This window comes from Macaca thibetana, chromosome X, assembly GCF_024542745.1.
Source record: "Macaca thibetana thibetana isolate TM-01 chromosome X, ASM2454274v1, whole genome shotgun sequence".
Classification (NCBI taxonomy): Eukaryota; Metazoa; Chordata; class Mammalia; order Primates; family Cercopithecidae; genus Macaca; species Macaca thibetana.
Genome location: NC_065598.1, coordinates 51,355,772 through 51,477,667, shown reverse-complemented (window position 1 = coordinate 51,477,667; position 121,896 = coordinate 51,355,772). Strand labels below are relative to the sequence as shown.

The 121,896-nt window shown below is 39.2% G+C and overlaps 1 protein-coding gene and 1 non-coding gene across 3 annotated transcripts; one reads left to right on the top strand and one right to left on the bottom strand.

Annotated features, from left to right (window-relative positions):
* Window positions 1–295: 295 nt before the first annotated feature.
* Window positions 296–106,516, bottom strand: MAGED1 (MAGE family member D1). Of its 2 annotated transcripts, none has more exons than XM_050776888.1 (13): window positions 106,455–106,516; window positions 8,334–8,414; window positions 6,926–7,633; window positions 5,614–6,282; window positions 5,420–5,483; window positions 5,116–5,195; window positions 4,858–4,949; window positions 4,551–4,630; window positions 4,417–4,459; window positions 4,101–4,163; window positions 2,355–2,469; window positions 711–1,096; window positions 296–504 (listed from the first exon to the last, which is right to left on the bottom strand). In XM_050776888.1, the coding sequence occupies exons 2-12, from the start codon at window positions 8,376–8,378 to the stop codon at window positions 719–721; spliced, it is 2,337 nt and encodes a 778-aa protein (XP_050632845.1). In that variant the 5' UTR covers window positions 8,379–8,414; window positions 106,455–106,516; the 3' UTR covers window positions 296–504; window positions 711–718. The 2 variants fall into 2 exon arrangements, with proteins under 2 accessions (XP_050632845.1, XP_050632844.1); XM_050776887.1 differs by lacking the exon at window positions 106,455–106,516 and adding an exon at window positions 8,930–9,091.
* Window positions 30,728–30,833, top strand: LOC126946997 (U6 spliceosomal RNA). The gene has a single exon (XR_007722854.1). It is a non-coding gene; the product is annotated as a U6 spliceosomal RNA (small nuclear RNA).
* Window positions 106,517–121,896: the final 15,380 nt, after the last annotated feature.

Sequence of the window (121,896 nt, the reverse complement as noted above, 5' to 3'; positions counted from 1 at the left end):
ATACCCTCTCTCACTATGCAATTCTCGCAATGTCACTCCAGGACACCTAGCAGCATATCTGTCACATGAGAATCACTTAAGTGATATTTATTGAATAAACTATACAAGTTCTTGGGTCTCGTGTTCATTGATACTGCCTTTGTATCCCAATCCAGTAGCTGGATCTTCCCATATTTCCACCTGCTGAAAGCTGATCTACCCCCTTCAAACTAGAGCCGAGGTCCTGTCTCTCCCACATAAACATGTTGCTCGCTCCCCAAATATAGGGAAAAAAAGAAGCAGAGAGCACATCTAATTCACTTTGCAATTTCAATGTTTATTTCTGATACCAAAACTTGACAGCACACAAGGGGAAAAAAAGCAGTAGACAAGGAACAGCAAATAAATTTATCTTGCATGCCACTTTCAGTCAACACGATGTGGCTCTCTAGATAGCTGTGTTTAGAAGGAATCTGAGGCTTCAGCCTCACACAGGGGAAAGACTATTGCGATTGATAGCAATATCTGTGAACATAAGAAAAAAAAGTAAAAAAATCAATGATATATATCAAATAATAAGGAATATACACACCAAAGAGTGCTGCCCCATACTTTCCTCACCTCCCTACAATGAGTTTCCTAAGACTCCTAGCTCATGCACATAAATACAATCCCATGGACCCTATATCCCCCAGAGACCCTAACTGCCCAATCCAAAGTGATGTACCTACCCAACATCTCACTCAACCCAGAAGAAACCAATGGCACCAAAGTTGGCAGCAAAGTTGGCACCGGCTGTACCACCAGGACCAATAATGGGACCAGCAAAGGTCTGAGGAAATCTGGAGCGGGCGTTCTGGTGGTATCTGGCCCAGAAGGTAAATGGAATTCTGGACCAGGGATCTCCAAAATCTCCTTCCTCATCCCAGGTCAGCAGCTCAAACTCAATATCATCCCAGCTCCAGGGCCCAGACACAGCCTCATCTCCAATTCCCATGCGGGTTCTTGCTTCAGCCCGGGCTTCGGCCTCAGCTGCAGCAGCATCCAGAGCATCCAAGGCCTCATCTGCAGCCTCCATGAACTGTGCAGTCCAGTCACGAGGGTCTCTTTTCTGAACCTGAGATGAGGAATAGAAAACAAAACAAAATCTATTTACAATAGCCAAGATACGAATCAACCTACGTGTCCATCAATGGATGAATGGATAAGGAAAATGTGATACACACACACACAGTGGAATACTATTCAGCCTTTAAAAAGAAGGAAATTCTGCCATTTGCAACAACATGGATGATGCTGGATGACATTATGCTAAGTGAAGTAAGTCAGACACAGAAAGACAAATACTGCATGACTTCACTTATACATGGAATCTAAAAAGGTCTAACTCATAGAAACAGAGAGTAGAATGATAGTTTCCAGGGCCTGGGGTCAGGAGGGATGGGGAAATATTGGTTAAAAGGTACAAAATTTCAGTTAGATAGGAAGAGTATGTTCTGGAGATTGACCATATAGCATGATGACTATAGTTAATAATAATATGTTGTTTATTTAAAATTGCTAAAAGAGTACATTTTAAATGTTCTCATCACAAAAAAAAAATGTCAAGTATATGAAGCTACGGAGAGTTAACTAGCTTGATATAATCATTCCGCAATGTACATGACATGTATTATCAAAACATCATACTGTGCCCCATAAATATATATACTTTTTATTAGTCAATTAAAAATAAATGAATGTGCTGGGTACAGTGGTTCACGCCTGTAATCCCAACACTTCGGGAGGCTGAGGCAGGCAGATCACTTGAGGTCAGGAGATCGAGACCAGCCTGGCTAACATGGCGAAACCCTGTCTCTAATAGAAAAATAAAAATTTAGCCAGGCATGGTGGTGGCACGTGCCTGTAATCCCAGATACTTGGGAGGCTGAGGCACAAGAATCGCTTGAACCCGGGAGGCAGAGGTTTCAGTGAGCCAAAATCGCGCCACTGCACTCTAGCCTGGGCAACACAGCAAAACTCCATCTCAGGAGAAAATAAATAAATAAAACAAAACAAAATACTTAAAAATTACATTGTACACCATAAATATATACAATTTTTGTCAATTATACTTTAGTAAAGTTGGGAAAAAATAAAAATACTTTAAAAACCTAAAAAAAAAAAAAAACAAAACAAACTCATAATTGTATTAGCTAATATATTAACATATGTTAGCACCTAATGCATGTTAAGTTTACCTAACAACAACAACAAATACCACCAGCAATGCAGCACCTATCACGTGCCATACCTAGGATCTCATTCCTACCCTGGACCTTTCCCAGCCAGCGATACTTCATCCCTTGACCTATCAATGCTGGTTGGCACATTACCTCTGCAATGAATCTCAGCACTTTCATCTTGCTAGTCTCATGGTAGGAACGGAGGCCCCAGAGGAACTCATACTCTGGGGGGTTGCTGTTGGGCACTCGTCTGTAGTCCAGGTATCTGAAAGAGCAAAACAGTCTTTGTGTCTACCTACCTGGGCAGAATGGTAGTCCAGTAATGAAAAATAATCCTACATTTTTTAACATCAGATTTCAAATAGCAACTCCCCCTCGGGCTCATTCCTGAACACCATCAGGGTATTTACCCCTTAATCATCAAGCCTTGAATTCCTGCACCAGAACACTAAGCACTCACTTAGAGCTGCAGGCGACGCTTGTATAGGGTCACAGAAAGGATAACATTTCATTTCACTCCTTCTGCCTCAGCTCTAGCTCCAGATTTTTGTAATCTTGTCAGTGAGCCACAGAGGTCCATTGAAATGATTACAATGTAGTGCAAAAGTGTCAGCCTGGCCCAGCCTTGGGAATGTCTACTGTGGGGATGGTGGATGGGCTTCACTTGCAAGACAACTACTTAGAAAAGTAGAAAAATTAGAAGAATTCTGGCTGGACATGGTGGCTCACACCTGTAATCCCAGCACTTTGGGAGGCAGAGGTGGGTGAATTGCTTGAGGTCAGGAGTTTGAGACCAGCCTGGCCAACATGGTGAAGTCCCATCTCTACTAAAAATACAAAAACAGCCGGGCACATGGTGGCAGGCACCTGAAGTCCCAGTTACTCAGGAGGCTGAGGCACAAGAATTGCTTGAACCTAGGAGGTGGAAGTTCAAGCGAGCCAAGATTGCGCCACTGCACTCCAGCATGGGCAATAGAGTGAGACTCAGTCTCGAAAAAAGCAAACAAAAGAATTCGCCGGGTACGGTGGCCCACGCCTTAATCCCAGCACTTTTGGAGGCCGAGGCAGGAGCATCACCTGAGGTCTGGAGTTCGAGACCGGTCTAACATGCAGAAACTCCATCTCTACTAAGAAGACAAAATTAGCTGGGCGTGGTGGTGCATGCCTGTAATCCCAGCTACTCGGGAGGCTGAAGCAGGAGAATCGCTTGAACCCAGGAGGCAGAGGCTGCAGTGAGCCAAGATCATGCCATTGAACTCCAGCCTGGGCAACAAGAGTGAAACTCCATCTCGAAGAAAAGAAGAAAAGAAAAGAAGAGAAGAGAAAAGAGAAGAGAAGAGAAGAGAAGAGAAGAGAAGAGAAAAGAAAAGAAAAGAAAAGAAAAGAAAAGAAAAGAAAAGAAAGAATCTAACCACGAGGAGTATATGCAATAAATACTCCTGAGGACACACGTTTCTGTACGCACAGAAACACATATGCACAGGTACAGTGTAAGAAATGAGCTTGAGAAGGGCTTTCTTTTATTTTTTTTTTGGAGACAGGGTCTCGCTCTGTTGCCCAGGTTGGAGTGCAGTTGGCATGATCACAACTCACTGCAGCCTCAACTTCCTGGGCTCAGATGATTCTCCCCTACCTCAGCCTCCCAAGTAGCTGGGACTACAGGTGCATGTCACCACGCCTGGCTAATTTTTGTATTTTTTGTAGAGATGGGGTTTCGTCATGTTTCCCAGGCTGGTCTTGAATTCCTGGGCTCAAGGGATCTGCCCACCTGAGCCTCCCAAAGTGCTGGGATTACAGGCGTGAGCCATTGTACCTGTCCAGGAAGGGCTTTCTAAAGCTGACCAGCACACAGGCAGAATCATAGGGAGCAGGAAAAGCCCCTTAGGCATCACTTACTTTTGCTTTACAAACTCGTAGGTGAGAAGTTTCCTTAGATCTCCAAGGAGGGGATGTCTCACCCTGAAGGTAAAAAAAGGAAATCCACAATCAGAGGCTATTACTATGCCCAAAGAGCTTTCCAGAACAGAGGTCAGAGATGAGAAAAGAGGCAGAGAGTTCAGAACTGTTCCCCCATCCACCCAGGTTACATCTTTGGGCTCTGAACATCCCCAAACCAAACCCTCCAGACCCCCAGGTTAATGCAATCCTGGGACCATCCACTGTTGCCAAAGGATGGTACAAACGGGTAAGAGATGAGAGAGCCCAATCATACCCAGGACGCAGTCCCATCTTGCGTAGTGCCTCCCAGAGGACAGCTGCAATGGGAGGCAAGGGGAGACAAGGGACGGAAAATAAGCATGGAAATCAGGCTGTGGCCAACCCCCAGCTGCAGGTCCAGTCACTCACCCTCACTGGCACGGTTGCCATTCATGAAGATGACACCCAGAATCACCAAGAGGAGACCGAGCTTGGGTGTGTCTTTGGTCCTAAGGGAATATAGAAAGAATGTATTTTCAGCAGCCATTTGCATGAGAGACCCCAACCAGCTTACCCATCTAGCCTCCCCAGTATTCCTCAGCTAGGGGAGAATTATACCCCAGCTCTGCCCATGACCTGCTATGTGACCCTGAACCCTGGACCCTGATCTATGTGAAACTCCTGGAAAAAAAGCACCACTGAGAAAGGCCATGCTCCACCTTCTTTCCCATCTTACGTTCCCAGTATGCCAGCCAGGGACTCGGGGGTACTGATGAGAATATACAGGTGTTCTTCTTTGTCAATTTCTTTCAGCTGAATCCCAAATTTCTACAGGGACAAGAAAACAGACCATGAAATTACAACATCTAGCATAAGCTACCCATAGGCAGACACTCACCTCCCTGAGACTTGCCCTAAACTCCCAATAGGAACCCCATGAATCTTTGAAATCAACTTTCCCCATTATTCCTGTCCCCCAGGGCTGCCTTCTCACCTTCTCTAGGACAAAGCATGCACGTTCAATGATTTCTGGATAAACATCAGTGTATTCACGGATGATATCTCTCAGCATTTCTGTAGGAGAGAGGAGGGAGCCATCTGAGCCGAGTGGAGGCTACAGAGCAGCAGTCCCTTTGCCAGCCCTGCTGTGGGTAGCACAGTCAAGGTCCTCAAGGGTGAAAAGAGCCAACCATGGAAAGGAGGGGACAGAAGGGGAAGGGTCATACAAGCAGAAGAACACCAACAGAGCATGGAGTGAAGGGAAGGGTAGAGCTTGGGGAGGGGACACGGATGCCTACCTGAGCGCTTGATGGGCACCTTTGTGTAGTCCTTAAGCATCAAATACTTGACCAACTTATTTGCCTGGGAGGGAAAAAGGAAATCATTAAACTTATAAGATATTTACAAAAAATCTTGGTTGAATTATAGATGAGAGGGTGACAAAGAAAAGAGCAAGAGAGGGGAAAAGTGACTGGGGAGTTACAGCTCTTACTCTTTCCTGAAGAAGGGCCACATCTCGGGGCTGTGCAGCACCCGGGTTCTGTGAGGCACGCGAATTGGGGGAAGGGCGCAGGTTAGGCGAGGGGCGCAGGTTCTGCCAATCAGGTGGAATTGGCCAATCAGCGGGGATCCAGTCAGGTGGTAGTGGCCAGTCAGTGGGAAGTGGCCAATCGGGTGGCAGTGGCCAGTCGGGTGGTAGCGGCCAGTCAGGAGGACCTTGCCAGTCTGGAGGACCCTGCCAGCCTGGTGGGGTCTGCCATCCAGGTGGGGTCTGCCATCCAGGTGGATTCTGCCAGGCCAGTGGATTCGGCCAGACAACAGGGCCAGGCCAGACAATGGGGTTTGGCCAGATCACTGGGTTCTGCCAGATTACTGGGTTTGGCCAGATCACTGGGTTCTGCCAAGCAACTGGGTTCTGCCAGGCTGGTGGGGTCTGCCTAGCTGGAGGGCTCTGACGTGCTGGTGGGGTCTGCCTGGCTGTCTGGTTTTGCCAGCCTGAGGGGTTCTGCCAAGCCAACGGCGTCTGCCAGAGCACGTTGGGGGGTGCGCCAGGTGGGTTCTGAGTGGTCACTGGAACTGGTGCAGACCTCCAGGTCCCTGCAGCCAGTGGGGCCCGCCTCTGATCCCCACTGCTGTTCTCTTCAACATTCAAGTTATTAATCTGTATCATCAGAGAGAAGAAAAGTTCAGAATCACCAGTGGGTTCTGTGTCCTTACCTTATCTATTCCAGGAATGCCCTCTAAACCCTCACCTGTAGTGACAGCCTGACCCACTAGCCATTGGTCACCCTGAGTCCTGGGTTTGTCTTTCACTGTCTTCCAGGCAGGAGTTTCATCTCCGAACCAGGTCAGGAACAAACCAAAGATGGGGACTGAGGCTTCTCCTCTTCCTATGTCCACCACTGGCTCTGTCTGTACCACCCTGAACAAATCACTCAAGTCACTTCACTTCTCTGCCACTTAATTTCCTTCTCTGTAAAATTGGGACTATGATCCCTACCTGGTAGGAGGTGCCTTTAAGATTTTATGAGACAACCCGTGTGAATGTGCCTAGCTCAAGGCTTAACACACGGTAGTTACTAACACAATGTAAACTGAATTACATACAGGTTGTATATATTATTTGTGCCCATGTATTATCTCCCCATCAGTTTGTGAACACCCGGAGGACAGGAATAAACATTCTCTTCAAATGGCCTATAGCCTAGCTGAATACAGTTACATACATTGTTTTGAACAAACGAACACCCTCAGAGAAGAAAGGAGAGAGCCCCAAAGCAAAGTGAAGCTAGCAGGGATCTCACCTTGCGGGTCCTCTTGCCCCGAATTATTGTCCGGGACTCCAGATTCTGAGCCTGGGAACCATCTGCTGATGTCTGTGCAGTTGCACCGTCAGATTCAGAGATACCTGGGTCGGTCTCTATGTCAGCCTGGGAAGTGGCCATTTTGGCCTGATTTACATTCTGGGTCTGGGTATCAGCTGTTGGGGACTTAGTGGTATCATTCCAAGCCTTGAAGGGGGTCTTAGGCCTGCTGTTGGCCAGGTCATTGGCATTGAGAGACTGAGAGAAATTGTAGGTGGCATTTGGGCCCACTTTAGTAGTGGCATTCTGGGCCTTAAAGGCCATCTCAGACTTGTTAGCAGCTAACTCACCAGTGGTTGCTGCCTGGGAAAAATCATAGGCAGCATTTGGACCCTTTGGGGTGGTATTTTGGGACTTAAGGGCTGCCTTGGGCTGCGTGTTGGGCACGTCCTTGGCATTATGAGCCTGAGAGAAATCATAGACACCATTTGGGCCTTTTGTGGTGGCATTCTGGACTTTAAAGGCTGACTTAGGCCTAGCGGCAGCTGCTGAAACCTGAATGTCAGCCATCTCATTGGCAGTTGGGGGCTGTGAACTCTGGGGACTAGCAGCTGCAGTGGCCTGGTTAGTAGGTGGAGCCTCTGAGATCTGGATGGCCTCCATCAAGGTCTGCATAAGCAAGGCGCTGTCTTCTACAGAGGCCTCAGCCTGCAAACACAGGAGGGGAAAAATTAAATCTCTGGGCCTCTGAGGCAGGAGGTGGGGTGGGAATAGGGAGCCCGGGTGGCAGCGCAACAGGGGAGCTGCAGGCGGGTGGTGGGTGCAAAAACAGGGGGGCTGAGGCAGAGATCTATGGGACCCGCAAGGGGCGATAGGGGGCGGGGCGGGTACTAAACATGTGGCAGGGATGGAGTAGGGCAGGGGCAAAATGAGGGGTGGGGAGGTGTGCAGAGAGTGGGCAGGAACAGGAGCCAGGGACGCTCTGAGAGGCGTGCAGTAGCAGCTCAGGACGGGAGGCGGATCGCGGAGTTGAGAATAAGGGGGGTCGCACAGAGTGGGGAATGCAGAGAGAGGGAGGGTGGAGGCAGGAGGCTGGGGGAGGGGGTGACAGACTGCTCTACAAGCGTCAGGACTCTGGAAAAAAAAAATGGTTCCTTACCCACCCCGCATTCTCTGGGCAGATTGCCCTGACTACTAACAGGGTCTCCCCTCTCTCTGAGCAGGGACTGATGGCTGAAAAGAGACGCCCCTCCCCCCCTTCGATAAACGATGAGAATTCGTAAGGCCCACGGAGTCTAGTCACTAAAGAGGGCCAAACCGGATCCCAGCGTTTGGGAAACCAAAGAGGCCCGCGGGGAGGGGTGACTGTCGGCTGGGGAAATGCTGGGGTGGGGAGTGGAGATCTCACCTGGAAGCCGAGGAGGCCCGCACCACAGTCCATTTTCTGAGCCATGGCTCCTGTCCCTCTGGCAAGAGCGGAGCCTGGGGGCTGTGGGAGAGGGGCAGGGCGTTATACTACAGAGGGCAAATACGAAGGACCGAATTGGGAGGGGGATGACTGTGGTCTGATTGTGCGGGCGGATAAGGTGAATGTGAGGAACGGATCGGAGCAGGAAAAGTGAATGGGCGTCCAGATGCAGGTTCTGAACCCCGAGAAGCTACTGACAGGGAGATGCTTCAAATCGGGGTTTGGGAAGCAGATGAGTTCTGAATTCGCGGGGGAGGGGTGCGGTTGGGTTGGGATTCGCATTTGGGAAGTTGCATGGAGGTTTTGAGTCAGGAGGAATCATCTAACAGTACAGATCGAGGTCAAGGAATCTGAGGATTTCGAACGATGGGAGGGATCGGACAGGGGTTTTGAATCAGGAAGGATCGGGAGGGGCATGTGAATTGGGGCTTGGGGGGTGGAAAGGGATTCAGAATCCAGGGTGAAGGGATCGGGATAAAACAAAAATGGGGGCCCGCACCAGGGGGCAGATGCCCTGTCTGGGGGCTAATTCTCACCTTGCCTCAGGCCCCAACCCCAACCCCCTCGCTGCCTCCCTTCTTCACGACTCAGAGGATCGGGATTGCTGGGCTCGGCTCTCAGCAGCCGCACTCTCTCCTTGTCCAGGAGAAAATGCCAGCGCGGCAGCTTGGGCGACCCCGCCTCTTCGCCTAATATACCACCCACCGCCTCAGGACGTTACGCGCATGCGCAAACACTGAAAAGCCAAAGTCAGTCCCGCCTGCTTTCCCAACAAAAGCTTCGTCCTGGAGACCATGATGCGCATGTGCGCTTGAAGGCGGTCCCGCCCCCTTTGCCAACACACCACCCCACCACCAACCAGGTCGACACTATACAACAGCACCTCCCCTTCCTCTACGCCCCCTCCCCCAACAGATGCGCTGTGCCTCTTGGTCACACCCCTTGCCCCACACACCGGCCCCCTACCTTTTCCGCAATGCGTCTCTATTCCGTCCCTCCCCTACTCAAGGCCCCTCCTGTCAGGTCGGCTTGCATCTCCACCCCCTTGCCCAGCACGCTTAGGTCTCTGTGTGGGGTCTCTAATTGCAACAAGTGTTAGACCTCCGCTGAGGAAACGGAATGGCCTGAGAGGATACACTATTGGAGCTAACAAAGTAGTAGTAGTAAGTCTGTGGCTGCCACGTGACTCCATGATTTCTCCCCCACTCCCTGCCCGCCCCCACAAGCTCCCAGACGCAGAAAGAACGTTAGTTTCTTCCCTGTTCTTTATGCAGCTCCGGTGATGGACTCATTTGTGTGTGTTGGGGGAGGAAAGGAGGGAAGGGCACAGCTTGTACATCACAGCAGGATTTGTGCTGGGGCTTGTCTTCCCGTCACAGCAGCCCTGGGAGGTGAATGTCAGCACCCTCATTTTACAGATCAGGAAGATGAGGCACATATACATTGCATAAACTAGACAAGGCCACAGAGCCAGAAAACAAAATGCAAAATTTGGGTCTGGGTCTTCCTGACTCCAAAACCCACGTTCTGCTCATGCTGCCCTGGGGACTAAGGGTACCCCTCCCTCCTCCATTTGAGCAACAGACCACGGCACCCCATTTGTCCTAAACAAGCAAAGTTTGTGTTCTAGGAGGCCCAAGTTCATGCTCTGCATTCAGGAGGACACAAGCAGAGGCCCCCACCCTCCCCCCTGCCCTATGTGGGTCTATCCAGGTGTGGAAATTGCTCCTTGGGGTCCACTCTGTGCTCAGAACGTCAGGCCTCTTCCTTATCAGGGATACAATCACACTGTCCCTGAGGCCTTCTGGTGCCCACTGGAGCAGCCAGGACAATCAGACCTGTGTGTCTGAGCCATGGCAAGCCCTGGTTCCTTTCAGGGCTGGGGTCTGGGGCAGCTGTGGTCTTACGGAGAGAAACTGGTCTGGGCTTCAGAATTCCAGGGATGGAGTGCCCAGCCTGTCTGTCTCCAGCTGTGTGAGCCCGCTCAGGTCACTCAATTCTCTGAGCCCGGTTTCTCAATGTGCAAAGTGGAATGCACAGCAAGTGGGTCCTACCCAAGAACACACACGCTGCTATGCTTCCAGGATAACTGGAGAAACTCAAAAAGGCAGAAAATTAAATACAGATGTGAGGTGACTCAAATTAAACTGGTACATTTCCAAAATTCAAGACAGATCTTTGTGCAGTTCACATTTGTTCTGGCATCAACTCATGCCAGAAGCCTGCACATGAAAGGAAGCTAATGCTAGGAAGGACTGCAGCATTTGGTCCCCAAGGGCCAACATCAGTTCTGCCTGGCTGGATGACTTTCCTAATCTGTTGCATAGCAACCTCCTCTGTCAGCTGCCTGTTTTTCCTCAGCACTTCCTCTGTAAAGTGTCTGCAGTGAGACGTGATCAGACTCAGGAAAGGAGGTCGGAAACACAATTTTCTATGCTGTTTCCATATCTGTATCTTCAGTTATGACTTGCCCTGTGAATTCTAGATCCATAGTAACTACCTACCTCACTTCTCCAAATGGATATCTCTCAGTATTCTCTAAATTAACAGGTCCCAAATCAATTCCTTCATACACCTCCTCCTTCCCACCAACACAGTGTTTCTCCTCTAGTTATGCTTTTCTCTCCCATTTAGAGTGTAAACCTCTTAGGGAGATAGATTTTTGTTTTATTCATTGTTGTTTCCCCAGCACCTAGAACCATGCCTGGCACATTTTTATATCCTCAATAAATATTTGTTAAATGAATGAATCACTCTCCATCCCATTGCTAAAGCAAGAAACCTGAGAGGCAATTTTTCCTGTGATCAATTCACTTATTTTTCCTCATTATACAAATAATGCATATTAATCACTATACATTCAAACACTGCCTAAATATTTTAGAAATTAAATAAACATCACTCGAAATCTCATCACCTTGGACAACTGCTTAGATTTGGTGCTACCTTTTCATACTTTACACACATATATATTGTTACATAAATGATGTGTTATATATGCCAGACCTTAAACTTCATTCTTTTCCTTACTGCTTCCCACTTTCTTTCAATTCTACCTTCTCCTGTCAAACACTTGTTTTTAACACCATTTGATATCCCTCCATACTCAAAAATGTTTTATTTTTACAAATTTAAGATTACATGAACTTTTATGTGTCTGAATTATCTTATTTGACAACAGTCTATCTCTGATTTGTTCTTTTAAATGACTGCATAATATTTCATGGTAAGAATGTACCACAATGTATTCAACCATTCCCCCATGGATGGAATCCATTTTAGTTTCACGATTTTTGTGGGGAGCATGGCACATACAACAACATTGCAATAAAAATACTTGTACATATATTCTTATACTTTAATAATGAATGTTTGTCTTTATTTCCGTGACACCAGAAGCCCAGGAGTAAGACAGACATATGCTACAAAACTTTATCATTTTTTTTGCCAATCTTATGTGTATTTATTGGTATCTCCTTATGGTTTTAATTTATATTTCTGATAAGCAATGTGGTAGAACACATTTTTATACATAAATGAACATATTAGATTTATTTTATAATATGCTTATGTCTTTTACCTGTTTTTCATCTGGGTTTCATCTGGGTTGTCTGTCTTACTGACTTTAAGGAGTTCTTTATATAGCTTTATAGATCCTTACTGAAAACCCTTGGGGCCAGACGTATTTCGATTTTTAACGTTTTAGTAAGGTCATATATATTCTTGCGTAACAGTTCCAACTGTAAAAGCCACAAAGGCCAGATATTCACTTCTTCACATGCCGTTGGCAGCTAAGAGAATGTGATCTAGGATTTACCAGTGTAGCAAGCTCCTGAAGGCCATCCTCAGATTCAATGATTTGCTAGAAGGACTCGGATAACTCAGAAAAAGTGTTATGGCTATTGTTTATTACAGTGAAAGGATACAGATTCAAATCAGCAAAAGTAAAAAGCGCATAGGGAAAAATTCAGGAGAGACCAGGCACAACTTTCCAGTTGTACTCTCCCAATGGAGTTGTATGACCAGTGCTTAATTCCCCCAACAATGATGCGTTTAATACGTATGACATACTGTCAACCAAGGAAGTTTACCCAAGCCTTGGTGCCCAGAGTTGTTTTTGGGGTTCAGTCAGATAGGCCGGGAGCACCTGTGTGGCTGACCTTATTCAGTCTCTAGCCCATGCAGAGGTTAAACTAGTATCTCTCAGCCCAAGGCTCACACCACAAATCACACTGTTAGCATAAACTATCCAGTGTGGGCCAAGGTCACAGTAAACAAAGACACTCTGATCAGGCAAGATACTCCAAGGGCTTACAGATTATCTCCCAAGAGCTGGTCAAGAGCCAAAGCATTCTTTGCAAAAGACCTTTTTTTTGGAAAGCACAGGGTTTAAACATTGCAGACCTGCTGAGTCAACCCTTTCACTGCACAGTTATGACTTAGACCTAACACTTTGTCTCAAAGGAGTGATTCAAATATGCAGTGATGGAATTCATCGCCATAGCTGTGGTGGTGGGAGCAGCAGCCACAAGAAAATCCAGTTTCTAGGGGCAGCATTAGCAGCGGGGCTAACATCCAGGGTCCATGTTCAGTAGCAGCAGCAATGGTATCCAACCAGCTAATACATATGGCATGATTTTTTTTTTTTTTTTTTTTTTTTTAAAGACAGAGTCTCAATCTTTCACTCAGGCTGGAGTGCAATGGCGTGATCTTGGCTCACTGCAACCTCCGCCTCCCAGGTTCAAGTGATTCTCCTGCTAGAGCCTCCCGAGTAGCTGGGATTACAGGCACCTGGATAATTTTTCTATTTTTAGTAGAGATGGGGTTTCACCATGTTGGCCAGGCTGGTGTCGAACTCCTGACCTCAGGTGATCCACCCACCTCGGCCTCCCAAAGTGTTAGGATTATAGGTGTGAGCCACCACACCCGGCCCTATGGCATGATTTTTGAAATATAACTGGTGCCCTACTGCTTTTCGGTAATATTTTATTAATTCTGTTTTTAAAAAACTTTTAAAACTTTTTATTTTGAAATAATTACAGATACACGGGGAATTGCGAGGATAGTACAGTGAGGTTCTATGTACTCTTTATCTGCTTCCCCAATGGTTACATCTATGTAACTGCAGTACAAAATCAAAACCAAGACACTGACATTGGTACAATGTGTATATAGTTCTCTATCACCTTATCACATGTGGAAGTCTCTACAAACACCACAGCAATCAAGACACAGAACTATTTCATCACCACAAACATTTCCCTCATACTACCCCATTATAGTCACAACCAACCCTCCTCCACAACCCCCATCCCTAACCATCTCTATAATTTTATCATTTCAAGAAGTCATGAAAATGTAATCATACGATTGGTCACATTTTGAGATTGGCTTTTTTCACACTCAGCATAATGCCTGTGAGATCCATCCCAGTTGTCTTGTGTATCAGAGTTTCTCATTTTACTGTTGAGTACTATTACATGGTATAGAGGTGCTACAACAGTTGGTTTAACCATTCACCCACTGAAAGACATCTGGGTCATTTCCAGTTTGGGGCTACTGTGAATGAAGCTGCTATACACATTTGTGTACAAGTATCTGTGTAGTTCCCATTTCTCTGGGATAAGTACCCAAGAGTGCAATTGTTGGGTCATATAGTAAGTGCATGTTAGTTTTACAAGAAATTACCAAACTTTCCTAGAGTGATCATACCATTTGACATTCCCACCAGCAATGTGTGAAGGATACAGTTTCTCCAAATCCTTGCCAGCATCTGCTGGTGACAGTATATTTTGGCCACAGGTGTTTAGTAATATCTTACTGTGGTTTTAATTTGCATTTCCCTAATGGCTAATGATGTTGAACATCTTTACATGTGCTTATTTGCCATCCATATATCCTCTTTGATTAAATGCCTCTTCATGCCTTTTACCTATTTTTTAATTTAAAAAAGCCTGTGGGTACATAGTAGGTATATATATTCATGGGGTACATGAGATGTTTTGACACAGGAATGCAACGTAAAATAAGCACATCATTGAGAATCCATCCCCTCAAGCATTTATCCTTTGGGTTACAAACAACCCAATTACACTATAAGTTACTTTAAAATGTGCAATTAACTATAGTTATCCTATTGTGCTATCAAGTAGTAGGTCTTATCCATTCTAAGTACTTTTGTACCCACTAACCATCCCCACCTCCTTTCCAGCCCCCCATTACCCTTAATTGCATTGTTTTCTTTCTTTTCTCTTTTACTGTTGAATATTGAGAGTTCGTATATTTTATGTACGAGTCTTTTGTCATATATATGGTTTGCAAGTACTTTCTCCCAGTTTGCAGAGACTTTTGCAGGGGAAATTTTGAAGAAATTCAATTTATTGGGTTTTTTTTTTCCTTTTATGGATTGTGGGTTTTATGCCATTTCTAAAAACTCTTCAACAAGCCCTAGTATACCTCACGATTTTCTCCTACAATATCTTCTAAAAGTTTTATGGTTTTAATTTTTACGTTGATGTCTGTCATCCATTTGAGTTTAACTTTTAATTAGGTGTGAGGTTTAGGCTGAAGTTCATTTGGCAGCAGGGAGGGGGCGGGGGGAGCGGGTGTCAGAGCTATGGATATCCAGTCAGGCCAGTGCAGGGTAATTAAAGGGTGATCCTCCTTCCTTTGAATTGTTTTTGCACCTTTGTCGAAAATCAGCTGGCATATTTGTGAGGCAATTTCTGAGTTCTCTGTTCTAGTCTATTGTTCTGTGTCTGTTCATCTACCAAATCCCACAGTCTTGATTACAATAGTCAGTAGTCTTAAAATTGAATAGAATGATTTCTCCCACTTTATCTTTCTTTCTCAAAATTATTTTATGTATTATTCTGGTTCTTTTGTCTTTCCATATATTTTGGAATAATCTTATTTATATCTAGAAAACATCCTGCGGGGATTTTGATAGGAACTGCACTTAAACTGTGTATCAATTTGGGGAAAATTAATCTTTTCTTACATTGATTCTTACAATCCATGAATGTGACGATATGTGCTTCTCCATTTATTTTGCTCTTCTTTAATTTCTTCACTAACATGTTCTAGTTTTTAGTATAGAAATATTGTATATGTTTTGTTAATTTACACGTATTTCACCTTGTGGGTTTTTTTTTGTTTGTTTGTTTGTTTTTGAGTCATTGTATTCTTTTCTTTTTCTCTTCTTCTTTGTTTTTCTGGCAGGGCCTTGTTCTGTTGCCGAGGCTGAAGTGCAATGGTGCGATCATGGCTCACTGCAGCCTTCAACTTTTGGGCTCAAGCAATCCTCCCACTTCAGCCTCCCAAGTAGCTGGGACCATAGGTGCGTGACACCATGCCCAGTTAATTATTTGAATTTTTGTAGAGATGTGGTCTCCTTATGTTGCCTAGGCTGGTTTCGAACTCCTGAGCTGAAGTGATTGCTCCCGCCTCAGCCTCCCAAAGTGCTGGGATTACAAGTGTGAGCCACTGTGCCCAGCCCAGTATTCTATTTTTAATTTCCACATGCTCATTGCTAGGATATAGAAATAAAATTGATATTGGTAAGTTGATCTTGTACCCTGTGACCTGCTAAACTCACTTATTAGTTCTAGGACATTTTATTTTTTTGTAGATTTTTGGGAATTTCTACATACACTATCGTGACATCTGGAAATAGTGAGTTTTATTTCTTCCTTTCTGATCTGTATTGCTTTTCTTTCTTTACTGAGCTGGTTAGAATTTCCATTATTATTTTGCTTTTTGTTGTGTTTTGTTTTTTAAGAAGCATGCTTAGATTTACCTTTAATTTTTAATTTTTATGGATACATATTTGTTGTATATATTCATGGGTTACATGTGATATTTTGATACATGTATATGATATATAATGATCTCATCAGGGTATGATCTTGTATAATCTCATCAGGGTAACTGAGATATCCATCACCTCAAACGTTTATCATTTCTTTGTATTGGGAACATTCCAAATCTACTCCCCTAGTTATTTTGAAATGTACGATAAATGATTGTTAACTATAGTTGCTGTATTGTGCTACTGACTACTAGGTGTTATTCCTACTATCTAACTGTATTTTTGTACCCCTTAAAAAACCCCTCTTTAGGCTCCCCACCTCCCACACTTCTCAGTCTCTGGTAATCATCACTCTACTCTCTACTTCCATGAAATCAAATTTTCTTTAGCTCCCACATATAAGTGAGAATACGTATATTTGTCTTTCTGTGTCTAGCTTATTTCACCTAATGTCCTCCAGTTCCATCCATGTTGCTGCAAATGACAGAATCTCCTTATTTTTATGGCTGAATAATATTTCATTGTGCATACATACCATATTTTCTTTATCCATTCATCCACTGATGGACACTTAGGTTGATTCCACATCTTGGCATTGTGAATAGTGCTACAATAAACACGAGAATCCAGCTATCTCTTTGATATACTGATTTTTCTTTCTTTTGGACCTATCTCTCACCATATACAAAAATCAAATCAGAATGGGTTAAAGACTTAAATATAAGACCTGTAACTATTAAAGTACTGGAAGAAAACATTAGGGAAGTGCCCCAGGATTGGTTTAGGCAAATATTTTTTTAGTAAGACTTCAAAAGCACCCCAAACAAAGAAAAAATGATCAAATGGGATCACATCAAGCTAAAAAGCTTCTGCACAGCAGAGGAAACAATCAACAAAGTGAAAAGAAAACCTACAGGATGGGAGAAAATAATTTGCAAACTATTCAACTGACAAGGGATTTAATAACCAGAATATATAAGGAACTCCAATAACCCAATAGAAAAACACAAACAAACATACACACACACCTCCCAAAAATCCAATTTAAAAATGGGCAAATGACCTGAATAGATAATTCTCAAAAGGCATACAAATGAACAAGGGAATATATTTTCAAAATGCTCTCCATCACTAGTCATTAGAGAAATACAAATCAAAACCACAAAGAGATATAATCTCACTCCAGTTAATAATGGCTATTACCAAAAAGACAAAAATAATGGATGTTGGCAAGGATGTGGAGAAAGAGGTACACTCATACATTTTTTATGGGAATGTAAATTAATACAGCCACTTTAGAAACAGTATAGAAAGGTTCCTCAAAAAACTAAAAACAGAACTGTCATATGATCCAGCAACCCAATACTATTTTGATAGCACTGGTGAGTGCAGATATACTTACCTGGTTCCTGATGGCAAGGAGAAATCATTCAGTCTCTCACCATTAAGTCTGATGCTAGGTGAAAGTTTAGCGCATATCCTAAAAAATCAACCTTGAGGAAGTTACTCTCTATTAGTGAATTGCTAACAATTTTTAGGAAAAATGAATTGTTGGATTTTCTAAAATGCTTTTTTCTTTGTCAATCAGTATGATATGACTTTTATTCTTTAGCCTGTTGATACAGTGGATTACATTGCTGGATTTATGAACGCTGAACCTACATGGAATAAATTCCCCTTGGTCATGGTGTATAACATTTTCTACAACACTGGATTTGATTTACTAACGTTCTGTTGAAGACTTTTACGTCTATGTTCATGAGACATATTAATATGTAAGTTTCTTTCGTGTACTTTGGTTTCGGGATGAGGGTAAGACTGACTTCACAGAATTAATGGAAGTTGTTTCCTCTTATTTTCTGGATGAGATTGTGTAGAAATGTTCATCCTTCTTTGAACAATTGTTAGAATTCTTAATTTCTTTTATAAGAACTTCCTTTGGCCATTATTTTAGGATAGGTAGGCTAGAAACAAATTCTTAGTTTTCTTTCTTCTGGAAATGTCTTGATTTACTCTTCAAGACTAAAGGGTATTTTATTTTCATTGGGTATTTAATTCCAGGTTGATGAGTCTTTTCTTGCAGCACTTGAAATATATTGTGGCCTCTATGGTATCTAATGGGAGAGCTTCTGTCTGTCATTGCTTTGGTATTCTCTATAGGTAAGGTGTAATTTTGCTCTGGTGGGATTCAAGATTTTTTGTTCTGTCTTAAGCTTTCAGAAGTTTGAAAATGGTTGCTTTGACTATATCTTCTCGGGGGGTTGCTCAGCTTCTTGAATCACTGAATCTGTGGGATTGTCTCCCCCACCCCCAAATTTGGGACATTTTCAGCCATTGTATCTCTCAACACTTTTTCAGTCCCTCTTCTCTCTTCTGTGATTACAATGACACATATTTAAATCTTTTGTAATAGTCCAACAAGTGCCTAAGACTGTTTTTTGTTGTTGTTGTTTTGTTTTTCAGTATATTTTTCTCTGTCATTCAGACTGAATAATTTCTATTGTTCTATCTTCAAGTTCCCTGATTCATTCTTCTGTTATCTTTATTTTGCTGTTGAGTTCATCTACTGAGGTTTGTCTTTTTTAAAGTCCATGTACTAAAATTTTCAGTTTTAAAATTTCCTATTAATTTTTCTTTGTATCTCTGATTTCTTTTAGAGATTTCCAATTTCTTTGCTAAGGCATCCTTTTTTTCACTTGTTCTAAGCATGTTCACAATTGCTCACTGAAACATTTTTAGGATGGCTGTTTAAAAATCTTCGTCAGATGATTCTAATAGCTGTGCCATCTTGATGTGTGTTGATCGTCTTTTGTCACTCAGGTTGTGATTATTACAGTTCTCACTATGACAAGTGATTTTCAGTTGAATCCTGGATATTTTGCATATTATGTTATGAAGATCTGGGTCTTATTTAAATCTTCTGTTTTACCACATGTAGGTGGAAGTCCAGGTTCCACACTCAGATTCCACTAATACCTGGGGTTGAGGAGTTTGCTGCCACCATGGGCTAAGTGACAGTTCTAGCTCCACATTAAGCTTTTACCAGTACCACTCTGGGAGAGATTGGGTGCCCAATTACTTCTCTCCAAATGTCCTCCATTGAGACCACTGATAGATAGGTATCATTGTTACTGTTGGGTGGTGATAAAAACCTGACTCTTCATTAGGCTTCCTCTTGATACCACACCATTTGTTAGGGGAGAGGCACCTCATTATCACTCATTAGGGGTGGAAATCTAGGCTCCCCACATGGTCTCTACTGACTGAGGGTAGGTACTAGGACGTTCCCACTCCCCGTTCATCTTACCATTCTGTCAGGGAACTAGAGGTCTTATTACAGGCTGGCAAGGGTGGAAGTCTCTCTAGTTGGCCTTTGCTAGTAGGGGTAGAGCTGTAGTCTCATCTGGTATTTAGCTACAGTAGAGTGGTTATTGTTTAAAAAATTTTGTCAGCCAGGCGTGGTGGCTCACACCTGTAATCCTAGCACTTTGGGAGGCTGAGGCTGTCGGATCACCTGAGGTCACGAGTTCAAGACCAGCCTGGACAACATGGCAAAACCCTGTCTCTACTAAAAATACAAAAATTAGCCGGGCGTGGTGGCGCACACCTGTAATTCCAGCTACTCAGGAGGCTGAGGCAGGAGAATCGCTTGAACCTGGGAGGCGGAGGTTGCAGTGAGCCAAGATCGTGCCACTGCACTCCAGCCTGGATGACAAGAGTAAAAAAAAAAAAAAAAAAATCCTTACTAGGCTGTCTGTTCTTCAGGTGAAGAAAGAGTGGATTTATATTGAGGCTTTTTTTTTTTTTGGTCTGTGCCCTTTGATGTTTCCAGTTTGCCAGTTTCTCTAGCATCTGGTCTAGGATGTACGCAGCAAAAAGAAAACACAGGGAACTTACCTCCATGTTGATTCCTTGGTTCCATGTTCCCTAGAGAATATATCATCTTCGTTTCAACTTTGTGGGTCTTGTTATGTTTTGTTTATATATTTTTTCCGGAGTTGGATAGGAAAAATACATCTACCCTGTCTACTACTTCTTTCTGGAAGTTCTCAATTCTCGTATTTTTTTTTTAATCTATTGTGATTTCTTAATGTACAATCGCATTATAAGAAAAAGAAATAATTTGATCACCTCTTTTACAATATGAATAGCACTTATTTGGTGGTGGTCTCTTATATGAGTTGCTAAAACATCAAGAGCAATATTGAGTAATAATCTAAATAAGTAACATCCCTTTCTTTTTCCTGAAGTGACTTTACCATTTTGCCTATCAGAATAATTATGGCTTTTGATAAGTAGTTTTTTAAAAATCATATTTAATAGCTTCTTTCTCTCCCTATTTTACTTTGGATTATTCATAATGCCTCTCCCTGCCTTATTCCCCAGTCAAATCCATTACCTATTCTTGTTACCATTTTAAGTACATTTTTATTCCATTCTATTATCTTTTTCTCTGTTTTCCACCATCTTGTTAGATGGGAGCATGAAGAGTGGGAGAAATTAGAAAGAAGGTCAAGTAAGAAAGAAAGGGACTGAAGAGGAAGAGAGGGAGGAAGAAAAGAAGAAAGAATATAACAGGAATAAGAAAAGATTAATAAAAATAGCAGCTGGAAGTAAATGGAATTAGGAAGATAAGGAAAAATAAGATAATGGAGAAATAACAGATACTAAGTTGGAGCAGAAAAAGCAAGAGGAGGCCGGGTGCGGTGGTTCATGCCTATAATCCCAGCACTTTGGGAGGCTGAGGCAGGTAGATCACCTGAGGTCAGGAGTTCGAGACCAGCCTGGCCAACATGGTGAAACCCAGTCTCTACTGAAAATACAAAAAATTAGCTGGGCGTGGTGGCAAGTGCCTGTAATCCCAGCTACTCGGGAGGCTGAGGTAGGAAAATCGCGTCTACTCAGGAGGCGGAGGTTACAGTGAGCCAAGATCTCACCATTGCACTCCAGCCTGGGCAACGAGAACGAAACTCCGTCTCAAAAAAAAAAAAAAAAAAAGAAAAAGAAAAAGAAAAAAGCAAGAGGAAAGAGAAGAGGATATAAGGTAGAAGAGCATGAAAGGGAGTGGGGAGTATATAGAGGGGTGGTATGGACAGAATGTTTGTGGCCTCACCAAATTCAGATGTTGAAACCTAAATTCTCAGTGTGACTGTACTGGAGATGGGACCTTTGGGAGGTAATTAGGTCATATGGGTAGAGCCCTCATAATGAGATTAATGACCTTATAAGAAGGAAAAGGAGAAAGCTTGCTTCCTCAGTCTGCTCTCCACCTTGTGAGGACACAAGAAGAAGATGGCTATCTGCAAACCAGGAAAAAGAGGGCCCTCAACAGACAGCAGATCTGCCAGCCTCCAGAATGGTGGGAAGTAGATTTCTATTGTTTAAGCCACCCAGTCTATGGTAGTCAGTTATAGCAGCCCAAACTGACTAAGACAAGAGGTTAAGGAGTAGATAAGGAGGGATGAAAAATAAACAAGGAGAGGGGTAAAAAAGAGGAAGGAGGGAGTAGAGGAAATAACCAGGGAGAAAAGAGAAGTATTTGAAATAAGAGGGCCAGGGACAGGAAGAAGAAGAAATGAAGTAGAATCACACTTCACCAATGACAGTGATTTCGTTCTGCAGAGAAGTTGTCCTTTCTTCTTCTCAGATTCTCAGTTCCCTTTATGTTGGTACCCACCAACATGCCAGAGGTCATTTCTCACATCTCACTCTGGCCTTGAGGTAAGACCACTGTGGTTTTTTACTATAAGAGACATACACCCCAAGTTTTGAGTAGATAAATTTGTTTGAGATACTCAGTGTTTATCACACACGTTCTGTTGATGATTGTTCTGCAGGTATGGGTATTATCTGACAAACTCCGGTATGCAGGATATGTAAGTTATTTTCTCTGCAACTCAACATAAATTCTATGTCAAGTTTCCATTCCACTGAGTGGTGGAAACTTAATCTCCAGCAGTATGGAGTCCCCCTCTCACTCTCTGCTTTGGGGTTGTATTTAAGTTCTACGATGTTAAATAGTGTCAAAACATCAGGATGGGGAACATATGTTGGGTGTCATGTATCCATGTTGGCATACATGTCATATTTGTTCACCAATGTCTGTTCAAGCAGGTAGTTGTTGAGTGAGCTTCATTCTTTACTGTAAAGCTGCTTTGGGTCCAACTCTCTCTTTGGGTATCATATATCACTCATATATGTGGAAAACATTCTGCTGTTCCTATGATATGCTGAGGTCTGTTAATCTCTGTGAGGCTGTCTTTGTCTCACATATACTCCCATAATACCCTCAGCTGAGGGAAACCACATGAAGAGGCTACAAATAATTATAGACACCACACAGACAATTCTGTTTTGTAATCTTGTCCTCTCTGGCCTTAGCCAGAAGGTGAGACACAAGAACACATTGCTTAAGGATCTTACAAACCTATCTGGCATTTCTTCCCATCCGTAGAATATGGGGCTTACAGTTCCTCCTTTTTAAGGAACCCACAATATCTACTGACTCTATGCTTCCCCATGCCTTTCTTCCACCACAGAATCAATGTGAGGCTGGAGGCACCAACAACCAGAAAAAAAAAACTGGACAAACTAAAAATCAACCACTTTTTTGGACCTGTCATAGAAATGAAATTTCAGGGCAAATCATCTCCCTAAAATCTTGATGGATAGGCAAATCTGGAGTCACATATGCATAACTGGAACATCAGATGGAGAAGAGAAAGAGAATAGAGCAGAAGAAATATCAAATAATGGCTAAGAATTTTCCAAAATTAATGACAGACACCAAATTACAGATCCAGGAAGCTCAGAGAACACCAAATATCTTACTTATAATAGAACAAGAATAAAAATTACAGCAGCTTTCATCAGAAACCATGCAAGCAATAAGAGTAAAGTGAAATATTTAAAGTGTTAAAAGAAAAATGACTACCACCCTAGATTTCTACATATAGAAAAAGATCTTTCAAAAGTAAAGGAGAAGGAAAAAAAAAAGTAAAGGAGAAGTAAAGACATTCTCAGATGAACAAAAATGGAATGAATTGATCACCAATAGTCCTGCTCTGCAAGAAATATTAGAAGATTTTCTTCAGGCAGAAAGAAAATGATATAGGGCAGAACTTGGAAGTACATAAAGAAAGGGAGAGCACTGGAGAAGGAATAAATGAAGCTTTCCTTCAAAGAGGAAATCAAATCTCCAATTACAGAATATTTGAGGATGCTGTAATTAAAGGAAATTTATGTATATTTCCATTATAAAGACAGCTATATGCAATTAACAAGAGAAATATCTTAAACATAAAGATACAGCAAACATGAAAATAAAAGGATGGAATAAGCTATTACATGCAAATAATAAAAAGATGATGTATTAATATCATAGTACTTTAAAGCAAAATATAATAAAAACAAAATCATAGCATGAGATTATAACACCCCTAAGTAAAGGGTAGAATAACCATATGAAATAATGGGTCCTTCTTGAAGCCTCTACATTGATAATATACACTGAGGCCCAAACATAAAGCTATATGGTGCCTCAGAATAAACACTTCAGAATTCTTAAATCCCTCATCCATGTTTTCTAGACTTGAGTCAACTTGATTTTATCTTCTTTATTTATACATGTATAAGAATTTTAAAACATTTTAAAAGTATACCTAGTAAAGTACTACACATTGTGATAAGTTCTGGAGAAATAATGACAGCAAAAATACATGTATTACCTGCTTTCAAGGATTAATGGATCTGAGTCCAGTCAGATTTCCACAACTTTAAGAAAGTTGGCTGAATTTCTAATGCCAATTTGCATCATAAGAGCAGGCAAAGTGACATCTTAGGATTATATCAAATGCATTCCTATGGCTTCAGTATGTATTTAACAATAATGAATGACATTCGAACTCTGCTGGAACGACCATCCATGATTACTACATTCATAGAGTTCATCGCTGCTAACAAATTGTGATGTTAATAAGATCTGAAGCTTGGCTAAAGGCTCTTCAATGTTCTTCACATGGTTTCTCACCATCGGAGGCTTTCTTGGTGACTTGTAATCTCTTATAGACTTAAATAGGTTACACCTTCCTTCATATTGCACAATTCCCTTCCAGTTAATTCCTCACCCCCATCACCACAGCAACTCACATTCCATTAATAAGCAGAAGGTTATCAGAAGAGACAAGGGAAGGAAGCCTGCAAGTAGAACCCCAATGCACAGTTTGGGAATGTTTGTTTGGTACTGCATCAGATGACCTTACCATGTGAGCTTTTGGTATCTTGTGACATAGAGTCCCTCTTTCATTTGCACTGGAAAATTTCAAGACATATCTGAATGCTCTCAGACACCTGGGATATGATTTAGTGCCATATGTATCCTCAATGTTCAGCATCAATATAAACCTCATAAACCACTTAATTTGGAAATCATGGAACATTAACAACAATTAAAACAGATATGTAGCTGGACTCAGAAAAGTCATGAGTTCAGCTACACAGTATGACATTTCCTAATTTCATTTTATAAAAGAAAAATCACCTGAGAAACGTTGGGAAAATGGTCCAAACCAAGTCTAACATCACAAACACACATGCACAGTTGTAATTAATATACTACATCTGAGACTCTTTTTTGTATATAATGTTTTATCACAATTATCTTAGCATAACATTTTCTATGACATTGAAAAGTCTTTGCAAAATTCTTTATGATAACGTGTAATATCCCATCATATAAACTTACCTACTTGACCAAGTAACAAAAATCTTGTTTCCATTTATTTTTGTTCACTAGATTATCATTGTGGTGATTTTCCCCCAACAAACCTCTGTGCATACCTCCAATTATTTCCCTATGGTATATTATTAGAAATGGAATTACTAGTTCAAAGGGGTATGAACTATTTTAAGGCTGTTATTCAATAATACCCAAATGCTTTCCAGAAAGGTTTTTGTCAACACTAGTAATGCAGAAGAGTTCTCACATACCTTTAATAGTGCTGAACATTTGCTTTAAAAATCTTTGCCCTTTTGATAGACAAAATGATGTTTAATTGATTCAAACTGTATTTATTATTATTATTAATGATGGGAAGATACTCTCAGTGTTTCTTAATCATTTGTATTTTGCTGTGAGAGTTCTTTGTACATCAAGGTTATTAACCTTGTATCTGTCACACTTGTTGCAAATGCTTGGTGCCTTGCCTCTTAGTCTTATTTATGAATTCCTGATCTAGGAAAAAATGCAATCTATGACTTTCTTTTCCACTATCATTTTCTCCTTTTAAAAAAATGCTAGGGATGTCCTTTGCTATTGAAAAGCCAAATAAGTATTCCTTTTACTAGAAAACAATTCAGAAATGTATATTTAGAGCCTAAAATATATCTATACTTTCTTAGTAATTTACCTTTAAAGACTATGCTTTAAATTGGGAGTGATAAAAAATCTGATTTAGATGTTTTTAATGACAGAAGCATGCTTCTATTGTAATATTAAATGAGAAAAGATAATACAAATTTAGCAGGTTATTGAATTGAACTTTCACCCTTTCCTCACAATTTTGGTTAAAGCCATATAGCCTTAAAAAAAAAAAAAACAATAAAGTAAAGAAAAGAAAAAGTTACCCAGTACCTCCACATTCTAAAGAGAACATCCCAGGAGATCTGAGCACAATCCTACAGGCCTTACATGGGGAGAGCACACTAGTCATGCTACTGCTATTCATTCCATTCCTTTTCAGCCCATATGTACTCAGAAAGCTAGAAAGAATTAGATAAGAATTTACAGTGTTGTGAGTCCTTGGCTTGGGAAAGAGTGTTTTCCTCTCTCTTGAGGAAGGAGAGGGGCATGCAACTCCCTCACCAAAGTCGTGTGAGGAGGAATCCAAAGGAATCACTTACACAGATTGGGGGAGTCTGCATGGGATAAGAACAGAGTGGAGTATCACATTTTTTATATTCAACAGTTTCTCTCCAGGTTGAAATTTCTCATGATTACTCAGGTTTGATTTGTTCCTAAAGGCTTTTTTCCACTGACTGCATTCCTATGGCTTCAGTATATATTTAACAATAATGAATGACATTTGAACTCTAGTTGAAAGACCATCCACAAAGTCAAGTGAATGTGAAAAGAAAAAAAAAGAAAGACCATCCATGAAAACTACATTCATAGAGTTTATCTCTGCTAATGAATTATCTGATGTTAATAAGATCTGAAGCTTGGCCAAAGGCTCTTCAATGCTCTTCACACATTTTCTCACCATCATGGCCTTTTCTTGCTGATTTATAGTCTCTGAAATTAGTCTGAAGCTATGGTCATGTGACCCACACTATGGGTGTGAGTGTGGGCTTGTCCTATGTATGCTTTCATCCTCCCGTAGGATGTCTGAGATTAGAGCACAATTACTCTAACACTTAGTATGTCTTGGAAGCCCCCTGGCTGGGAACCAATCCTGTGAATATCTACCCCAAGCCTTAAACATCTATCCTTTAAAAGAAGGTTAATCTCCTTTTCTAACTTGTCTTTATGCTCAGAAGTTTCTTGTGATTAGAGTAATGAGGAGTTATCCTTGTAATACATGGCCACATTCCTCTGTGACCCAAATTGTTCCTCAGATCCCTCATTTTGAATACATTTCTTATTCTCAGGCTCTTCTCATTTGATAAAAAAAAAATTATAACTGTCACTCATTTGTGATACTTGGCAGTAATGAGAAGGTCAAACAACTGTAAAAGAAAAGAAAATAATTATCTAACAGGTCTCTGCCATATAACTTCCTAAGAGGCAAGCTGGGGACAGGATTTTGCCCTCCAACCTGACAAAAAACACTTAAGAATGGACAGAAAATATGAAATAATGGTCTTTCAAGACACTGAACATTAGGCAATGAAGAACAGTAATCCCTGAGAGATGAGGAAAAAAGAAGTGAGCACTTACTGCTTGAGAGGTTCCAGTTTGTGGAGCAGCAAGGGAGAATGTAGTCAGAATCCAGGGGATTCCCTGAATTCTGGGGTGACAGAGATGAGAGACCAGAAAGACCAAGGTAGCTAGAGTTCACAGAGCAGAGTACCCAAAAAGAGAGAGGTACACAGGGAGAACACTGGAGATCTTTGAAGGATTGCCATTAAGTATTAGGCAGAGTACTGATCAGTGAATTCATAAAAGGAAATTGTCTGAGGCTGGGGAAAGAGTCACCTGAAAGGATTAAAGGGAACAAGTGCCAGAAGCTCGAACAGGTTTGGGGACCATGCTGTTCTCACCAGCTAAAGTGGAAAACTTCCTAATTCATGTGGCATGGGATACTCAGATGGGTCTTGCCTCATCAGTCAGGGATAATTAGCTTTATGCAAAAAAAACTGCTCTGGTCCTGCCTAACAAATCATAAAAGCAAGACTAAAAAAGATCTAACTGTTTCCAAAGAACTGCATTTCAGAACAAAGCTCAGGTAGCTTTGTAGGAATATAAAAATATCTAGCACCAAAAGACAAAACTTCAACAAAATTTTACCAAAAGGTAAAATTCCCATTGCCTGGCATCAAATTAAACAAACAAACAAACAAAAAACACAGGCATACGAAGAAGCAGAAAAATAGGATCCATCTTGAGGAGAAAAATCAATCAATCCAAATTTACCCAGAACTTACATATTTAATAGATGTTATAATTAGCAGGTAAGCACATTAAAAGCCATCATAACTATATTCCATGTGTCCAAAAACTTAGAGGAAAGAATGGTCATGTTAAGTAAAAACATGAGATCTATTTATTAAGGCCCAAGTCATACATCTAGATATAAAAACTATATTTGAGAAGAAAAAAATACTAGAAGATATTTATTACTAAATATTAGTGAACTTGAAGACATAATAGAAAAGATTCTAAATGAAATAAAATACATTTTAAAAGATAACAGAGCATAAGTCCCTTTGTTCATGCTGTTTCCTCTTCTGTAAACACTTTTACCCCATCCCACCCACAGATCCTTCAACCAATGAATTCTGAATCTGTCTTCTGGTTTCATCTCCATCATTACTTCCTCCCTGCTTTTACTTCCCTGATTAGGTAAAGACCTCTTTTAACCTATCCACAGAACCATGTACTTCCCCTCCATAGCACTTACCAGAGTGACAACTTCACAAATATTTGTGTCTGCGATTACTGTCTATCTTCCTCACAAGACAGTAGCTTTATGAGGGCAGAGACAATATGTCTATTTTTGCTTACCATTATATCCTCCAGCATCTCAAACTCTGCCAGTCATATCCCATCTGTATCTAGCACCTTTGTGATTTTCATCTATTAATTATACTCTCTCTCCCAAATCTTCAACCTCTCCTTCTCTACTGGTTATATCCTACCAACATCCCCTTTTCCTTACTAGGAAATTGTTTTTTCTTACCATGTTCTCTCAGCTACAGATAGTGGTGGCTATGTGTCACAGTTCTTTCCCATGGGATGTATTTGGCAGTCATTGGATAGGATTTTTGGGAAAGCTCTGTAAAAGGAGACTAATTCCACTGACAAGGTATTTTTGCCCTCTCCTCTTCCTCATTCTTTCTACCTGAAACATAAAAATGATGGCCAGAGTTGCAGCAGGCATCCTTCAACCAGAAGACACCTGGAAGATGACAGCTATACACCAAGGACCATGGAACAAAAAAAATACATAAGGGGACTGAGACACTGATAAAATTCTGAAGGTCCTGGGCTTGTTTCAGGTGAAGAAAAGATATCCCTTAATTATTTTAAGCAACTCATTTTTAGGTCTTTGTTACTCACATCCAAAGGATATTCCAAATACCCATCCTAAAACATGAGATGCCCCTATCCCAACTTCTCTCTCTCTCTCTCTCTCTCTCTCTCTCTCTCTCTCTCTCACACACACACACACACACACACACACACACACAGTCTGACACACTAACTCATTCACACGACTCTCTCTGACTCATGATTATGACTATGACTTATGAAGTATGATCTCCACATATTGTCCCAGTTCTCCAAACTATCATATTCACACTTTACCCTTCAATCCTGCTGATATGGTTTGGCTCTGTGTCCCCACCCATATCCCATCTCAAATTGTAATGCTCATAATCCCCACATGTCAAGGGAGGGACCAGGTGGGAGGTGATTGGATCATGGAGTCGCTTTCCCTTATGCTGTTCTCCTGATAGTGAGTGAGTTCTCATGAGATCTGATGGTTTTATAAGGCAGTTTTCCCTACTCTTGCTCCCTCTCTCTCACCTGCTGCCATGCAAGACATGCCTCTTCCCCTTCCACCATGATTGTAAGTTTTCTGAGCCCTCCCAAGCCATGCAGAACTGAGTCAACTAAACCCTCTTTCTTTTTATGTATTTTTATTTTTTGACAATGAAAGAAAGCAAGTTTATTTGAGCAACAGTGTACAGCCAAGTGACTGTTCCATAGACAGAGCAGGGCCACCCCATAGGCAGATTGGTCCAGAGTAGCACTTGTGGATTGCTGGCTACCTATATTTATACCCATTCTTAATTATGTGCTAAATAAGGGGTGGGTTATTCACAAACGGGAGTATGGAAAAAGGGAAGAGAGTTCCCAGAATTATATAAGATAACTTCCAGGTCATTGCCATGGCATTTGTAAAATGTCATGGTACTGGTAGAAGTGTCTTATGCAAGTGCATTATAATTGCTGGTCCTACCCAGCTTTGGCCAGTTTCTTTGCTACATACCATTTAGATAGACAGGGTCCTGACCAGTGCTCAGAAAACAAGACCTGCTGATCACCTACCTCAAAACAAACCAAAACATTAATTGTGAGAATATTCTAGAAAGACAAGTTGTTAAGAAAGAAGATACTGTAAAGACTCAAACAGAAATGTAACATAACATGTAAAGAATGAAATAAGAAAATAGCAAGGAAATATAGCAAAGATGCTAAATCGGTGTAAGTTAAGAGTTAAATGAACCCAGAGAACAAACGATAAAGTCCTTTAGAAAGCACTATGATGGAAAGAATGGGGTGTTCCTGGTGGAAGGCCTGGCATAGGTAATGTTTTGTTAGCTTTCCAAAAAGATTAAAAGATTATGCCCAAAATATTCCCTTGAGAAGTGGCAGGTGTAAGAGGACTCTGGAAATCAGTATAGTAATCCAGCTTCCAAAAAATAATTTTTAAAAAGGAGTCTCTTCTTGAGGAGAAATGGAGATCCAAAACAGATGTTCGAGCACATCAGAGGCCCCTACTGTTCTGCATCTCCAGAGGCAGAATCTTATGCAGTCTGGGCTCCCGTTGTCACCGAGGCCATTAAGCCATCTCTGAGCACCTGCTGGGGGGCCACACACAGCCTGAACCCTCTCCAGGAGTGTGCTAAGCACTGGAGAGATTTAGTTTTGTTTTATTCTTATCATGATCATGTTTTATTAATTTATATCTTTCATTCCTCTATAACAAGAGGTCCATTTGTCATCTGTGAAATACCTTAAGCCAGACCTATACTGTTTTCACATACCATGTAATATTTGATATGATTAAGAAAAGTCGTGCTTGCTTTGACAGCACAAACGCTAAAATTGGAACGGTGCAGAGATTAGCACATGGCCCCTGTACAAAGACGACACACAAATTCATGAAGCATAAAAAAGAAAGAAAAGAAAAGCAGTAAACTGGTGAGTTAACAGTTAACTGGAAAGGTATCACTTTGAAGGCAATCCAATGTATTACCCTTCTACATATCAACCTTACCACCTGATTCTAAATTTAAATATTTGTGCTGTTTACCAACAGGAAATTACAACTCCATTTACATGTGCTTCTGGGGAAAGAGCATGCAAAGAATGGTCACATCTTTATATATGCAAGGCAAATATCCGGAACAAAACAAAACAATTCTGGAATCCCACATGACATTAATATTTTAGGAATAGAGCACAAGATCCCCAAAGAACACACACACACACACACCCCCCACATTATAGAAAAAGAAATCACATACACATCAATTTTGAGTAAGATACAGCAATATATCTCAAACTACTTGTGCAAAACCAGTTGTTTTTTTGTTCGTTTTAATTCATTTCAATCAATACTTTCGTGAAATAAGAGTTTGTTTCTAGAAAAACTGATATTACAGTAAATTATAATACGAAATACAAGCCTCGCTCTTTAAATTATTGATTCAGCATAAATAAAATCACTCTAAAATTGCAGTAAAAGTTCCCAAACACTTAGGCTAAGTTCTGTATTTAGTTCATGGTAGACTAGATCACCAACCCACACTTGTCCAAGGACGATATTTTTAATACACTGAGACAAAGCGTCTAAAAATGGATATCTTAGCCCAGCACGGTGGCTCACCCTCCTAGTCTCAGCTACTCAGGAGGCTGAGGCAGGAGGATCCCCCGACCCCAGGAGTTTAGGCTGCAGTGAACTATGATAGCGCCACTGCACCCCAGCCTGGGCACCAGAGAAAGACTCCATCTCTTTTTTTGTTTTGTTTTGTTTTGTTTTGAGACAGGGTGTTGCTCTGTCACCCAGGCTGGAGTTCAGTGGCGCAATCTTGGCTCATTGCAACCTCCGTCTCCTGGGTTCAAGCGATTCTCCCACCTCAGCCTCCCAAGCACTGGGACCACAGGTGCCCACCACCACACCGGTCTAATTTTTGGTTTTTGTGTGTGTGTGTGTGTGTAGAGACAGGGTTTCGCCATGTTGCCCAGGCCGATCTCGAACTCCTGAGCTCAAGCGATCCGCCCGCCTCGGCCTCCCAAACTGCTGGAATCACAGGCATGAGCCACCGCGCCTGGCACATACCCTGTCTCTTAAAAAAAAAATTAAAAATTAAAAAATCATAAAAATGGAGATCTTCCAGGCCAGGAGCAGTGGCTCACGCCTGCAATCCCAGCACCCTAAACCCTATTTCTTTTTAATAAATTATCCAGTCTCAGATAACTCTTTATAGCAGTGTGAAAATGGATTAATATGCCCACTAACATGTCTCTATCGCTACCATTTCCACACATACTCTGTCCTATCCTGTACTATCATAAATAAAATGTCTTTAGACCAGAACAGATACAGTACCCATGATACCCACTGTCAAATACAACTAACTTAAATCAATCCCCATTATCATACACACCATCCCCATCACTCACATAGTCACACCCCAATTAATCCCTACACTACACCCTTACGCAGTAACTAGCCACACCCACTATCATACACACAGTCCATGTCTCCATTATCAAACTTGTATCATCCTCCAAATCTCCTTCCACACATTCTCATACCACCTCCATTTCATACATACTCACAACCAATAACCACATCAGCTCTGCTCTCACACACATATATTCCCCATTCCTCACTGACACTCAGAAACTCTGTGCATTTTCCCATCATATACTTTATCAACAACCCTATTCAGACCCTCATGATTTCCCCACTCCAATCACATTTTCATCGACTGTGATTACCCGTGCTCACTGTATCCACCTGTCCTCACAGAGACACACTTCTCATTTTCCCCAGCACACACAGACACACAGACATACACTAACCTTCTCACCTCCATCATGTACCCATCTTCCATAATGACATTACACTTGCCCCATTCCATCCTCCCTCTACTTCAACATGTCCCATCCACATTTTCACACAATGATCCCAGTGTCCCATCATCCCGTCCTCTCCCTCCCCATTCTCTCGAACAACCATATGCACACACATGCACAATTCTTGTCTTTCACATACACTGTGACCGTAACTACCACTGTCACATACATTCTGATCTCTTTCTGTCACTGTCACTCACATTGCCTCTGTCTTCATGATCACAATGATTTCATACCATCCTCACACTGTCCCCATTGACACCATTATCACACATACTTTGGCCACGTACCTCCACTACCTCACTATCACACAATACTCTCCCTATCTCTCCATCAAACATATGACCCACATCACTTAGGATTTTATACCTGTGGTGCCCATTCCCTGCTATCTCATTTTCCTTCTCTCTTTTCTTTCCTCTCCTCTCCTTTCTTCTCCCCCACTCCTATCTTACTCTCTCATACACACACACACACACACACACACACACACACTTTCCTGATATGTGGATCTTACATCAATCCAGATATAATAGAGAAGTTTCTCACTTGAAGCCTCATTGCAGAGTTCTAGTAGGTGTTAAGTGGAGAAACATATCATGCTCTAAATGTACAATGTTTGGTGTTCCCATTGGTAGAGAGTGGTGAATGGATTCCTTTTGGTACATCTGCCTTTAAGAAGCATTTCTTCATGTTTTGTTATAGCATTTAGATGGGGTTTTAAAATATTCTATTGATATGTCATTAATATGATATTCTGTAGTTGAGCTATTTGTACTACAGTCTTCCTAAAATATCCTAATACCTTTCGTGTCACAGCAAAATTATGATATTTTTGGTCCCGAAGAGATAGACAAGTTCAAGCACATGGCGATACTGAATATATCACTGAGCTGTGTTAGAGGGAACACTTAATCTTTACTTCTCATGTTTCCAAGTGGAAGAACTTCAAACAGACTAACACTTCTGCTTTTCTGTCCACAGAAGGAGGAATGAGTTACATGACTAGTATGTTTGGAAGAAACATCTAAGTATGCTTGTGTGATGGTTAATACTGAGTATCAACTTGATTGAAGGATACAAAGTATTGATCCTGGGTGTGTCTGTGAGGGTGTTGCCAAAAGAGATTAACATTTGAGTCAGTGGGCTGGGGAAGGCAAATATACCCTTCATCTGGTGGGCACAATCTAATCAGCTGCCAGCAAATATAAAGCAGGCAGAAAAATGTCAGAAGGAGAGACAGGCCTAGCCTCCCAGCCTGTATCTTTCTCTCATGCTGGATGCTTCCTGCCCTTGAACATTGAACTACACATTCTTCAGTTTTGGGACTCGGATTGACTCTTCTTGCTCCTCAGCTTGCAGATAGCCTATTGTGAGACCTTATGATCATGTAAGTTAATACTTAATAAGCTCCCCTTTATTTTTATGTGTATATATAGTTCTGTCCCTCTAGAGAACCCTGACTAATACAGCTTGGCTGGGGCTCTTGCTCTCTGCCCTTCGTCTACATGCTTACAGATAACATATCATGCATCAAGTGGCCCACTTTTGGCCCAGAGCCTTGTGGTTTTTTAGCATTGCTTATGGTGGTCTAGGTAAATCTGCTTAATTCTGGGCCCAATATTAAGAAGTCCACATTAAAGCCATATTCTCTGAAGTGTTATCAGTAATAAAGATGATGTTTTGAGTTCCATTTACCTGATTTCTACATCTTTCAATTTCAATTGTTTCTGAACCTAGTCAGGGAAGATGAGTGCTATTTATTAATCCCTCACAACTCCCACACAATGGATCAATGAAATCATATAAATTCTCTTTACTCATGTTATCCATGTTTTAGCACAAACAGGTTTCTAGGTGGAGTTTGTTTTTGATTAGCATTACCAGCAAACACTGATACAAATTAACATCAAGTCTAAACAAGGATATTGCATTGCCAGTACCCCAGATTCCTCTTTTCCCTGAACTAGGAATTCAAATTCTGAATGGGTAGAGTTACCATGGTACAGTAGGTGAAAATTAATCAGGAGTAGAAAACACTCTTTGATTAAAAACTTTATAATTTAGTCTTATAGAATGCTCTTGTTAAAAACAGATTATGTAGAATTACATCTAACAGTCATTTTTGCTCTTTCTTTTTTCTTTTTGCCAGCTAGCTTTGTATTAGCTTTTGAGCCCTTGCATATAAACTTAAATACTGTGCTTGTCTGCTCTCAGTGAAAGAACAATATTTCAGAGTGCAATTTGTGTCCAAGGCGACTAGGCCTAAATATTGAAATTTTCACAGTTTTATCCGGGGACAATCAGTGTTGTAAAGAAATGGCAACTTTTCGCTGGAAATAAAGCAGTGTGAAGATCAGAATTCACATGTGACCTCTTTTGCATAGTAACACCATTCATATCTGCACATAGTTGATATTCTAGCAGTACTGACTCAAATACATTCCAATCTACATCAAGGCCCACAAAGTGATCACTAATTAATAAAAACAAACATTAAAAAGTTTCAGCAGTCAGAGAGAAAGAAAACAAAGCTATTAGACAAGATATGTAAAAACTGACTAAAAAGTAATAAGAACACCTGAGGAAAATGCAGCACATACACACAAAAACTTTCTAGAGCTCAAAGCTTTAAAAACAAACTCTATATTAGTCCATTCTCACACTGCTATAAAGAAATTCCTGAGACTGCATAATTTACAAAGAAAAGAGGTTTAATTAGTTCATGTCTCCACAGGCTGTACAGGAAGCTTGGCTGGGGAGGCCTCGGGAAACTCACAATCATGGCAGAAGGTGAAGGGGAAGCAGGCACATCTTACATGGCTAGAGCAGGAGGAAGAGAGAGAAGGGTGGAGGTGCTACACACTTTGAAATAACCAGATCTCGTGAGAACTCACTATCATGAGAATAGCAAAGGGGAAATCTGCCCTCTTGAACCAATTACCTCCCACCAGGCCTCTCTTCCAACATTAGGGACCACAATTCAACATGAGATTTGGGTGGGGACACAAATCCAAACTGTATCAAATTCCAATTAAACAATAAAATGAAAAATGATGTCAATGATGAGCCCTGAATTACTTGACTAGAAAATCAAGTGCAAGATTTATATCAAGGTACTCAGCAAAAAAATCCATAAAGCAATAGATTCAATGAGATACAAGACAAGATATTTAGAGGATAGTGCCAATGAATCTAAAATGTGAATATGGGAGATGGATGGGGAGTTAAAGGAGAAAAGAAATAGAAGGAAGAGAGGCAATACTTAACTAAATGATAGAAGAAAATTTCTCTAACCTAAAGAAAGGGCTACCTGAATTCCAGACTGAGTGCCTGTTCATCCATCCATTCACTAATTTATGTATTCATACATTAATTTAATCAACTCATCTAATGAGGACTTATTACACAGCCAGCACTATTCCAAGCACTTGGGGTATATCAGTGAACAAAACAGACAAAAATCCCTGTCTTTGTGGAGCTTACATTCTAAGATATACTCAGCACACCCTGATTAAATTCTTGAATTCAAGGAAACAGGAAAAAAATTACAATCTTAAAGAGAAAGAGAAACAAAATTCAGAAATTTTCAATGATAAAAACTCTCAACAAATTAGGTATAAGAGGAATGTACCCAAAAGCAGTAAAGGCTGTATATCACAAGCCCATGGCTAACAACATACTCAATGGTGAAAAGTTGTAAGCTTTTCCTCTAAGATTATGAACAACACAAGGATGCCTACTCTCACCATTCCTATTCATCACAGTATTGGAAGCCCTAACCAGAGCAATTAGTCAAGAAAAGGAAATAAAATGCATCAAATTGGAAAGGAAGAAATGAAATTATATCTGTTTGCAGATGACATGATTGTATATACAGAAAAACCTAAGGACTCCATAAAACAAACTGTTAGAACTAATAACTGAATTAAGTTACATAATATACTATCAGCATAGAAAAATCAATAGCATTTCTATGTAATAACAGTAAATAATCCAAAAGGGATATTAAGAAAATAATCCTATTTATAATAACATCAAAACCAATAAAACACTTAGGAATAAATTTAACCAAGGAGGTAAAAGATCTGTACACTGAAAACTACAAAACAATAATAGAAGAAATTGAAAAAGACACAAATAAATTCAAAAGTTTTCTGTGTTCATGGACTGGAAGAATTAATATTGTCAAAATGTCCATGCTAACTAAAGCAATCTGCAGATTCAATAAAACCCCTATTAATAACTAAAAGCAATCTTGAATAAGAACAAAGTCAGAGGCATCGTACTTCCTGATTTCAAATTATGTTACAAAGCTATAGTAATCAAAACAACATAGTACTGGCATAAAAACAGACACATAGACAAATAAATAAAATAGCCCAGAAACAAATCCATGTGTATACAGTCAATTAATCTTTGACAAAGGTATCAAGAATACATAACAGGGAAAGGATAGTTTCTTCAACAAATGGTGTTGGAAAACTGAATGTCCATTGCAGAAAAAAATGAAATTGGATCCTTATCTTACACACACACACACACACACACACACACATCCCTCAACTCAAATTGGAAATTGGATTAGAGATTTAAATGTAAGTTCTAAAACATACAACTTCTAGAAGAAAACATGGGAAAAGGTCCTTTACATTGAACTTGACAATGACTTTTTTTGTTATTACACCAAAAAGGCAGGCCACAAAAGCAAACATAAAAAGGTGGGACTACATCAAACTACAAAATTTCTGCACAGCAAGGGAAACAATCAACAAAATGAAAAGGCAACCCACAGATTAGGAGAAAATATACACAAACCATATATCTGATAAGGGGTTAATACACAAAATATATAAGGAACTCATATAGTTAACTCAGTAGTTCTAAAAAAAACCACACAAATAACCCAATTTAAAAATGGGCAAAGGACCTGAATAGGTATTTTTTTCCAAGGAAGACATACAAATGCCCAACAGGTATATGGAAAGTGGTAAACATTTCTAATCTTCAAGGAAATGCACATTAAAACCACAATGAGATGCCATCTCACACTTGTTATGATAGTTATTATCAAAAAGTCAAATGATAACAAGTGTTGGTAAAGTTGCCAAAAAGTGGCAAAAGTGAACCTTTATACATTGTTGGTGAGAGTGTAAAGTGGTACAGTCACTAGCAGAAACAGTATGGAGGTTCCCCCGCAAAATTAAGAATTGAACTACCATAAGATCCAGCAATTCCACTTCTGGGTGTATATCCAAAGGAGATAAAATCACTATCTTAAAGAAGCATCTGAACTCCCCTGTTCATTGCTGCATTTTTAGCAATAGTTACGATAAGAAAACAATCTAAGTGTCTGCAACAGATGCATGAAGAAATTGTGTGTATACACACACACACACACACACACAATGGAATATTGTTCACCCTTGATAAAGGAAATCCTGCCATTTGCAACAACACAGATGAACCTGGAGGACACTATGCTAAGTGATATAAGCCAAACACAGAAAGACAAATACTGCATGATCTCACTTATATGTTGAATCTTTAAAAAGTTGAACTCATAGAAACAGAGAGTGGATGGGTGGTTACCCAAGGTCAGCCAGTGTGTGGGGGAAATGGAGAGATGGTCAAAGGATACAAACTTGTGGTTGTAAGATGCATAAGTTCTGGAGATCTAATGTACAGCATGGTGAATATAGCTAGTAATAATGTATTACAACTTGAAATTCATTAAGAGAGTAGATCTTAAGTATTCCCACAAAAAAGGTAACTATAAGTTGATGGATATGTTAATTAGCTTGACTGTAGAAATCATTTCCCAATGTATATTTGTATCAAAATATCATGTTGTACACCTTGGATATGTATAATTTTTGTCAACTATAACCCTAATAGAGCTGAAAAGAGAGAAAGTGTCACCTGCAGTAGAAAAATTTAAGTGTCACCTGCAGTAGAAAAATTAAATTAGACAGACAGGACTTTCATCAGTAACACTAAATTTCATGACCTCATTCACTAATTATCCCAGAAATGGCTTTACAGTTCTCAGAGAAACTAAAGTCAGTTTTTTGACTCAGAATCTGTTTTCCTGGGAGACTATCTAACAGGAGCAACATACCCTTTTCTCATACAACTAGATTTGCGTTTGCTTTTCCATTTTTTCAAAACTAAACAATATGTTAAAAACATATAAACAAGTGACAAAAATATACGAAAACCAAAGAAACTGTTAATACAAAAATCAGGGTAGTATTATCTCTAAGTGGAGGTGGACAGGAAGGTGTGATTGGAAAGGGCACTAAAGTACTGCTAATGTTCTATTTCTTGTCCTGGTCGATGGGTCTGGAGGCATTATTTCATTTTTATTATTTTAAATGTAAATATTAATTAATTCAACAAATAAATGTCTATCATGTATCAGGCACTATTCTAGGCACTGGAAAAACAGAAATAAATAAAATAGATAAAAATGTGTCCTTATGGAGCTCACAAAGTAGCCAAGAAATAATAAAACTTTCCAGAGTCCAAGTACAAAAACATACAAGCTGAAAGAGTCTACCTACCAGGTATCTAGGACAACGGATATACAAATATCCACACATCATCATGAAATTTTAGAGTATCAGGGATAAAGTGGAAATCCCAAAAGCTTTCAGGATTGAAAACAGCCCAGACTGGATCAAGAGAGAAGGCTCTACAAAGGGGACTTCTAGAAATAAATATTCTGAATATTCTGACGTTTTTTAGCAGTTACACAAAAATAGACATGATAGGGCTAACAGAAAAAATAAGGATTGGATATTTTGGGAGGCCAAGGCAAGCGGATCACTTGAGGTCAGGAGTTCGAAACCAGCCTGGCCAACATGGTGAAACCCCGTCTCTAACAAAAATACAAAAAAATTAGCCGGGTACAGTAGGTGCCTGTAATCCCAGCTACCTGGGAGGCTGAGGCAGGAGAATTGCTTGAACCCGGAAGGCAGAGGTTGCAGTGAGCCAAGACTGCACTATTGCACTATAGCCTGGGCAACAGGGCAAGACTCTGCCTCAAATATAAATATATAAAAATACACAGATAAAAGGGAATTATAACTCTAGAAATGATACAAATGTGTTCAAAACAGAAACGTAGACACAATTCACTACCTGTCTCTTTAGTGAACAATGTTTGCACAATCACAATAGTATAAACATCATCATTAACCAAAAAGTATGTTATAACTATACTAAAAGAACAGAGAAGGGAATTGATGGAGAAAAAAGTGAGAGTTAAATCTTCATCTACCATAATGGGAAGTCAACAGCTAATATCTGAAATAAGTAACTCATGAAATAATGGTATTTAGATAAAAACCAAAAGAAGTAGATTTCAAAGTTGGCTAATTTGCATTCTAGCCTTCAAGTGTTCAAGTCTGGTGGTGAAAAAAAGTGAAGCTAATACTGGTATTTTTTGTTCTTTTTTAAGCCACACATAGGTCTGGCTATAATATATAGTATATTTACTATAATTTAAAAATTCAAACTAAAATGTCTTTTATTTATAAAGGGAGCTAAGGGATATGATGAGAGCTGAGACGTACTAAAATTAATGAGGCCAACAGAATAGATCAAAAGATGGTGGCGCATATAAATGTGGAAACTGAAGCCCCGACCCACTGTTTGCTTTTTATTCTTTTGCAACATGGGAGTGGGGTCCAAATTGCTCTTCAGTTGTAGAAATAATCAAAGAGGAGCTTTACATTTGAGAAATGACCATGAGAGGAGCTGGCAGCTCCATTCTCCCAGGTAGAGTGGGAAGGGAATTATGAGTCAGAGACCTGGAAGGAGAAATTTATTCTGGGACACGCTCAGCCTGCCACAAGAGGGCAGAACAAGAATGCAGTATCTCCTCTGGTCCCCCTCCTACCCTTCTTCTGCTGATTCTAAGCTTTGTCCTCCCTTAAAATGCCTAGGTTTCTGAAATGCCTTGGGTTTTGTTTTTTTGTTTGATTTTTTCTCACTCCACACCACCCTCTCCCGGGGCAATCTCACTGATACTTCAATTAAAACCACCACTTCTATACTTGATGACTACCAAATTTCTATCTGATTTCTATCTGTAACCCTACTTGCTTCACAGCAGCAGAATGAATTCTGGACTACCTACTGAATAATTCCTCTTGCACACTGCAAAGGTCATTCTTTCCCCACAAACCTGCTCCTTATTCTGAGTTCTCCATGAATGGTTTTTACATATTGTTAACCATCCAAGGCAGAAAGAAAACTGGGCATCATCCTTGATTCCTTCTTCTCCATCAGTCCCCCATATCTAGTCAGTGACCAAGTTCCAAATTTCTTGCATTCCCATTTCATTCTTGTATTCTCATTTTATTTCCACTGCCTTAACCCAGATTTCAGTATCTGTTTTATAAATAGCTTTCTAACTGGTCTCCCTGCACCCAGTTCTCTTTTCCAATCTATCCATCACACTCCTTTTTTTCTTTTCTTTTTGAGACGGAGTCTCACTCTGTTGCTCAGGATGGAGTGTAGTGGCATGATCTCAGCTCACTGCAACCTCCCCCTCCCAGGTTCAAGCGATTCTCCTGCCTCAGCCTCCCAAGTAGCTGGGACTACAGAAGCACACCACCATGCCTAGCTAATTTTTGTATTTGTAGTAGAGACAGGGTTTCACAGTGTTGGCCAGGATGGTCTCGAACTCCTGACCTCAAATGATCTGCCCACCTCGGCCTCAAAGTGCTGTGATTACAGACGTGAGCCAATGCACCCGGCTATCCATCACACTCCTACCCACAGGATCTTTCCTTCTTTCTTTCTTTTTTGAGACAGAATCTCACTCTGTTGCCCAGGTTGGAGTGCAGTGGCATGATCTCAGCTCACTGCAACCTCTGCCTCCCAGGCAGTTCTTTGTTCATGGCTCCTTTCTCCAAATTCAAACCCAGCAGCATAGCATCTTCTTTCCTCTCTGACCTCTCCTTTAGTCCTCACATTCTCCCTCTGTAAGTCTGGCCCTCTTGCCTGTCTCTTATAAGGATCCTTGTGATTACATTGGGCCCACCCTAACAATCCAGTATTATCCCTGCATCTCAAAATCCTTAATTTGATCACATCTGCAGAAGTCCCTTTTACCATTTCAGGTAACATATATTCACAGGTTCTGGAGATTAAAGTGCAGACAAGTTTTGGGGGGCCATTATTCAGCCTACCAACTGCAGGTTGTGCAAATTGTGGACCTTGTGATTCTGCAGAACAGCATTCACATTATGACCATCAAAGACATCTGTGTTTATTATGACAATTTTCTAGCAAATGGTAAGAAAGTCTTTTGAGGAAGAGGTATTATTTTACAATTCACACAAAGGTACCGTATGAGCCAGCAGAAGCCCCATAATCTAAAGTGATTAATACTATCACAACACAAGTGTAACACATTCATTCCCCAACTGGGATGGGAGAGATCTATTATAGAGTGTTAAGATCCTTGCAGAACCAACAATAATATATTTCAATAACGTATTTATTAGGTATGTACTACATGCCAGGTGCCATACGAGACACTTTATACTCTTTATCTAGAATCCCTACAACTTGGTACAGTATTACATCCTGACCTAAAAAAAAAATGAGCAAGGTGAGACTCAAAGAGATTTATTAATATAACTAAAGTCACACAGCTAGAAGGCGGTTAAGCTGGCAAATAAACCCAGTTATACCTGGAGGTAGATCCTGAATACTTTCTGCTATAGCACACTGCCTCCTTGAAGTGAGAAGGTAGAAAATCAATGTCTTAATATTTCTTATATCTTGAGTTTCTGAAAGTCACACTTATTTTTGACTCAGTTCTAGAGTACTGCATATTCCTGAAGCAATTTCAAATTCAAGTTCCTCTGAATACTGGATGATACACAAGCAACTTATAGCTAAACACATCTGGGGAGAAAATCATGCCACATACCCTAGCTTCTCCACTTCCTTATAGGCTGAATTCTACTTTATTTTGGTTTATTTGATTGTAATTCCTAGAATGACCTGGCTGTGTTCCTGAAGCTCTCACCACATCTGTCCTCTCCATTCCTACTCAATCATTTTAAGAACTGGATAACTCTACCTTGTTACCGATGGTGAAGCTATCCTGGCCAATCCCAGAGCCTGTGCTTTCCATCCCACTCCACGTTGTCTACACCACAAAAAGTGGTTAGGGCGAGCATATGAGAATAGAATTTTGTTATTAATGAAATCTTTCAAGATTGGAAGTAATTCCTATTCAAAGGGATAATATAAATATGATAAAGTCTTTATAGTCCTTACTGAATTTCAATGTAGAGTCTCTAATTCCAAAACTGACTGAAGGCTCCCAATACTCACTGAAGAGTGAATCCTGATTTCTGAAGGAATTTCTTAATGATGAATAAAGACTAACACATCCTTGAAGATTTACATATTGCCACTATAAACCCAGAACAATTAAACTCTCTAGGACTCAAATCCTGGTTCTTCCAGTGACAAGTATGTGATCTTGGGGAAATTTTTCCACCTTGTTTCTTTGGTTTCTTCATGTGTGTGTAAACAACAATGAAGGTTTCTACATTGTATGATTATTGTAAAAAAATAAATGATTAAACAAACTATGTAAAGTTCTTGTAGTGCTTGGCACACTGGTAGGCGTGTAATTATGTGGTAACTATTTTAATTAACTTTTACAAAGAATCTTTTTTCATTTTTACCAAGACCTGATTTTCTCATAAAGACTTTCCCACACACATTACATTAATAAGATTCCTGCCACTCTGTATTTTCTGATGCTGAGTAAGATTAAACTTCAGATTGAAGGCCTTTCCACATTCACTGAATTTAAGCGAACTCACTATGGACTTGCTGATATCAAATAAGGCTGATATCCTGCTGAAAGCATACCCATAATTTTTTACATACATAGAAGGTGATGCCTTTATGAATCCTCTGATGATGAATAAGACTTAGCCTCCAATTGAAGGCTTATTCATTACAGGTACAGAGCGTCTCTCCACTATGAATCTGCAGATGATGAACAAGGATTGATTTCTGTTTGGAGATTTTTGTACATTCATTGTAAAAGATTCTCTTTGATGACAAATAAAATTTGAGCTCTAGATTAAAAACATTTCCATATTCGTTACACTGAAAGGATCTCTTTCCATCTCCGCTATAAATTTTCTAATGTTTTTGAAGGTCTGATATCTCCAGATGCCCTTTCCCACATTAATCATTGCATAAGGTTACTTTCCACTGTGAATTCTCTCATGTTTAGTAAAGTCTGAGCTGGATCTGAAAGTCTTTCCACATGCATTATGAGCATAGGGTTGTTCTCCACTATGAATTCTCTCACGTTAAAAAAAGTCTGAGTTTGTCCTGAAGCCTTTCCCACAGTCAGTACACTCAAAGGTTTCTGTCCAGTATAAACTTTTGCATGATTCAAAAAGCTTCATCACCCACTGCAATTTGTCCAGCATTGGGAAAGTTTTTCTACTCTATGAAATTTCTGGTGTTGAAAGAGAATCATGTACTGCCTAAAGACCTTTCCACATTCTTATGGACATAACAAATCAATGAATTCTCAGGTGTGAGCCCTCAGATGGCAAGTAAGACTGGCATCATGATTAAAAATTTCTTTATATTCACTACATTCACAGCATTCATAGGGTTTCTCTTTACCATGAGTACTCTGAGGTACCTCCCTTGAACACTGACAAAGGGCTTTTTGACATTAATCACATACATAAGACGTTTCCCCATCAGAACCTCCCCACTGTCTCACAAATTCTAAAACCTTTGCAAGAGTTATGGTCATGTGAATCATATCTCTGTGCTTTTTTTCCTAGAAGATTCCTATATGTAATACACATCTAGCTTGCTTTTCCTCAGTTAATTCACTCACAGCCTCTCTCTTCAGTAGGATTATTCTTATAAGTGGCAGTACTGTGCCTGTGACAAATTTCCCTGCATAAGGAATATGTTCAACTCTTCCCTGCCAAGCTTTCCTGCAGCCATTCCTTTACCTAGATGTCATCACATGCCAAGTCTTCTCCATAGAAGAGACTCAGACCAATAGTCCTTGGATTCTGGATCCATAACATTCTTTGGAATTTGACTTTTTCTGAAATTTCCCTCTCTGGAGTAGAACTCACTCTAAATCATAATCTTATCATCTAAAACGATAGACTCACACACATAAATGGGCAAAGAACATGAGTAACAGTTCACAAAAAAGGAAATGCAAACGGATAATAAATACATGAATATTCCATTTTGTTAACCATCAATTAATGTAAATTGAAACAACCATGAGAGTTTATTTTTCCTTTCTCATTCCCACCAGCAGCTTATATGAATGCCTGACTGACTATTCTCCTTCCTGGTAGGAATGTAAATTAGTACAACTTTCTGGAAAATAATTTTGCAGTATGTAATTAAAAACCAGAGAATGGTCATACCTTTTGACCCAATAATCACTCTTCAAGCAATCTATCCCAAGAAAATAGTCAGATATGCAAACATCCGGAAGCATTTATATTAGTGAAAAAAATGAAAACACCCAAAATGTCCAAGAATATGAAATTGATTAAATAAATTGTGGTATATTTTAATGATGGGATATTATGTAGTCATCAGAACTAATGTCAAAGAATTGTTATTGGCAAGTGGGAATTCTTAAAAGATAACTTTTAGAGAAGAAAGCAGGTGTTATGGGCTAAATTGTGTCCCCTCAAAATTCATACGGTGAAGTCCCAACCCCCAGTACCTCAGAACATGACTGCATTGGAGACGAGATCTTTAAAAAGGTAGTTAAATTAAAAATGACATCATTAGCATCTAGTTAGGTAGTTAAATTAAAATGGCATCATTAGAGCTCTAATCCAACATGCCTGGTGTCTTTATAAGAAGAGATAAGCCTGGTGCGGTGGCTCACGCCTGTAATCCCAACACTTTGGGAGGCTGAGGTGGGCAGATCATTTGAGGTCAGGAGTTCGAGACCAGACTGGCCAACATAGTGAAAACCCATCTCTACTAAAAATACAAAAATTAGCTGGGCATGGTGGTGGGCGCCTGTAATCCCAGCTACTCAGGAGACTGAGACAAGAGAATTGCAAAAATAAAAAGAAGAGGAGATAAAGACAGAGACACACAGAGAAGGAAAACCATGTGAGGACACAGGAAGGAGAAGATGGCCATCTACACACCAAGGAGCGAGGCCTGAGAAGAAACCAACCCTGCCAGCACCTTGATCTCAGACGTCTAGCCTCCAGAATTGTGAAAAAATAAATTTCTGTTGTTTAAGCCACCCAGACTGTGGTATACAGTCCTAGCAAATGATACAAAACTGTATATACTGAAAAGAAATATATCAATTACTGAATAATATTTATCTCTAGTTAATAAAACAGTGGGTCACTTTTATTTCCTTCGTGATAAAGTTTTGTTGTTCTCTAAAATCTTCAAATTGCGCATGTCTCTACTTTTATAATGTAAAATATGTAAAAAGAAGGAAGATATCCATAAGCAAACAGCTTAGAAAATAATCCACAGAAAAACATAACTTCTACTTGATGAAAAGAAGCTGACAAAATAAGACAGAGAATCAGTTGAGAAATTAAGGCCTGCTGAGACTCACTTTGTCTCACTTTGGGGTGGCCTCCCAAATCAGGGAGAGAGGGACATGGAGAAACAAAGTAATATGAAGATGACTGGTTTATCTGGAGGGCAATGCAGAGGCAATGAAAGAGATTAAATTTAGTAGGGAAATGGGAAGATTATCTGAACAAAGGAGGTATTGACTGTGTAGAACTAGGAGAGGAAAGCAAGGATTGGGAAGAATGTAGTTGGTAAGAGATCTTCAGGAGACTGAAAAAGGCGATGCAACAGAGGAGACAGGAGAAACTGGGCATACACACAAAGGAAAAACGAACTCTCTCCTGTTTGGTCTTAGGGCACCCACCAGATGAAAAGTTTGAGGGGCACAACAATAATAACTACCACAATCATTTAGTAAGCATGCACCAAACACAAACACTTCACTGAAATACATTATTGGTATTTCACATGGAAACCTTGAAAGTTTGCTATTATTATTCCAAGTTTGTAGATGAAGAAACTGATGGTCAAGGGAGGGAAACTGACTTGCCCAACATTTTAGAGTTAATATGTAGGTGAACTGATATTCAGCTGAAGTGGGTCTGACTCCAAAGCTCCTGTATTTGTCACCATGACAAGGTGCCTTGTGGGCATTCACCAATCTAAAATCTTCAACTATCCCACCGCTATACAACTAAACTGTAAGTTCTCTAACCCCTACTTGTATCATTCTCCCTCCTCCTTTCTCCTAAAAGGATTGCTTCCTGGGTCCCTTTGTCCTTAGCTCTTTCCAAATTCAGCAGGGAATTCACCTAGGTCTTTTGAGGAAAATACTGTAGTTAAAAAGGAAATGAAACTTTATGGTTACAGTTGGATACTGAATGTCCCTGAATTCAGTTCTGAAAGGTACAGGGTGGGTGGCAGAAAGGGATACTTATTTATCAAGATGTCTTAGAAACAGGATAAGGACCTTGTGAAAAAAGCATAGAACTATGTGTGCTTCCAAGAGACAGGGAGATGGTCTTGACCTTGAGAGATAAAACTCAACGAAGAAAATCACGAGTCATTTACTTGCTTCCTAAAAGAAAGAAGTCCCAGAACGAAGGAACAAAAACTGACACAGTGTAGGTTTCAGGGTTGGACAGAGCTAGGTTCAAAGCTCAACATTACCACTTACTTGCTATGTGACCTTGAGCAAGTATTTGCACTTTTCTGAGCATCACATGTGTCCTCTATAAAACAGAAGAAACAAAACCCAAAAGATAATGAAGTTCTGAGCCTAAATCTAATCTTAAAGAAAAATGTAGCAAGGAGTTACAACAAATGTTTCTAGTTCTGATGCTTGCCTGCCACATTATTTGGACCAATCCTCAGGTTGAAAACAAATTTTAAAAATCTTGATGAAAGAAAAGTAGTAACACCGACTTAAAAACAATAAAATGGCAGTATGGAAACACTAGGGCAACATTCCTGGGAAATGAGGAACCTCGAGACGTAAATAGAGCAGCGAAGCAATTTCTGCCCCAAGGGCATTTGTATATCCCAAAAATTTCAACTTTCATTTTGCCTGCTTTGAAAGGCAAAAGTGATAAGAAATTAAAACCCAGACCTACACTACATGGGAAAACTAAGAGGAGACACTCCCAACAATAAGCTGGGACCTCAAAGGGCTACCCCCTGGGTGAATGGGAAGCAGGCCAGTTTTGCAGCTCAGATTTGGATCACATGACTTGCCCTGGGAACCTTGAGCCTTGAATTAGATAAAGAAGCAAATCAGCAGGATCAGCTGACAACAGAAATGTTCACAAAAAGACTTTAAACAATAGGATTATCAAACACAAACTATAAGACAACTGTTTACTAAGCATAAAGAGATAAATAATAAACTTGAAGATCTTACCAAGCAACAGGAAACCATAACAAATGGCAGACCATAATTGAACCTAATCAAACATTTAGAAAAAAAAATACAGTGCTCAAAATTAAAAACTCAAAGGAAAGCTTTAATCAGCAGATTAAGTAGAGAATTTCAATTTAAAGACAGGTAAGACAAAATTATCTGAGCTCAGCAGGAAGATACAAAAGGGTGGAAAGTACAGAAAAGAAGGTAAGAGACTCAAACTGCTCTCATTCATCAAGCAGTAGTCGGGGCTTGTAAGTGGTCACATTAAATCTTCACAACTACTTTACAAGGCACAAAATAAAGAATTTCATTGGTAATAAAATCCTTTCAGCTTTTTCTCCATTTCTGCCAGCATAACTAGGCCCCAGACACGCTTTTTATTTAAAACTAGCTAAGAAATTCCAGAGCCTAGCTTTACAAATGCAGATCTTCAGAATTAAAAAAAGGAAACTCAGAAACATATGAAGGCTCTGCGCCCGTTCCCCTGCTGCCGTGGAGGAGTGGAAACCATTTTGCTGCACAATAATTTCAAATAATCTGAATTTTAAAAGGTGTTAAATTGAGAACTTTTTTTTTTTTTTGAGACGGAGTCTCGCTCTGTCGCCGGGGCTGGAGTGCAGCGGCCGGATCTCAGCTCACTGCAAGCTCCGCCTCCCGGGTTGACGCCATTCTCCTGCCTCAGCCTCCCGAGTAGCTGGGAATACAGGCGCCCGCCACCTCGCCCGGCTAGTTTTTTGTATTTTTTTTAGTAGAGACAGGGTTTCACCGTGTTAGCCAGGATAGTCTCGATCTCCTGACCTCGTGATCCGCCCGTCTCGGCCTCCCAAAGTGCTGGGATTACAGGCTTGAGACAAAATTGAGAACTTTAACAAGAATGTAAATCTTGTTCCCCTTTGCAATATGGTGATTTGAGAATATTTGTAACTGTTACCAACTAGTTCTATTCTCTGTTAATACAAATCTTTCCTTTGAAGTATTGTCTAAATAAAGCCATTTTATAAGACTCCTACAACTTTATAAATTAATGCCTGTTTCAGTGAAAATAACCTACAAAAGAAATGTGTAATTCTAATTAGGTATTTTACTTGGTAATTTATTAACCTGGTGTGGTAGGCAGAATAATGGTCCTCCCAAAATGTTCAAATCCCAATCCTTGTTAAGATGTTACCTTACATGGCAAATGGGCTTTGCAGATGTGACTGAGTTAAGATTCTGAGATGAAGAGATTATCCTGGATTATCCTGGTGAACCCAGTGTAATTACTGGGATCCTTATAAGGAGGCAGGAGGATCAGAGTCAGAGGAGAGATGGCAACAGGAGCAGGTCAGAGTCAGAGAGCTGAAGACGCTTTGCTGTTAGATGTGAAGATGGAGAAAGGGAGCAGGAGCCAGGGAAGGTAGGTGGCCTTTAGAAACTGGAAAAAGCAAGAAGACAGATTCTTTTCTAGGGGTCCCTAGGGGAAGGGTAGCCCTGCCAACACCTTGATTTTAGGACCACTAACCTCCAGAATTGTAACATTAAAAGTGTGTGGTTTAAACTACTATGTTTGTCATAATTTACTACAGCAGTAATAGGAAACTAATACATCTGGTGGTAAAGTTGTAGTTGCCATCTCTATACAGCAGTACCCCCTTACCTGTGGTTACACTTTCTGCAGTTTCAGTTACCTGCAGTAAACTACAGTCCAAAAATATTAAATGGAAAATTCCAGAAATAAACAATTCATACATTTTACATTGCACACTGTCCTGAATAGCATGATGAAATCTCTGACTGTACCACCTGGGTCATGAAACCTCCCTTTGTCTAGCGTATCTGTGCTATAGATGCTCCCCGTCTATGAGTCATCTAGTAGCTGGCTGGGTTATCATCTCTCATCATCACAAGAAGAAGATGAGTATGGTGCAATAAGATATTTTGAGAGAAAAGAGAGAAAGAGACCACATTCACTTAACTGTTATTACAGTCTATTGTTATTAACTTTCTATTTCATTATTAGTTATTGTTGTTAACTGTGCCTAATTTACAGGTACATTATGTATAGGAAAAAAACAGTGTGTGTATAGGGTTCAGTACTGTCAGCAGTTTCAGGCATCAACTGAAGGTCTCAGAATGTATCCCTGAAGGATAAGCGGGGACTACTTGTACTTGGAAACAGATTGGTACTATGATTTATTCCAGCAAATTAGAAATAATCATCTACTGGCACTTCCTTCTTTACTCACAGGCCTGGATAAGCAAATGCAAGCCTGTGATTCTGCTGGATTTACTCTATAATAATTACTTTGAGACGCTGTATTTCTTTTAAATTACCAATGTCATGACTTCTATTTCACCAGTGAGAAAACAGAAACTCTGAGAAGTTAAGTGCTAAGGTCCATCCACAAACAGCTAGGATTCAAATCCCTGTCATTCAGTTATCAAACCCAGTACTTTTCCACTGCATCTTGCTGCCTCTCAAACTGCTTGGGGTGTGACAAAGAGAAGGCAGAGTAACTGAACATATTCCTTAATACAAAGGATTCCATGTTTACAAGATTCCTTACTTTCCTTTGCTTTAGTGCTAGGTCACAGTAAACAGAATTTTGCTTTCTCTTTTTTTTGTTTGTTTTTGAGATGGAGTGTCACTCTTGTCGCCCAAGCTAGAGTGCAATGGCACCATCTCAGCTCACTGCAACCTCCACCTCCCCAGTTCAAGCAACTCTCCTACCTCAGCCTCCCGAGTAGCTGGGATTACAGGCACCTGCCACCATGCCTGGCTAATTTTTTGTATTTTTAGTAGGGACTGGGTTTCACCATGTTGGCCAGGCTGGTCTCAAACTCCTGACCTCAGGTGATGTGCGTGCCTCGGCCTCCCAAAAAGGTGGTATTAAAGGTGTGAACCACTGCGCCCAGCCAACATTTTGTTTTCTTAGTTTGACTTCCCATGTACCTCAGTACTGAAACTGACATGCCCTGGATACAAGGCCTGAGTGTACTGATCGGTGAAAATAATACATTAGTATAGATGTGTGTGTTTTTCTCTCTGTACCTGTATCTACATTAGTCTCAGTAAATTAATTTGTATTTGTTTACCACCAAGTCTTTTTTCAACATTTCACAAATGCTCAGAATCAAATCCTGGACTGTGGTCAACTAACTGAAATCACCACTCTGTAGGCCTTTTTGTTAAGTTCTGTTGGAATTTCCAAATAGTGGTAATTTCCTTTTTTTGATAAGTTCAAAAGCACTGACACATCCAGCACAGCTCACTAGAGCATGAGCCCCCTTAGGTGCTTAATTAAAATTGTTTCAGACCAGGCGCAGTGCCTCACTTCTGTAACCCCAGCACATTGGGAGATCAAGGTGGGCGGATCACTTGAGGCCAGGAGTTTGAGACCAGCCTGGCCAACATGGCAAAACCCCATCTCTACTAAAAATACAAAAAATTAACCAGACGTGGTGTTGCGCGCCTGCAGTCCCAGCTAGGCAGGGAAATTGCTTGAACCTGGGAGGCAGAGAGGTTGCAGTGAGCCAAGATTGCGCCACTGCACTACAGCCTGGGCAACAGAGCAAGACTCTGTCTCAAAAAAAAAAAAAAAGAAAAGAAAAGAAATTGTTTCAGAATAGAAAACCCATTTTATTTTACATAGAAAGACATCAAATTCTGGAGGTATAAGGAGTAAAAGGGAAAAAAAGTTATTCACAAATTACATAAATAAACCAAAAACACTTTGTGACATTTCATTTAGCTCTATAGTTATGGTTCATGTACTTTCAAGTATGTTTTATATAATATTTATATAAAACCCTAGCAAAAGATATAAACAAATAATTGGACATAGAGAGAGAGGTCAGCAAGGTGGATGGATTTAACAACAATACACCAGAATCAAGCATTTCTATACACCTGACACAACCAATAACAAAATGTAATTTAAAAATATTCATGAGAGCAATAGGCACACAAAAATATATCCAGCAAACTATGAATTAGATACTTATAAAAAAAACTTATAAAACTTTTCTCAAAATAATTAAAAATACCTATATAAAGGGAGAGATGAACCACCTTCATTTTTGTAAAGATGCCAGTTCTGTCTCTAATCTATAAATAAAATGCAGCTCTAATCAAATCTCAATGTTTCTTACAGACCTTAAGATTTAAAGTAAACCGACCTTAAACTCATATGAAAAGAACATATTTTTGAGGGAGAGGAATGAGAAAGAGGCCTTTCCCTACCAAATATTAAGATGCATTATAAAGCTACAGAAATAGACAAATGAACCAATGGAACAGAATAGAAGGCCTAGAAGCAGACACACATGTATATAGGAAACTGGTATATGACTGAGATAACATTATAAATCTGTGGAGAAAGAACAGAATAATTAACAGTCCTGGAACCACTCATTAATCATTCAGAAAGAAATTAAGTAAGATCCTTACATCCCTACATTCTTCTAATAGAATTTCTTTTCTACCAAAAGAAATTCCAAGTGGACCACAGAGCTAAATTGTGAAAAGGAAACTATAAAAGTTTTACATGAGAATTTATAGTGGAATGTCTTTATGACATCAAGGTAAGGAAGAATTCCTTAAACGAGATGAAAAAAAAAAAAAACAGAAAAGATCTTAATCCCACTGGAAGCAAGGAAAAAAAAAAGAGAAAAAAAAAAGAAATAAAAAACAGAAAAAGTACAACATGAAGGAAAAGGAAGATAAATGTGACTATTAAAATACATGCCTCCTGTGCAGGAAAGGGTTAACTCAAAAACCCCAAACCCTGCAAATTCTCAGGAAAGTTCTATCTCCAGGAGTGGCTGGCCCTTGCCCAATTCTTGGGAGATGAGTTCTCAGCCACTGGCATATTCTGCCTGACATTGTTTTCATATGCCTGAGGCCTTGGGCCATACCGTACCATTATGATCAGATAGTTTGTGCAAATGCTGTGATTCGTGGTAAGTGCCTGTTTTTGTGCTTGATGGGTGAGGGGGAGGCTGTAGTCTGAGTAACTAAGGTTAGTCATGCAAGTGCTGCATTCTTGCGTAACTGATTCCCAATTTTAAAAGCCCGGGACACCAAGGTTCAGGTATGCTTCCCTGGCTGACAACACTTTACATGCACCGTCACATAATAAATTGTAACTGTGAGTATAACAGCTTTTGTAAGTTCTGTGAATCCTTCTAGCAAATCATCAAGCCTGAGGGTGGTCTTGGTTAAAATACACAATAAGCAGATGGAAAAGACAGGCCGCACACTAGAGGATATTATAAACTGTAAAATCAACATAAATATCCATTGTATATAAATATGTAACAACAAGTCTTGCAGGTATATTAAAAAGACCCAACACAACAATAGGAAGAGGATGTAAAGTGGCAAATCATAGAATAGGAAAAAAGAATGGCCAGTCAATATATGAAAAGATGTCAAATCCCCCTAGTTTATCTGAGACATTAAAGTTAGATACCATTTCACACCCATAATACTGACAAAAATTTAAAAGTCCAACAATAAAAAGTGCTGAAAATATAGGGAGACAAATTGAAATAAAGGGTCACAGCCACAATTTTTCAACATCTAGCTAACTGAAGACGTACATAACTTACTATACAATAATTCCTCTTCTAGATACCTATTCTAGAGAAAATCTTGCACACGTACACAGGAAATTTGTACAAGAATGCTCATTTCAGCATTGTAATATTAAAAAAACTGGCAACAAGTAAATGTCCATATTTGGTATATGACATATTAAGAATGGAAAGATAAACACCACAAAATGTAATACTGATAAATGCAGGAGAAAGAGATAAGGGGGAGGGTCACTCAGAGAATCTCCGACTAGTTTAACCACTAGGAGAATGGGGTGGAGCCATGGGAAGTTCACGCTTTGCAGTGGGGAGGAGCCTGGCCTCTTCATCTTCAGTTCCTGTGCGGTGGCCTGGCATTCAATCTGTGAGATGGGAGCCTGCTGTTGGCAGGAGCCCCTTGCTGATTTTTTTTTCCTTTTCACCCAATACATTCCATTCCCCTCACCCTTCAATGTATCCATGTTCCTAATCCTGGTCTTGTGACAAGAACCCAGTTCTAGTGGAACTAAGGAGCAAAATTCTGCAACAATACTATATAGCAGTTAAAAATGAACTCAATAAATCTAAAGACATGTTGATGAATAAGGAGTTAAATAATAGGTACAGTATAATACAATATTTTAGAATGTAGAAAACAATACTGTATGTATTTTAGGGGCATATGTCCAAAAAAGTGACCCAAAAGGATACATATCAATCTCAGAATAATGGTTACTTTTACAGAGGAAACAAGGGAAATCGGATGAGAGTGAGCTGAAGTTGTATTTGTACACTTTATTTCTTTTTAACAAGATATTGAAATGAAGTGTGGTAAAATGTTAACTTTATTTTAATCTGGATAGTGAATCCCTGACTGTTATTTTCTGATTCTTTTCTACAGGTTTGATGTATTTGATAATTAACATTTTAAACAGATACATATTTGTTTAAGAAGTTGTAATCATTCTGTTGCCGCTATAACAAATTATGACAAACTTAGTTGCTTAAAACAATACAAATGTAATTTCTTATAGTTGTGAAGGTCACTGATACGGTTTGCATCTCTGTTCCCACCCAAATCTCATGTTCAATTATAATCCCCAATGTTGGAGGTGGAGCCTGATGGGAGGTGGTTGGGTCATAGAGTGGAGTTCTCATGAATGGTTTAGCACCATCTACTTGGTGCTGTTCTTGTGATAATGAGTGAATGAGTTATCACAAGATCTGATTGTTTTAAAAGTGTATAGTACCTTCCCCCTCTCTCCCTTCCACCTGCTCCAGCCATGTAAGGCATGCCTTCTGCCATGATTGTAAGTTTTCTGAGGCCTCCCCAGAAGCAGAAGCTGCTATGTTTCCTGTACAGCCTGCAGAACTGTGAGCCAATTAAACCTCTTTTCTTTGTAAATTACCCAGTCTCAGGCATTTCTCTATACCAGTGCGAGAACAAACTAATATAGTCAGAAATGCAAAATCTGTTTCACTAGGCTAAAATTAAGGTGTCAACATGGATCATTACTTCTGGAGGCTTTTGGGGAAAATCCAGTTCCCTGCAGTTTCTAGCTTCTACAGTCTACCTACATTCATTGGCTCATGGCTCCATCTTCCATCTTCAAAACAGGCACTGCAGCATCTTCTCTCTGATCTCTGCTTCCAACCTTGTACCTTCCCTTTCTGACTCCAAATCTCCTGCCTCCCTTATAAGGAACTTTGTGACTACATTGGGTAATACAGGATAATCTCCCCACCTTAATATCTATCCTTAATCATATCTGCAAAGTCTCTTTTCATCGTATAAGGTCATATATTCACAAGTTTCAGGGATTAGAATGTGGACATCTTTGGGGGCCATTATTCAGCATACGACAGTCCACTCTCTGGCTCCCAAAGATTCACATCAGGCCGGGCACGGTGGCTCGTGCCTGTAATCCCAGCACTTTGGGAGGCCGAGGTGTGTGGAACACTTGAGCTCAGGAATTCAAGACCAGCCTGGGCAACATGACAAAAACCCATCTCTACAAAAAGTACAAAAATTACCTGGGCGTGGTGGTATGCACCTGTAGTCCCAGCTACTTGGGAGGCTGAGATGGGAGGATCACCTGAACTTGGGAGATAGAGGCTGCAGTGAGCCATGATCATGCCACTGCACTCCAGCCTGGGTGACAGAGTGAGACCCTGTCTCCAAAACAAAACAAAACAAAACATTCACATCGGATCCACACAGAAAATACATTCATTTCATACCAAGATCTGAAAAGTCTCAACCCATTACAGGATCAAGTCCAAAATCTCATGTAAGTCTCATCAGCTCAAAAGTCTCAAATCTCATCATATAGGTCATCTCATTTACGTATATGGGTGAGGCTCTAGATATAAAGGATCCTGGGGCAAAATTCATCTCCATCTGTGGACCTGTTAAACTGCAAAACTAATTATCTGTTCCCAAAATACAAAGGTGAAACAGGCATAGTTTGATAGTCCAGGCATTCGCATCCAAAAAGGGAGAAAAACGAAAGGGAAAAAAAGAGCTACCAGTCCCAAGCAATTTTAAAATCTAACCAGTCATACTCCATTAGACTTGAAGGCCTGAGAATATCCTCTGTGGCTCAAGGGTCTACCCTCTGGACCCAGGCTCATTCCACCTTCAGAGTCATTCTTTTTCATAAAAGGTAGCATGTATTTACAGCTAAATTTTTTGTTCGTTTGCTTTGTTTTGTTGTTTGTTTGTTTTTGAGACAGAGTCTCACTTTGTCGTCAGGCTGGAGTGCAGTGGCGAGATCTTGGCTCACTGCAACCTCCGCCTCCTGGGTTCAAGCAATTCTCCTGCGTTCAAGCGATTCTCCTGCCTCAGCCTCCTGAGTAGCTGGGACTACAGGCATGCGCCACCATGCCCAGCTAATTTTTGTATTTTTAGTAGAACAGTGTTTCATCATGTTGGCCAGCATGGTCTCGATCTCTTGACCTCGTGATCCGCCCGCCTCAACCGCCCAAAGTGCTGGGATTACAGGCATGTGCCACCGTGACCAGCCTACTGCTAAATATTTTTATCAGCCTGTCTTCTGCCTGTAGAATTTTAGAAGTCCAACAGCCTTCTTTCATTCCATTCTCTCTCTGTCCCTTTCAGTTCAAGCTGGTAGTGTTTCTGCTGCTATAACCTTCTAAAATGCCTTGTGGGTCTCCTGTGTATGTCTCAGTATTCACTCCATGAGACAAGGACTTCCTCCAGAGATCTATCCTGGATAATCCCATCTCTATTCCTGGCTTAGAGGATTTATGAGATGCATGCCTAATCTCTTCACAAAGCCCTCTGTGTGATTGAGTACTCTGACCCTTTTGATCCTTCCAAGGCAGTAGCAAAAGGCTGTCCAGTCACACCTTTGTGTGTGACTGAGATCAGAGAGAAAGGAAGATGCTGCAGAGATCAGAGAGAAGAGAAGATACCACACTGCCTGCTTTGGTTTTCTCTCCATAGTGAATGAATTTCTCTCCATAGTGAGTGAATTTCTCTGCAAGCTTTCCTGACCGCGAATCTCCAAATTTTAACATCATTTGCAGTCTGGATAGGCTGAGAATTTCCCAAACTATCAAGTCCTAATTCATCTTTGCTTAATAGTTCTTCCTTCAATTTCTCTCATTCTTGTCACATTTTAACAAGCATCGAGAAGAAATTAGCCATACTTTTAACACTTTGCTTGGAAATCTCAGCTAAATATCCAAGCTTATTGCCTACAATGTCTGTTTACTACAAAACTGTAAGCCACATTCAGCTAAGCTTTCTGCCACTATATAGTAAGGATCTTCTTTTCTTCAGTTCTGGGGATTAGAATGTGAACATCTTTAGGGGGCCATTATTCAACTTACCACAGAAACAATTTGGGAACCTGGAAAGGGGCAGAGGGAGAAGTCACATGCTGGCTCACATCTAAGAGAGGAACAATAAAATGTTCCTCATTTCCTTCTGTGCTGTCACCAGCAAAACCTTTAAAGTCTACATATCTGCCTTCACATGAAGCTTTTTTAATATCCATATTTTTAACAAGCTGATACAGATTTTCTTTAGGATAATATAGGTTTTCTCTGATATGTGCCTCACTTCCTTCTGGGCCCTCACTATTAGAATGTTTAAGATCTATGTTTCTACTAACAATTCAAAGAATTCAAAGAAATCTAGGCTTTTTCTATCACACGTCTCAAAATTCTCCATCCTCAATCATTCTCAAAATTCTTCCATGTATTCTCAAAATTTTTCCATTCTCAACCATTACCCAATTCCAAAGCCACTTCCACATTTTTAGGTACTTGGTGCAGCAGCGCTCTACTTCCACGTACCAAAATCTGTATTGGTTTCTTACTGCTGCTATAAAAAAATTACCACAAACTTAGTAGCTAAAACAATATGAATTTATTATCTTATAATTCTGGAGGTAAAAAGTCTAAAAATTTACTTCCCTGGTTTAAAATTAAGGTGTTAGTGAGGTTCGTTTATTCTGGAGGCTCTAGGTGAGATGCTATTTACTGGTCCTTTCCATTTTCTAAAGACTGTTTACATGCCTGGGATCACAGTCGCTTCCTCCATCTTCAAAGTCAGCAGGATAGCGTCTTCTCTCCTCTCTGACCACTTGTCAGTCTCACATCTTCTTTTTATAACTCTAATTCCTGTCTCCATCTTATAAGGACCCTTGTATCACATTGGGCCCATCCTAATAATCCAGGATAATCCCCTCATTTCAAAGTCTTAATCACATCTGCAAGTCTCTTGTAACATGTAAATTAACATACCAACAAGTTCTGGGGTTCAAAATGTGAACATCTTTAGGGGACTATTATCGAGCTTACCACAGAAAAAATTTGGGAACCTGGAAAGGGGCAGAATGAGAAGTCATATCCTGGTTTGTGCCTAAGAGAGGAGAAGCAACAGTTAATGGGTTCAACTGACAACAAACATTGGCAACAAAGCCTTCTCCAAGAAAATAAAGCCCTCAAAAGGAGACTTATAAAAACTCTTCATAAGGCCAGAAGTTATTACTTCAAGCATGTTTAATAATGTGGCATCTAGCTGGGTGTAGTGGCTTACGCCTATAATCCCAGCACTCTGGGAGGCTGAGGCGGGTGGATCACTTGAGCTCAGGAGTTAGAGACCAGCCTGGGCAACATGGTGAAACCCCATTCCTACCAAACATACAAAAAAAAAAAAAAAAAAATTGGCCAACCATGGTGGTGTGCACTTGTGGTCCCAGCTACTCAGGGACTTGAGGTGGGAGGATCGCTTGAGCCTGGGAGGCGGAGGATGCAGTGAGCCAAGACCACTCCACTGCACTCCAGCCTGGGTGTCAGAGTGAGACTCCATCTTATAAATAATTAGTTAATAAAGTGGCATCTAATATTGTTGGCACGTTAAAAGAACCTCAAATCATACTCAAAATATAAATTCCACTAAGAATAAAGAGAAGTGATATATTTAAAGTGTCTACAACTGTGTGACCTTCTGATAGCCTGACCTCATCTCATAGGAACACCATTAACATTTTGGGGCCTCTGCTCATTGTCTTCTCTCCCTTGGCCCACCTAACTCAGCAGTACTCAAGATTATATCATTTTACATAAAGAAGATACACAATTGGAACTTAAAGCTATAGCAAGTATACTACACATAGAAGGTGAGAAAGAAGACATGAGAAAGTGGAGCAAACCAAAGCATTCAAACAACAAGGTCCCCAAATCACAATGTTGAAAATAAAGCTTTTCCTACTATTAAAAACTGACTATCTCACCAACAAACCGGAAACTCTTCTATTAATATAGCACACAGTACAGTATTAAACTAAATAAACAAAGACTCTTCAAATATATTACAAAACTAACAGGCTTGTAAGTTTTTATTTGCTCCTCCATGAATGAGGTAGAGAAGAAAACACCAGAAGTATCTGCACTGTTTGAGAATACATCTAAGTTCATTACAACATTATTACTAGGGTAACAAATCATCAATCAAGACAACCAATGAGAACTATAGGTTTTCTTCTGAAGCTTTTTTCAGAGGACATGGCAACAGTTTCTAAAGTCTTTGGAATCTTGAGCAGTGGTTCTTAAACTTTTTGTTTTCCAGAGCCTTTTATACTCAAAAAAAATTTTTGAGGGACCCAAAAGGCTTTGGTTTATGTGGGTTCTATCTATCCATATTTAGTGTATTAGAAATTTAAATATTTATTCACTTATTTTAAATAACAACAAAACCTATTACATGTTAATATAAATAACTTGTGAAGAATAATTGTGTTTTCCAAAATAAAACAAATATTGGGAAGAGTGGCACTGATTTACAATTCTGTAAATCTCTTTAATGTCTGACTTAATAGCTGACAACTGAATTCTCATATCTGATTCCTCACCCAATCTGTTATATCTCACATCATACAGTCTCTTTTTTAAATCCACTGTATCACTGCAAGATAATGAAATTTAGAAAGCAAATATATTAGCATGACTGAAAATAGTTTCAATCTTGAAAAGGCCTTGAAAGGGTCACATGGACACCCAGGGCTCCCTGGACCACATTTTGAGAACCACTGTCTTACAGGACTCCATTTGTTGACATGAAAAATTTGAAGGACAGATTTCTATTAACCAAGAAGGCTACAGGTTGGTAACAGTTCTGTATATTCACACAAATCTCCATGTAGCAAAAGAAAACCAGATAAAAATATTTGCAGACATATTGATTTTTATATCAAATAAGATTCTTTGAATTGGTTTTATAATACAAGATGACATGTATCCCTTTGCAGCTATAGGCATGAAGACTCATTTTGTCAATTATGAGCCTTGAATTTTTAAGGCTAAGTTCTAGAATTTTATTAAGATTATAGAAAAAAAAATGCAAGTTTAAAGAACATATTTTTTTCTGGCAGAAATGGAGGAAGCCTGAATTTTATGTAATAATAGAGAAAGCAGCATACACATTTTCTTATAAAACAGTTTTCTCTTAGAACAAAAGAGCAGGTATGGAACAGGAAGGGAAGGATTTGTCATGGATCTGAAGCTGCTCATGCAGTTGACTACTCAAAGGTTTCTGCCTGGATCCATTTCTGTACACATAGGACAGGAGAATATTGCTTTTTAGTACACAGAGGACACATCTTCCTGGATACAGGGAATTCTGCTAATGTGGACACACTAGTAACTTTAAATATGTGGGGAATAAAAAGAAAAGGAGAAGCAGTGAGACTTGATAGATTGAGATAAATTTAAGTATTGAGAGTATCAATATTTGGGATAAATGTTCGAATAGCAGTGAATCTGACTGGAATAAAATTAAGAAACACTCTACTCTCCAAGAGAGCTCTGGCAGAGGAATGGCCATATGAAATCTTCACATAAACAATCTCCAAAGTGGAAGAGATTTGATTTTTTTAAGTTTTAAAATATCCACATTAGGTTCTTAAGCCACCTATACTCCACAGAAATAGATCTCTCCCTGAGTGTTGCTCTGTGATACTATTTGTCTTTTAAAATGTATATCTAGTGTATTGTTGTGCAGACTTTTGCTGAAACATGCTAAACACTATTCCATAGTCAGAAAAAAAAAAATTTGAAAGTGGTTTTACTCTGAAGTGATTTCTCCAAGTGTCTGCAAGCCAATTTCCTCCACTTTGTCAGCTTTATCGTCTGTGTCAGTTTTGTATCCTGACCATGAGGTCAGTGTATGCCACTGAAAAACATCACCCAGATCTTAGGAAGAAATTCCTATTTTCATAGACGTGATTTTTAGTTTACATTCTTCTCATCAGTCCTAAGTCTGCTTCAGCTCTTTATTAGTAAAGCAGAAAGTTATGTTCATAAATTATTTTTAAAAAGCAGCTACTAATAAATTAAGAGATTCATTATTGTGCAGGATTTGGATTTTATGAAAAAAATTTTAAAAACAAAACAAGAGATGTATTAATTTGCCCAAATATTCCCTGGTACCTGAGTTAGTTAAATCAGAAATACTTTATTCCTATAATCTGCCAATAGGAAAGAAGAGAAATTTTTGTGATGGAATCACTGCATTCTTGGTATAGATGCCTAAAGATTCTAATGCAGCATCTACATTTCTTTAAATATCAGCTTCACAAATGGCTATTGAATGGCTTGGGCCTGTTTCTTAAACTTCTCCAGAAAAAAAGTTAATTACCGACACTAAGAGTAAATGGGGTTTCCTAGGCAACAGTTTGTATTTTATTGATTCTTAACTATACAGAACCTTTGCATCTTTCTGGAACAAATATATGGAGTTAATTAGAGTCATTAGGCCGGGGTATTACAGCACTGAGACAGCAGAAAGTAGTAAACAGCCAATCCCTGGCCTGCAGCCAACAAAACTCACGGGATAGCAGGAATCACGTAACTTTAGTAAATTAAATTCCTCAAAACCAACCTGCTAAGAGGGCTACAATTTTAATCCCATCTTTTCCTATAGTGAAATATCTACTGTTTGTAACTTTTGTTGATAATGGTTACTTAGCTAGCATAAATAATTGAAATGTGAACACTAAGTGCTAGAAATGTCTTTGTGGTCATTTAAATGAACCGACTGACAATTGCATTTAATACTCTCATATTAGTTACGAGCAGAGAAGTACAGTGCAGAAGAAGCCTGGGCTCTAAGTGCCAGGTTTCTTAGACTCGAATCTCAGCCTCACCATTTATTATGTGCAACCTTAGGAAATGTATTTAACCTCATTGTCTCTCATATGTAAAGTGGGGATAATAACAGTACCTACCTCTTATGTTTGTTTTGGGCCTCTCATGCATTAATACAGGTAAGTACTTTGAAAGATGGCATACGATAAATGTTGCTTGACAGTTTTTAAGCACTAAACTGTTACTCAATATCTTAAGGGCTTACAGGAAATTCTTGTCAAACAGCACTTGTAAACTGATGTGAAAGAAGAGCACAAAGTCTTCATTGTAAAAAACAAATAATGACATTAGAAATGTGTTCCCCCTTTAATAATGGGAGTCAGGAATCACTGCTATCATCCCTTTCATTCATTATACTGAAGGCCCTATCCAGAGGTGCGGGAGGAAGTAGGAGGAAGGAGGAAAAGGAGAAGGCAGAAGAGAGTAAGGATTAGAAATGAATAAAGGAAACTATTAATATTTAGAGTTGATAAGATTCCCTACATAAAAAACTTATGAGAATCTTAACACTTTCTAAACTCTCAGCTGAACTTGTACTTCTGGGCAAGATGGAATGACAGGGACCATTTACCCAACTAGTTGAAAAATTAAAAAGTAAATTGTTTTCAGAACAATAGATATCAGGTAGTGAGGGCCAATAATCCTTGAGAAATGGTAAAGAAACAAGGTGACCCTATAAATGCCCCAGCATACTTACCTGAGAGAATTTTCAGATTATGCCACAGGCAAGGGTAATAACTGAGACAGAACCTGGCAGATCCCCTGAGGTAAGAAGACAACACTCAGAGTCCAGTGAGAAGGCAGCTAAAATCTGCAGGTAATAGTTAGCAGAATGGGGAAACAGTGCAGAAAAAGAACTCCTGAGATTTGTAAAGGGTCCATTGAGTATTCAACAGAGTATACATTAGTGTATATAGAGGAAACTACCCAAGGCAGGGGAGAGAACCATTTGAAATCACTAGAAAGAACACTTTTCATCACTTACACTGGGACAGGAACAGCACCTGTTACCAACAGCCAGCAAGGAATAGTTTTCCATAGACTGAGCACCACCCTGGTTCCACCTAATCAATCTTAAAAGCAAGACATAAAAGGATCAAACTGTTTCCATGTAGTTTCATCATATTCCAGAATAAAGCTCAAGAAATTTTTAGTTATATAAAAATATCTAGCATCCAACAAGGTAAAATCCACAAGGCTTGAAGGTAAACAAACATCACCAGCAATGCAAAGAAGCTTGAAATTATTTTTTTAAAAAAATCAATAAATTGAAACCAACCAAGAATTGATGCAGATGTTAGAGTTACCAGACACGGACATTTAAAAAGTTATGACATAATCTATTCATCTACAAAGTTAAGTAGAGGCATGGAAAACTATAACAAAGACGCCCAAATTAAAATTTTAGAGATGTAAATAATAATATCTGAGCTTAAAAATACGCCAAATTGGATAAATGACATATTAAACTATGGAAAAGGAAAGATTAAAGAATTTGAAAACAATGGAAATAAGAATCATCCAAAATGAAACCGACAGAAAAGAATTTTTTTGAAGTATGAAGAATATCAGTGGACTGTTGAACAATGGCAAGCAACTTAATACACAGGTAATTAAAGTCCCCAAAGAAGATGAGAGGAGTATTAATACTTTTCACCCGGCAGATCCCCTGAGGTAAGGAGATGATTCTCGGGAGAGGAAGGCAGCTAAAATTCTTAGCCACTGTTCCTTCATATGTTACTATTAATTGTGGGTTTTGCCATTATTTTAGTGATAATTTTAACCCTCAAATCAAAAAATATCAACATATTTGGTGCAAAAGAAACATGAAGGAAACTACAAGGCTCATCACAATCAATCTGATTAAGAGATTTTTTAAAAAACTCTGGAAACAATGCAGGAAAAACAAAAAGACACATTAATAACAAAGAAACAAATAAACTAAATTAGTACAGACAATCCCCAACTTATGATGGTTCAACTTATGCTCTTTCAACTTTACAATGGCGCAAAAGCGATATACATTCCATAAAAAATAAACTTTGAGCACCAATACAGCCATTCTGCTTTTCACTTTCAGCACAGTATTCAATAAGTTATATGAGCTATTCAACATTTTATTATAAAAGAAGCTCCGTGTTAGATGATTTTGCCCAACTGTAGGCTGATATTAAGTGTTCTGAGCATGTTTAAGGTAGGCTAAGCTAAGCTACAATGTTTGCTAGGATAAGTGTATTAAATGCATTTTCAACTTACAGTATTTTCAACTTAAACAGGTTTATCGGGATTTAATCCCATTGTAAATCAAGGAGCATCTGTATAACCTTCCCACAAGGAAATTTTAAAGAGTCAGATGACTTCGCTAGCAAATTCTACCAACATTTTAAAAAGAAATAATACCAGTACTACACAAACTTTTCCAGAAAATTAAAGAATAGCAAATACTTCCTAACTCATTCTATGAGGCCAGTATGGTCCTGATACAAAAACCAGACAAAGACATTACAAGAAAAGAAGTAACTTATACAACAAAAAATAAATAGATCAAAGTCCTAAATGGGAAAAATCAACTTTAAAGGTTTTAGAACATTTAGAAGAGCATTTTTATAACCTCCAAATCAGAGAAATATTTCTTAAAGATACAAAGATCAATCATAAATAAAAAGACTGGTAGATTTGATCAAAATTTATATCAAAATTCATCACCTCTGTACTACAAAAGAAACCGTTAAGGTAAAAAGACTAACTACGGACTGAGAGCAGATATTTGCAACACTAACAAGGAATCCATATCCAGAATATAAATGTAACTTCTACAAATCAATAAGAAAAAACAAAAAGTATCCATAGAACCATTGTTTTCAACTATTAAAAAAAGGAAACAACCTAATATCCATTAACAAAAGAACACTGAAATAATTTTTTGAATACTCCACAAAGACAGGATGGACACCAGTTCAAAATTTGGTTTGAATGTCAACACCAATGATACCAAACAAACACACACCCACATTCATAAAAAAGCTGATTACTCACATAATGAGGTTTTCTGCAGAGAGCAGGGGTGGCTCTCAGACACATCCAAACATGGCTTTATAAAGCAAGGAGAGAACACTGGCTTGGGTTTTTATGGTGGTTGGGGGTGGGGCTGGGGTGAGGATTCTCACCTGTGGTTTGAACTTTACACTGGTGGTAAAGAACACTGCATCATGGCTTTCTTATCTTGCTCAGATGTGGGACAGAGGGAGAACAGGGAGAGATAAGACTTCAAAGCTGTCAGCAGTCAAACATTAAAAATGGAGTGAGACTTTTAATTATGATTTTATACGAGATTATAAATAGATGCATGAGTTTTATATTCATTAATGAGCCTGACAAATACCATGATGAACAATAAAAAAGCAGGTTTGTAGAAGAATGCATACATTTCTGCCATATAAATAATGTTCAAAAAAGCAAAATAATTTCATATATTTCAAGTGATATTTATATAAGTAGGAAAATCAAAAGAAATGCAAAGGAATGATAAATACTGAATTGAAGATAATGGCAACATGTAGAGAAAAAGGAGTAGGATGTGATTGGGGGTTCATAGAGGGGACTTCAATTGCATTGCGATTTTCTAAATGTATCGAGTTAGGCAACAAATGCAAAAGTGTTCATTGTTTTATTATTATTTACACTTTTCTGCATGTTTTAATATTTTGTAATTTTATAAAGTGGAAGTCAGCTTTTAATACATATAGTGCCCCTAGTTAAATATCTTTAAATATCCTGACTATGGTAAAGTCTCAAATCAAATAAATCTTAAATTACTTGGTGTTCTCCAGCTTCTGACAACCACAGAGAAAAAGTAGACACTTTACTAATATGAATAACACTAATAAATGAAATTTAATAAAACAAGTTTTCTCCTACATAGATTAAGAATCTTCAAACATAATTTAGTTACAAGTATTTAATTATTCAGATAAAAGTTACAAAATGGTTAGCATAAAAAGTAATGACAGATGAAACCCTGTAGTACTTAATGTAAAAAAACTGATTCAGCAACAGCACACTTACTGAGATTTTTTAAGAAATTAAAGGTACCTCACATTCGAGGAATATAGAAAAAAATTAAATGTATGTGTGTGGGGTGGGAGAGATTGGTTGACTGACTTATGGTATCAGAGAACAATTCCACTATTTTATTCCTGTAGAAAAAAAAAAAAAAAAAAACGACAAAAAACTAGCCGGGCGATGTGGCGGGTGCCTGTAGTCCCAGCTACTCGGGAGGCTGAGGCAGGAGAATGGTGTGAACCCGGGAGGCGGAGCTTGCAGTGAGCTGAGATCCGGCCACTGCACTCCAGCCTGGGCGACAGAGTGAGACTCCGTTTCAAAAAGAAAAAAAGAAAAAAAGAAAAACGAAATAAAGTAATTTCTACCACTTTTTACCTCCTGAAATCTAACCACAATATAACACCTTAGTTTAATAAACATCTCAAAGGATTCACATACGGGATTTGTCAACTCAAACTTTTATTCTTCTTCTACTTTCTTACTAACTTTCACGAATTAAATGTAGCCCCAAACTACCATTTATAAGAAAATTACATTCCAAAACAGTTTTCCATTTAAAAAAAGAAAATGTCGTAAATGGTAATTAGGTACTTACGTTGGACTACATAAGATTGTTTGACCTATGTTGGTGCTGAAATTTTCCAATACTGTTATAAAGACCACTAATAAAACAATGTGCTTTTATGAGAAATTAACAAAAGAGGGCTAACACTGAGACGCTAAGAACCTATCTTCCAGTGCTATATCCCTAGTAGTACTGCTGATTCTCCTACCCATCTCCCTGATATCCCATTTGGCTCCCAGTATGAGTAGAACTTCCTAGTAATTCCTGAAGAGTGAAGGCTTGCAGAAGTAGGGCTGCAGAGGTTTTAGCAGGTGAGGAAAAGAAAAGATAAGAAGACACATTAAGGCTCGTGAGTAGCAGGGTCAAGACCAAGTTACCAATCTTTCTTGTCTACCTTTTCCCTTTTCTTTCCCCTCCATGGAGCCTGGATGAGAAAAGAGAAGTAGAGTCAAAAAGACAAATATCACATGCTCCCACTCATATGTGGAAGCTAAAAAAAAAAAAAAAAAAAACTGAACTCACGGAGAGAGTAGAATGATGGTTACCAGAGGCTAAGAGTAGCAGAGAGGGAGAGATAAAGTGGGAGTGGTTAATGGGTACAAAAATACAGTGAGACAGAACGAATAAGATCTAGTATTCAATAGCACAATAGGGTGACTATAGTTAACAATAATTTATAGCATATTTAAAAATAACTAAAGGAGATTGAGCACAGTGGCTCACGCCTGTAATCCCAGGACTTTGGGAGGTCAAGGTGGGTGGATCCCTTGAGCGTAGGAGTTCAAGACCAGCTTGGGCAACATGGTGAAATCCCATCCCTACTAAAAATACAAAAATTAGCCAGGTGTGGTGGTGTGCGCCTATAGTCCCAGCTACTCAGGAGGCTGAGGTGGAAGAATCACCTGAGCCCGAAAGGTGGAGCTGCAGTGAACCGAGATGACACCACTGCACTCCAGCCTGGGTGACAGAGTGAGATCTTCTTTCAAAAAAATAATAATAATAAAATAAAAATAAAATAACCAACAGAGTGGAATTGGAATGTTCCTAACACAAATGATAAATGCTTAAGGTGATGGAAACACCAATTATCCTAACTTCATCATTACATATTATATGCTTGTATCAAAACATCCCATGTATGCCGTAAATATACACAACTATTATATAGCCATGATAATTAAAAATAAAAATAATTTCTTTAAAAAGGAAAGAAGTGCAGAGTGCCTGTTTACCTTGCAAAGTGGGAGAAGATGAAAAGGAAGTTACCCATAGAGCCCAGTGAGGATGTCCATTTATCTATTGGATACTCTGTATTTGGAAAATTTAAAGATTCACAGTACATTGCTTCCAATGCCCAAACAACATTGGGAACTTACTAAATTCTGAAATTTCCTTCATCATTAAAATTATTTTATTTATTTATTTTTAATTTAATTTAATTTAATTTTTGAGGCAGGAACTCACTCTGTTGCCCAGGCTGGAGTCCAGTGGTGAGATCACAGCTCACTGCAGCCTTGACTTCCTAGGATCAAGCGATCCTTCCATCTCAGCCTCCTGACTGGCTGGGACCACAGGTGCACACCACCATGCCTGGCTAATTCTTTTATTTTTTTTGTAGAGATGGGTTCTCCCTGTGTTGCCCAAGCTGGTGTTGAACTCCTGGGCTCAGGTAATCCACCCACCTTGGCCTCCCAAAGTGCTGGGATTATAGGCTTAAACCACTGCCCCCAGCCTAAAATTATTTTTAAATACATTTATTGCCAATATTTTTTTCAAGAGCTATGTCAGAAAACACTGTACTTGCATGTCAGTGTAACTTTGTTAGGAATATTTTGTTACTTTTCCAAGTCAAGATTGGGAATAACAGTTGTTTGATATGTAGTTATCAAATATAAAACACAAAGGAGGCCGGGCGCAGTGACTCACACCTGTAATCCCAGCACTTTGGGAGGCCGAGGTGGGCGGATCTTGAGGTCAAGAGATCGAAGACCATCCTGGCCAACATGGTGAAACCTCGTCTCTACTAAAAATACAAAAATTAGCTGGGCGCGGTGGCACGCGCCTCTAGTCCCAGCTACTCGGGAAGCTAAGGCAGGAGAATCGCTTGAACCAGGGAGGCGGAGGTTGTAGTGAGCCGAGATCCTGCCACTGCACTCTAGCCTGGTAACAGAGTGAGACTCTGTCTCAAAAAATAAATAAATAAATAAAACACAAAGGAGACAGCATACGAAATATTATTACAAATAGCTGTATCACAGCCAACAGACACATGAAAAAATGCTCACCATCACTCACCATCAGAGAAATGCAAATCAAAACCACAATGAGATACCATCTCACACCAGTTAGAATGGCAATCGTTAAAAAATCAGGAAACAACAGGTGCTGGAGAGGATGTGGAGAAATAGGAACACCTTTACACTGTTGGTGGGACTGTAAACTAGTTCAACCATTGTGGAAGACAAGACAGTGTGGCAATTCCTCAAGGATCTAGAACTAGAAATACCATATGACCCAGCCATCCCATTACTGGGGATATACCCAAAGGATTATAAATCATGCTGCTATAAAGACACATGCACACGTATGTTTATTGCGGCACTATTCACAATAGCAAAGACTTAGAATCAACCCAAATGTCCATCCGTGACAGACTGGATTAAGAAAATGTGGCACATATACACCATGGAATACTATGCAGCCTAAAAAAGGATGAGTTCGTGTCCTTTGTAGGGACATGGATGCAGCTGGAAACAATCACTCTCAGCAAACTATCGCAAGAACAGAAAACCAAACACCACATGTTCTCACTCATAGGTGAGAACTGAACAATGAGATCACTTGGACACAGGAAGGGGAACATCACACACCGGGGCCTATTGTGGGGAGGGGGAAGGCTGGAGGGATAGCATTAGGCGATATACCTAATGTAAACGACGAGTTAATGGGTACAGCACACCAACATGGCACATGTATACCTATGTAACAAACCTGCACGTTGTGCACATGTACCCTAGAACTTAAAGTATAATAATAAAAAAATTTTTAAAAAAACATATAGCTGTATCAGTTAAGAAATACATTTTTTGCCTTAGGTGACAGATACGTGATAGATCAGTTGGGAAAAATGGCTGTGCTTCACCCCTCACAAGCTGGGTACTGGTACTATAATCAGAGTATAAATAGGTCAAGATGATGTCACCACTTTGGGCCCTTACCTCTTTAGTCATCTCTCCTCACACCTGTACTTTGAACCACTCCGTCTCCCCAGGCTCCTTCCCACCAGTAGTTAAATCTATTTGAGTTTTTACCACCTTGAAAGTAATTTTTCCTCCAAATTTCTGCATCTTTCTCCAGGCACTACCTTTTTTTTTTTTTTCCTCCTCTTTCCTTATCTCCTATAAACTTTAATTGGTATTGGTGTTATTTTGGAAATATCTCAAAAATATAGAATATCCACCCAGAATTAACAATTGCTAACATTTTTTAAAATGTAGTCACATTTGCTTCATCTATTTTATGAAACAAACTAATCATTCTAGATAAGGATGAAGTACTCTGTAAAGCCACCCCTAGTCATTATCCTTTCCCCTCCCCAGAGGCAACCAAATTTGATATGGTGTGCATCATTTCAATTCCTTCTTTATACATACATTTTCAAACATATCTGTATCTATAAGCAATATATTGTATTTGTGTATGTTTTAAATTTAAATAAGTGGTATCATATTATGTGATTGTTCTGTAACTCACTTTTCTCCATCAGCCTTATGTTTTTAAGATCACACTGACACATACTGATGTGATTTCTTCATTTTCACTGCCATATTAAATTGCACTGTATGAATAGATGATGAGTTATTGATCATTCCCCTATTAATTTGAAACAGTTGGGGAATTTAGTTTATTTCCAGTTTTTCACAATATCAAGTAATACTGCAATGTTGTCTTACATGTCTCCTAGAATTGGAAATGTTGCGACAGAGGGAAGTGCCCATCTACAATTTTACTAGATCCTTCACAATTAATTTCATTCGAATGTGACTGTATTTCTTTCCACCCACATCAGCCATATATGAAGACTACTGTTTCCCTACAACCATGCCAATACCAGGTATTGTCAAACAATAAAATTTTTATCTGATATGTTAAAAGTGACATTTCATTATTTTGATTTTCAGTCCCTTGATTATTAGTGCAATTGACCACATTTTAATGTATTTATTGGACTTCTGTATTTCCTTTTTTATAAATTACCTCTTCATAACTTTGCCCATTTTTCGGATTGGATGGCTTATCATTTAATTGATTTATAGACTTTCTTTATACATTCTGTTTCAACAACCCTTCCCTTCCCTGAGATAATAAAAATAGTCCCCTAATTTTTTTTATTAAAAAAATTAAAGTTTTGCTTTTCACAATTGGGTGTATAATCTATAAAAAATTAATGTTTTGTTTTTGGTGTTGGTATTTTATTTTATTTTTTTCTATATGGATAACCAATTGTCCCATCACCATTTATTGAATGATACATTCTGCTCTATTAATTTATGTTGACACCTTTTTCACTTACTAATTTCACATATATATACATATACGCGTGCGCGCGCGCACACACACACACACACACACCCCGGTCTATTTCCGTATTCTCTATTCTTTTCCATTTGTCAATTCCCGTATCTAGTCCATATCTACCCTGAGCTCCTTGACACATTTGACACTATTTGAATACTTATTTTTCCTTGAAACATATTCTTCCCTTTGTTTCAGTTATTCTTTTGCTCTCTTCGATTTTTCTCTGACTTTTCTTTCTGTCTTTAGGTCTCTCTTCCTCTGCTTAACACCTAACTGTCTGTATCCCCAAAAGTTCATCCTCAACTCTCCTTCCTTCTCTTTCTACATATTCTCTTTGGACCTGTGCTGCCTAATGCAATAGCCACAAACCACATTGGGTTACTGATTACGTGAAATGCGTTAGTTCAAAGTGAGATGTGATACAAGTAGAAAAATCCATATGATATTTAGAAGAGTATTGTTTTAATGTAGAACAGCTCTTAAGTATTTTTATACAGATTACATGTTAAAATGTTATTTTTGATGTTTGGGTTAAATAAAATACTTTATTAAAATTAATTTCACCTGTTTCTTTTTACTGTTTTGGTAACACATCCACAAGAAAAATTTAAAAATACATACATAAGCACCTCTAATTGTAGCTCCAAATTGTAAAGAACTGGGAAGATGTCCCTCCTGCCCTTACAAAAGCTAGACAAAATGAAAATCAATAACTTTTAAAAAATCATCAGAGAACTCAGGCCACAAGGGAAATCACCACTTGAACATTTGGAGAGACAGGAAGATCTAGCACTTATGATTTGTTTACATGGTAGAGAAACTGCTGGATACCATAAGCTGACATGTCCTGCAAGAAATGTCAAAAGAAGTTCTCCAGGCACAAAATAAAAATAACATGTTAGAAACCTGAATCTTCATAAAGAAAGAAAGTCAGAGAAAAACAAATATAGGTAATATAAAACTTTTTATTTTTCTTATTCTTAATCAATCTAGGAGGTAACTGTGTATAAAGTAAAAACACTACAATGTATGAAATGACTGTAGCATGTAAGTAAGTGAAAGGGGTGACAGCAATGTCAAAAAGAAAGCAAGGCAGAAACGGGGAATAACTCTTATAAGGTACCCACACTATACAGGAAGCAATACAATAGTATTTGAAAGACTTAGATTAAAAATGTGTATTGTAAAAACTAGGGTAACTACTAAAAAGTTAAGAAAAAGAAATATAAATGATATGCAAAGAGAGGAGATAAAATGCTCAATTAAGGTCATATAAACACAATTCCAATCAAAATTTTAGCAAGCATTTTGTAGACATGAAAAGGCAAATGACCTAACAGCTATCACAACTCTGAAAAAGAAAAACCAAGTTAGAGGACTCATATTATCTGATTTCAAGACATGACATAAGTCTATAGTAATCAAGGTGCCATAGTATTAGCAAAAGAAATGACACATAGATCAACAGAACAGAACACAGAGCCCATAAATAGATCCGCACAAATACAATCACAGATTTTTTTTAATACTGCAAAACCATTTATTATTGCCAGAGGATTGGGGCAAGGTGTGGGAGAGAGAAGCATTTTTTTTTCAGTTGACTTTTTAAAAATTGACTTTATTTTTTAAATAAGCTTTAGGTTCACATAAAAACTGAGTACAAGGTAGAGATTCTTCACATACTCTCTGCTCCCGTATACACACAACCATCCCCACTATGAAAATCTCCCACCAGAAGGGTATGTATATTTGTTATAATTGATGAACCTATATTGACATATCATTCTCACCTAAAGTTCATAGTTTACATTGGGGTTTACTCTCAGTGTTGTACATTCTATAGGTTTTCACAAATGTATAAACACATGTATCCACCATTATAGTACCATACAGAGTAGTTTCACTGCCCTAAAAATCCCATGTGCTCCGTCTGTTCATCCCTTCTCAACCCCCAAACCCTGGAAGCTACTGATCTTTTTACCATCTCCATAGTTTTGCCTTTTCCAAAATGTCAAATACTTGGAATCATATAGTATGTAGCTTTTTCTTTCCCTCCCTCCCTTCCTTCCTTCCTTTCTTCCTTCCTTCCTTCCTTCCTTCTTTCCTTCCTTCCCTCCTTCCCTCCCTCCTTCCCTCCCTTCTTTCTTACTTGCTTGCTTGCTTTCTGGGACTCGCTCTGTTGTCCAGGCTGGGGTGCTGTGCAATCTCAGCTCACTGCAACCTCTGCCTCCCAGGCTAAAACCATCCTCCCACCTCAGCCTCCGAGTAGCTGAGACATGCAGCCTTTTCAGATTGGCTTATTTTAAAACTCAGTAATATGCACGTATGATTCCACCATATCTTTTCATGGCTCGAAAAGGTTTTTCATAGCCCTTTTTTGGCACTAAACTCCATTGTCTGGACGCACTACAATTTATCCATTCACCTACTAAAGGACATCTTGATTGTTTCTAAATTTTGGCAATTATGAATAAAGCTACTATAAACATTTATGTGCAGAGTTTTGTGTAGACGTAACTTTTCAACCCATTTGAGTAAATACCAAGGAACGCAATTGCTGGATCATATGGTAAGAGTACATTTAGCTTTGTAAGAAACTGTCAAACTGTTTTCCAAAGTGGCTATACCATTTTGTATTCCCACCAAGAAAGAATGAGAGAGAGCTCCTGTTGCTTCATCTTTCCACCAGTTTTTGATGTTGTTAGTGTTTTGGATTTGGAACATTCTAATAAATGTGTAGTGGTATCTTTTTTAACTTACAATTTGCTAATAACATATGTTGTTGAGCATCTTTGCACATGCTTATATATCATCTGTATATTTTCTTTGGTGAGGTGTCTTTGTTCAGGACTTTTGCCTATTTTTTAATCAGGTTATTTCATTTTAGTCAACTGATTTTTTTTACATAGGCATAAAGGTAATTCAATGGAAAAGGACAATCTTCGCCAAAAACAAAAAAAAATGGTGCTGAAACAACTGGAATCCATGTGCAAAATAAAATTATGACACAAACCTCACACTTCACATGAAAATTAATTCAAAATGGATCACAAATCTAAATGTAAAACAGAAAATTATAAAACTTCTAGAAGAAAACAGAAAACTTGCATGACCTTAGGCTTCAGCAATGAGGTTTTATATAAAACACCAAAAGTATGGGAATTCTGGAATGGCTATGTGAGGAGCTCAGTGAAATCTCCTCCCCAAAGAGACATCTAATAAAACTGGTCAAAACAAGCAAAGTCAATCACCTAAATTCTCTGGGAACTGATCAACAGCAACAAAATCTACAGAACTAAGTAAGAACAAGGAGAGTCGGCGGCATTTCAGTCAGGGGCTGCTCATTTCTCCCTACATTTCTATGCTGTCAAAGAACTACATTAGCTGGCTCAGCTGTTTAGCAGTGGCATCAACTCCCAAAGCTTCAGTTCTAAAGAACTGTCATTATTTGTCCTGTCCGTTGGTTCCCCGGAAGACACTACTTAAAAGGTTTATGTTTGATTCAGTGCAAAACCCATACTAAAAGCCCCTCCACAAATGCTAACACTTGCAGCAAACAATAGACTAAATAAAAAGAATGAAAGGAAAAGCTGAGGAATAAGCTATCAATAGGGGATTTGAAGAGTTCTGATATTTTCTAGGGAATATAGAAGGCCATCTGCATGTATAGGGCTTTGTGCATGCTCAGGAAACACCTAAGAAGGCCATAAACTCTCACTTCTAACTGACTTTTAGGCTCTCTGCAATCAGGAAGTGAAGGCTAATGTACGGTTGTAAACTGCCTGGCTAAGTGTTGCATGCCCCAAGATGTATACAGATCCCTTTATTAAAGACTATGCAATTTACTGGTCCCAGGCATTTAAGGAAATCTTTATCCAATGATGGCTAAGCTACTGAGTAGATACTTTAGTGGTTACACACACAATAAACTAATACACTTTGTTCTTTGCTTCTTCAGCCCTTCTCCTCTATGAAGTCAATCTCTTCTGCTCTCAGCTCATTTGAACAAGTATTCTATTTTGTGGAATAGTGTTGCCTGATTCTAGAATCACAAATACGGCCAAGTGAGATCTTTAAACTAAATTTGTTGTAATTTTGTCTTTTGACATATTGTTGCCCTTTAGAGCTCTCTCGGACCCAGAGACTCCCCACTGTGCTGCTGAGTAGCCATCACCTAAACATGTAAGTCAAGTCCCCTCTACAGTCTCCCTCTCTGGAAATTCCATGGCCTCTTCCCCTTCAGAGTAGCAACTCCAAAGCCAGGGCCTCTGGACAAGCTCCTACTGTGAAAGACTTCCCCAACATGCAAGCCTGTCAACACATCTCCCAATAAAACTTGTGTGTGATACTGCCACCTCACAGTCATATGTCTTTCTTCAACAAGCCCCTAAATCCCTCAAGCCCCCTAGAAATATAAAGTAACTGATATGAAAAATTCATTAGAGGGGCTCAAGAGCAGATTTACACTGATAGAAAAAAATAATCAGCAAGGTTGAAGATAGTCCAATTCCGATTATCCAGTCTGAGGAACAGAAATTTTACACACATACACACATAGGTTTCTGAGACTGTGTGTGTGTATATATACATATACATATATATATACATACACATGTATATATACACACACGTATATATACACACACAGACACAGGGAGACAGAATATAAACACACCCTCAGAAACTTGTAAGAAACCATCTAGCAACCAAAATACATATAATGGGAATCAGAGAAGAAAACAGAAAAGAGGAAGAAGGTATTTGAACAAACTACAGCTGAAAGTATCACAAATTTGATGAAAAAAATGTTTACATACACATTCTAAAAAGCAAACAAACACTAAGTAGGAAAAATGAGAAGTATATACACACAGGCACATCATAATAAATATATTGAAAGCCAAAACAAGGAGAAAATCCCAAAGAGCAACAAGAGAAAAACAACTCTCACAAACAAGAAAACAGAAGTTTAACAGTTGACGTCTCCTCAGAAGCCATGGCCAAAAAGCAGTGGGAAGACATACTCAAGTTACAGAAAGAAAAAAAACTGCGATAAACAATTCTGTATCTAATAAAGGAAGTAAAACTATCCTTCAAAAGTGAAGGAGCAAATGGGACATTATCAGATAAACAAAACTGAAAGAGATATCAAGTAGCTGGCAGCTGCCCTATGAGCAATACTAAAAGAAGTCCTTCAGTCTGAAAGGAAAGGACACTAGAAAGTAACATGAAATCATAAGATGAAATAAAGTTTAATGGTAAAAGTAACTACATAGGTAAATATTAAAAACAGTATAAATATAGTTGTTGCTTTTTAAAAATTTGCAATTCCTGTGTTTTCCAGTCTGACTTAAAACATGACTACCACAATAATTATAAATCTATGTTGATGGACACACAGTGCAAAAAGATATAATTTGTAACACTAACAACATAAAGGTTATAGTGCTATTAAGGAAGCAAAGCTTTTGTATTCTATCGACAGTAATAAGTTCATATAAATCTGAACTAGATTCTCATCAATTAAGATGTTAATGGTAATCTCCATAGAATGAACTAAAAAAAAAAAAACACCAAAATATATAGCAAAAGAAACGACAGGGAATTGAAATGGCACAGTGGAAAATATTGACTTAAAACAAATGAAAGCAGTAATGTAAAAACAGAAAAACAAAAGAACATAAGACATAGGGAAGACAGATAACAAAATACACATGTAAATTCTACCTGAAGAGTAACTGCACTAAATGTGAATGGATTGAACTCTCCAATAAAGACACAGACTAGTTAAATTGACAAAAAAAAAAGGTATGGCCCAACTACACATTATCTTCAAGAGAATGATTTTAGATTCAAAGGCACAAATAAGTTTAAAGTAAAAGAATGGAAAAAGAGATACCATATAAACAGTACCCAAAAAACAGTAGGAGTGGTTATACTAATAGCAGACAAAATATACTTTAAAACAAATATTGGTAAAACAGACAAAGAATAACATTTTGCAATCTTTAAGCTGCCAATCCATCACAAAAATATCACTATGATAAACTTACATTCATCTACCAACAGATTCCAAAAACTGACAGAACTGAACAGAGAAACGAACAATTCAATAACATATTCTGGCTGCCTCAATATCCCACTTTCAATAATAGATTAAAAACAATCAGATAGGAGATCAACAAGGAAAAAGAAGACTGCACCTAATAGACACTAGAGTAACACTTAACCCAGTAACAGATGAACACACATTCTTCTCAAGTGCATATGAAATATTCTCATGGAAGATAGACCATATGTTAGATCATAAAACAAGTCTCCATAAAACGGACTGAAACAATAAAAAGTATCTTCACCAACCACAGTAGAATTAAATTAGAAATCAGTAACAGGAAGATATTTTGTAAAGTAATTCAAAAGTAGAAATTAAACAGCGCATCTCTAAAAAAGTCAAAGGTCAAATAAGAAACTACACAGGAAATGAGAGAGTTCTTTGAGATTAATGAAAACTTAAACACAACCTACCAAAACATATGACATGCAGTGAAAGCAGTATTCTTTACTGATGAAAATTTATAGTTGTAATAACTATATTACAATATCTCTTATGAATATAAACACAATAATCCTCAACAAAATACTAGCAAACCAAATTCAGACACGTATAAAAAACTCCACACCATGACTGAGATCTATTCTAGAAATAAAAAGTTGGATAAATATATGAAAAACAAGAAAGATCTAAAACAATGACCTAGCTTTTCATCTTAATTAACTATAAAAAGAAAACTAAACCCAAAGCAAACAGAAGGAAGGAAGGAAATAATACAAAGACTAAGGAGTAAATAAATGACATAGAGAATCAAAAAATAATAGAGAGCCATCAATGAAAATAAAAATTGGTACTTCCAAAAGATCAACAAAATTGACAAACCCTTAACCAGAATGACCAAGAAAAAGGACAGAAGACTCAAATTACTAGAATAAGAAATGAAAGACGGAATATTACTTCCAATCTTATAAAAAAATGCTATAAATAAGTGTATGACAAAAAATCAGATTAACTTAAATAAAACAAACTCCTAGAAAAACAAAAACTACTGAATCTGACTTGGGAAGACATAGATAAGATAAAGAGACCTATAACAAGTGAAGAGATTGTATTAGTAATCAAAACACTACCCACAAATAAAAGCCAAGGCCAAGACAGCTTCGCTGCTAAATGCTACACAAACTCCTTGAAAGGAGGGAAGACAAGGGAACACTTCCTAACTTATTCTGTGAGGCCAGTATTATTCTGATAGCAAAACCAGACAGAGGCATTACAAGAAAAGAAACCTGCAGACCAATATCCCTTATGAATATAAACACAATAATCCTCAACAAAATACTAGCAAACCAAATTCAGACACATATAAAAAGAACTCCACACCATGACTGAGATCTATTCCAGAAATAAAAAGCTGGATAAATACATGAAAAGCAGTGTAATACACTATATTAACAGTATAAAAGGTGAAAACCACATGACCATCTCGATGGATATAGAAAGAGGCTTTGAATAAGCCCAACAACTTTTCATTTAAAAACTCTTAAACTAGGAACAGAAGGAAATTTCTTCAACCCAATAATGGCATCTATGAAAAATTCACAGAAACACCATACTTAATAATTAAAGATCAGGCCCTGGCACAGTGGCTCACGCCTGTAATCCCAGCACTTTGGGAGGCTGAGGTGGGCGGGTTGCTTGAGTCCAGGTGTTCGAGACCAGCCTAGGCAATATGGCGAAACCCAGTCTCTACAAAAAATACAAAAACTATCCAGCAAGGTGGCATGTGCCTGTAGTCTCAGTTACTTGGGGGGCTGAGGCAGGAGGATCACTTGAACCCAGGAGGTCCAGGCTGCAGTAAGCAGAGATTGTGCCACTGTACTCCAGCCTGGGTGACAGAGGGAGACCTTGTCTCTAATAATAATAATAATATCAATAAATAATTAATGATCAAAAGCTTTCCCCCTAAAATCAGGAGAAAGACAAGGATGTCTACTCTCTCCACTTCAACAATGTACTGAAGATTCTAACAAGGGCACTTTTAAAAGAAAACATGATGAAAGGCACTGAAGTTATAAAGGAAGCAGTACAACTATCTCTATTTGTGGATGGCATGACCTTGAATGTAAAAATTTTAAGGAATCCACTAAAAACTACTAGAACTTATAAATGAGTTCAGCACAGTTGCAGGTTATAAGATCATAAACAAAAATCAACTGTAGTTCTACCTTGCAATGAACAATACAAAAATAAAATTAAGAAAACAAGTTTAAGTGAAATAAGCCAGGCACAAAAAGACAAATAGCACATGATCTCATTCATTTGTGGAATCTTAAAAAAGCTGATCTCATACAAGTACAGATTAGAATAGTGGTTACCAGAGGCTGAGGAGGGTAGAGGGAAAAGAGTGGGGTGGAAGAGAGGCAGAAAGACTAGTTAAAGGGTACAAAATCACAGTTAAATAGGAGAAATAAGTTCTGTTGTTCTATTGAACAGTAGAATGACTATAATTAACAATATTGTGTTATACATTTCAAAATAACTAGATGAAGGATTTTGAGTGTTCTTACCACAAGGAAATGATAAATGTTTGAGGTGATTAATATGCTAAATACCCTGATTTGATCACTGCACAATGTATATGTCTATTGAAACATCACACTGTAGCCCATAAATAAATAGAATTATTGTGTGTCAATTAAACATAAAACTTAAAAAAGAAAACAAGTCCATTTACAGTAGCATAAAAAAAAATTCAACACTTAGGAATAAATTTAGCCAAGAAGGTGAAAGGTGAATAAATTTAGCCAAGGAGATGAAAGACTTGTCAACAATATTGTGTATGGGGACCTTAATGTGTGGGACCACAACCTGTACACTGAAAACTACAAAACATTGCTGAAAGAAATTTAAGACCTTTAAAAATGGGAAAACACTTGGTTTCATTGATTGTAAGATTTAATATTGTTAAGATGGCAATACTCTCCAAACTGATCTATAGATTCAGTGAAATTCCTATTAAAATTCTAAATACCTTCTGTGCAGAAACAGACAAGCTGACCCTAAAATTAATACTAAAACGGAAGTAACTCAAAATGGTCAAAACAATTTTGAAAATGTGGAACAAAGTTGGAGGAGTCGTATTTCCCAATATCAAAACTTACTACAAGGCTTCAGTTACTAAGATTCTATGGTACTAGAATAATTGTAGACATACAGACTGATGAACAGAATTGAGAGTGTAGATATAAACCCTTATATTTATGGTCAATTGATTTTTGACAAGAGTGCCAAGCATAGTCTCTTAAACAATGGTGCCAGGACTACTGGATATCTACATGCAAATGAAATTGGACCCCTATCTCACACTACATACAAAAATAAACTCAGGCGGGGCGCGGTGGCTCACACCTGTAATCCCAGCACTCTGGGAGGCCGAAGCGGGCGGATCACAAGGTCAGGAGATCGAGACCATCCTGGCTAACAGGGTGAAACCCCGTCTCTACTAAAAATACAAAAAAAAAAGCCGGGCGTGGTGGCGGGGGCCTGTAGTCCCAGCTACTCGGCAGGCTGAGGCAGGAGAATGGCGTGAACCCGGGAGGCGGAGCTTGCAGTGAGCCGAGATCGCGCCACCGCACTCCAGCCTGGGCGACACAGCGAGACTCCGTCTCAAAAAAAATAAAAATAAAAATAAAAAATAAACTCAAAAGAGATCAAAGACTTACATGTAGAAGCTAAAATTATAAAACTCACAGAAGAAAGCATAGGTGCAAATCATTGTGAACTTGATTAGGTAACAATTTTTAAATAAGACACAAAAGCACAAGCTATAAAAGAAAAACTAGATAGCTTGGACTTCATTAAAATGAAAAACTTTTGTACTCAAAAGACACCATCAATAAAGTGAAAAGACAACCCATAAAATGGAAGACAACAGGTCGGGCGCAGTGGCTCAAGCCTGTAATCCCAGCACTTTGGAAGGCCGAGATGGGCGGATCATGAGGTCAGGAGATCGACACCATCCTGGCTAACACGGTGAAACCCCGTCTCTACTAAAAAACACAAAAAACTAGCTGGGCAAGGTGGCGGGCGCCTGTAGTCCCAGCTACTCGGGAGGCTGAGGCAGGAGAATGGCGTAAACCTGGGAGGCGGAGCTTGCAGTGAGCTGAGATCGCGCCACTGCACCCCAGCCTGGGCGACAGAGCCAGACTCCGTCTCAAAAAAAAAAAAATGGAAGACAACAATTGAAAATCATATATCTGTTAGGGACCTAATACCCACAATACATTAAAAGACATATAACTAAACAATTAAAAATATAAATAATGTAATTTAAAAAGAAGAAGGGACTTGAATAGATATTTCTCTAAAGAAGATATACAAATGGCCAATAAGGACATGGAAATACGTTCGACATCATTAGTCATTAGGGAAATGCAAAGAAGAACTTCGATCAGGTACTACTTGACACTGTGAAGAGGAAGAAGGGACCCCCATCCCAAACTTAGGTTAGATGTTGAGACTGGTTACACACACCAAGAGGGTACAAGAAAGTTTAATACTTACCTAAATGAAGATTTTCTGGTAGAGAAGGTCAGGCTTCCCAAGCAGGTGAGAAACGGCTTGACAGAACAAGGAAAGGAGACAAGCTTGGGTTTTCATTGTGGTTAGGGCCCAGTGTAAGGCTTCCTACACACATGAAGGAGCTTCCATAGTTTGAATCTTTTCCTGATCCCCAAGGAGGGAGCAACCAGAGCTTCTTACCAGTTTGCCCCGATGTGGGGCAGAGGGGAAGAAGGTGAAGCTTAAAAAAATGTCAGCAAACTTCAAAAAATAGACTCAGAATCTTACAATTCACCCCTGATGCTTGTCTAATGACTGAACTGTGCCATGTTCATTTAATTAAATATACATCTGTTTAATGAAGTCAGTATGGTGCTAAGTCCTACAGAATGAAGTCTGTAAGCAAAGTAAATGTTTTGTTGAATTCCTTCCTTAAGCCCAGCACTGTATATTCTAAGAAACAAAATGGGTGCCTTCGTCACTATCAATGATGCCTCAAATTCTGAAGGAAAATAAGGAGTCTCTTGGTGAGACCTTATGTTTGACCTTTACTATGTGAAAATAAATGTGTTACCTTCATTTACATTTTGGGTATCTGTGAGGTTAGTGATTCTCAGAGTTCTTTCCCCAAATGGGGCAACTCTTAAGCAGTGGCTCAAGAGTCTGTAAAAATGTGCAGATGGGGCCAACTGTTGGCTAGGGCATACAGTGCTAAGGTGAATGCCTGAAGTTTGGCCAACTGTGCTGAATAAACCCTGTGTTCCTGTCCTTATCAGAAGCATCTTGGTTAAAGGATGAAAAGCATAAGCTCTCCAGCAAACTCCATTGTATACAATGCTTGTGGTGTCATCCATAAATTGTACAAACCATTGTTTTTCACACCATTTGATCTCAAGGGGCTCTGCAGGTAGCCCCAGGGTCTGGGAGGGGGTGATGGGTCCCCCAAAACCATGGTATTTAGCAAGGAACTAAAGACGGGAGGCTACCCCTTCCTCCAAGTGGTATATGACAGAAGACCCAGGTTTTTCTCCATCTTGTGGCAAAGAGGCCTCAGTAGCCATGCCCAGCTTGCAGTGCCACGGCTTCCATGACCCAAGGCACAATAGGCAGCTGGATATCGAGGGTCACAGGCTGAGGGATTGTGATAGTCTCTATTTCTAAGACAGCCCGCTATGCAGCTAGCAATTGTCACTCTAATGGTGTACAGAACAAGTCCAAGGATGAGTTTCTTGCATCAGAAACCCTTGGCAACTTATGGGAATGATGGATGATCCAGAGAATCTAGGAGAAATGAGGAAGTTGCTAAAACCTCTATGGTGAAGCGCATCTGGGGTCTCTAATGATATTGTCGTTAGTGACTTAATTGGCGTTAGTGTCATATTGCAATTTTGACAGGTTCTAGAGTCTTTTGTTGGAGGGGATCCCCATTCAAGATGAACTGATACGTAAGAAATAGCGTAAATGGGCTTCAATAAAATTTATAAAACAGGAATGTTTTGTCTCCAGAACACAAATGAGCCTAAAAGAAGTTGTGGGAGCTGACAGGGCCAATAGCTGCTTTTCTGACAGTGTCAGAGACAAAATCGTCTTCAGTTTAGCAAATAATGTGTAGGTATTGAAAAGTGGTAGGACCTTGCACTACGTGTGGCACAATGGCCATCCCATTTTATGAGCAATTTTGTGAGTATCTGCATTTCCGGAATGAGTGTGTCAAATGAATCTCCTCAGGGAAGGACGTCATCAATGTAATGTCACACCTGTACACCTAGAAAAAGCTCGGTACAGTTAAGATCTTGCCAGCAAAGATAGTGTACAATGGCAAAGCTGTGGAGGTATCCCATGAGTAGTCAGGTAAATGTTTATTGTGTCCCTTCAGAGATGAACGCAAACTGAGACTGAAAGGCTGTTGAAACAGGCAGTGAACAGAACATATTAGCCAAATCTATAATAGCAAAATATTTACCAGTCACAGACTGGATGGAATCAGTAATGTCAACAATATTGGCTATGGGGACCTTAATGTGCGGGACCACAACATTAGCATTATGGTAATCCATTGGGTTCTATTCATTTGAAGTTTAAGAACAGGCCAAATTGGGTTGTTAATGGAGAAGACACGGGGATAATCACCCTTTTACCAAATAGGCTTTGTATCATGGGTTTCCGTATTTATAGACTTATTCTAATTTATAGTGGGCTGTATTAACCTATTTGAACTGGGGTATAGTCCTAGGGATCTCACGTTGTCAAATGGATTCACATGTGCCAAATACTTAATGTTATCATTAAATTTTATCTCTAACTTAAATTTTATCATTGGATCAGAGTGCTCATACCCACTATGGGATATTTTAAGGCAATGAATGGTACAAATGTGAGGAATTCAGGCAAGGCAGTATTTCTGATAGTTAATGTGAGGTATACTTGCTTATCTCTTTCCTGTTCAGGAACTCCCCTTAGATTACAGGAGGCACCTTGATTAAATATACTGGGATCCTGACATACAACCAAGTTAAGCCCCAGTATTAATTAAGGTCATGAAGTTTTGCCACCCACTGCATTTCAACACCAATCGGCACCCTTTTATCTTTTTGCTCTTTTAGTAAAATTTTTCCATAAATTCTGGATTCTAATTGCGTCAAATTGTGGATCTCCGTTTCTGTTTCCTCATCCTCTCATAGCTGTTTTTTTTTCTTTCTTTCTTTTACAATCATGTGTCACTTAGCAATGGAGATACATTCTGAGAAATGCCATGTGTCATTAGCTGATTTCATCACCGTTGTGTGAACATCACAGAGTATACTTACACAAACCTAGATGGTATACGCTACTACACACCTGTGTTATATGGTATGGACTATTGCTCCTAGACTACACACCAGTACAGCATGTTACTGTACTGAATACTATAGACAATTTTAACACAATTTGTGTATCTGTGTATTTCTGTATCTGTGTATCTAAACCTACCTAAACATAGAAAAGGTACAGTAAAAATATGGTATAGAATACAAAAATACGGCCAGGCGTGGTGGCTCACGCTTGTAATCCCAGCACTTTGGGAGGCCCAGGCGGGCAGATCACTTGAGGGCAAGTGTTCGAGACCAGCCTGGCCAACATGGCGAAACCTCACTCTATTAAAAATACAAAAATTAGCCGGGCATGGTAGCAGGCATCTGTAATCCCAGCTACTCGGGAGGGTGAGGCAGGAGAAATCACTTGAACCCAGGAGGAGGAGGTTGCAGTGAGCAAAGATCGCACCATTGCATTCCAGCCTGGGCAACAAGAGTGAAACTCCATCTCAAAAAAAAAAAGATGAAATACAGTACACTTGTTATTAGGCACTTACCATGAATAAAGCTTGCAGGACTGGAAGTTGTTCTGGGTGGGTCAGTGAATGAGTGGTGAGTGAATGTGAAGGCTTAGGACATTACTGTACACTAATGTACACTTTAGTACACTTAGGCTACACTAAAATCATTTTTTAAACATTTCTTTCAATAATAAATTAAACTTAGCTTACTACAACTTTTTACTTTATAAACTTTTTAAAATTTTGTAAAGCTTTTTGACTCTTTTGTAGTAAAGCTTAGTTTTTAAAATACAAACACAGGGCCGGGCACAGTGGCTCACATATGTAATCCCAGCACTTTGGGAGGCCAAGATGCGTGGATCACCTGAGGTCAGGAATTCGAGACCAGCCTGACCAACATGGAGAAACCCCATCACTACTAAAAGTACAAAATTAGCCAAGCGTGGTGGCGCACGCCTGTAATCCCAGAACTCCGGAGGCTGAGGCAGGAGAATCGCTTGAACCCGGGAGGTGGAGGTTGCAGTGAGCCGAGATTGCACCATTTCACTCCAACTTGGGCAACAAAAGCGAAACTCCATCTAAAAAAATAAAATAAAATAAAAAACTGTACAGCTATACAGAAATATTTTCTTTCTTTATATTATTATTCTATAAGCTTGTTTTAAAACTTTTCTTTTTATTAAACTTTTTTCTTAAAAACTAAGATAAATACAAATTAGCCTAGCCCTATACAGAGTCAGGATCGCCAATATCACTGTCTTCCACCTCCACATCTTGTCCCACCAGAAGTTCTTCAGGGGCAATAACACACATGGACCCGTCATCTCCATAACAATGCCTTCTTCTGGAATACCTCCTGAAGGACCTGCCTGTGGCTCTTTTACAGTTAACTTTTTTTTTTAATAAGTAGAAAGACTACATTCTAAAATACCGATAAAAATTATGGTATAGTAAATACATAAACATGGTTGTTTTTCATCTTTTTTTTGAGACAGGGTCTCGCTCTGTCACCCAGGCTGGGGTGCGGTGGCACAATCTTGGCTCACTGCAAGCTCTGCCCCCCAGATGCAAGCGATTCTCATGCCTCAGCCTCCAGAGTACCTGGGACTATAGCCGTGTGTCACCACACCCAGCTAATTTTTTTTTTTTTTTTTTTTTTTAAGAGAGAGGTTTTAACTCTGTTGGCCAGACTGGTCTCAAACTCCTGACCTCAAGTGATCTGCTCACCTTGGCCTCTCAAAGTGCTGGGATTACAGGTGTGAGCCACCACGCCTAGCTGTTTTTTTATCATTATCAAGTGTTATGTACCATATATAATGGTACTTGTTCTAGTTTTACACAACTGGTACTACAGGCTTCTTTACAGCAACATCACCATAAATACGTGAGTAATGCGTTGCACTATAATGTTACAACAGCTATGATATCACTAGGTGATAGGAATTTTTCGGCTCCGTTATAGTCTTATGAGACCACCATCCTCATATGTGATCTGTTATTGACCAAAACATCATAATGCTGTAGATGACTGTACTTCCTTTTTTTGTTGCTGTTGTTACTGGATATATTTCTGGGGGGTCCCTACCCTGCTCATATTTATAAATATCTTCCTGCAGAAAGTCTCAAATCAGCACTGTCATTGTAAGGGGCCTCCCCAAAGGCAACGGTGGTCACGTAAGACTAAAGGACTAGGAGCTTTATGGGTTTGAATTACTCCTTTCTCCGTGCTACAGGGGTGCCACTGATGTTTTTCCCTATAATCCTGAAAATCAGGATCTTTGTTGCAGCAGAAGCACAGGTGGTGGTGGCGGCAGTGGCAGCGGCGGCGGCGGCGGCAGCTGCAGCAACAGCAATAACAACGGAGGTATTTAAGGGTCCTAGTGAGTCATTTGTGCTTAGGAGTCCAGACCCCAGCAAGCCACATAATAGCTGTTTCTTTTCTCTTTTCTCTCTCTTTTTTTCACTTCCTGATGACTGCTCTCAAGAGCGACCACCCAATGGGCAGTCAGCTGTCAGGGTCAGAGCCTAACTGAGACACAAAACCAACTAGTCATAGACAAGGTTGTCCTCCTGAGCCTAGCGTCAGTCACAGCTTTACGTTAAGACACACAAATAGGTCTAGGCTGAATCAGACACATGATCCAGGGCTACTTTAAGGATCCCATACTGTTCCTAAATGTCAATTAAATTATCTAAACTTCCAAGTTAGCTAAATCTATAAGGAGTCAACAATACAACACAGCACAGCACAACTAAAAAACCTAGCTAGCCTTGCAGGCTCAATGTTTATGCTTGCCATCAGAACCAGTTAGTGAGCCAAAGTAATCAAGGAAAGATATTCCCATGCCCCCATGATGGCTGTCATTATCTGAGCACCAAGCTCACTGTGCCACCAATTGTTCTTGCCATGCTGCAGAAGAAGGAGGGACCCCACCCTAATTTTGATTCCAATATTCAGATTGATAACACCTCACACACAAAGAGGGTATGAAAATGTTTACTACTTACTTACATAAATGATGCATTTCTGGGGACAGCAAGGCAAGTCTCCTAAGCAGGTTAGAAAAAGCAAGGAAAGGAAACTAACTTGAGTTTTTACTGTGGTTAAAGGATGAGGCAGGAGTGAGGGTTCTTTCATTCAGGAAGACACTTAATGATTTGAATCTCTTGCTAGCTCCAAAGGAGGAAGCACTCATACTTTCTAATCAACTTGCCCAGTTGTGGAGCAGAAAATGAAGAGGGAGAGGTAAGGCTTAAAAGATGTCAGCAGTTGGCAGAACGTGGTGGCTCACACCTGTAATCCCAGCACTTTGGGAGGCAGAGGCGGGTGGATCACCTGAGGTCGGGAGTTCAAGACCAGCCTGACCAACATGGAGAAACCCCGTCTCTACTAAAAATACAAAATTTGCCAGGCGTGGTGGCACATGCCTGTAATCCCAGCTACTCAGGAGGCTAAGGCAGGCGAATCGCTTGAACCCGGGAGGTGGAGGCTGTGGTGAGCCAAGATGGCACCATTGCACTCCAGCCTGGGCAACAAGAGCAAAAGTCCGTCTCAAAAAAAAAAAAAAAAAGATGTCAGCAGTTAAATATTTTAAAAATTAAGTGAGATTCTTTATTATATATACTCACTGAGAAGGTTGTAATTAAAAAGAGGAAAAGAGCAAGTGTTAGCAAGGATGTGGAGAAACTGGAACCCTTATACATTCCTGGTGGGAATTTAAGTGGTAGAGCCATTTTGGAAAACAGTTTGGCAGTTCTTCAAAGAGTTAAATATAGAGTTACTATCAATTTCACTCCTAGGCATATACCCCAGAGAAATGAGAACGTATGTTTCCACAAAAATGTATACCAAAATTCATAGCAGCATTATTCATAATAGCCAAAAAGTAGAAACAACTCATCTGTCCATCTACAATCTGATGAATGAATACATAAAAGGTGGTATAGTCATACAATGGAATATCTTTCAGCCATAAAAAGGAATGGAAATACTGAGACATGCTACAATACGGATAAACTTTGAAAACACCATGCTAAGTGGAAGAAGCAAGACACAAAAGGCCACGTATTGCAAGGCTCTAATTATATGAAATGTTCAGAATAGGGAAATTCAGAGAGACAGAGAGTATATTAGTGGTTGCCATGGGCTGGGAGAATGGGGACTGGGGGTGACTACTAATGGGTATGGGATTTCCTTTAGGGGTGATGAAAATGTTCAGGAATTAGATAGTGGTGATGGATGCACAACCTTGTAAATATACTTTTAAAATCACTCAATTTTATACCTTAAAATGTCCATTTTTATTTTTTGTGCATTATATATTAATTAAAAAGTAGAATTACTAACAGAAAAGAAGAAAGCATGGCAGAATAAAAAAGTATTACCAGATAGGCCAGGTGCAGTGGCTCACACCTGTAATCCCAGCACTTTGGGAGGCTGAGGTGGGCAGATCATTTGAGGTCAGGAGTTCGAGACCAGCCTGGCCAACATGGTGAAATCCCATCTCTACTAAAAATACAAAAATTAGTCGGGCATGGTGGTGGGTGTCTGTAATCCCAGCTACTCGGGAGGCTGAGGCATGAGAATTGGTTGAACCTGGGAAGCAGAGATTGCAGTGAGCTGAGACTGCGCCACTGCATTCCAGCCTGGGCAACAGAGCGAGACTCGGTCTCAAAAAAAACAAACAAACAAAAAAAAACATATTACCAGGTAAACAAAAATGGGAGGAATTTGTTGTTACCAGACCCGCCTTGCAAGAAATACTAAAAGAAGTTATTTAGACTGAAAAGAAATGAGTCCAGAATGTGCTATGAATCCACACAAAAAACAAGTAGCAATGGTAAGGGCAACTATGAAGATAAATATAATAACAGAATAACAAATATTTCTCCTCTTAACATGTTTAAAAGTCAATGGCATAAAACAATATCTATAAAATTATTCGTTGGGCATAAACATATAGAAATTTAATACAACACAAAAGAGTGTTAAAATGTAATGAGCTGTTAACCCATGTAGCAACACGAGTGAATCTTTTTTTTTTTTTCTTTTGAGACAGAGTCTTGCTCTGTCGCCCAGGCTGGAGTGCAGTAGCACCATCTCGGCTCACTGCAAGCTCCGCCTCCCAGGTTCACGCCATTCGCCTGCCTCAGCCTCCCAAATAGCTGGGACTACAGGTGCCCGGCACCATGCCCGGCTAATTTGTTTTTGTATTTTTTAGTAGAGACGGGATTTCACCGTGTTAGCCAAGATGGTCTCGATCTCCTGACCTCGTGATCCGCCCGCCTTGGCCTCCCAAAGTGCTGGGATCACAGGCATGAGCCACCACACCCGGCCACCAGTGAATCTTAAATGTATATTTTAAGTAAAAAAGATAGTCTGAAAAGAAGACATACTGCATGATTCCATTTATGTAACATTGCTCAAAAACAAAATCATAGAGCAAAAGGATCACTAGTTGCCAAAGATTTCATGAGGGAAGTAGGGTTGTCCAGATGAAGTACAGAGTATACTTTTTAGGTTGGTGAAATTATTCTGTATGACACTGTAGTGGTACGTGATGTTATCCGTTTGTCAAAACCCACAGAACCTTACAGCACAAGGAGTGAACCTTAATATATGTAAATTTTTCAAACATCAAATAGGAGGGCATGGGATAATGGGCTGGAATGCATATGGTGACAAAAATTTTAACTGAATTACAGATGTATGATAGAACCTCCCTAAAGATGGTAGAAAGGAAAGATGCCACACTAGGTAACTTTGGAAATGAGTAGAGACTGTAAGAATAAAGACAAAAGAAACTACACAAGTGCTACACTATAGTTGGTAATGTTGTTTTTCATGGAGTATTAATTAATAATTCTGAAACTGCTATACATGCATACTGGGATTGAACAAATAAGTAAATGGATGGTGAGTGGTGGGAGTAAGGTTTCTCACTGGAATGAGGGGTTACAGATAAGAAAGTGGGGAAGGCTAGAATAAACTATGTTCATGGTACTGGATTAGAATCAGAGTCTCAGCTTAAGATAAAGATGGAATATACATATACATTTATAAATATATGTGTATACATGATTAGTACACATATTTCCTAACTCTGTCTGCTGAGAGGCCTAGAAGCACTGGCACACTGATAGCAATGAGTACACCCAACACCTGAATCTTTGTGTGTAACACCATACTCTAATAAAAGAAATCAGGGCTCTTGGAGAAATGGCTAATTCTAGGGCTGGGCATGGAATATACAATAGGAGCGTGGTGTATCTTGTGTTCCAGAAAATAAGGAAGTACTCAAAAAACAAAACGATGGGGGTACGTCAAGAGACACAAGAGTGAATCTAAAATTGCCGCAATAACCAAAGCTGGAGCAATTTTTTTTTCTTTCTTTGAGACAGAGTCTTGCTCTGTAGCCCAGGCTGGAGTGCAGTGGTGTGATCTTGGCTCATTGACGCCTTCGCCTCCTGGGTTCAAGCAATTCTCCTGCCTCAGACACCTGGGTAGCTGGGATTACAGGCATGAGCCACCACACCCGGCTACTTTTTGTATTTTTAGTAGAGACGGGGTTTTGCCATGTTGGCCAGGCTAGTCTCAAACTCCTGACCTCAAGTGATCCACCTGCCTTGGCCTCCCAAAATGTTGGGACTACAGGCGTGAGCCACCGTGACCTGCCCAAAGCTGGAACAATTTGAGCAACAAAATAAATAATGTAGTACTGGACTATAACCCAAAGTACAAAATAAATATTCATGGGTCAATATTGATATGGATAAATGACTGGATATGTAAATGGAGGACAGAAGTCAAATCCCATGTAGAGAAAAATTCCAAACAATTTATCTAGCTACTGCCCTCCTCCCCCAAAAGGAGATGCATCATACCCATCCCTTAAGTTTGGACTGCACATAGTGGCTTCCCTGCAAAGAGTACAGAATGGGAAGGTGAAAAAAAAGTGATTTTACAGTGGAATCACCTGGCAAACACTACCCCAGCCCAGTGCTCAAGATTCATCTCATCATGGATAAGTCATGTTCACAGGATGTCCTCAGTGTTATGTAATAAGAATAGTACTTTATATCTGTGCCCTTTAAAAAACAAAACAAAAACCCATATGCTAGTCTAATCATGATAAAAATATCAGACAAACTCAAACTGAGGGACATTCTACAATCTGACCAATACTCCTCAGAACTGTGAAGGTCATCAAAAACAAGGAAAGCCTGAGAACTTGGCATAACCAAGGGTATCCTAGGGAAATATGATGACTAAATGTAAATATACTGTAATATCCTGGAAATTTTTTTATTTTCTTTTCAATTTTTTTATATTGTATTTAGTTTTATCTACATCTCTTTTTATTCATTTAATTTGAAACTATCTTTAAGCAACTGCTAAACTAGACAAATTATTTAATAAACACACATTTTTATGCCTTTCTTTCCTCACCAAAAACATATCTTGCTTTTCTTTTTTTTTTTTTTTTTTTTTTTTTTTTTTTGGTGGGGGATAGGGTCTTGCTCTTGCCCAGGCTGGAGGGCAGTGTCACAATTACGGCTCACTGCAGCCTTGACCTCCTAGGCTCAAGCGATTCTCACAACTCAGCCTTCTGAGTAGCTGAGACCACAGGTGTGTGCCACCATACCCAGCTAATTCTTTTTCTTTTTTGTAGAGACAGGGTCTCTCTATGTTGCACAAGCTGGGCTCAAACTCCTGGCTCAAGTAATCCTTTTGCCTTGGCCTCCCAAAGTGCTGGGATTACAGGTATGAGCCACTGCTCCCGGCCTCAAATTTTTGTTCATTAACAAATCTAAATACATTTAGCTTTTCTATACCATTTAAAAATAAGGTGCCAAAGTATATCAACTTATAAATATATGCTTAATAATTAATGTTTAGTATTTTATCTTAAATGACTCAGGCATTTTATGATTACTTAATTAAATATTAACATGACTTTAAGATTTTAAATTACTGAAAAAGAATTTTGAAACTATGACACAGGTACCCTCCCTCATGTCTTCTCCAGTCATCCTGAGTCTTAAGTAGCCATGTGGCACCCAGGATGGCTAAGGAGGGCAGGGCCCCAAATTTTTTAAATAAGGAAATCTGAATAAAGTATGGACTTTTGTTGATAACAACATATAAATATTGGTTCATTAGTTGTGACAAATGTACATTAGTAATTTAATATGTCAATAACAGCAGAAACTGAATATGGAGTATAGAGGAACTATCTGCACTATCTTAATAATATTATTGTAAATCTAAAATAAAGTTTATTTTAAAAATTACGTATGTGGGCTGGGCGCGGTAGCTCACGCCTGTAATCCCAGCATTTTGGGAGGCCGAGGCGGTTGGATCACGAGGTCCGGAGTTCAAGACCAGACTGGCCAAGATGGTGAAACCCCATATCTACTAAAAATACAAAAATTAGCCAGGCATGGTGGCGGGTGCCTGTAATCGCAGCTACTCAGGAGGATGAGGCAGAGAATTGCCTGAACCTGGGAAGCGGAGGTTGCAGTGAGCCAGATCATGCTATTGCACTCCAGCCTGGGTGACAGAGGGAGACTCCGTCTCAAAAAAAAAAAAAAAAAAAAAAGAAAGAAAGAAAATTACGTATATGGCTTACATTATATTTCTGTAGGACCATACTGCTCTAAGCAATCTCATTCACCCCTGTAGTTTCAACTATCTTTTCTATGTCACTAAATAGCTAGTGTTTATCTTCACCCCAGATCCCTCTCTTAAACTCCAAACAATATGTCTAACTGCCAATCAGACACATCTGTGTGGTTATCCCACAAACACATGAAAGTGGGTATGACCTCCCTGTCCCTTCTTCAATGGCACCATATCTTCTGAGTAACCCAAGCCAGAAACAAAAATAGCAACATCCTAAATTCCTCCTTTGCTTCCATATGTAGCCATCTACATCTTCCTCATTCAATCAAATTAATATTATTTTTGTCTGTCTTTTCTTTATACCCAATACCTTGAAGTATAGCATCTTTCCATTGGAATCAATTTTCAAAGATGCAGTGCCTGTTTTTCTAAACAAAACCTTATCCAAGGGCACGTTGAATAAGCTATATAACAGAGTAATTCTTGTTGAGGCACAAGCAGAGAACCCAGAAACCTGACCACTTTGTTTCCCTTGTTTCTGGAAAGGCTGGAGGAGCAAAACTTGGAAAATCACAGCTCTATGCCTAACTCAAAATTATCTTTATTATATCACCCTTGATTTCTCTGGAATACTAATTATTTATCTATGAAGCAGAAACAGTATTACCTAATTTATGTGCTTGTGTTAGAACCAGAGACAGTATTCTCAAAGCATGTAATATGGTGTTAAACACGGCCTATAGTAAAAATAAAACTGGGGGCCAATTTGTAGTAACAGCAAACCACAGCACTTTCAAACATATAGAATACATTACCTTGCTCAATGGGAACGGAACTTTCAGTTCTAATTCAGTGACCTTTCTAGAATGATAACCAGATCATGACATTCCCCCATTTAACCCTCTCTCCATTGAGTTCCAGCCTATTAGCATAAAAAAGATCCTCCATGACCTTACCCACTGCCTACCTCTCTTACCACTCTTCACCTTCTTCTTCTATTAACTCATACCATCTTTCGATATCTTGCACAGATGCTATCTCCACCCAGAAGACTTCCCACTACCTGCACACTGCAGTTAGATCACACTCCTTTGTGCTTCCACAATATAATGCTATTTATCTGTATAACTGTTGTTTACATGTTCCTCCTTCACACTAAACTGAGAGGTCTTTGAGGGCAGGTCTTTGTCTGACTCATCTAAATATCCAGTATCTTGTTTGGGGCACAGCTGATGTCAATCAAAATAATCACTAAGGCAACTGCAGCCCTAAATCTCCTTAGTTTCCTAAAGATCTCAGAGTCAGTCTATATATTCAGGCCTCAACTAGAAGATAACAGCCATCTGAAGCCTGGAAATCCTAAATGGAAAGGAAGCGGGGATTTGGGGTGGGAACCCAAAACTCTCCAAGAGTTAAGTATGTTCTGTATCTTCCCCCTAGGAAGGTAGGCAAAAGGCAAGAAAAGGGCTGCTATTGTTTGGATACAGTTGTCTTCACCAAAACTCATGCTGAAACTTAATCCCAATGTGACAGTGTTGGAGGTGGGGCCTAGTGGGAAGTGTTTGGGTCATGGTGGCGGATCCCTCATGAATGGCTTGGTGCCATTCCCACAAAAGTGAATGAGTTCCTGCACAATTAGTTTCTGTGAGAGTGGGTTGTTATAAGACCAGGGTGTCCCTCAGGTTTTGTCCCTTTGCCTAAGTCCATGTCCCCCTTTGACCTTCCCCATGTTATGATGCAGCACAAAAGCCCTCACCAGAAGCTGAGCAGATGCCAACACCATGTCCCTAGAACCCAGCCTGCATAACCATGAGCTAAATAAACATCTTTTTTGAAATAAACCACCCAGCCTCAGGTATTCTGTTATGATAACACTAAGCACACTAAGGGACATCTCTTTGACAAGAAAGAGGGATTTGGCTAAAAAGGATGTGATTTTTTTTTTTTTTTCTGGAAAAGTGGTACAAAGAATTGTGATCTGAACATAATTTCACATGCCTGGCCCCATACTAGAAGAAAACAAATTTAAAGGATGGGGATTTGGAAAATGGTCATGTTTCAAAATGATGGCCAGGATACTGACTGCTACAAAATTCAGGATACTGACTGCTGAAACTCATTAATTGAACAGTCCTGCAAAGTGATAAGATGGAAGTCATTTTAAATTATACCTTTACTTAAAAGAATAGAGTTACCTGTGCAAGAGTAGGATTGGCATAGGTTACGAAGACATGTAAACCTGAGTTTTAATCTCAGTTCAGCCTCTAACAGACTGTTGTATGTGTCACTTCATCTTGCAGTCAGTTTCCACCCCGCACAGGGTTGTTGGCACGATTCAAGATAACTTATGAAAATTCCTTGATACAGGGAACACAATGCATCTTCAATATCCAAGTACATGCTTATATTTGTTCATGTCACAACATATACAATCATTTCATGGCATACTGGGTAAAATGGAAGAGGTTGCTCTTCTATGAGGGCTAACTAAAGTGATACATATTATAGCATAAATTTAACCATTTATAAAACTATTCCTTTCTATTTGCCCCTTTTCCTTAGCTTTACTAGACTACAGAGTAACCTCTAAATTGCCCATTACTTTAGGTACTTTCAAGCTCAAGGCTAAATGGCATACCCAGTCAGCTACTTTACATGGTCTAAATGACCAATGGCCACTTGCTCTCTGGTCCCACTTACAGCTTTTTTTGGTCAAAATTCAGTTCTTAACGTGGTCTCTTCTAGGAAGCCTTCTCTGAGCCCTTAAGATAGGTTAGAGGACCTTCCTCTATGTCTCTACTGCCAGCACCACACCTTGGTCTCTCCTCTAGCATAGCAGTGCTGTTGCAATGTCTATGTCTACCGCACTCAGTTGAAAACATGTTTAAGTCAATTACGTGCTCTCATTATCCAGTTAGTCATCAGTATGTTTTTAATTAATTGACTAATTAATTAATTACCTGTCTTTTCTAAGACTTATCAATCCATCCTAAGGCTTGCAATCTATCTTCCCCCCACTGCTCTCCCATCACATCTGACATTCTCAGACAGTGTATGTTTTCCTTTCTCACCTTCTCTGACTCCCTGCTTGTTCACTCACACTTCTTGCCTTTCAGGACTCTGGGAACATATTATTCTCATAATAAAGAAAACAAATAGAGAGAATGAAAAGTAGTAATCTACTCCAACTTCCCCTTTAATCTACTGTTTCACTGCTCTCCTTGCCACCTGGAATCTTTTCTTTGTGACCTCTAGAATCCCCATTCTTAAAAAATAAGCTTCCCCACATTCTTCAATGATTTATAGAATACCGCCTCACCTCCTGGCCACATATGAGTTGTGGTTCCCTCCTAAGCCTAGTGATTCTCCCACACTCATGGTCCCAAAATTCCCAACTGGTAAACCATAGCACTCCAGTAAATCATAAACCTGTGTTTAACATACTATTCATGCAATATCTGCCAGATGGATAGCCTCAGGTGCAACATGCTGTAAAATGTAACAGGTATAGTATAATGTCCAATTTGTAATAAAGAGAGATGACATGTTTTCTGGAACAACTTTGCCTTGTGAGTATATAAGGGGCTGTAATTATGGTCTTAAATAGGTTGACACAAATAGCAGCCAAAGGGTGAAGGGAGATGAAGAGCCACAATAAATATGCCACTATTTTTAATGTCATATCTTGAAAATTCAGATTCTTAACACATATAAAGCAAAATTATAGTAAAAAATAAAGAAGCAGTGAACTAAAACATGAAATAGGCATCTCCTAACTGTAACTATGCTTTAATATTAATGAAATAACTAAAAAATATGGTCAAGTCCAAGAAGTACATTAAATACTAATTTTAATTAGAATTTGGATTGTTTCATTATTAGATTTAAAATAAAAATCAACAACACATACATACAACATTTGACATCTTCATGTCTGCGGTAAACAGACTATTTTATCAATCTTCTGAAAACTGAAAAACTTACACAATTATGTTCCCATCATAATCAACTACATATATGCCTTTCCTTGACTATATCAAGATCCCCCCTACCTCTTCCAGTTTGCTGACTGAACACTCTTCATTACTCTTCTACCTTCATACCTTATTTACTCATCCAGTATCAAGCATTATCTCCCCTTTCCAAAGCATTTTGGGATGTCTTCTCTGTGCTCCTACAGCCTGTCACCCCATTTGCCTATGCCCAGAGTATGCTCAATGTCTGAAGAGTATGAACACAGTATTGTTCACTGCTCTTTAGACACTGCCTATTTGCTCATATCCACTCTAGAATGAGTCTTCTTCAAGGACAGGAGACCAGTCAAGTTTAACCTCATATTCCCTGTGCCCAGCATAAGACCAGATACATGATAGTAAGCATTCTATAAATTTTTGCTGGATGAATGACTACATAAACAAATGAAAGCCATGTTTAGCGAATTTTCAATAAAATGCTGCAAGAGTCATTCAAATGCATTCACAATAGCTGGGAAAAGAGCACAACAAAATATCAGGTAGCATGACTTTTAAAATAATAATCCCTTGAGTATTCCCATCTTAGTTTCTAAATACCAAGGTTCACTGAAAAATTACATGGTTCCTCGTAAAATTGCTAATTCCAAGGGTGGGGCAGGGAGTGTACATGATAAGCCTAAAATAGCTTACGCCAAAAAGCAAGGACGCCAACAAGGACTAATGAGATAATGTGAAAAAAACATAGAAGTTAAACAGAAGGGGTTCCTAATTTATAAGATGACACTGTTTAAGTATTAAAAAAATGACCACAATGGGTGGATACACTTGAACTACGTAAAAATCCATGAATTCCTAATGATATTAAAGAAAACAGTGGTGGTTGCTAAGAAACCAACTCATTACTATGAACACTGATAAATGAAAAAAGCAGCAGCGGCAGCAGCACCTATCTTGATTTTACGAAATATACTTCAGGACAAAAAATAGCTGATAAGGAAAAAGTATTCTTTATAAAGTAATTCCAGTTAATAATGCAGAAAGATTGAAAGAATTAAATATCACCATTTTTCAACCTCTACAGAAATAATGAATCTAAGCAATTATCATCAATGGCTGCTAAAACCAATAGAAGAAAGGTTGGTAGGAAAAGCTACAATGGAGAGATCAGCCTGACAATACCCTGAAATGACAAATCAATCCCAGCATCAATTAAAAAATTAGACATGATAAAATACAATAGAAAGTAAACAGCACTGCCTAAAATGAGTCTTTCTCTTAAAAAATAATCAAAATTGAATCTAATCAAGCCCCTAGCTCTAAATGCCAGTAAACAGGAAACACGAAGATGAGAAAACAAAATAAATGCCACCTCAAGGAAGCAATCACCTAAATCCAGATAATGAGACAGTCTATAGAACTAACGATGTAGTTTCTTGAATTAATCAACGATCTTTTAAAAAGGACACCAAGGGGCCGGGCGCGGTGGCTCACACCTGTAATCCCAGCACTCTGGGAGGCCGAGGCAGGCGGATCACAAGGTCGGGAGATCAAGACCATCCTGGCTAACACGGTGAAACCCCGTCTCTACCAAAAATACAAAAAATTAGCCGGGAGTGGTGGCAGGCACCTGTAATCCCAGCTACTCAGGAGCCTGAGGCAGGAGAATGGCATGAATCCTGGAGGCGGAGCTTGCAGTGAGCAGAGATCGCGCCACTGCACTCTAGCCTGGGCGACAGAGCTAGACTCCGTCTCAAAAAAAACAATAATAAAATAAAAAGGGGACTATGCAAGGGCTAAGACTTAAGAGAAAAACATCCATTGGCAATAAACGGTCCTTGTTTGGATACTGACTTAACAAAGCTACTGTATAACTATAACTTTAAGGCAATTACCAGAAACAGTGGCTCATGCCTGTAATCCCAGCACTTTGGAAGTCTGAAGCGGAAAGACTCCTCAAGGCCAGGAGCTCGAGACCAGCATGGGGAACATATTCGAGAGCCCATCTCTCTATAAAAAAGAAAAAATTTAGGGGCCAGGGGCGGTGACTCACGCCTGTAATCCCAGCACTTTGGGAGGCCAAGACGGGCAGATCAAAAGGTCAGAAGTTTGAGACCAGCCTGACCAACATGGTGAAACCCTGTCTCTACTAAAAATAACAAAAAAATGAAATGGGCGTTGTGGCACACGCCTGTAATCCCAGCTACTCTGGAGGCTGAAGCAGGAGAATCGCTTGAACCCGGGAGGCGCAGGTTGCAGTGAGCCAAGATCGCGCCACTGCACTCCAACCTGGGTGAGGGAGCAAGACTCTGTTCCAAAAAAAAAAAAAAAAAAAAAAAAAAAAAAAAAAAGGCCGGGCGCGGTGGCTCAAGCCTGTAATCCCAGCACTTTGGGAGGCTGAGACGGGCAGATCACGAGGTCAGGAGATCGAGACCATCCTGGCTAACACGGCGAAACCCCGTCTCTACTGAAAAAATACAAAAAACTAGCCGGGCGAGGTGGTCACAGCTACTCGGGAGGCTGAGGCAAGAGAATGGCGTAAACCCGGGAGGCGGAGCTTGCAGTGAGCTGAGATCCGGCCACTGCACTCCAGCCCGGGCGACAGAGCGAGACTCCGTCTCAAAAAAAAAAAAAAAAAAAAAAAAATACGCTGGGCGTGGTGGCTCAGGCCTGTAATCCCAGTACTTTGGGAGGATCAGGTGGGCAGACCACTTGAGTCCGGAGTTTGAGACCAGCCTGACTAACATGGAGAAACTCCGTCTCTACAAAAAATACAAAATTAGCCAGGCATGGTGGTGCACGCCTGTAATCCCAGCTACTTGGGAGGCTGAGGCAGGAGAATCACTTGAACCCGGGAGGCAGAGGTTGCAGTGAGCCAAGATCACGCCATTGCACTCCAGCCTGAGTGACAGAGCAAGACTCCATCTCAAAAAAAAAGAAAAAAGGAATTACTGTTTATCTTACTAAGTATAATAATGACGCAGTGGTTACTTAATGCACCTATGAATTAGGGATACATACTGAGTTATTTACCTGTGTAATGACATATCTGGGATGTGGAAAAAAATGGGTGAGAATAGATAAAACAAAACTTGCCAGTTTTGGCAAAATGTTGTTAATTATTGAAGCTGGGGAATGGATACATGCATGTTTACTTTACCATTTTTTTTTCTAAGGCAGGGTCTCACTCTGTCGCCCAGGCTGGAGTGCACTGGTGCAATCACAGCTCTCTTCAGCCTCAAACTCTCTGGCTCAAGTGATCCTCCCACCTCAGCCTCCCAAGTAGCTGGGACTACAGGCACGTGCCACCATGTCCAGCTAAATTTTAAATTTTTTGTGGAGATGAGGTCTCACTTTGTTGCCCAGGCTGGTCTAAAACTCCTGGGCTCAAGTGGTCCTCCCACCTCGGCCTCCCAAAGTGCTGGGATTACAGGGGTAAGTCACCGTGCACAGCCTATTTTACTATTTCCTACTTTGAATATATTTGAAAATGTATGTAACAAAAGAGAAAAGACCCAGAAGCCAATGTGAATGTGAATGGGCTCCCACTTGCCATGATTGGACAGTTGGAAAAACAGAAGAAATAATGACTGCAATGGATTGAAAAGTACTAAATATATAAATATTCACAAGTTCAACAAAGGAGAGAATATAGCACCAATAAAATCCCCAAAAACTTAACAATACATTAATCTAGGTTGGATGATAGTTTTAAATACCAGCTTACAAATTTGAAAAGATTAGGTATTCGTTAATATTAGGGAATCATTAATTTTCCTTAGTGAGATAATGGTGATTAATTACTACAAAGTAATGCTAATATTAGGAGATGAACACTGAGATATTTAAGGGTGATGTGTCATGATATCTGCTCCCTAAACTGATCTGTTAGATGGTATCTCAATCAAAATGCCAAGAAGAATGTTTGTGGAAATTGACTAGCTCTAAAACGTATTTGGAAAAAGACCAGGAATAACTAAGGCATTATTGAAGAAAAAGAACAAAAGTGTTAAGACTCACATAACCATACATAAGGTATGTTGTAAAGTTACATTAATTAAGACAGTGGTATTCATACAAGGATAGACAAACCCAACTGAACAGAATTCAGAACTAAATCAAATTATTGATTTATATATTTGAGTTAATGAATGTGATGGCTCTACAAAAGGGAAAGAATGATCTTTTCAACAAGTGGTTTGGGGTTGAATGAGTGTCCACTTCAACAACAAAAAAAATGGGCCTTTACACATACCCATACTCACAATATACACAAAAATCAATTGCAGATTATAAATATAAATATGAAAGGTTAAACAATAACACAGCCTAGGAAAATACCTTCATTACCTTGGGAAATATAAAGATTTCCTAATCAGTACAAAGGAGCACTAACCATAAATGAAAAAAAAAAATGAAGAATGATATTAGAATTCAGATATTCAGTTCATCAAGACACCATGAAGAGACTGAAGATACAAGCCACTAAGATTTGTAATACATATATCTGTCAAAGCATTTACATCCTTAATATAGAAAGAGCTCCTATAAATCAATTAAAAAAAGTTAGCCCAGGAGAAAAAGTAGTCAAAAGATTTGAACAGGCACTTCATAAAAATTATCCAAAAGACTAACAAACTTATGGAAAGGTCCATCATCAGAGAAATGTGAAATAAAACCACAGTGAGATACCATTCATAACCATTAGAATAGCTATCAAAACAAAGACAAGTGTTGGCCATATTCTAGAGCAACTTCCACTCTGAAAAATTTCTGGCCGGGTGCAGTGGCTCAGGCCTGTAATCCCAGCACTTTGGGAGGCGGAGGCTGGAGAATCACGAGGTCAGGAGTTCGAGACCAGCCTGGTCAACATGGTGAAACCCCATCTCTACAAAAAAAAAAAAAAAAAAAATTAGCTGGGCACAGTGTCAGTCACCTGTAATCCCAGCTACTCGGGAGGCTGAGGCAGGAGAATCACTTGAACCCGGGAGGCGGAGGTTGCAGTGAGCTGAGATCACGCCACTGCACTCCAGCCTGGGTGACAGAGCAAGACTTTGTCTCAAAAAAAAAAAAAAAAAATTCTGTTTGGAGTGTTCTCGTACAATCACCTTGGAAAGCTGGCTGGCAGTATTTACTAAAATTAATCATATACATAACCTGTGATGCAGCTATTCTACTCTTAGGTATATGTCCCACAGAAATGTGTGAATATGTCACCAAAAGACATGTACTAGAGTGTTCACAATACTATTTGCAAGCTGAAAATGGAAACGACAAAAATGTCATCTACAATAAAAGGGTAACTACACTGTGGTACATTCATACAATGGAATAGCAATGAAAATAGAGTAATTACTACTACACTCAATGACATGGATGAATCTCAGAAACAAATCCTCAAGCCAAAAAATTAACACAAGCTGTGTTACTTTTTAAAGTTTAAAAACAGACAAAATTATTATTACACAGTGACAGAGGCCAGGATTGTGATTAATTTGGAATGGTAACAAATAGGGAATACATTTAGGGTCTTTCAAAATTTCCCGATCTTGATGCTGGTTACACAGCTGAGTTCACTTTGTGAAAATGCTTTGAGCTGGCCGGGTGCGGTGGCTCATGCCTGTAATCCCAGCACTTTGGGAGGCCAAGACGGGTGGACCACGAGGTCAGGAGTTCAAGACCAGCTTGGCCAACATGGTGAAACCCCATCTCTACTAAAAGTAAAAAAACCAGCCAGGCGTGGTGGCACGCGCCAGTAATCCCAGCTACTCAGGAGCCTGAGGCAGGAGAATCGTTGGAACCCAGGAGGCGGAGGTTGCAGTGAGCCAAGATTTCACCACTGCACTCCAGCCTGGGCGACAGAGCAAGACGCCGTCAAAAAAATAAATAAGTAAATAAAATGCTTTGAGCTATACACTTATGATAATGTGCACTTTTCTGCATGTATTTACATTTACTTAAAATAATGTCTGCAAGTGTCAAATGGTTCAGCCAAAATAGATCAAGAAATAGATGGATGGATGGATAAATCGATGGACGGATGGATGGATGGATGGATGGATGGATGGATGGAGAAAGAGAATGAGTAAGAGAGAGAGTGAGATAATATGGCAAAGGTTAACAGTTGTTGAATCTAGGTCCAGAATATAAAAGTTTTCATTGTACTCTTCTTTCAACTTCTGCTTAATTTTTTATTTAAAAATATTCTGGTAAAAAGAGGCATTATCCATGCCTCTCAGAGCTTAATATCATATCAAGCACCTGATATGATCTAAGTTGTAAAAGAAGCACAAAAAATATAACTTCTATACCAAGATTGTTTTATAAAATAATAAAATATTCTGTATATTTTCTATTTCTCATTAAGAAACAGAGACAGAGAGAACCAGACCAGGACTGAGTGTCTGAAAAACCTTAACTCCATAAACTGTACCACAGTTTAGCAAGTTACTACATACCTCCTAGTCTTGGTTTTATCATCAGTAAAATGACAATGATAATACTGACCTTAGAGAATGGTTTTGAACATTAGGGAGAAAACCATATTTAAAAGTTTTATCTGTTATAAACAAGTACTGAGTTCATTTCACTTTACCATACCAAATATTTATGGACAACATATTATGAACACATAGTGATAAGAGCAGTGAAAGAGATAATCATATATGCCATGGGTTAGCACACAATGCGCCAGCAATCAACAAACTGACGATGAGGTGGGTATGGAGACAGTGATATGTCTTACTAGAGAGGCTGACAAGTCGCCTAAATGGTAGCAAGAAGCTAGCCAGAAAGAAGAGAATATGAGAAATTTATGTGAATGGATCAAGTTATCTGAGTATGCAGAGCATTGAATTAATACTATGCAGAAAAGTGACCACTAGGGGAATGGGAAAGTGGGGGCGGGTTAGGAAACAGAGTGAACAAATGCAGAGACTATGACATAAATTTTGTTTTCCCATTAATATCTGCATATTGTGTGCCCTCACTTCCTTCAGGTCCCTGCTCAAATATCACCTTACCAGTGAAGCCTTCCTGCCCATCCTATCTAAAATAACAGAGCCTCTCCACATTACAACCTATTATATATTTATCTCTTTTTTTGTTTTTTTTTTAATTTCTTCATATCTTTTTGTTTTGTTCATTTAACACCAGTGCCACTTGCCAATATATATTGATTATATATTAAGTTATTGTCTGTCCCCCAGCTAAAGTTTAAAAGACTTTGTTTTTGTTATCCACTGTTGTATCCTTAGTGCTGAGAACACTGTCTGGCAAATAAAAATTATTGAATAAAAAATTATTGAATGAATGGATGGATGCACAGTGGGCTGAAACAAGTATGATAACATTTAAATGCTGTCTAATAATGATTTAAATAGAGTATAAAGAGACATCAGCAATACTCTTTGGAAAAGTTCCTAAGTGTTTTGGTGTCACAAAAGCTCTGCCTCATTGTTTATTCTTAAATAAAAACTGTACATGGCCTAGAAAAGATAATCACCCCTTATTTTGGCAAGCATAACACACAGGAAGGAGTCAACTGCTTGTTCAAAGAGAACGTTGGTTAAATTCCTCGTTAGATCCTGATAGAGCCTGGAAAACACTGATTCTCACCATCAATTTAATGATCATTTGGTAAAGGCAATAATAAGTTGTGATTATTATTTAATAACTAATGTTCTCACAAGATAAATTTGACATGGTCACAAATGTAAAAGTACATTTCACATTGCAATAAATAGATTATGTAATACTTGCAAAGCTCTGAGAAAAAGTCTTTGTCTGAAAAATGTCAGCTTGCTGTTTAATGTTGCTATCAGAGACCAGAAAAGAAACTGCATAATAAACTCAACTCATATAAAGTAATAAATTTGTGATTCCTCCACTAAGAGAAGTTTTACAGGGGATAGGAAAGCTTACGCTGAAGCTGACACCAGGTTATAGGTATAATCCACTATGTCTGCCCCCCAGAATTTGAGGATTCAATTCTATAGCAACAGAAAAAAATAAATGCAATATGTAGAAGACTGAAATCTGTGCAATAGTATCTAAATGATGTGTAATTTTGTTGAGTTAAAAAAATAAAAAAACATAATTTGGACAAGTACCTATGTCTCTTAGGGCTCTAAGGTTTCTGCTTCTTTGCTTATACTTTAAAAGAACCAAAAAAAAAAAAAAAAAAGCCTTGACCTTGAAGTCACACCTACTGTTGCAAAGTACGTAATTTATTGGTCTCTGCGGGAGGGGAATAGGAAAGACCAAAGGCCAGCAGGGGGAGTAAAGCAGTGTAGGAAAGGGCTTGCAAAGAGTCGCAGGTTAAAAGGATGGGGGGCAGAAGGCGGAGGTGAGAGGTAGGAGGTAGAAGTGACCTGTGGTAGAGGGAATAACCCTGGCTCAGATCAGAGAAGAGGATCCGGGATAAAGAGGAGAGGTGAAGCATGACCGGGAGTCAAGCGGATAAAAGGACCACAAGAGTCAGGAGGTGGGGCAGGAGCGGGCTCCCCATCTCCGGAGGAGAAGGGAGGAGACGGTGAGATCAGAACCACAGGCGCGAAGCATCCATCATACAACGTTCGCGGGGATGAATTCTCCTTTCCACCCCATGTTGAGGCACAAAAGGAGGTTTCCCTGGAGTGTATGGGGATTTATTTGTGAGAATTACCAAGTCCCCTTCTTTACACTCACCTTGACGAAGAAGGCAGCGACGATGGCGTGACCGGAAGTGCTGTCCTCTTTTGTTTGGCGGAAGCTTTAGCTTCTGCAGCCGCCACCCCCTCCTTCACTTCAGGCAACTTCCTGTGCCTCTCTAGCAAGCTCTGCAATGCTCTATCTCATTGACTCCCTCAATAGATGAACACATACATTGTGATGTAAACCGGCTGGGAGAGAGAATCACTAACTTTTTACAAATCCTAATTCTAGTCGTGCCAGGAACTGCAGTATCTCTGCCAAATCCTTCATGTACAATTCGCCACCTCTCCTTGTTGATTCGCCTTAGGAATATCTCCCTTCATCTTAATCCCTTAACTCAGGCCTCATTTTCTCTGTCTTGGACGTCTACGGTTACATATTTTCCAAACTGATTTACTGTTTTCTGGCACACCACTTTTAAAAAGTTCATTTGTATTAGCGGTGTACTTCAATTTCAAGCTTTTTTAAAACATCTTAAATCTAAATCATTTTTGCTTTGAAATCGTATCCAGAGTTACATACCATATTCCAATGTCCAAAGAATAGAGGTGGACTTATTTAGAAAGCACTCTTGCATTATTTTACATACTCCCCAAGAAAAAGAAGAAAATGAAAACTGAAAAAAATGTTTCAATAATAAAAATCCGTACTCTGGTTAAATACCTTCAGAACAAGTTTAGAATTGAATTATTTATTGCCACTACCTCCAGAAAGTTCTCCTGGCCCCCAAATCTGCACCACAATTCTCACCACAGGGGACGATCTCTTGTGGCTATTTTTAGTCATTCCACAAGTATATACTGAACACCTACCATGTCCCAAATACTATGCTACACCCAGAGACATTATACTAGGATCCCACAGCCTAGAGCTAAAGATGGCATTTAAACACTTAAGAGCCTGGCATAAAATATGTGTTTATCAATGCTTGTTAAATGAATAAATGACCAAAATGTGGTCAGAGCAAAGAAGGAAACTAGCAGTAAGGTCCTTAGTTTTGCTGGTATTTTTACAATTTATTTCAACAATTTGACTCACGTTTCCCACTAAGCACTGCTTTACCTGCATCCCACCAATCTTTATATTTTGTATTTTGATATTTTTGTGTATTGATTCTAATTTAGTTCAAAATGATCTCTAATTCACCTTTGTAGTTCCTTTTTGTTTTTAGACGGGATTTCACTCTGTTATCCAGGCTGGAGTGCAGTGGCATGATAATAGTTCACTATAACCTCAAACTCCTAAGCTCAAGTGATCCTCCTGCCTCAGTCTTTTGAGTAGCTGGACTACAGAAGCACACCACCATGTCCAGCTAATCTTTTTTTATTTTTTGTAGAGACGGGGTCTTGCTTTGTTACCTACGCTGGTCTTGAACTCTTGGGCTCAAGCAATTCTCCTGCCTCAGCTTCTCAAAGTGCTGGGATTACCGGCATGAGCCACTGTCTCCAGCCTGTACTTCCTCTTTGACCCATGGGTTCTTTAGAAACGCATGTTTAATTTCCAAGTATTTGGAGATTTTCCCGTTATTTTCCACTATTGTTTTTTTAATTCCATTATGATCAGCAAACTTACAGTATATGATTTCCGTTCTTTTACATTTGTTAAATTTTGTCTTATGACTGAAGATATGGTCAATTTGGTGAATGTTCCATGTACACTTGAAAAGAATGTGAAAATGCATTCTCATGTTGTTGAGTGAAATGCTCTATAAATATCAGCTAGGGATAATTGATAATATTCAGTTATTCTGTATCCTTGGTTATCTGCTATGTAAAATATTATCTTAATTATTGAGAGAGGAGTGTTGATATCCCTAATTATATTTGTGAATTTGTCTTGTGAATTACTCTTTCAGCCTCTGAGTTTTTGCTTTATATATGAGGGGTCTTCAAACTGTTGGTGGAAATACATATTATTAAAAAAGCTATGCCTGGATTTCAAAAATTTTGTGCACCAAAATAAACGCTCACTAATTCGTTGTAACATGTCTGAACAGGATCTAGCTTGAAGTGTTAAGAAGGATAGGACATCAGTTTGAACAGAGCCCCTGTGAGAGCAACATGAATTCTGCTACGATTGAAACAAAAACATCATATTTATGGTGAAGCTGAGTGGATGCATGGTGAAATCATTGATGTTTTAGGAAAGGTTTACAGAGACAATGCCCAAAGAAATCAGCAATTTATATATATTTTTTGTAGTTTTAGTAGAGATGGAGTTTCACCATATTGGCCAGGCTGTTCTCAAACCCCAAGCCTCAAGTGATCTTCCTGACTTGGCCTCCCAAAGTGCTGGGATTACAGGTGCAGTGAGCCAAGATTGTGCCACTGCACTCCAGCCTGAGCAACAGAGAAAGACTCTCAACAACAACAACAACAACAACAACAAAAGAAAGAAAAAAAAAGAAATCAACAGTTTACAAATGGATAACCTGTTTTAAGAAGGGATGAAGCCCTGGTGTGGTGGCTCACATCTATAATCCCAGCACTTTGATAGGCCAAGGAGGGAAGATTGCTTGAGCCTAGAAGTTTGAGACTAGCCTAGGCAACATAGCGAGACGCCACCGCTACAAAAAAATTTTAAAACTAGCCAGGTGTGTTGGTGTGCACCTCTAAGCCCAGCTACACAGGAGGCTGAGGCAGGAGGATCACTTGAGCCAGGGAGGTCAAGGCTGCAGTGAGCCATAATCGCAAAAACTGCACTCCACCCTGTTCAGTGCCAGGGTGTCAGGTGACAGAGTGAGACCCTGTCTCAAAGAAAGAAGAGATGAGACAATGTTGAAAATGAAGCTCACAGCAGCAGACTATCCGCATCAATTTTTGAGGAAGAGATTCAACTTGTTAGTGCCCTAATTGAAGAGAACTGATGATTAACAGCAGAAACAATAGCCAATACCATACACATCTCAACTGGTTCCGTTTACTTAATTCTGACTGAAAAATGAAGTTGAGCAAGCTATCCACTCAATGGGTGCCAAAACCGTTGTGCCCAGATCAGCAGCAGATAAAGAGGGGAGCTTTCAATGGAAATTTTAAACAAGTGGGATCAAGATTCTGAAGTGTTTCTTTGAAGAATTATAACAGGAAATGAAACGTGGCTTTACCGGTAAGATCCTGAAGACAAAGCACAATCACAGCAATGGCTACAAAGAGGTGGCAGTGGTCTAGTCAAAGCACAATCACAGCAATGGCTACAAAGAGGTGGCAGTGGTCTAGTCAAAGGAAAAGTAGACTGGTCAAGAGCAAAGGTCAAGGAAACAGTTTTTTGGTATGCTTGAGGCATTTTGCTTGTTCACTTTCTGGAGGGCTAAAGAAAAATAACATCTGTTTGTTATGAGAGTGTTCTGAGGAAGTTAGCCAAAGCTTAAGCAGAAAAACACCCAGAAAAACTTCAAGTGAACAGTGCTCCTGTTCAGTCCTCCAATCAAACAAAAGCAATTTTGAGAGAGTTTTGATGGGAAATCATTAGGCATCCACCATGTAGTCCTGATTGGGCTCTTTCAGTCTTCTTTTTGTTTCTTAATCTTAAAAAATCTTAAAAAGGTGCTTGTTTTTCTTTGATTAATAATGTAAAAAAAAAAAAAGAAAAAAACCTGTGTTAACATGGTTAAATTTCCAGGCCCTTCAGTTCTTTAGATATGGACTAGACGGCTGGAATCATTGCTTACAAAAGTGTTTTGAACTTGATGGAGCTAATGTTGAGAAATAAAGTTTATAGTTTTTATTTTTATCTTTTAATTATATTTTCCCACAAACTTTTTGAAGTCTCCTCGTATTTTGAAACTCTTTTGTTAGTGTATACACATGTAGGAAGGTTATGTCTTCTTGGTGAATGGAACCTTTTCATTACTATATAATGCCCTTCTTTATTCCTGGGAATTACCTTTGCTCTGGAGTATAATTTGTCTGATATTAATATAACCACTCCAGCTTCCTTTTCTTTCTTTTTTTTTTTTTTTCTGAAGACAGGGTCTTACTTTGTTGCCGAGACTGGTGTGCAGTGTTGCAATCACAGTTCACTGCAGCCTCAAACTCCCAGGCTCAAGTAATCCTCCGGCCTCAGCTTCCTGAGTAGCTGGGACCACAGATGTTCCCCAGGATGCCCAGCTAATTTGTGTATTTTTTGTAGAGACAGGGTTTTAGCATGTTGCCCAGGCTGGTCTCAAACTCCTGGGCTCAAGTCATTGACCCTCCTCAGCCTCCTAAAGTGCTGGGATTGCAGACATGAGCCACTGCACCTGGCCCTCTTATCTTTCTTTTGATTAGTGCTTTCATGGTATACCTTTCCATCTTTTTACTTTTAGGCTACAGATGTGAATTTCTTGTGAGTATATTTAGAAAGCCTTTTTCTCCTCCAAGATTATGAACAGCTCTCCTGTTACTTCTAACGAATCAATGTTTGAATTTAAATATTTGATCCATTAGGAATTTATTCTAGGTGAGGTATGAGGGAAAATCCCATTTTATATTTTTTTCTTCCAGGTGGTTTACTTTCTTTTTCCAAAAACATATTTTGACTGAATCTATTTTTTCCCTACAGATATGAGCAGCTAATGCAAATAACCTAAATTTATTTGTTCTGCAGCTTTTTGTTTTGCCTTCTCTTCTACTGATTTCACTCTACTTAATTTGAAGATATCCATTAATCTCAGCTTTTGTATGAATAAAAACACAGACTTCCAGAAAGGAAGTATCAGGTGTTCTACAGACCATCTGCACAGGGAAACAACCATAACGCCTAAAAATTATTTTTAAAACAACCATATAAAGGCTCAGAAAATTTCTCTAAAGGCATAGAACAAATGAAGAAATATTTTTTCAAAAAAATATAAATGTCAGTAAGAACAGTGAAAGTCTGTGGCACTTGAGCCATGACCTACTCAATCCCTCCCCCATCAAAATCATCATGATTAAAGCTATCATTTGGGTGGGTATGGCCAAGAAAATATAGCCTCTTCTTCCCCAATCTCCTGGTTAAGGACTATTATTTCTCCCTGGGGTGAGCAGGCCACCAATATTAGTATTTTTCATCCCCTCCGCTTTATGTTGCAGAGTCTAAATTCAAAGTGAGTGCAGCTGAGAGGCCCAGGGCGCCCTTCCTCTACATAGCCACCATTTATAGGGCGGAAACTCTATGTCAGGTATGGCAAGCCAAAAATACTGGGGTTTTAATATCCCTCATTCAAGTTTGTTCATAGAGTGCAGGTTCCACAGTGGCAGAGACAAGCCAAGAAGACCAGAGGGTGCTGCCTCTACCCAGTGCTCAACTCATAAAGTAGGGCTTTCACTCTGAGAGAAGCAGTCCACTGTTTCCACTCCAAGCCCCAGAGCAGTGGTGCAGTGATTTTGCCCAGGAGGGAGACTGGCCATAAGAAGAGAGCTTCAAAGCTCTCCGCAATAAAACTGAATTTATTTGGAAGAGAGTGTGGTAAGTTCAAGCACAAGCACAATCTCAAAAACAATGAAGTTTTTAGTGGTAAGCATTGAGAACAATCTGGTAGATCCATGAGAGAAGCAAAATGAACCACAAGCCAGCTAGTTTTCCAGGGAGGATCAGAGAAAGAGACAGCTAACAAGAGTCCTCCTAGAGTCAGAAGGAACTTCAGTTTGGCTTCAAAAACTATTCCTGCAAAGGGGTCAAATTTAATGGATCAGACCGTTGAGTAATTTATGCCCAAGGGTGTTATCCAAAACAATAGAGCAAATCAGCCAGCAATTAGTGGAGCCTAATAGCAGGGAATGATACTAACAGAGGCAGACAGCGTAACAGATCATGAAAAAAACACAATATGCTATACAAAAAAATGATGAGACATGCAAACAAACAGAAGTGTCTGACCCATGCACAGGAATTAGAAGGAGGCAACAGAAATTGCCAGTGAGATGGCCTAGATGTCAGATTTAACAGAAAAAAATGTTTAATCAGCCATTATGCATACATACAAAGAACCATGGGAAACCACGCTTAAAGAAGGAAAGGAGGTATGTTGACAAATAGAGAATATTAGTATATAGAAATTATAGGCCGGGCGCGGTGGCTCAAGCCTGTAATCCCAGCACTTTGGGAGGCCGAGACGGGCGGATCACGAGGTCAGGAGATCGAGACCATCCTGGCTGACACGGTGAAACCCTGTCTCTACTAAAAAATACAAAAAACTAGCCGGGCGAGGTGGCGGGTGCCTGTAGTCCCAGCTACTTGGGAGGCTGAGGCAGGAGAATGGCGTGAACCCGGGAGGCGGAGCTTGCAGTGAGCTGAGATCCGGCCACTGCACTCCAGCCTGGGTGGCAGAGCGAGACTCCGTCTCAAAAAAAAAAAAAAAAAAAAAAAATTAAAAAAAAAAAAGAAATTATAAAACAAAAAAATTAAAATTTTGGAGTTGAAAAGTGTAAGTGAAAAATCCATGTGAGGAGCTCAATAACAGACCTGAGTGGGCAGAAGAAAGAATCAACAAACTTGAAGATAAATCAATTAAGATTCACCAGTCCGAGGCACAGAGAGAAGAAGAAATGAAGAAAAATGAACAGAGTCCCAGAGAAAGGCAGGACACCATTAAGCCCACAAATATACACATAACAGATGTGCAATAAGGACAGAGGAGAGAAAAGGGAGCAGGAAAAAAGTATTCAAAGAAATAATGACTGATAAAATTACAAAATGTGATTTTAAAAATTAATCTATATATCCAATACGTTCAGTAAACTTCAAGTGTGATAAACGCAAGAACCATACACAGAAAAACGCTGAAAGCCAGAGACAGAGACAGTATTGAAAGGAAGAAGAGAAAAACAATTCATCACCTGTAAGGGAGCCCCACTAATATTACTAACTGACTTCTCTTTAAAAATAATGGAGGCCACAAGATAGTGGGATGACGTATTCAAAGTGCTGAAAGAAAAAAATGTCAGCATAGAATCTTACATTCAGCAAAACTATCTTTTAAATGAAGACAGCTGTGCATGGTGGTTCACGACTTTAATCCTAACATTTTGGGAGGCCAAGGCAGGAGGACCGCTTAAGCCCAGGAGTTTGAGACCAGCCTGGTCAACATAGAGAGACCCCATGTCTATGAAGAACTTAAAAATTAGCCAGTGGGTAATTTAGTAGCACATGCCTGTGGTCCCAGTTACTCAGGATGCTGAGACAGGAGGATTGTTTGAGCCTGGTAGGTGAAGACTGCAGTGAGCTGTGATTACACCACTGCACTACGGCCTGGGTGACAGAGTAAGACCCTGCCTCAAAAAAATAATGATTAAAAATAAAAAACTTACATGAAGGCAAAATAAATACATTCACAGATTTAAAAATTGTAAACACTGCTAGTAGATAAATCTAACAATAAATGTAATAAAGAAACTTCTTCAGTCTAAAAGCACAGAGCACACAGAATCCACACACACACAAAGTAAATACTGGTAAAGGAAACTATAAAATAATAAAAATGGCTATGTAAATCTATATTTTTTCTCTGTTCTTCTCTTAATTCATTTAACTACAATTATATAAAAATGCATACAATTTTATTGTTGGGACTATAACATTCATAAATACAATATAATTTCCAATAACATCACATGGAAGGTGGGCGGGAGCAAAGCTTATTGGAGTAAAGAAATAGCAATTCAAATTCACATTAACAAATAGGAATCAGAAATGGTAAATTAAAAGGTTAATGTGGCAAACACCATAAATACATAGTTGCTCACCTTTCATCTCTTAGCTTCTTTACAAGGCCCGAGAGTATGTACAGTAATAATCATAATAAAGTATTATTGGGTTTGTAACATATATGGATGTGATATGTATGCAAATAATACTACAAAAATCAGGAAGGGGGAACAGAGCTATATAGGAGTAACAATTCTATCAGAAATTCAGGAAGAAATGGCGCTGATTTTAAAATAAAGTTTTTGATTTCTTGTCTAGGCAGGAAAGAGGGAAAAGAGGAAGTAAGCCATTACTTTTTCGACAGCACCATGCTACTTTTCATGATCTGAGTCATAATCAGAATTCCATTAGCATCACTTACTTTCTGTAGCATCTATTGGTATTCTATGTGAATAATAAATAACTGGTAACAGTGAGATCAGGGTGGGTTTCAATGTTAAACTGGGAACATCTAAATACTTAGACCCAATATTCTTGGACAAAAATATTCACTCTGTAATGACCATCTGTTGGGGAAAAAAAATGAATCTCTGAAATGGGACTACTTCTGGAAGATGGAGATTGACAGTAGGCATGGCAGCAGTAAAATTACCCGATTTATCCTGATTCTAGCATAAGTTTCCTCAAGGTGAAAACAAAAGAATAAGATAGCTTTCAATAAGACAGAGTAGTGAGGTAGCCTGCTAGGGGTGCTTGAAAATGTTAATATCTCGATCCAGATGGTGATTGCACAGATACAGAAATAACTGAGCTATACACAGGAGTAGTACATATTATTGCATATAAAATACCTCAATTAAAAAATTATTTATTGTTCTGTTATGGACAACATGGAATAAGAAGTATCAGATTTACCCTTATAACTGAAATAACCAAAATATGTTTCAGCTATAGGAAACAGTTTCCAAGACATTGGAGATCCAGAAATCCAGAAAGGAAGGATAGTGAGCCCTGAATGATGGGGGTGGGGGAAATGAGGTGAGCCCAAAGACTGTCTCAATTTTTGCCTTGAAATATTTTCTGGGGTATGGTGCATCAAGAAGATGGAGCTGAGCATCCAGGAAGACTGAGGTGAATAGACTTTGCAGGAGAAAGGATCAAAGAGGAGAGAGCTGTAGATAGCTAGATATCTACAGAGATTTTCCTTCAACATTCAACTGAGGACTGATCAGAGCATGCATGTGAGGAAAGTACCCAAGACCAGGTAAAGAATCACACAAAAAGATTAGAGCCAACAGTGTCTGCAGTGAATGAAGGGGCAAAAATAATGGTGTTCTCACCAGCTACACTAGATAACCTCAAAATTCATGGAGCATTGGGTAGAATACACAGAAGGACAGCTTCAGTAGTGGAAAATAATTAGGCCTAAAATGAACACCATTTCAGTCCTGTAACAAAACTTAAAAGTATGAACCGAAAGGGTCAAACTAAGTACCTTAACTATGTTTCAGAACTATGTTAAGAATATTTATATAACTACAGAAACAGTCAGCACCAAACAAGGTACACTCTACAATGTCTAGCTAGTATCCAATTAAAAATTTTGAACAACGAAAAAAAGTATAGAAATATGAGCTATATTGAGGAGAAAAAACAAACAATTGAAATTGAGCCACGGCTAATAGAGATGTTAGAATTGGCAGACAAGGACATTTAAGTAGACATTATAACTATGTTCCATACGTTCAAAAAGTTACATAGAGACACGGAAGATATGAAAAAGACCAAAATAGATATTCTGGAAGTGAAAACTAAAATGTTTAAGATGAAAACTATGATAATGGAAATTAACGGCAGATTAGATATGCAGAAGAACATTGTAGTGTACGTGACGGCGTAGCAATGTACAGGATTACAGGCGCCCACCACCACACCTGGCTAATTGTTGTATTTTTAGTAGAGACGGGATTTCATCATGTTGACCAGGCTGTTCTCAAACTCCTGACCTCAGGGGATCCACCCTCCTCGGCCTCCCAAAGTGCTGGGTTTACAGACATGAGCCACCACACCCAGCCGACATTGAATTTCTAATTGGAAATAATGCAAGCGAGAAGACTGGAGAAACACCTTTAATATACTGAAAGAAAAAAATGTCAAACTAAAATTCTATAGAGGATCTTTCAAAACGAAGGTAAAATAAAGACATTTCCCAGACATAGATAAGTTGAAATAATCCATTACTAGCAGACCTATACTATAAGAAATGTTAAAGTCTTTCATGCAGAAGGAAAATGATACTAGGTGGAAATATGTATCTACAGAAAGGAATTAAGAGGGCCAGAAATGGTAGCGAAAAGGATAAATATCTTTTTAAAAATCCACATTATTTAAAGCCTTTAAAATGAAATTTGACTAATCACTACAATAACAAAACAAAAAGTTACAATTAATGAGCTGACAAAGGAGATAAAATAGAATCAGAAAAATGCTTGACTAGGCCGGGCACAGTGGTTCATGCCTGTATTCCCAGCACTTTGGGAGGCCAAGGCAGGCGGATCATGAGGTCAGAAGTTCAAGACCAGCCTGACCAACATGGTGAAACCCTGTCTCTACCAAAAATTAGCCAGGTGTGGTGGCACATGTCTGTAATCCAAGCTACTCGGGAGGCTGAGGCAGGAGAATCGCTTGAACCTGGGAGCGGAGGTTGTGGTAAGTCAAGTTGGTGCCCTTGCACTCCAGGCTGGGCAACAAGAGCTAAACTCCATCTCAGAAAAAAAAAAAATGCTTGATTAATCAAAAGAAGGCAGAAAACAGGGAAAAGGAAACAAACAACAGATGGGACAAATAAAAAAATACTAGACTCAAACCAAGTCATAATCATAATGACATTAAATGTAACAGGTCTGAACATGCCAATTTAAAATCAGAGATTGGTAGATTGAATAAAAATGTAAGACACAACTATATGCTATCTATTAAAAAATGCATGTTAGTTTTAAAGGCACAAATAAAATAAAACTAAAAGATGTGACAAAGATATGCCACGTTAACTTTAGTGGAAAGAAAGCCAGAGAGGCTAAATTTGGAAGAGAAAAATTAGATTTTAGAGCCAAAAATATCACCATAGATAAAGAAGGATATTGAATAGTTATAACTGGCCGGGCGCAGTGGCTCACACCTGTAATCCCAGCACTTTGGGAGGCCAAGGCGGGAGGATCACCTGAGGTCAGGAGTTCGAGATCAACCGGGCCAACAAGGTGAAACCCATCTCTACTAAAAATACACAGATTAACTGGGCATGGTGGCAGGTACCTGTAATCCCAGCTACTCCGGAGGCTGAGGCAGGAGAATCGCTTGAACCCGGGAGGCAGAAGTTGCAGTGAGCTGAGATCGCGCCATTGCACTCCAGCCTGGGGGACAAGAGCGAGACTTGGTCTCAAAAAAAAAAAAAAAAAAAAGTTATAACTTGGTCAATTACATAAGCGGACATAAAAATCATACATGTTTATGTATTTAATAGAAGAGATACATGGAGCAAACCCTGATAGAATTGCAAAGAGAAATATTCAAATCCACAAATACGGTAAGGGATTTTAGTATTCTTCTCAATGTAAGCAGAAAAGTCAAAATGATATAAAGCATATTTGAACAACACAATCAACGAACTAGACCTTACTGACATTTATAGAACACTCTAACCAACAATAGAATGTACATTCTTCTCAAATACATATGGAACATTTACCAATATAGACCATATTCTGTGGAAAAAAACATCTCCCTGTAAATTTTAAAGGATTCAAGCCATACAAAGTATATTTTTAGATGACAATGGAATTAACTAAGAAATCAATAATGCAAAGACTCTGGAAAATCCCTAAACATTTAGAAACTAAATAACAAACGTATAAATAACTCATGTATCATAGGATTAAATCAAAAGGGAAATTAAAAAGTATTTTTAAGCTGGGCACGGCAGCTCATGCCTGTAATCCCAGCACTTTGGGAGGCCGAGGTGGGCGGATCACAAAGTCAGGAGATCAAGACCATCCTCGCCAAAATGGTGAAACCTCGTTTCTACTAAAATACAAAAAATTAGCTGGGCGTGGTGGCACGCGCCTATAGTCCCAGCTACTCGCAAGGCTGAGGCAGGGGAATTGCTTGAACCAGGGAGGTGTAGGTTGCAGTGAGCCAAGATCATGCCACTGCACTCCAGCCTGGCGACAGAGCAAGACTCTGGTCTGAAAAAAAAAAAAAAAAAGTATTTTCAGCCTAATGGAAGATGAAAATGCACTATATTAGAATTTGTGGGATGCTGTTAAAGAAGTACTTAGGAGGAAATTAATAGCAATGAATATCTACATTAGAAAAGAAGAAAGATTTCAAATCAATGACCTCATGTTCATCCTTAGAAACTAGAAAAAGTGAAAATCCCAAAGTAAGCAGGAAAAAAGGGAATAATAATCAAAATGGAAACTAATGTAAGAGAAATGATAAAAACAACAGGGAAAATCAACGAAACCAAAAGCTGGTTCTACAAGATCAGTAAAATTGATAAACCTCTAATGAGAGCGATCAGGAAAAAACAAAAAGAAAGAAAGACAAAAAAAAAACCACAGGCCAGGGGCGGTGGCTCACGCCTGTAATCCCAGCACTTTGGGAGGCCGAGGTGAGTGGATCACCAGGTCAGGAGATCGAGACCATCCTGGCTAACATGATGAAACCTTGTCTCTACTAAAAAATACAAAAAATTAGCCGGGCAAGGTGGCACACACCTGTAGTCCCAGCTACTCAGGAGGCAGAGGCAAGAGAATCACTTGAACCCGGGAAGCGGAGGTTGCAGTGAGCCGAGATCGTGTCACTGCACTCCAGCCTAGGCAACAGAGCAACACTCTATCTCAAAAACAAAAACAAAAACAAAAACAAAAACAAAACAAAACAAACAGAAAAAAAACTCCACAAAATTGACTATTTCCTTCTAAATGTGGCAGCAGATAGCAGCTACTACTCAGTTTTGATTGATTGGTGCCTCTAGGGAATGCGAATATCAAGTTACCAAATTTTCTGATTTTCAAGAGAAGTTTGAAGTTCCTAATTTTACATGAAATCTACTGAGTTTTATCCATAAAATGTTGGCAACTGATGCAAAACTTTCAGCACTGTGATAACCAAACTCAACCTGTTTATAGGCCTCCAGTTAACAAACTCTATATTGAGTACTGGGTAGTTGTTGAATAAACAATTGTAGACAGACGTTGAGTTTGAAATATTTCATTTCTTTAAAAAGACTGCTAGAATTAATTCTAGCTGTAATACTGAATTTTATGTAATTATACAAGTTAACACACCTCTACCCTGTCTTATCTTGTCCTCACTCAGTGGTTGTCAATCTTGGCAGCACAAGTCATCTGGGGAGCTTTTAAGAACACTGATGACTATGTCACTTCCCTGGAGATTCTGGTTTGGCCTGGGCTGCAGCCAGGTTATTGGGATATGTTTTAAACTACTCAGGTGTTTCTAATTTGCAGCCACAGATAAGAAACTTTGACATAGACTGAGATAACAATGAGTGATCAATAAGGAAAATACCAATTTAATCTCAGGAAAAGGAGGGCATGATTTACTCAAAGGAAACTCAATTTTAAATACTTCTTTTTAACCCCAATATAAACTCTTTTAGGGTGATATTTTCAACTTGTTCTCAAATATATTGTTTACACTCACTAGTTTGATGATCACCACACATTCCCTAATTCATTCATCCGTGTATTCAATGCTTTGTACTCTGTATTAGGTGCTAGGATTCCAAGAAGATGAGGTATGATTCCCTGACTTTCAGGTACCACAATCTAGTAGTGGGAGTCAACATGTACACAAATCCTCTTCCTTGTTATACTATACTATGTTCTTGTCATTGCTCCTCAGCATGTAGTTGGTTCTTATTTCCCCCTGCAATTTCTTCCATTATCATAAATAACCTCAAGATTTATTTGGATTATCCATCCAAATTTAGTCTCAAAGTTCCTTGATGCCCACAACCCCAACAACTCCTATGCCCTTTACTATACATTCAATTTAATATAACTTGTTTCTCAAAATTCACCAGCGATGACTTTCTTCAAAATTTGATACCATTCTCTTTTATTTCTGCTATTTGGCACTCTTAGCCTATGTCCCCTTCTTCTTCATGTCCTCCCAGGAGTGTCACACTTTAGGTACATACTGTATTTCAAGGACAATTCCAATTTATTAGTTATGATTCCCTGAATTAATATGTTGAGAAAAAAAATTGAGGTCGTACCTGAGATCAAAAAGTAGTGTCTGCCCATGGATATAGGAGGGGTATGGCAATATACTTGCTTTCCTAGTTTTTATGCTACACCTCGGTCGGGCGCAGTGGCTCACGCCTGTAATCCCAGCACTTTGGGAGGCCAAGTCAGGCGGATCACCTGAGGTTGGGAGTCCGAGACCAGCAACGACCAACATGGGGAAACCCTGTCTCTACTAAAAATACAAAATTAGCCGGGCGTGGTGGTGCATGCCTGTAGTCCCAGCTACTCAGGAGGCTGAGGCAGGAGAATTGCTTGAACCTGGGAGGCGGAGGTTGCGATGAGCTGAGATCAAGCCATTGCACTCTAGCCTGGGCAACAAGAGCAAAAAACTCCATTTCAAAAACAAAAACAAACAAACAAAAAAGCTACATCTCCAGATCTCAGCATTAACAAAATCACACATGTAGTAGATACAAAATTCTGACATCAGCTACCATGTTCCAAACCTTTGAACTCTCATGGCATTTTGATAATGGAATTTATGTTATACATCTTATAGTAGCTATTTGTATACCTACTTTATCCTTCTTACTTTTTGACAAACTCCTTGAAGACAAGCATAATGGCTTACTTCTGTTTCCCCTGCAACGCTTAGGATGACACAAAATGACAATAGAAACTGCATTTATTGGGTGCCAGGCACTGTGATAAGGCACCTTAATAACAAAATTATCTCATTTAACTATCACAACTACTTTGTGAAACAGACACTATCCCTACTCTTTTACAGATGAGGAAACATAGTTTCTAAGAGGTTAAATGACTTGCTTAAGGTCAATTAACTAATAAATAGTAAACTTTGGACTAGAACCTAGATCTGACATCAACCCCCACAGAATTTGCAGAGCCATAATAACATTTCAAAGAATACAAAAACAAGCATTAACATAGTTTAATATACTTTAATTTCTTAGGCTGGATGGTGAGTACATGGGACTGCATTGCACCATTCTGTATACCTTTTTACTTCTTTAGTGTGCTACAATATTTTTAATATTACTGATCACAAGAATGTTAGATAACTGAATCCTATCTCTTATTAAATGTATCAAGTCACTTTATAACACCTGTTAACTTCACTTTAACAATTTTATCAAGGATTATTCAGATACCAAATGCTCTTATGTGACATACCATTGGCTACCATGTGCATGATATATGCAAATTTGTATCTGAGGCAATTTAACAATATCGAGGTCTATATGAATGACAAGAATGAAACATCAAAGGGGTAGGATAGAGGCCGGGCGCGGTGGTTCAAGCCTGTAATCCCAGCACTTTGGGAGGCCGAGACAGGCGGATCACAAGGTCAGGAGATCGAGACCATCCTGGCTAACCGGGTGAAACCCCGTCTCTACTAAAAAAATACAAAAAACTAGCCAGGCGAGGTGGTGGGCGCCTGTAGTCCCAGCTACTCGGGAGGCTGAGGCAGGAGAATGGCGTAAACCCGGGAGGCGGAGCTTGCAGTGAGCTGAGATCCAGCCACTGCACTCCAGCCT

Excerpts from the sequence above, each read along its gene's own strand:
- MAGED1 (XM_050776888.1), bottom strand. The coding sequence starts at position 8,378 with ATGGCTCAGAAAATGGACTGTGGTGCGGGCCTCCTCGGCTTCCAG. Across the intron at positions 7,634-8,333 it reads CGGGCCTCCTCGGCTTCCAG|GCTGAGGCCTCTGTAGAAGA; the intron begins GTGAGATCTCCA and ends CTGTGTTTGCAG. Across the intron at positions 5,484-5,613 it reads TGGCCCTTCTTCAGGAAAGA|GCAAATAAGTTGGTCAAGTA; the intron begins GTAAGAGCTGTA and ends TTTCCCTCCCAG.